This window comes from Mesocricetus auratus, unplaced genomic scaffold (assembly GCF_017639785.1).
Source record: "Mesocricetus auratus isolate SY011 unplaced genomic scaffold, BCM_Maur_2.0 Super-Scaffold_100004, whole genome shotgun sequence".
NCBI classification, from domain to species: Eukaryota; Metazoa; Chordata; class Mammalia; order Rodentia; family Cricetidae; genus Mesocricetus; species Mesocricetus auratus.
Genome location: NW_024429189.1, coordinates 52,247,909 through 52,366,015, shown reverse-complemented (window position 1 = coordinate 52,366,015; position 118,107 = coordinate 52,247,909). Strand labels below are relative to the sequence as shown.

Here is a 118,107-nt window from a genome sequence, read left to right as displayed (position 1 = left end):
ATAAGATATCACTGGTTAAAGGCCAGCTTCCTTAAACCGAATACTCTTATCTGCTGTGCCATGGTCTATTACAAAATCAACTGATACTCTCCGGACTGTCAAAAAAACTTAACCTTTCTGCTTAAATGAGAATTTCTTTCTTCATCATAAAATATTCCTAATTATACTTTTAGGAAGTTGTGATATATACCTTCCATGTGTTTGGGGGTTTGTTTCCGTATGTTTTTTAAAGACTTGCCAGATATGACAGCGCACACCTTTAATTTTAGCAGAGGCCGGGGAATATCTGTGAGTTTGAAACTAGCTTGTTCTACATAGTGAGTTCCACGACATCCAGGGCTAATATAGAAAGACCCTGTCTAAAACAAAACAGCAAACGACCTACTTAACAAATACTTAAGGAGGTGCTCTTTGTGCCTTTAGTCGGGAGCTTGAAATATGTGAAATAGCATCCCTTCATTCGACAAGTTTACCACCTGTTAGGGCGAAGCAAAATTTAAGCAAAATGCAGTCCACTGTGGCGGTTGCAACTGAAGAAGAAGTGCAGGCATCTAGAGCTTACACAGAGTTGAACGAAATTAAGGATGGTCTGGGGAAGACAGACTGTACAGAATCGGAATTCACACCGAAATGGGAGCAACCAGGTCATCTAAAAACTGGAACTCAGTGTGTGTGTGTCTGTGTGTGTGTGTGTGTGTGAGAGAGAGAGAGAGAGAGAGAGAGAGAGAGAGAGAGAGAGAGAGAGAGAGAGAGAGAGAGAGAGAGAGAGAGAAGCACAATGTGCTTGGGAAAGTATGAGAGCAGTTACCAGAGGGCTCACCCTTTCCTACAGTGAGAGTGGAGAATACTAAGCTGTTTAAAAATAAGTAGCAGACCCTTGTACATGCTTACAGTATAGGGCACTGTTCTATCATTTAACAGATGGCAACTCCAGCAATCTTGGATGCTATATAAGCAAGCAGAGTTCTACGCTAAAGACCATTTTTCAGGGAGATTAAACAGGAAAGAGATGCTCTATCAGTCAACCATGCATTTTTAGGATCACTCTATCAGCATGAGCAGATTAGAGGGAGAAAGACAAGGAAGAGGGACAACTACATTTAGGCATTTGTTACAAAACAAAATAAACAAATAACAACGAAAAAAATGGGAAGCTGTCAAAGACGCATGAGCCTGGAAGCAAGAAGAAAGGAAGGGGGAATTGGCATTTGGAGTTAGAATCAACAGATGGTTGATTGGAGTTGGTGGGGGCAGGGTAGAGTGGGTTTAATTTGAGGTCTAAACTGACAAATTGAGACCCTGGGTGGCCGCTTATGACATTATCAAGATCAGTTGGTGGAGCTGAGTAAAGCCTAGGTCTACAGCGAAGTAACCCAGTTTGACAAACTCGAATGCTTTGTGTTTGGACCGACTGTAGGAAGTTCTGCATATAACCTGGCTCATCCGGCCGTGACATCACTCTTTACCCCCTATAGCTGGCAGAGCCCTTGAGCCACTTTGTCCCTCCACCCTCACTCCCATCAGCGTTTCCTGCTTGGTGGAGACAACAGTCAAATAGTGGTGGAAAATTACTGTGGTCAAAAATATAAAAACAATGCCCATATGAAATAATAAGATATTACAAACATGTTCTCCTTATATTCTCAGAGCGGTTCTAGAAAGTGACTCTCTTTAAAATATCTGAGAGGCTCAGTGCTTTCTCCAAGACTATACCAGGAGTATGTGACTTGCCATTTGCAGTTTGAAATGTCTAGTTTCAACCTACATTGATTTTTAAGTGAATTTATAATAACATATATAATATATGGACTACATATTGCTTAGATAATAGATGCCAAAGAGAGATGCCTCACACGGCACTTTTGTCTGTCAGCTTTGCCTGTGTGAGCAGGTGGTATTGGAAGAGGGCTCCTGGCTGGGAGCCTTCCTCGGCCTCCTCAAGCTGTCTTCCCTGCTTTGTATTCCACGCTACCTCAACATCTGAGCAGAAGAAAGGAGAAAATGCAGAAAGCTCCAAAGACATGACTAGTGATAAATCACCTTTATTTTCCCCGCAATCAAACCTTCTTTAAACAAAAGTGCTGAAACACAGCCATACTACAAGTGATCTACATCAGTAAACATCATGGCGTGTTTTTAGAGATGAGCTTTGACATCTGTAAGTGCTTGGATGGTTCTTAAATGTTCCATTTCTCATATAGTTGATGTGAGCAGTGTCAGAAGAATTTACAAAATCCACATTATCTGATTCAATCAGGGCTAAATGCTGGTAAATCAAAAAACATTGGCTGAGATACACTTAAAAATCAGTATTTAAGTATATCTTAGCTATTTTACCTTAAGGTAAATAAAAGCATATTCTTTTACCAAACTTTTCCTGTAGAGCCAAGCAGATTTCTGGTATCTAAGCACAATCTAGGGTTTGAAGACAAAAGCCAAATCATATTACACTTCTGTGTTCTACAGCTCCACTGAGCCATCTCTCCAGCTCAGAACCATGTTCCTGAGTTAACTGAAGCTGTGTTTGAAACTAAAGCAAGAGTGCTTTGCCACAAATGTTCTCTTGTTTGCAAGAACATTCTCTGAATAAAAAATGCTTGTGAGAAAGGTGACCATGGCGCTTAAAATGACACTAAAACCCACCAATGTGCCCCTAGAAATGTTTCATTTTTAGCAAGTATTTCCTACCCAATCATTTCTGAAAACCGTGTTATATTCACATTACTCACCTGACACTTTGGTTATGTGAATATTGGAACAGGAAACCTGAAACTGTGCATTAAGGTGGTTTCAATGTGTTACATTGTACAGTGTCTGCCTCCAGCTTGCTGGTCCCATCTCAGACAGTTTGGATGAGACTGATGGACTACAACAGCACTCTTGAAGCACCTTCCACAAAATTTATGTAGGACACTTCCTCCATGTTGACTTTCTCATCTGACATTTGTGGGGACAGCATGAGATGTTTCAGATTTGTAGCATGTGCAGTCCTACCGGTTAGGCATCTTAACACTCATCACCAGCCTCACAACTGAAAGTTTGGAATATGGGAGCTGTTTGGGTTTGGGTATTAGGAATGTTTTATTCCACTAGAATTGTAGACAAAATGTATATTATTTAAAGCAGTCAAATGGAGTAAAAATAATAAAGTTCTATGCAATGAAAGTTAGAGGTCATTTGTTTAGAAATACAAATATCCTTACATTTCCAGCAAACCCATATTTATCCTAAAGATTTCTATTTTCTTGGTGTATTCTGGCCTACAGAGCAGTGAGCCCCACAATGACATTGCCTCAAGCGAGTCATGTACTATGAACACACCCCGTATTTTCCTCTCCTCATCCTCCCCTCGGCCACTACCTGCCTTCCTCTTCCCCTTCAACTTTCATGCGTCTTTATGTGCTATAATCAGCAAATGAGAGAAAACATGCAACATGCCTTCCTGACTCTTACTTTACTTAATCTGATGAACTCCAGTCCCATTTATTTCCTTCAACTAATGGCATTATTTATTACAGAATAAAATTCTATTGTAAATACATAACATATTAGATTTATCCATCCATCCACTGGACTCCTAAGCTGGTTACATAGCTTGGCTATTGTAGATATAACTGAATAATGCCACAGTAATCATGGATGGTCAAGTGTTCCCTGTGGGTTTAGATGACAAGGACTGATAGCTGGGTCATATTTTTAGTTTATTGTAAAACTTCCATGCTGATTTCCATAGCGGCCATGGTGGTTTATATTCACTCCAGGTATGAATGACTAGGAGTTCCTTCTTCACACATGTTTCCTATCACTTGTATGTTTGCTTGCTTTTTAAATGATAGCCACTCTAGGTTGGAATTGAATTTAACGACAGTTTTAATTCACATTTCCATGATGGCTAAAGATATTGAACATTGCTCATGTATTTACTAGCTACTTATACTTCATTTTCTTAGGAATGCCTGGGTATTTTATTTGCTCACTTAAATGACTGGATTGTTTAGCTTTGTGGAGTTTATAGCTTTTTCTGAGTTCTTTATGTAGTCTAGGTATTAATCCTCTGCTGACTATAAAGCAGACAGGTTTGCATCTCTTCTGTAGGCAGCCTCTTCACTCTGCTGATTCCTTTGACGTACAGAAGCCTTTCAGTTTCATGCAGTATCACTTGCATGATTCTTGCTATTATTTCCAGAGCTGCTGAAATACTTGTTAAGAGAAGCTTTTTCTTTTGCTAGCCGCTTTGGTTTATCCCCTGCCAGTCGCCTAGGCTCTGCCGCGCCAGCCTGGTTCCAGATCCGCATGAGTCCCAAATAAACACACAGGAGGCTATATCAATTATGAAGCTGTTGGCCTTGCTTGTCTCTTACTGGCTAGCTCTGCCTTAAGTAATTACCCCATAATTGTTAATCTAAGTATGTCTCTTACCGGAGAATAGTTCCAGGCTTCCTACCGCCAATGGCGTTACATGTTGACTCTCTTGTGTTTCCCCTTCCCAGAATCCTCCTCGACTCCTAGTCCCTCCTATCTAGGTTTTCTATTGGCCAGACAGTACTTTATTGACAAATGCACAGGCAAATAACAAGACTTCCCCAACATCTCCTCTTTTCTGTTTAAACAAAAGAAAGGTCTTAATTTTAACATAGTCAAATTGTATATGACAGAACAGTTATCAAGTAAGAACATAGTTACAATATTTTAGCAAGATTTAAAGAAAATATCATCCATCCCATCCTTGTGAGTCCAAAGTCCTATATGTAGCTTATCTTTTATCATAACTAAGGAAAACTATATTTATAACTATCTGTCTTCAACTCTATCAAAGACCACAGAAGGATAATATATAAACACTAGGATTGACAGAGACATCTTACTGCCTGGACAGTCACCCGAAGTTCCTCTGTAACGTTGGGGCATCCATCTTCAGCCCATAGGCCACAATGTGTCTGGAACACTTCTCAGCAAAGCAGGAAATTTCAAACTGTCCATCTGCGTTGGCAGTCTGTCAGTCATTTTTCTTTGTCCTGCAGAAAGTCTCGTAGACTCTTCATGAAGCAGGAACCCTGTAAGACTGAGTTCAGTAGTCACTTTCCTGTGGGTCCTGCATGTCCAGTTTATACAACAGCAGTCAAACAGTCTAGGCAAGAGCAGTTTCTTGCCCAAATGGCTAATCTTGCCATGTTGAAAGCAAACTCCATAACAAGTTTCTTCGATGCCCATCTTCCTCTCAGATATAATTGGTGCTGCCAGGAGCAGACATTTCTCATTGTCAAGACAAACCCTAAACCATTTTAAATGCCATGTTCTGAAGGTCTTTGAGAGGTTTGAAGACTGTCCATCTCAAATATATTTTTGTATATCTAGAAACCTAACTTATGTAACTAGAAATTCTATTATAAGTAACTATCTATAGTCTGTATTCAATTATGCATTACGTTGTAAAAGATCAGTATAAGCACAATACTTAATCAAGAGGAGAAATATAAGCATCACAAAATTGACCTTGATTTTGTCTCAATAAATGAAAAACAATACCCATACCATAATTCCCCTTTTTACCATTAAAAAGATTGGCTGTGATCATTAGTCAATTATAAACAATCCCATTTAAATGAAAACAAAGATTTATAAACAAGATGGGAATTGGGACGTCGCTCATTCCAAACTGCTTCCTGCTGGAAGGGGGCGCTGTTCACACCATGGGGATCATGACAAAACTCAGAAACCTGTATAAGTCCGTATTTTCGGGGTCTGTAAGGCTGTATCATCTTAGCTGTCTCAGTCATTGGAACACCTGGTCCACTGCTTCCGGGGGTCTTGGTTCGTGAAACCACAGAAGCCTGGAAGGAATTCTCAGCTTTTCATTTTCTGTAGAAACATAAGCAAATTCTCCTTTTCCAAGTAACATATCCTTATACTTAAATTTTGAAGTCAAGGCATTTTCAAAAGATATAAGTTGAATTAATTCAGCAGCATAATAATCAAGTGTACTTTAGCAGCTATTCCTTCCTTAGCAATCAAAAAACTGAAAAACACAATAGCGTACAGTATCCAGACTCTCTGTGTATTTTCCATCTTTACGTGGCTTATTTATTTATCTATTATTACTTTATTTCTTTCACTTTCATTTATTTTTCTCTGAGACAGGGTTTCTCTTTGGAAATCTGCCTGCCTCTGCCTCTGGAGTAAACCTACTGGCGTGCGCCACCACAACGCCGGCTTTTGTATTTATTTACCACTTTGTCGTTTCAGTTTCTCTCTCAATCTCACATATATTTTTAAACGCACTGTAAACCTTTAGAGATTTTCTTCATCCAAGTCTGACTTTACTGTAAATCTTTATGTTTTTCTGGCCACGTGTCTTAACTGTAAAACCGCAGCTGTTTTAAACTGCCGTTTCAAGATGGCGGGCTTAAGCGTGACTGCAGCTTACCGCCTCAGTCCATGCTGACATCCAGCAAAAGCTGCCACTTCCAGCTGTACGTACACCCCTTCCAATCGGTAGCAGAGTCTCTTAAAACAACCTTGCTGTTTTTTTTTTTCTTTTTATGCTGAGTCAGGAAGACTCCGGTAAACGAGCCACGTGAATCTCGGCTTGTCGATAGCAAAACAGAGCACACCTGAGAAAAATGCTGCTACCAAAATCTGTGCTTCTCTCTGTTCTTCTGTTTTTAAAATTCCTTTAAAGCTTTTGTTATTTTGCGTGGAAATTCATGATCCCACTCCTGATCACCATTCTGTTATGTGAAGCTTTTTCTTTTGCTAGCTGCTTTGGTTTATCCCCTGCCAGTCGCCTGGGCTCTGCCGCGCCAGCCTGGTTCCAGATCCGCATCAGTCCCAAATAAATACACAGGAGGCTATATTAATTATGAAGCTGTTGGCCTTGCTTGTCTCTTACTGGCTAGCTCTGCCTTAAGTAATTACCCCATAATTGTTAATCTAAGTATGTCTCTTACCGGAGAATAGTTCCAGGCTTCCTACCGCCAATGGCGTTACATGTTGACTCTCTTGTGTTTCCCCTTCCCAGAATCCTCCTTGACTCCTAGTCCCTCCTATCTAGGTTTTCTATTGGCCAGACAGTACTTTATTGACAAATGCACAGGCAAATAACAGGACTTTCCCTTTCAGTTTCATGCAGTATCACTTGCATGATTCTTGCTATTATTTCCAGAGCTGCTGAAATACTAAGAATGTATTTCCTCCCAAAGGATGTAGTTTAACATTAGGTTCCCTTTGATTTTGCTTTGGATAACTAATCCTCTTAAAATTTTGAAGTTTTAGAGCTGTGTTGCCACCCTGAAGTCATAGTTTTGATGTATGACTGCTGGTTTGTGGGATTAACAAGAGACTTTGGGAGAGGGAAGAATCCACACATGAAGCTGGCACCACATGTTCAAGTTTATTGTACAGCCACAAGTTACACACTGGAAATAAAGCAGAACATGGTACCTGCTTTCACTAACTCAAACCAAGTTAGCAAATGACAGATTTCAGAACAGACTCATTTTACGTCTCACCCAATGTGGGCGATCACCAGAAGCCAAAGACTATTACCTTCCATGTTACTTAAAGAGCAAAGTAATTTGATACACACAGCTTCCAAGTTACCTCAAGATGCTGAAAGTGTTTTAAAACATAAGGAACAGTTCGTTTTCTACCTAAAACAAAATGCAGAATGGATGGTTTAGAAGTAAAAAAAACTTCACCTGTGTATCTACAGCTACAGAAGAATAGCTCTTTCCTGCAAAAAACAAAAAAAGCCTCTAATAAATGTCTATTCAGATTAGGCTTACTAAATTAATAATGACTTATATGTTTCATTACATTGTTATATTGCACTTGAGAACAATGACAACAAAAATCGAAGATGCAGTACTCCTCAGAGAAAGCGTGACGTATCGGGAATTACAATGAATGCCAGTGTATACTGCAGACGGCACATCCACAGGTTCAGGGTTCAAAGGAAAGGAACAACAAGTTCAAAGAAACCTTTTACAAATCACTAGACATTGAGCAATTTTGTTTGCCTTTTTAGATCCCATAATACAATTTTGCTCATCTTTTCCCCTTACTCATCAAAGTAAACGTACAAGCCACCCATGAGTAAAACCAAGGTGACACTCAGATAGGCAATGGTCACACAGGTATTCTAGAACAACTAACTCTTCTCCATGAGGCTCTTCACAACATTCAGTCACATGGGAGCAGATGCAGCTAAGCACTCTATTGCCCTACATGAACCATCTGCTCTATCCATACCTCCGTGGGGTCAGGCTTACTATCAAAACCCTCACTGCTGTCTTAAAGCAACAGCAAAACTCGCCTGCTATTAAGTGAATTTCCTCATTATATGAATAATGTTCTATCCATGAGGATTAACTAATCCGTAATTTAATAATTCAGGTAGAATTAAGACAATAACATTTTGACTGTTTCACCTTTTATAGTCATAATTATGGTGGAAATTGAACATAAGGGGGAGAAGCGACCCTGGAACAGATCTTTTAAAGTATAAAATAAATACCTCGGTAAGAAACCAGTATCAATACTTCTCATGTGTGTCCAATGTCCTCTGGATTGCTCAATTTTTTAAACTGAACTAGATTATAAGAATTTTATACTTGGAAATGAATTTTAATTCTCAGTAAATTACAAATATGAATCTAAAATAATCCTTTTGATATTCTGCTGAACATATTTATAAACCGCTTATATAGAATAAAAAGAATAAACATGTTTTTCAGAGTTGACTTTGAAATTATAGTTCCTAATTTTATAGAAATACAAGTTTGTACTTTTTAAAAGAAAATCCATGCTATTGGAGAGAACTACACATCATGTTAATTTCCATCTCTAGCAGAAAGTTACTCCTTGGCAAAGAAGCCATAATAGGAATAACTATAAAAATCAATATTGATTCTATTGTCAAAGAGTAAATTTCATTGATTTTGGGGAATGGCAGCTATTATGTAAGAAGACGGAAAAGTTTTTATAGGTCAACTTGGTAACTGTGTGGTGGTGATCAATAGTTGGTCCTAAGATTAAAAACATTTGTTAAAAGCATTTAAATTTATTGGTTAAAAAAATACTTGTGTATATGATTATGATCTTTCATATACCCCAAAAGTTATTACTTTTTAAAAGTTCATTAAAGCTGAATTTAGGGTCCTGTCTATATTCTAACTTGTACAACTCACCTAAATGTGTTTCATGTTATTAAAGTAAGTTCTCCAAATTAGCTCAGCCATATGCACATAGAATTAACATAAGATAAAATGAGACAAATTTCAATTATTTCTAAAATGTAGAAAAATATTCAATTATTTAGGAGAAATATTTTTCATTGCTTAATGAGGACAGCAGTTTAAAAAGCTTTTAAAATTCTTAACTTCTAGTGCATAACATGATGTAATTGCACAAGAATAGCTATAATTGACCGTCATCCCATGGCCTTGAGGAACTGTGAATAAAGCAGGGCTACTTAAGACTGGAACTTGCTAACTCTACTGCCTTTCATTAAAGCCCCAGAAAATTTATTTTAACAAATATAAGAAAGCTTTAGAAGGTTTTCAGTAACAAGAGCTGCTTATCAAAATACTTTTTTAGCATTTATTCTGATAGCTGAGGCAGGTTTTAGGCATTGCCTTGCTTAACCTGAAGTAATACCCATGCTAGAAGCAAAGGAATGAGCTAGCTTTAGAATGTTAATTCCAAGCATTTCTCATGGGGTAAGGTTGGGATATCCAGGTTTCTATAGGTTATAAAGAGTATCGATCCATCCTCGAATTTGGAAATAGAAGGAAAATATGAATACAGGAGAAAAATAAATTAACACCAATTAAAAGCTCCAGTCTAATTGAAGAATGTAATTTTGATGAGCAATTACAGCAGAGAACCACATACATGATGCAAACAGCCAGACAAATGAAATAGATGTACTTCAGAAATGACTTCCAAGGCTTCAATCATCATCATTATTTAGCTGAGATCAAACTATTGCTTCATGGGAACTTTTAATTATAGAATTTTTCTGCATGAAATGGCTTAAAGAATTTGATATAGATTTTAAATTACAAAAATTAAAATACAATAAAATACAATGCAGACTAAACATAAATAAAAACCTAATTTTCAAATAGAAATACTGTACCGTTGTTAATACAGGAAGCTGTTGTTTTCCCCAGTATGGAGGATTAGACCCAGGGACTTCACATGCTAACTAAGCACATGCTTTGAAGGGGGCTACAGCCCCAGGAAAGAATTCTGATGGTATCAGATTTTTTAAAAAAAAGTTCTACTGTGTAAATGATACTAAAATCTAAGTCCACGCAACTGCCGAGCCTTCAGTAGCTTACTAAATCAACTGTAGTGTAATGTGTACTAATGTTCTAAGTACCTGTACAAAATTATTGATGCTAAGGTCTAAATTGGAATTGCTTTTAAAATCCTAGTTGCCTTAACATAACATCGAAGAGGAGAGAAACCTCACACAGTAAATTAGAAACAGTAACTAAAGAGATACCGTGTTATATAATGTGGTAACTCAGGTGCTATCTTATGTACACTGAACAAGGATTATCACTTAAAATTTCATCACTTCAATGCCTAAAAAATACATGTCAGTGTATGTCAAGTAAATGTTATCTGAACCTATTCATAAAGAGAACTCTCATTTCAGTTTTGTGGGTAAACTGAGGCTACTGGGTACCATCGGCAATATAATCTTGGGATTTTGTTCTTCATGAGAGACATTAAAATCCATCATCAAAGTGGTAAATGAAGAGGATCTGGAAGCGGCGCAGCTTAAGAACCACAGTTAGGTTTCAGAGTTTCCTTCGCCATTCTCATGAGGTTGGAGCTGCTCTCTTTCTTGCTCTTCTTGAGGTGGTCGGACACGTTTAAAAAAGCCCATCTGTCAGTTAAAGGAAAAGCACATCTCTCACTAACAGAATGCTAAAAAATACGATTGAGTGACTGTTATCTTCCCGAAAATTCAAATGGCATTTCTGTTTAGTGTCCCATCCTGAAATGAGCCCTGTTCCCCAGGCGGCATCATTGTGACTCCCTCTCTTCTTATTCTTACTCTTTTCATCCTTTTTCACCACTATCCCTTACCTTTTTCTCCCAGTCTCTCCCCTTGCCCTTCCAAAGTCCATTCCTTACCCTGTGCATTACAAATACCAAAACAGCCAGTAACAGGAGTCCTGCGAGAACTGCCAAGATGATCACCCACACGGGCACAGGCATGGGTGCTGGCTGAATGCCCCAGGTGATGTTAGTGGTGACCTGTTGAGGAAAGCACACTGAGTTTTAGGTAACTCTTTAACTTAGTAAGTACAAGACATAACTTTTAATTTCTATTGTAGTGGCATTCACATCATATTCTTTTTTCATGCAATAATCTTGTGAGTACACGTTAGGTGTGACAATAAGCTGGCTTCAGATTTCATATGAAATGTCCAGTAAATAACCCAGGACAGATCATGACAGCTGATCCCACTTTCAGTACTTAAATATCTTCAAAATGCATTTACTTATTGTACTTAGTTTCCAACCTCATAACTTTGCAGGCAGAAAGTAGCCAAAACATCTCCCAAAAAATTTGGGATACAGTAAAAAAAACCCTGTTACATAGAACAAGGCACTAAAGAAAAAGGCCCAGTTCTAGCAACCCTAGAATAAGGAAGTAAAGAAATAGGACAAGAGGATAATCCCAGGTCAGTGAGATGATTCAGCAGCTAAAGGCACTTGCCACCACAACCCATAATCTAGGTTCAATCCTGAGGTCCCAAATAAAGGAAGGAAAAAATCAGTCCTGGAAATTTGTCCTCTGACCTCCAAGTGAGCACTGTGGCATGCACCCCTCCACCACCACACCTCCAACAACAACAAATATAATTTTACAAAAAAAAGGAAGGAAATTCTTTCTATTCTAAAATATTAATCCTCTCAAATAACTTGATTATTTTCAATTGTTGTAGTTAAACTCCCATTAAAAAAAAAAAACCTGAGGTCTTCCCACCGCATACATTCATTCACTTTTGGAAACCAGTAACTTACGAGCGTGGAGTTGAAGAGGTCCTCGATGGGAAGATTCTTGTAAGGGAACTCTATGATATTAAATGAAGCGGATGACTTCAGGGAATAAGAGTGGTTCTGGTTCTCCTTCTGAATGGAAACAACAACAGGATGGATGCTTAGGCTTCAGGCCTTTAGTATTCCTCTAAAAAATGTATAACTACTGATATATCTATCTGCTTACATTCATAAACGTCTCGGTCCACAACAGGGATTTGACATACAGGATTGCACTCTTCCCTCGGTCCAGTCGCCCAACCTGGCAGATGATCTGCAAGCACTTAGCAACTCCACAGCCCTGTCAGGATGAATCATTTATTTACAAAATAACATTAACACTTAACAACAGAATATTAAGCCTTCTCACCTGAAAGCCAAAGAGAAATTGTATAGCTTCTCCTGTCTTTTAAGAATCATACTCAACAAACAGGCCAACAGTTAACTCTGTGCTTTTTGGTACATTGTTTTTGTTTTTGCTTTGAGACACGGTCTCCTTATATAGCCCTGGCTGTCCTGGAACTCACTATGTAGACGAGGCTGGCCCAGAACTCACAGAGATCCACCTGCTCCTTCCTTTCCAGTACTAGGATTAAAGGCATGAGCCACCACTCCCAATGAAAGAAATGTTTTTTAACGCAAATTATTCTAGAAACATAAAACATATAATACCAAAAATTCATTTTTATGACAACATTCTTAAGCCAATCCCTCAATGTGGTAATTTAAATCATAAACATCAGAGCACAGTAACTCTGTAGAAAAGCAAAGCAGTGAAATCTTTAACTGTTCTTCTGTGTGAGACCTGCAGAGAGAAAAATCACATGCTGATGACATCTGCCATAATTAGTGTTTTCAGCAAGAACTTGAAGGCCGACAGCTAAGGGAAACAGCTGTCCACCACCTTCCATGTGCTGGTCACATTGCACTGTGTCACACACATGTATTTCACAATGGTGCTGCCCAGTGAGTAGTAGCAGGCACTGAGGAACAGGAAGAGAAGTGCATCTGTGAGAGACTCACAACTAACACCACACTTAACAAGGCAAGGGGGTCTGGACATGCTGTTCCTAGTCAACCAGACTTGACTCTTTAAGAACATTAGCAAAAAAGACAATCCTTAGTCAAGTTAACCAAAAGATGCACAGCAGAGATCCAAATTAATGACATTAAAGATGAAAAGGGAGACATTACAACAGACACCAAGGGAAATGTAGTGAATCATAAAGACATACTTTAAAAATCTCTGTTTCACCAAATGGGGAAACCTTAGAGAAACGGATGAAATTATTGATACATACGACCTACTTAAGTTAAATCAAGGTCAAATAAGCAATTTAAACAAACCCACAACCCCTAGTGAAATAGAAAGCAGTCCAGGACCAGATGGATTCAGTGCAACATTCTACCAGACCTTCAAAGAAGAATGGGTATCAATACTCCTTCAAATTTTTCTGCAAAACAGAAACTAAAGGAACACTACCCAATAATTTTACAAGGCCACAATTACCCCAATACCTAAACCATACAAAATGATAAAACAAAAAAAAGAAAATTGTGACATAGACACAAAAGTTTCTCAATACAACACTTGCAAACACACAATCAAAAGAATTATCCACTATGGTCAAGTTAGTTTAGTTCCAGAAATTCAGTGATGGTTCAACATATATAAATCAATAAAAGTAATCCATTATACAAGCAGACTCAAAGACAAAAAGACACATGATCATCTCATTAGATGTACAAGAGACCTTTGACAAAATCCAACATTCTTTCATGAAAAAGTCCTTCAGGAAGTAGGGATACAAGGGACATACCAGAACATAATGAAGGCAATTTACACCAAGCCCACCACCAACATCAACCTAAACAGAGAAACTCAAAAGCATTTCCATTAAAATCAGAAACAAGGCAAGGATGTCCATTCTCTCTGTACCTACTTAACATGGTACGTCAAGTCTTCGCTAGAGCAGCAAAACAACTGGAGAAGATCAAGGGGATACACACAGGAAAATATCTTTACTTGCAGATTAATATCTGTTTATACATAAAAGACCCTAAAGCCTCCACCAGGAAACCTCTACAACTGATAAACATTCTCAGCAAAGCAGTAGGATCCAAAATTAACACATAAAGAGAAGTAGCCTTCCTACATACAAATGACAAACAGACTGAGGAGGAAATCAGGAAACCAACACCTTTCACAACAGTCACAAACAAACAAACAAACAAAAATATTGGGATAATTCTAAACAACCAAGTGAAAGACTTGTATCAAATCTTTAAGACAATGAAGAAAGAAATTATAGAAAAGACCAAAATAAGTGCTCATGGATCGGTAGTAATAATATTGGGAATATGGCCATCCTACCAAAAGCAATCCCCATCAAGATTCCAATAGTTTTGTTTTTTTTTTTTTACAGAAATTGAAAAAACCTACCTAAAGCCATCCTACCAAAAGCAATCCCCATCAAGATTCTAATAGTTTTGTTTTTTTTTTTTACAGAAATTGAAAAAACAATCTTTAACTTCATACAGAAACTCAGGATAGCTAAAACAATCCTGCAAAATACAAGAACTGGTGGAGGTATCACCATTCCAGATTTCAAATTGTACTACAGAGCTCTAGTAATAAAAACAGCAAGATTTTGAAGTAAAATCCGACCTGATGATCTATGGAATCTAACTGTAGACCCAAACATAAGTCCACACATCTACAGAAACTTGATTTTTGGCAAGGAATCAAAAACACACCACTGAAAAAAAAGGCAGCATCTTCAATAAATGGTACTGGTCAAACTAGATGGCCACTCGTAGAAGAATGAAAATAGATTTCTATCTATTACCTTACACAAAACGCAACTCTAAATAGATCAAGAACCTCAACATAAGACCAGATACCCTGAATCTGGCAAAAGAGAAAATGAAGAACAGGCCTGAACTCGTTGACACAGAAAGGACTTTCTAAATAGAACTCTGTTAGCCCAGGCACTAAGATCAACAATTAGAAGATGAGATCTCATGAAGCTGAAAAGCTTCCTATGGCAAAGGACACCAGCATTCAGGCAAAGCAGCAGCCTACAGAACAGGAAATGATCTTCACCAATTATACTTCTGATAGATGGGTTATTATCTAGAATACAAAAGGGAAGAAGAGGAACCGCCTGAACATCAAGAAAACAAACAACCCAATTAAAAACTGATGTACAGAATTAAGCAAAGAGTTCTTGAAGGAAGAAACACAAATGGCTGGTAAACAAAGCAACATTCAATACCCTTAGCATTCTTAAAGTCCCTTATAGGAAAAGGCAAATTAAAACTACTTTCCCCCAAGGCAGAATGATCAAGAGCAATCAAATGACAGCTCATGCCGGTGAAGGTGTGGGGAAAGGGGAACACTCCTCCACTGCTGGAGGGAGTGCAAACTGGTACAGCCACTTTGGAAATCAGTGTGGCAGCTAATAAGGAAGTTAGGAATTGGTCTACCTCAAGACACAGCTATACCAGTCTTAGGCATATACCCAAAGGAGTCTACATGATACTACCAAGATACTTGTTCTGTGTTTGTTGTTACCCTATTTATAATAGCCAGAAATTGGAAACAGCCTAGATGTCCATCACCTGATGAATGGATAATGAAAATGTGGTACATTGACGCAAAAGTGGCCAAAACAAGGGGAAAAACCTAGTACTATTTATTATTCTGCTTAAAGAACACACTGATAAAATGACTCCTAATGACATACTGCTATATCCATAGCTCAGTGCCTCATTCAAGCCACATCAGAAAAGCTTCTTCTTGCAGTAGATGGGAATTAACACAGAGAGGTACAACTGGACACCGTGAATGTGTGGAGAATAACAGACTTTGAAGCACTCAGTCCTACATGGGATGTCTTTATCAAAGCCCCTCCCCTAAGGCTTTCAAGTGGAGTCTAAGTGGAAAAGGATTCAGAAAAAATACTAAGAACCAGTAATGATTGACAGAGGAAAGGCCATGTAGGGACTATAGGACCTGTGCACATCCGAACTCACAGACACTGTAGCACCATGTCCAAACCCTGCATATAGTCAAGCCAAGAGGAGTTCCAGCACTGAGGGGGAAGTGGACATGGGGTCCTAACCAAGGACCTATCTGCAGCTGGTCCCACTGGCAATGGAAAAAGTTTTCTCCATAGAGTCTTCCTGGGCATGTCAACCACACTCCATGGTAGGCCCCGCGCTCAGGAAGAGTTGGTTAACACAAAGAGGACTCAATAGTATTTGTGGACTTTTTCATTTTGCTTTGCTTTGGCATTTTTCTGTCTTGTTGGCCTTTTTTTAAAAAATATTTTTATTTATTTTATTGGCTTTTTTCTTTCCTTTTTTTTTAAATGGGCATTGGTGTTTTGCCTCGGGTGCCCAGTCCCCTGGAACTGGAGTTACAGACAGGTGTGAGCTGCCACATGGGTGCTGGGGATTGAACCTGGGTCCTCTGGCAGAGCAGTCGGTGCTCTTAACCACTGAATCATCTCTCCAGTCCCTGTCTTATTGGTCTTTTGCTTTTGTTTTGTTTTGTTTTTTACCTCCATTTCGGTGTTTTTGTGAGACTTTTTGTGTTTTTTTTTTCTTTTTCTTGTTGTTTCTTTCAAAGAGAAAGAGAAAAAGAACATAAAACTGGATGAGTGGGAAGGTGGGAAGTATCTGGGAAGAACTCATCAAAAATACATCGTATGAAAATCACTTCACTCTTTTTTTTAAAAAGGAAAACAAAGCATGGGAGACAAGAGCAAACAGACAGACAGCAAGGGCCTGGATGTGTGTGGCTTCCAGACGACAGTATTACAAAGCTCCTATTCTATTAGGAGCCCTGATTATTTTGTCTTTTTTATGAATATTTTATTTGTAATTATGTGTATCTGTGTGGGGATAAGCAAACACGAATGCGAGCATGGTGTCCTTTGAAACCAGAGGTGTTGGCTCCTTTGGGAGCTGTGGTTATAGCTGTGAGCTGTGTGGTGTGAGCTCTAGGAACCTAACTCAGGTCCTCTGGAGAAGCCGTCAGTGATCTATCCTAACCACTGAGCTCTCTCCGGCCACCTGTGATTACTCAGAGTCAGCTGAGAAAGTCCTGGAGGGAAAGAACCCCAACAGGTTGTGTGGCAAATAAATTCTAGGGGGGATAGGGACATAAAGTAGTCAGAGGCCAAATGTTGGAAAAGTCAAGAGACAGAAGGTGGTCTGAGTCACACTGCGAAGAGACGGAGCTGGTGTAAGTGGGTTAGAATTGGGTGTTTTACAAAGTAGACAGTGATGAATTTGACAACATGTAGGATCGTGTTGAGAGATAAAGATGGATTTGTATAGAGAATGGCATTTCTATTCACTACAGGTAGGTCACTGTGGAAAGATAAGCATTGGGAAAATTCTGTGATGTATTTTAGACTTGGTGTTTTCTAATAGACATGTAAGAGGACTTCTAATCAGCAGATAAATGGCCCCCGAAGATCAATGTAGGATCTGAAAATGGAGACCAAGGAGGAGTGGCAGATGAAGAAACAGGAAAGATTGATGCCCTGAAAGTTAGTATTTGAACAGTGATCGCTGAAAAGGACTCTAGAACTAGGTTAGATAAAAGCAATGTCTGTAGGCTGCCAAGATGGCTTAGCAAGTAAAGGTTCTCATCACCAAGTTTAAGGATGAGTTCATTCCCGGGGACCCACATATTGGAAGCAAAGAAGTCACTCCCACAATTGTCCTCTGACCTCTACAGGCATAGCATGCCATGTGTGTGACACAAATACACAAACACGCACAAATGAAAAATGTAATAAAAAAGCATAGGTTTTTTTAAAAAATAGTGATTGTAGGGCATGATGGTGCATGCCTTTAATCCTAACACTTGAGAGGTAGAGTCAGGTGAATCTCTGTGAGTTTGATGCCAGCCTGGTCTATGTAGCTTGTTTCAGGAAAAACAGGGCTACATCAAGAGACCCTGAATAGATAGATAGAGAGATACATAGATACATAGATTGATTGATAGAATGTTATTGTGAGGTGGTGGTGCACACTTAGAATCCCCATACTTGGGAGCCAGAGGCAGATGGATCTCTGTGAGTTCAAAGCCAGCCTGGTCTACTGAGTGAGTTCCAGAACAGTCAGAGATACACAGAGAAACCTTGTCTTGGGGGCTGGAGAGATAGCTCAGAAGTTAAGAGCACTGCTGCTTTTCCAGAGATCCTGAGTTCAATCCCAGCAATCACATGGTGGCTCACAATCATCTATAATGAGATCTGGTACCTTGATCTGGTGTGCAAGCATACATGCAGGCAGAATACACTGTATGCACATTAAATAAATAAATCTTGAAAAAAAGCCCTGTCTTGAAAAACCAAAATAATAATAATAATAACAACAACAACTAGTGATTGCTAAGGGGCTTTATCAGTTTTTCTATGTGTTGGCTTCAAATCTACTTAATTAAAAAAAAAAATACAAAAGCTAAGCCGGGCGGTGGTGGCGCACGCCTTTAATCCCAGCACTCGGGAGGCAGAGGCAGGCGGATCTCTGTGAGTTCGAGGCTGGGCTGGACCGACAGCCTCCAAAACAATACAGAGAAACCCTGTCTCATAAAACCAAAAAAACAAAAAACAAAAGCTAAACAACACATTTATTTCCAACAGGAAATCATTGAACTAATTATCCCCTTCATAAGTATCTATCACTGGGCCTTCTGCTTTCTCCTGCTATGTGGCAACGAAGTATCAAAGAGGAAGATGAGATCAAAAAAGTTCAACTAGAAGAGCACAATCAAGGAAGTCAGTTAGGACACAAAGTTCTTTTACTAAACAATCTATTAATCTGGTTGAGAACTGACGGCAGTTTAACTAGGAACAAGAAGGGCAAGAGGACTGAAGGGTGTGATGCAGGCAGATCCTTTAGACGCTGCTGCTGTGACTTTGTTGTTGGTCCTGTAATCGTGTATTTTTAGATGCTTACCCTTTGCATTTTTGGGATGGCACTTACCAAAGTGTGAACATCTCCCTCACTAAGGGTGAGATCCCGCTTGGTGATGAGATGATGCCGTTCTCCTTGTCCAAGCGATGTATCATTCTTTTCGGGTGTCTGCAAAGATGTACAAAAAGTGTAAAACACTGGTTAAATGATAAGGGGAAAACATTTCACATTGACATTTGGATATTAATACTTAGCTACGATTAGCATACAGTCCATGAAAATGTGGGATGACAGAAAATTTACTACTTAATGGTTAGTGAACAGGGAAGACAGAAAATAAAAAAATCAAAGTCATTAATGTTCCCTACAAATTGTCATTAATGTACATACCCTTTTCCTAACCATTGTTTTTTTCCCATGCATCCCTAGGATACTGATACAACACTGAAAAGAGCCTGAAATTCTACAGTATATCTGTGATGCGTGTCATTAGGAGTTTTGAGTTTAATTTTTGGGGTTTTTGGAAACAGAGTATTACTACATAGAGCAGACTGGCCTTGAACACAAAATGTAATCCCACACAGTCTCAAGCTTGTTATGGGGTTACAGGTATGTGCCAATAAGCCTGGTTTATTTTTGTTTGCTGAACTTTCCTTAGAATATATATGATGTGATTTCTTGTATAAATATGCATTCTAGAACAAAGATCAATAAATACCACCAAAAATAAATAAAATCCTATAAATGATATTTTCTTAGACCTTGTAAATCAAGAGTTACAAGTAAAATGTTTTATCTTATTCTAAAGACAGAAATTCCAACAATAAAATAGCCTTACATAATACATTTAATAAACTAAGATACAGAGGGCCTTGGTCAAGAATAATTCTTGAGGCTTACAGAACACTCAAATATATAGTTCACTATGATTTCACAGATTGATTCTTACCTATTACATAAATGGACTAATTTTTAGTGTACTAGTTATGAGCTAAAATACTTTTTGCAGAGTTCATACGTGAGAATAGCTGTTTTTATTTCATGTGTTTCGTTTATATGTTTAAAAAGAAAAATAAAAAGTCACGGTATTGAAGGACTACTTAAAGCACACTACCTTAATTCTCAGAGGGTTGATCTCTGTGTCTGCAGTACAGTTCATCGGCCCATCAATATCGTAATGAAGGATGTACAACAAAGTGTTGTTGTTGTATTTGTAAGGCCACTGGAGATTTAGGATTGCCTTGCTGAATGAACTTGGACCATTGTTTCTTAGCTAGTAAGAAAAAAACAAATGTAAGCACCTTGGACAAATATGAGTTCTATTTTCCTTCCACTAAGTTATTACTAGAAATCATACCAGCAACGGGGTCTGAATAGCAGCAGTTTCTTCCGCTAGACTTCAAACCTGACCATTATATACAGAAGTCAAACAAAGTTTATCTCTCAAGCACAGTAAGATCTACCAGGATGAAAATGTCAAGGAAACAGTTAGGATGCTGACTTCATAGCTTTGTACAGACAATACATCTTTTAATTACAGGCATTTCCAGTTTTTAGTCAGAACATCAAAATGCTGTCTGTGGAGCAGACACAAAGATTATTTCTTTTTTCAGATGGAGTTGGTTTTGCTTTTTTTAAACACTTAAAGGTGTTTGTCTATAAAAATGAATTTACAAAGAGTACTTCTGGTATATTTTCAAACTATGCAAACTCCACATAAAAATCACATAGGGTTGGTCTTAAAATAAATTTAGCTGCTCTCTCCGCCGCCCCATCCCCCGCTTCACCAGCTTTCTACTGGGTCCAGTAACTGCAGACCTCATAGATGTGCTGAACAACAGGCCCAACATCGTCTTCAGTCTCTGGGTTTTCCTTGTGCTCCCAATTTGGAATAGGAAGAAAGATGTGATCAGGACTTGAAACTCTAAACAATGACCAAAGAAAACCTACCATGAATATCAAACGACACAGTCAGTTCATTTTCCTAAGTATTCTATATTCCGTAATTAAATCAGACCTAATTTAGAAAGCCTCAAAGGAGAAGCTTATGAATGAATAAGACTTTTTATGCATAAAATCTACCGTTGTTAACTCAGCGTGCATCAGGTGAATGAGTAAGCAATTGCCGTTGAGAGCTCAAGCAACATATTGGAAGATTGCTGTTGCTGTGCCTTTTGGAACACCTTCGGGGCTGTATCTCCACGGGATCCATAGCCTTGGGAAACCAGCACTAAGCTGGAGTGGCTGCCCACAGGAGGCCAGGGTCCAGTAGCTACACATCAGAAGCAATCACAACAATGGCATATTCAGCTTGAGACTCATGCTTACCCTCTTATCTCCACAGCAGCCAAAACAGCAAGGTCAACTTTATAAGACACAACTGGGCTGACATTGTCAAAAGAATTAGAGCTGAAAAAGGAAAAACAAAACAAAACATGCTCAGGACTGAATTCTGCACATTTATCATCGAAGTTATAAAAGGGAAAAACTCGGGGGAACTAAAACTAAACAATCCAAAGCAACATAGAAACTGAAGTCCTACCGATCAAGCAATTACTTTATCATGTAATGCAAAGCTGAAGATAAATTTTATTTCCTAATGCTTAACTTTGTTTTATAAACTCAAAGTAACAATACAATCATTTGTATAATTAAATACTGAGTAAAGAATCCTATAATACAATACTGAAATTTTAATCTACATTATTCCATCTTTAAAGGGTAGTATGGAATACATTTATAAGGAAAGATGGTTATTTTTATCCTAATACACTGTTTTCATACCTTTGGATTTTCAAGTCAAATTTCACAGAAGTATCCATTTCTGACTGCTGGTGCACGCTAAAACGAAGGCCAGCAAGCAACTGGAGAGGGGGAGAATAAGAATGATGGTCAGGGTCCCATTTAAATAAGAAACTTCAAATTTGACATCCAAATTAAAAGGCGTGTTCTAAAATAAGCTTTTTATGAGTTTAGGGTAAAAATGAACAAAAATAACTACATCTGACTTTCCACTGTCATGATGGAAGCTTTTAACAGTTATCAACTATAATCATACTTCCTTATGATATTAACTGTCTTTCTAAACATTACAGTGTTTGCTGTTGCAATGAAAACACTGCAATTGTGTGTAAGACCTGCTTTAGGAAGCGGACAGCTGACTTGAGAATCCAGACAGGAAACACTGGAGGGTTCACCAGAACCCGGAGTTAGAGAAGGTGGACGAAAAGCAGAAGTCTCCCTCACACCTGTCATAGTCCCCTTCCCCAGAACCTAGCAAGCTAAGCCCCGGGGCAGAATACTGACTGATTTTAAGAAAACAACTTGACTGAAGGTATAAGCCTTCTTGGGGATCACATGAATGACATGTAAATATGTCCCCTCCGTGGGGCTACACTCACATTATAAAGTCTGGAGTTGGCTACTTAGAAAAACAAGAAACTAAAGGAGCTATGAGCTAGAAAACCAGAGAAAATGAGAAAATAAAGAGCTCTTGCCCAGGAAGCATCTATCCAGAATAATGACTGCCTGTGGAAACACACTTAGAGAAACATACAATGCTTGGACCATGGCAACGGATCTGCACATAACTGCCACCAGTGTGAATCTGCTTGGAAAGATCACATGTACAGCCATGCTTTTCTCAGCACCAGTAACACACAAACCCAGATTCCTTTCTAGGGGACTTGGGACGAGCAATATGCTCCCTGCTCACCATCAGAGGGGGAGCCTCACCCAGGGAAGTTTCTTCTACTTAGATGATGTAAGGCTCTAAGTTAAAAAGACAACACGCACCATCTCATCTAAGAGTAACAGGCCTCAGTGTTTGCCAGGGTGGCTTCCAAGACTCCATAGACACCCTGGCAGCTCAAAATTCTAAAATTAAAATTTTAGTCCTTAGTTGAAATCATGTTTTCATCTATTTACCAGATTTGAGGCAGTGTGAAGAGAAGTTTATGAAAGAGTATGCAGCTCCACCTGTAATTTTAGTATCCTAGTTAAACTGAACAGAACTCTGCTAATAACTAAATTCTAAATCAAAACTAATTCAAAGATGCTACTTTGAAGGCAAGTGAAATGGTTCAGTGGATAAAGGCACTTGTTATCAAACCAGATGACCTGAGTTCAGTTCCCAGGTCCTACCATGGTGGAAGAAGAGAATCAACTCCCAAAACTTGTCCTCTGACTTCCCCACAGTATGTGTAGCATACATGCACGCATGTATGTGCATAATACACACATACACAATAAATAAGGGAATAAACAAGTGAAAATTGTAAATAAAAATAAGATACTGCCTAGAGGCCCACACCACCCTTGTAATCACAGCACTTAGCAAAGCCAGGAAGAACTTGAGTTTGCATGGCAAGATCCTATCTTAAAAACAAACAAGTCAGGCAGTGGTGGTGCATACTTGTAATCCCAGCACTCAGGAGGCAGAGACAGGCAGATCTCTTAGTTCCAGGCAGGCCTGGTCTACAGTGAGAGTTCCAGGACAGCCAGAAATACACAGAGAAACCCTGTCTCAAAAAACCAAAGCCAAAAAAAAAAAAAAAAAAAACAGGGCTAAGTATGCAACTCACTGATACATCATTTTCCAAGCATGCTCAAGGGCCCGGGCTAAGTCCTTAGCACTACACACAAAAACAAACAACAATAACAAAGAAAAACCCAACTTAAATTACTATAAACAAACCTAGAGAAAAATATGTATAGAAAGAAATATTTATATTCTATTTATAAGGCAAAAACTCAATGGAATCAGAATGCCTTACTTGAGTTCCAGCCTTCATCGGGTTTCCAAGGTCACACACCACCTGCCGGGTTTGGTTTTCTGTCTTAAATGCACAGGAAAGTCTTGCTAAGGCCTTTGACAGACAAAAAAAGAAAATAAAGAGGAGTGGAGTTGGGGGAATGTAGAAAGAAAATTAATAGTTGCCAAAAAAGAAGAAACTACAAAGTCCTTACCCAACATAGGCAGAAGGTACTGGGCTGAGTCATGAAGTTCAAAGTCACACAATATTGTCATATATATGACAATCATATTATCATACAAATACATTTATGTAGCTTTTAATTACATAAATATGTAAGATTAAAATCTGTAATTATAGATAAAACTCTCTAAAACACACAAAAAAATAAATGTTTAATGTATGTGGGTTTTCAGGGATAATTTGTTTTTTCACCTGTAATACGTAAAATGTTTAATCATGTAAGGGAAATGGGAAACATGTGTTTGACTTGTATTCATTGTAATCATTCACTTAAAAACAGAATGTAACCACATTGTAAAAGACAAAAACAAAAAAAAAAATACACAAAACAAAACAGTCCTTACCCAATATCAAGTAGATATTTAAATTCCCTTTTTTATGAAGCAAATAAATCTACTTGGGCAAACAGAAAAAGAAGCCAGGACTATGGACAACTGCTGCACATCCACATAAAAGCGTTGGATTCTGATCATAGGGCTCTGACTCACAATGTAATGGGCAGGTTTAGAGACTTCAGTTAGCTGACCTCATTTTCCAGATGCTAGGCTGGCAAAGCTAATAATTCCATATCAATTTGTTACTCAAAGGATTAGGCCTGAAAGGAATTATGTAAGATATGCACTCTATTGTCTAGCAATTTAGTCTCAGATAGAACAGCTAGGCTTGGGTTTCACTAAATAGGGACCACCTCATTAATGCTAATAAGACCTGGGAGTGCGCTGTGATTTTCAAAGAGGCAGCTAGCTGCTTACTTCATTGTTTCGGACAACGCCGATGAAATCAGCCTGCGGTGGAATGGAAACAATGAGCTCCGCTTCATAGGCTCCTTCCCCTTGATTCTGCGCCTTCACAGTCAGTGTCAGAGGGTTGTCATCCCCAATATAGATCTTCTTTTGATCACTGCAAGTTAATTCAAATCCAACAGTGAAAAAAGACTACATGGGGAGCGTGTAACTGTTCAAAGAGACAAGAGATAAGTCACCATCCTCCCCTGTCTCAGACTAGTTCAAGGCATCTCCACAGAAAATAGCACATTGGGTGTAAATTTGGTGCCCCCTCTCTGACTGAACGCTCATGCCAGTCACACGCCACTGCTGTCTACAGGTATTACCAAAGTCACATTGTATCTGTGCATGTGCTTCTAATTCCTAGGTGTGCTTGCTATTAACTGCTCTTTTGTCATAATTCTCATGACCGCCTTCCCTGTGTACTATTAAGTGGTAAGGACATTCCCCATTTCAGTGCAAGTCCACAATGAAGTGTATCAAGGCGATTAGTAGGACTCACGGCACAACCAAAGCTAACAGTCATAAATTTGCCAAGTCAAGCACCCAGTGAAAACACAGTGAGTATTTTTTTAACAATGGTATTAATGGCTTTATTGTGAAGAAAATCATGAATTATCCTTTACTCTAAGTGTATCTCCTTAAAAACTTTAGCATTTAGAATAGAAAGTATTCTTTTCCATTTAAATTTCTTATATTTTATATTTACCGTTTGAAGTAAAACTTACCTATTTACAGAAACTTCCAGTTTAGGTTTACAAACATTGTCTTCCCCACAGTCAAGTAGAATATGAGCCTAAAAGAAAAATATTTTATTATTTTCTACATGGACCCTGGCCACTCAGTGTTAAACATGTCAGTGTAAGTAATCAAGGGTAAGGAAAAAAATACAATAAAATAGAAGTGCTTAGAATTTTGTATATCTCAAATTAGCTGTTAACACTTTGGAATAAAATCTAGGATAAGAAATGAGGGCTCGTTTTAACTGTGCTCCTGTCTGAACTGGGTCAAAATACACATCCTTGTAGGAACTCCTGATTAAGACAGTGGGCCTCCACTGCTTTCATAGAAACTGGCTGCAAACATCAAGTAAGGAGAAAATGGCCAAAGTAAGCCCAGCATCTACAAACCCAATGGGAAAGATACGAAAAAGAAAAGGAAAGACCAGCAAGCAGTAAAATGGTAAAACAGAAGAAAGTTGCAAAAGTCTAAACTTGTTTTTTTCTGGATCCAGTCAAGGGAATATACTGAGAAGCACAGTGTGGAAACAAAAACCCCAAAAGAAAGAATGCAAGAGCATAGATCTTGCTAGAATACATAGAAGGAACAAAAGGAAAATAAAAGCAAAATCATTCTTGGTTTATTTGCTGCTATTTTAGTGACACTTTGTCTCAAAAAAAATAGTGACAATAATAAAGACTTCTAAAATAATTCTAAAACTATAAAGAAAACTATCATAGCCCTCATACCAAAGCACATACTATAAGGCACAAATGAAATGTCTTTCTGAATAAAGTGCCCATTGAAGCACACCTACTAAGAAGCTCGGGTATTAAATGAGCCATCGTTACATCCATCCACTAACCCAGGGGATCCAACATCTAAAACAGCTGAGAACATGCAGCCTCACAGATCACTACAGCCTGGATTTGCCCAGGGTTCTAGGTTTTCTCAGGATCCCCTTGGGATTGACAGCACCCTCAAACAGTAGGAATGAGTTTGGAGAGAACTACGCCCAAATTCCCAAATACCGTTTATAAATGCTTGCTTTTATTTAAACGGGGTTGTTTATAAATGGTTAATGATCACAGTCAAATTCTCTCTTAAGAAAAAAAGGGAATATGATATAGAAATTAATACTTTACATTGGTATGGATTTTGGTTTATTGATACAAATTTAAGGTCAATTTTGTTATATGTATATTTTCTACTCTTGTTTAGATATTGTGTTTATACAGCTCATTAAAAAATGTAGGCCAGGCGGTGGTGGCGCACGCCTTTAATCCCAGCACTCGGGAGGCAGAGGCAGGCGGATCTCTGTGAGTTCAAGGCCAGGCTGGACCGACAGCCTCTTACAAAACAATACAGAGAAACCCTGTCTCGTAAAAACAAAAAAATAAAATAAAATAAAAAATGTAATATATAGTTAAATATAGATTATAGATAGTTACCTATAATAGTCAAAACTTATAGTTATGTTAGATTTTTTAGATATACAGAGAAATATTTCAAATGGATAGGAAAGGTTTCTTCAAAACCTTTCAAAGGCCTACAGAATATGGCATTTAAAAAGTTTACTAGGGTTTTTCATGACAATGAGGCATATCTCCTGGCAGCACCAATTACATCAGAGAGGAAAATGGACATCGAAGAAACTTGTTGTAGAGTTTGCCTTCAACATGGCAGGGATAGCTATTTGGACAAACAGCTGCCCTTGCCTCAACTGCTGACAGTAAGCACGATGTATAAAACTGGAGAAGCAAGCTACAAGCAAAGTGACTGCTGACTTGCCAAGACAGGACGGTCCTTCAGAGTTCCTGCCTTACAGAAGAAAGCAACTGATGAACCTTGCCAATACAAGACAGAACAGGCCTTCAAATTTCCTATTTCATTAAAAAGCCTGCCAGACACCATGGCCTGTGGACTGAAGATGGATGCCCCAATGTTACAGAGGAATTTTGAGGAACTGTCCAGGCAGCAAGATATCTCTAGCAATTCAAGAATTTATGTATTATCCATCTGGAACCTTTGATGGAGTTGAAGACAAATAGTTATGGTTATGGTTTTCCTTAGTTATGATAACAGACAAGTTATATGTAAAACTTTAGGCTCACAAATATAGGATAGATGATAAAATATTTTCCTTACGTTTTGCCAAATGTTAGTGGACTAAATATTGTTAACTATAGTTCTTGCTTGATAACCGGTGTGTGTGTATGTGTGTGTGTGTGTGTATGTGTGTGTGTGTGTGTGTGTGTGTGTGTAATTAAAGGTAAAACCATTCTTTTATTTAGACAGAAAAGAGGAAATGATGGGGGATGTCCTTCTGTATGATGTGAATATGTTTCTCTTATTGGTTTCTGAATAAAGCTGTTTTGGCCATTGGGCAAGCAGGATGTAGTCAGGAAGGAAGTATAGGCAGGGCTACCAGACTAGGTCTATTCTGGAAGAGGAACACTTGGAGTGAGTCACCAGGGACACACTATGTAGCTGCCGTGAGAACAAGCGGTCCTGGTAAGCCAAAACCATGTAGAAGTACACAGATTAATAGAAATGGGTTAATAATTAAGAGAGGGCTAGCCAGTAAGAAGCCTGAGCCATCAGCCAAACAGTTCATAATTAATATAAGCTTCTGTGTATTTATTTGTGACTAAACAGCTATGGGACCAGGAAGGACAGAAAGGTCGGACTACACCCTATGAACATGAAATAAAATACAAAGCAGAGGTAGGTAATAATAACAGCATTTGAAGAGACATGTTTTGTAAAGGCCTTTGCAAAATTACCAAACAGAAATGTTGTGTTGCTTTATAAAAGAAATTGCTCCCAAGGAAGCCCTGAGGGAACATGTAAAGAGCGATGGAGTCCTGAGTGAATATATATTGGCCATGTTGAAAGTCAATGCCTCCGTCCAGTAGGAATGGCAAAGTCTTCCCCATATAGGTCAGGCTTGGGACTGGAAAAGCCTTTCTCTGCTTTCAGTGCAAAAACTGGCAGTGTGTAAAAACTAGCAACTGCAGCTTCCTCCTTCCAGATGTTTACAGCCTGAGACTGCTCACCTACAAGACTAGCTAACCCTCCCTCTGTGTTGTACAGAACAATCACACTGAGTCCCTCAGCTGTTGGATGGTGCCACTCCATCACAGTGTGCACAACTCCAGCTTTTCTGTACATGTATGTTTGTCTCTCCTTCATTCCCTCACCACCCCCAGTCAGGTTTCCAGGAACAAGCAGTACTTATATATGATGTATACATAAAAGTACATACATACACTTTTTCAACACAAAATACACACCCAAATAAAAGAGGTATTGTAGATGTTTAGTAAGTACTAAAAACTGCATACAAATAAACTGGTATTTTGTTCTTTTCCTTGAATCACTTTACTATTCTATGAAATGTGATCTTGCCTTCCAGTGAATATGACTACCGAAAAGGTTTAAAAATCTCAGACCTAAATATTCTAATTGTTTCTCCTCTCGTTTCTTTAGTTGAACACCTACCAACACTATTAAAATAACCCCGTCTGATATTTAAGAACACAAACTATACAACCTTAACAAAAGATCAGAGGATGAGATTGGGACGTGCATTACCTGCCGACTGACATTGGCAGGAGTGAACTGGTTCAGAATGGGTTGTAAGCCTGTTTCGTCAGCAGCCGTTCTGTGGTCCAGCCGATACTCCATAAAAATAGTGATGGGAGTGAGTTTGTCTCTAAATTCAGATTCGTCCTGAAACAAAAGAGCTTCAAGTTAAAGATGACATCAACCTAAACTGTTTGGAGAAATCCACAACCAGAGAAGCCACAAAACCAGGCAAATTCATCACTAGAACCTGCAATTCTAACAACCTCTGAAGTGCTGTGGTAACTGTAGTAAGCATGAAGTGAGACTCACGTGGTTGTTCAGTAAGAACTATTCATCAAGATTTGTTTCATAATGTAAAATCTGACTCACGAAAGTACCTATGGAGCACCTCCATTGTCAACCAAAGTTCTCTGGAGCAACCACATGTGTACAGAATAGCCTGCCAACAGCTGACCTCTGCCAACTATGGAGAGATGTGATACTGCAGATAAAGAACCAGAGTAGTTATAGACTATCATTAGTTCTTTTTAATAGCTCGTAGCTATAAATCTAGGCATCTGGCTTGTTTGTGTGGTTGCTAGATGAAGCTACTGGAATTCATCTGTCATCCTGGTGGGTCTCTAACCTCCAGCAACCAAAGAACGAGATAAAGATCTGAATCCTGTAGATTTTCCTCCCTTATTAAAGATGACATCTGAACTCTACAGATGATATTACACTACCTTTTTTATCTCACCTGATGATCCCACCAACCTCCCTTTGTTCTGTGTCTGAAAAAATACACACAGCACAGCCTAGACTCTGCTCCAGAGGAGAAGGCTTCTAGTCCATGGTCACTCACATTCCCAGGAAAAGTTATGCCCTTATCTTCTTTAAAATGGAACTGTTATTTTATGTCAGCATGGTAAGACTGGCACCCAGGCAACTACCCAACATAGAAACAGAACAACACTAACGTGGCTTTAAGCTGTCCCTCTCAACCTTCCTTCCCTTTCTCATCGTAAGGGCTTCTGAAATTTCAGTTCACCAGGCCCTGCTTACTCTACTGACAGCACTGTTTTCAAGATTTGTCTTTTGTGGTCACTTCTTTTATGTCGGCCGATATTTATATATCTGATTTGCTGGTGCCACATTTTTTATAGATCTGATAACCACTGCATATGTCACTGCACAGTGTATTTTTCAGTTTTGTTTTTTGTTTCTCTTTTGGCTAACTGGAAATGAACTCATACATAATCTATGATTCTCTCTCTGTCTAACAAGTTAAGCCTCATCCATGTATTCAAGATTAATCTTCACTGCAGGTTAATATGTTATCTTAGGGCAAAGATTCTTTTGTGTTAAGATTACTTGTGCTATTTGGATTTGGTTTTATCATCACAAAAAAAATGTTGCAATGATGATTCTTACAAATCATGACAAGATTCACCAGTTCTGTGTTACCATTACTATTTATCTTCCCAAATCTTCATAACTACTAAAGGATCATGAGCAATAAATGAATTCTATTGATCATACTGTGACTAGTTAACAAACATTAGCAGACTTCAATTAAATTTAAATTTGGGTTTTTTCATATTTATGACTGAAGAAGCTTGTCTCTCCTCTCTCTTAAGTCCTGACTGTTTCTTCAATTCAGAGGACTTTTTTTGTTTTGTTTTGTTTCTGCAGCTAAGTAAAATGGTCAGGTTGTTTTTGTTTTTCATTCATGTAAAAAGTTCTCCTTTTAAATTCTTAGTTAGTCCACCCTAGGATGAATTCTCTTTGGTCTAGGTATTGATTTGGTGGCTTGTAAAACTTCATAGAACATTAGAAAGTTTCCAGCTTTACTATTCCCTTGAAGTGTGTTTACTATCAGAAATGACTCATTCCTGAACTGGAAAATTCCATTTAAAAAAATCTTGGAGTCCTTATGCTAATTTATATAAAGATTTCTTTTTTTATGGGCACTTGGGATGTGGAGGCAGAAGGATCATGAATTCAAGGTCATGCTCAGCTGCAAAGTAAGTTCAAGGCCAACCATGGCAACAGGAGACACAGTCTCACAAACAAAACTGAAAAACTATTTTCAACGGAAGTTCCATTTTTAAAATAGCAGTAAGACCACTCATATAAAGATATGAGTATAGATAATATAATGATTATATATACAATACAATATATATTCATTATGTATAACAAGTATATATCATATAAAGATATGAGTGATCCTATAGCTATCTGGTTTTTTTCTATCTTCTTATGGCAAGCATGTTATGTGTGTCTAAGAATTTTTCTTTTTTTAATCCAGGTTTTCCTATATGTTGATGCACAGTTATTCAAAGAATTCTTTAAGTCTCAGTTTTATCTATCATTATGTCCCTTTCCAATTTCAAATTTTGTGTTTGTTCATTTTTCAAATTTGTCAAGCATCTCATGTAAATTAAATGGCATTTAAAGTACACACACATTTTTCCTATATTCAACTTCCATGATTCTGTTGTGATGCATAGAATTTTCAAGATAATCAGATATAAATAATTCTTCATTATAATTGCTTTCACCTAAAAACACATTTCTGGTATTTTTTCCAGAAAATGACTTTTTCAACTTATTTTTCTTTTTATTTTTCTTGTCTTTTTGAGACAGCGTTTCTTTGTGTAGCCCTGTCTGTCCTGGAATGAGGTGTGTAGACCAGGCTGGCCTCAAACTCACAGACTCACCTGCCTTTGCCTCCTGAGTACTGGGATTAAAGATGTGAGCCACCACTGCCTTAAATTATTTTTCTATTACTGATTTCCAAAGTGGTTTGAATCTTAAGTGTCCACCACAGATCTATGTAGCAGAGGTGACACAAATTTCGGAAATAAGCCTAAGGACTGGAGAGAGAGCTCAGGACTGGAGAGCACTGGATGCTCTTCCAGAGAACCCAGGTTCGATTCCCAGCACCCACATGGCAGCTCACATCTGTAACTCCAGTTCCAGAGGCCGGATGCCTTCTCCTGACCATCATGGGCACCAGGCATGCACAAGGTACACAGTCCTATGTGGAGGTCACAGCCACTCACATAAAATGGTCTAAAAGTAAGCCAAGTAGAAGGTCTTACTCTTTGGGACATGCCTTTGAAGCAACTGTAGGAAGCTGCGGGTGCTTCTCTCTCTCTTTACTTCCTGGCTGTGAAATGTGAGAACTTTTGGTTGCTGTCTTTTCTTTTTTTAAAATGAATCTCACAGGACTGGATAAACAGCTCATTGAAGAGCATTTGCTGCTCTTGAAGAAGCCCTGGGTTCAGTACCCACATGGCAGCTCACAGGGGTTGCAACTACAGTTCCTGAGGAGTTGGTGCTGCCACAGGCACTAGGTAAACGAATGGCACACACACATCCATGCAAGTAAAACAATCACAAGACAGACAGACAGACAGACAAGATTCCTGCTTGATTGCACTTCATCTGGCTCACAAACTGGACTACTTCTATGCAAGGGCCCTGCACGCCTTCATGCTGGAGTCAAGGCGTGTCTCTGTGCCAGGAACCTTCCGTGTCAGGCAAGCATCAGTCAAGTCTCAATCCCTGGCTGATGCCTATGTCTAAACCATCCCTGCTTTGGATTCTGCCTCTTGCCTCACACTAGACTCACACAGTAGTTTACAACTCAGATTTCAAATTTAGCCACTAGGGACTTTTAGTGGATTGCTTACTTTCTGGACACTGGAGAGCCCAGCGATGTTTAAGAAATAAGTTTTTTCATGACTCATTCAGAAATACCATAGTGGAAGCCCTCCTCAATCACCCATCTGACAGGGATAAACTCTCTCCATTGGACTTTGACACAGGAAAAGCCAATTTTCTCACGTATATTTCTCTGAGCTTTTCATTTTGGCTAAACACCCATTTACAGCAAGGAAAAACCACACATATGAAAGAGAAATAAATGGCAAGGAAAAGACAATGGTGTAGAGTGTTTCTTACCCGAAGATAGGCGACCAGCTCCTCGCACTGCATCCGTCCCCCCTTGAAAACAGTCATGTTCTTGGAGTGTCCTGGGGACCTGTTATGGAGAAACAGTGCTCGTCGGATTGCTCCCTTTTGCTTGAGTTTATCCAAAAGAAGCTCCACCTGGAAGTCTATACAAACCAAAGCATTTATAACTAACACATTCCTTGGGGGCAGGTCACTGTCCTAGCAATCTAGAGTTTTCCTGGAAGCAGAGACACTCATTTCTGAAAAGTAAATTACTTCTAAATTCATAAAAATGCCTAAGCACTCTGGTGAAACAGCAACAAATTTATTCCAGAAAAGAATACCTAAATAATTCACTTATCCCCCCCCAAAAAAATGTCATACATAATTTATAGTGACAGTAATGAAACCAGGTTATCAGAAAGAAAAAAATTACTTTTAATTTCAACTTAGGGGAAGGACATCACTGACTGAAACAGAAGTAAATTAAAACTTTTACCATTGGACAAGGGGTGCAGATTGGTAGTATAATGTGTGAGACCCTGGGTTCCACCCCCCTCAAAACATGAATAGCCACACACCACACACACAACTTCTAATCCAAATGTCTTGCTGATTTTGTTAAGTATTGACTAACGTGCATCTAGTCACTATATTGAGTACTATGAACACTTTATATCACTTGAAATGGTGTTTGCAATGAGGCTACCCATTAAAGTGACAACTGAGTATGCTCTTTTGTGGGGGGGGTGGTTCTGGACAGGGTTTCTCTGTATAGTTTTGTAGACCAGGCTGGCCTCAAGCTCACAGAGATCAGCCTGCCTCTGCCTCCCTAGTGCTGGGATTAAAGGCGTGCGCCACCACCGCCCAGCAGATATAGCGCAAATTTTTAAAACCTCAAGTCTCGTTGCAAATTTCTTTAGATGTTTAATTTCGAATGCAGGGACATCCCCTTTCTGGTCTTGACAGCAACTTTGCCCTATCCTTGAAGCAGTGAGTTCACTCCAGCACAGGTTTCTCGGGGCCGTTTCCAGATGTGAAACAGTCCCAGGGACATCCCTTGTTCCCTCATTTCCTTGAGGTCTCTACACACATCTGGTCCTCCAAGGAGATCCCGCTTGCCGTCCTCTGCACATTCCCACTGAGAGCCGTCAGCTCTTTTAGTATTCTTCTTGTCCACCCTATCCCCACACACTAGCAGAAGTCAACTGGCAAACCTGCTCTCAGAACCACACCCATCCTTCCAGCAAACGGATTGCTGTCGGCTCCACACAGACTGAATGCAGCAACACAGGCCTTCCGCCCTGTCTAAGGTCTCAGTAGAGCACAGACTCGTAAATAATGAGTCTCCTCCAGACTTCATTTACCTCACATCATTAACCACTCAACATTCTAAATGCTGCCTATTTACCATTCTTGCCCTCGCAATGTCCAGTAACAAATACACTGCATCTGAACTGGCCTACGAGCTGCTGAAGAAAGTAATCATATATAATAATGCATCCTAAATGTCTTCAGCATAAAAATGCAGGGTACAATGATGATAACAACTACTTGAGCAACTGATGGTGTGTCTTGGGGACATAAGCACTGTACCTGTAGTACCATGAGCACACTGATTCTGCACAAGATACTCACTGAGCCTCTTCGGAAGAGTTCCTTTGCCATCTGCCTTTAAGCAGAACCTGACATTAAAACTGTAAGAAAAAATGTTTGCAAATGTAAATGCTACAATCTAGTTTAGGGAGAGTACTGAATATCACCCAAATTCACTTTTCTAATGTAGCTATCCCTTGGAATCCCGGGTGGTGGGAGTTGGTTCTAGGAACCATCTGTCCACTCCCAGAGATCAAAATCAGTGGACACAGAGGAATCAGTGGATACTGAGGGCTCCGATCGATATAAAACAGTGTTGTGTCTGCAGACAGGTGACATTCTCCGACTTTAAATCGCCCACAGCACAGTTATAATACTTAATACAATGGAAATACCATGTGGACACCAGCCATACTGCATTTGTTAAGGAAGACAGGAAAAAAGTTGGCACATTTCCAGTACAAACACAATTTTTATTGTGTATGTCTATCCACGGTTGGTTGAATTGACAAATACAGGTACAGAGAACTGATGATACAGAGTCTGCACTACAACACACTTTCTTCTTCCTTCACGTGTTCATGCTCTTCCCTGTATTTATGCATGTCAGTATGTTTGCATGTATGTGTATGTACACATGCAAGGAGGAGCGTGCCTCTGTGTACACACATGGAGGTCACAATTCCACTTTGGGTGCCTTCATTCTCTGACTTTTTTTTTTTTTTTGAGACTTGGTCTCTTATTCCCTGAAATACAGTGTGAAATATATTTGTCACTCTGTACCACAGTCACAATTATAAAAGCCTGAGTGCTCCTATAGAAAATGGTGTTGTCTCTGCACACACTGCTGTAGGTACCTTATTTGAGCCTTCTAATTTTGTCCACATAGCAACAGTAACCCAACACCCACAGGAAAGGCGAGTGTGGAGGAGAGCAGTAAAAATGAAGCTAAAGCCGTCACAACTTGGTTGCCAACCAATAAAACAAAGGGCTACTGTTACACAGACTTTAACAAAGGGAAATAAGAAGTGCAAGTTCGCTGTGTTTACAGGAATAGTCGAGAAAACCAGGAAAAAGTCCTCCTCAGACTCCTTCCTATAACGTTTCCCCATCTGCCCATGTGTCCATTGCACCCATAAGCTGGACCTAGCTTTTCTGTGTAAGAACCAGTAAGAGTGTTCCTAAAGACAGCATGCTCTTTGCGGCTCTCATTTCACACGAGTCAAGACTTTTTATTAGTTGACTTTCATATTTACTTTGACATATATGAAAATTTTTAAGTGTTTAAAATAACACAAATCCACTTTAACTATAGGACAGTTGAGTGACAAAGTAGCAAAAATTATGAAAATTTCATATGCAACACAAAAGAGAAAGTATGACATAGAGAACTCAAATACTGGATTTATAAAAATACATTGTGTGTATATGTGTGTGTGTGTGCAACAAACAAACTATTAGAGAAAAATAATTTTTGTAACATTCACATATATGATGTCTAAGAAAAACATAAATTTTCAGAATGGCCTGTTTAGAATTAAATTAAAGGTATGCTTACCTTTTCCTTAATGTATTTTTTACTATATATAGTACATTGAAAATTGCTTTCATATTAGCTTGTACTTAAATAGCTTTCCTGAAACTTGACATCCATAACCTAATCGGCAACATGGATATAGGCTGTGTTCACAGAAAGTGCCTCAGTGATATTACAATCCACCTAACTCTGTGTTGCTGGTACAGTGACTGAACTATTAATCTTACTCAAAACTAATACTAAACAAAGATCCTTACCAGGAAACTTTGAGATCTGTCCCAGGCAGCAGGCACATTTTATTGTCTTGATTTAAAATGCTAGGGTACACTTCAAGGCCAGCATTTACAGTGACAACAGGTCTGGCTCTAGTTTTAATTTTAAAAAGGGAGGAGGAGAAAGAGGAAAAAGGGAGAGAAAATGTTATTTAAAAATGGATGGATTAAATTCTCATTCACCCCAGATGCAGTTCAATGCCCATTGCTATTGGTAATGACAACAACAATTGTACTAGCCGAATTGCAAACATAAGATGGCCAACTGTTTCATTCTATCCACAACTGACCTAATTCAGTCCTGCATCCTGGCAATTGTTCTACTCCAGGCAAGTGAGACAATTGGTCAGCCTATCTGAATTCAGCACAATAGAGCACAACTAGTAATAGCTTTAGGACATCCAGCTAATTAGAGGGGACACAGTGAGGAATGTGAGTGCCACAAACCCACCTGTGCCGACAGGCAGATGAATAGGCAAGGACAAAAGATCCTGCAGCACAGGCAGAACGCCTACAGATCACACAACCAGGCCAACGTGTGACTTCTTAATGAATAGAATATTTACAGGACAGCATGCACATGTTTATTGTATGCTCTTTTTAAATATTTGTTTTTATTGTTTTAATTATGGGGGATGAGTGCAGGTGCACTCAGAGGCCATAAAAGGACATCAGATCCCATAGAGATGAAGTCACAGGACGTAGTGAGCTCTAGGAACTGAACTTGCATCCTCTGCAAAAGCAGTACCTGCTCCTAACTGCAATTTTTAAACAATTTATTTATTTGTATTTTATGCACAATGGTATTTTGTCTGTGTGAGAGTGTCAGGTCCCCTGTAACAGGAGTTTCCCCTGGAACAGGAGTTATGGACAATTATGGGTGGCTATGTGGGTACTAGGAATTGAACCAGGGTCCTCCGGAAGAGGAGTCAGTGCTCTTAACCACTCAGCCATATATCTCTCCAGCCCTCTAACTGCATTCTTAAGTGCTGAGCCATCTCTCTAACCCATGTTCACCCTCTCAATTATTTGAATAATTACCTCATGCTAGTGTTTCCTTATTAACAATAATTTTTAACTAAAATATACAATGAATATTACTATAACCTAAGAAATCCAAACTAAAACGCTATGGACTCTCAAATCTAAAAAAGTTCGAGTACCAAAAAGATGCTCAAAAATGTTTTGGACTATTTCAAGTTTTGGATTTTTAGACTAAAAATGCCTAACTGGCAAATCTCTGCAGATACTTGAAAACCCATACAGCTCCAAAATCTGAAACGCTTTTGGTCTTGAGCATTTCAAATCAGAGATATTCAACCTGTTAATACGGTTTTGCAAAATTCAGATGCACAACTCTAAGTATTATGCTAAAAAACAGTGGAGTCAGGCCAATGAAGCTGCTTCAAATGATGGAGTCTAGAAATGTGTAAGTTTATGTTCTCCACGGCTAGGAAGAGGTTGATGGATTACAGAGTCTTTACAGAGCCAGTGGTAACAACTTCTTGCCAAGTTCATCCCAGAACAGGCAGGAACCTCCACCTACTTAAGAGGTATTCTGAGGCAGAGGAAGTGACGACACACAGAACTGAGAGCATGGCTGTAGCTGAAGAATGAGAATTTATTCACTATGCTCTAGTTTAAATGCATGAGTTTTGATATAATGACATACCACATTTATGGTCATACAACACTGAGGCACAAGTACCTCTTCTAGGAAAATGGAGATCTCTATCACCTTCAACTCATTTCTGTGGAATTTAGGAATAGAGCCCAGTACTACATAAGGCAAGGTCACTTCCCATCTACTACGCTTCCAATTTTGATAGCTAAAAGTGTAGAAGAATGTCTTCAAACGAAATTTAAAAGTTAATGAGGAGAACTTCTGAATGTTTTTCTTAAAATATTTTTTAAAAACTACAACTCTTGGTTCTTTGAGACTTCCTTGAATATACACTATTTTGCAACAAATATTGAACAGAATAAATAATTTTATCATTACTTCAAGAAATTATACTGAAATTCAAAAATGAGTACTTAAGCAATTTTTTTCAAATAATTAAGAATATTCCTATATTGAGGAATATGGAACATACCTGTATAAGACAGCTCGATCCACACCAAAAGCTCCTACAACTAAGTCTTGAGAGAGTAAAACACATGTTAATAACAAAAATAGTTTTTAAAATATGCATTATTCTATAACATACTTCATGTTCCCAGATTTTATTCTCAAAGCCAGGAAATTTTAAGATAATATGCACAAGGCAAAACTAAGTCAAATGGCGAATAAACTATCAGCATCAACTAGACTTTGGTTTCAAAACTAAACTCCAAACAAACAAATATTCTATACATGAAAGCAGATGGAATTCAAGCAGCAAGGACAAAATTCATTTGTTTTTATGTAAAACTGGTTCGCAATTTGGATAAAATTAAATCAGAGTTCTATCCCATATATACTGAAGCTAAATTTGAAGAGGCTCTCTCAACACAAAAAAATAAAAGATAGATTGGATTTCAGGAAAAATTAAAAATTTCTGCACACCTTAGATGTAAATATGAGAAACTGGAAAATAAATATAAGAATTTGCACACCTTAGATGTAAATATGAGAAACTGGAAAATAAATATAAGAATTAAGGAGATAATATCTCAATATTTGAGACACTGGACAAATCTTAAAAAATAAATGAATGAAAAAGGAAAAACTACTTCAAACGAGGAGAAAGATATTTTAAATATTTACAAAAGTGAATATAGAATATACAAAAATACTTATCCTTACTAACATCCAAAAACTACCCACTGAAATTATTACTCACCTACTATATAGACAAAACTGTTATAAAATAAGAACAAGTGTGGGGAAATAAGCACATGTTTACTGTTACTGGGTGTTTAAAAAGTTGACAAAGCCACATTGTGGAGGAAATAAACTTAAAAACTGGCAATGTGTACAAATGGCTTCAAAAATGGCATGCTTCTTGGGACTGAGGAGACAGCTCACTTCATAAAAGTGCTTGCCAGGCAAACCCGATGACCTGAATTCAGACTGTCTGAATAAAAGCTGGACACAATACAAATGTCTACAATCCTAGCATGGTAGAAACTGAAGCTCCCAGGCAAGCTATGCTGCAGCATACAGACCCTGTCTCAAACAAGGTAGAAAGGCAAGAATCAACCAGAAGGCTATGCTCTGACCTCCAACACATCCTCCAGTCTCCTCATTGGCCTCAGCTACATACAAACAAGCACGAGCACAGTACGTGCACAGGTGTGTGTACCTTCAGCCACTCATACAAAGAAACACAACCACAGTACACACACACACACACACACACACACACACAACACACACACAGACACACAACACACACAGAGCATTCTGTGGAAATAACAACTATAGAATTTTGTCCTAAGGAAATATTTAGGGACATACAACAAAGTTATAGATATAAACACCAAAATACAAAGTAAAATAAGATACTACACAGTTATTTGTTACTATGGGAAACATGAAATTCATGGTTTAGAATAAATGTTCCTGGTATTCTAAAGGAATATACAAGAGACAGCATAAAAAGCATGAGGCTGGTTTTCTTTTTTAATTAAAAATCAAAAACAAAAACACGGTACTAAAAAGATGACTACAATAGAGAGCCCTGGCTGCTCTTCCTGCAGATGCAGGTTCAGCTCCCAGCACCCACATGGTGACTCACCACTGTCTGTAGCTCTAGTTTCAAGGAATGTGACGCCCTACTCTGGCCTCTGCCGGCACTGCACACACAAGATGCACAAACATTTATGCAGGCAAAACACCCATATGCACAAAACAACAAAAACCCATATATTATATACTCTTATGTATGTATATTTGTATATATGTATATATGTATATTTGTATATATGTATATATGTATATATGGAGCTGCACACCTGTAATCCCAGGCACTCAAAAGACAAAGGCAGGAGGATTATGGGTTCCAGAACAGCCAGCCTGGGATACATAACAAAACCTGCCTGAAACAATCACAAAGTACAGATGCATCAGGGGGAAAGGGAAAGCTATGTTTTGCTATACTAAGGTCTGTAATGCACATATTCCAGTCACAAGCATGTCACTGAGGTTATACATAGAATCTAGATTAGCTATTTCAACAACAAAAGTCATCAGGATTCTCTAAATTTTACTTCATGTAAAGAAAGGATCCATTTTGACCTTCATCCATTATAACACTCAAAGGGTATAAGAGTCTAAAACTGATGGTCTTATTCTGCAGATTAACCCAGTGGGAAACCTTGGACAAGCTACCTTTTTTTTTCACATCCACCAAATGCCCTTACTGTGAGCTAATTTAACTTACATCTCACACAACTGTTACTGAGAAAATTCAGTGAAATGGTACAGTTTGTTTTTAAATCAGAGTGATTGCTCCAGGCTAGGTTGGTGGATCCATAAGCGAAGTGTTCACTGCACAAGCATGAGGACTTGACTTTGTATCCCCTCCCCCCCAATCCCTCACCACCCCACCACCCCCACCACCATACTCAAGCCAGGTATGGTGCTATGCACCTGGAATCCCAGCATGAGGAGGGGGAGGGGAGGACAGGAGGAGCCCCAGGACTGTCTCAACCAGCTTAGCCAAATTTATGAGCTCCAGAAATACAAGGTGACAGAGGAAAACACTAGACACGATCTCTGGCCTCCACATGCAGGTGCGCTCGTACACATACACACACACACACACACACACACACACACACACACACCTATCATTGTATCCACCCATAAAAATGTTCATTAAAAACAAACATCAATGGGCGTCATTCCCAAAACTTGGAATGTTCATTTGGCTTCTATGATTTTTTCTGATACTTTAAGCGATTAAAGAATAAATAAAAGTGTGTTTCATATTGCACACTCCCATCAAACATGGCTGTGTTTTCTTCCTGTCTCTGTTGATGATGACAGTAAAGTCTTCATCAGCATTTAGATATTACATGGAACAACAGACAAGAATAGAATAGCTAATACTGTTGGAACTGAAACAGCAAGAGCCATGTGTATCTGTAGGAAGTACCTGGATATCCATTTCTGTCGACATCTGTAGCTCCTTTCATTGAATAGCCAAAGCTTGGGGGCATGCTCTGAGCAGCCCACTGCCCCTCGAGGATCTGAGACGGCACCGAATTCAAGCCTGTTGACCTTCCATTGAAGATATAAACAAGTCCTTTTTGGTCTTCACCTCCGTATGGAGCGGCGATTGCAATATCTGTGGACAGGGGAGCAGGTGGAGGACTGATGAATTAGGAAAGTGTGCAGGGAGGCCAGAAGAGATTCTCAGTACTAGCGTGATTCATACAATCCATGTGATGGTAACGGTTGACGTTCTGCAGAGTAACAGTCTAGGCTGCTACAGGGTCATGTGCCCGTAATCACAACACTCAAGAGATTTAACACGGGAGGATTCGGAGTTCAAGGCCATCCTGGGCTATGGAGTGCTATTCTCTCAAAGCAACAGAAAACAAAACAAAAAGTGGCATTCTAGTCCAAACAGATGCAAGGAAAACTACAAAAATGACGTTAATTTGGAGGCAGAAGCCCTGGGTCTGATCTTGGACAAGAGACTTCAGCTTTCTGGACCCAAAATGAGTCATTTTATATGACAGATGGGATTTACAGATCATCTAAAATTCTCCATGGTTCTCCTTCTAAATTGTGCATGAGCTTTATTTTACAAAATTAAAATCTGGTTCATCATTTCAAAGTTCTTACTTCTTGATGTTGTTCAAAGTATACTGAAACAACAAAAACATAAAAGTTTTAATTCTTTAAAAGAACCCTAAATGATACTAAATGGTCATAGTTGCCACTCCTAACTTGAAAATAAATGCCTATACCAATTTCTCCTTTCTCTGATGTTACCAGTCTAGACATGGATGCCTCTTTGGCTTATAATGGCTTCTCTGTACTGGCCACACCAAACTGCTTTGATGTCCTCACTGTACTAAACCACCTCATCATGCCTCCTCAGTGACATCTCCTGAGATACCAAGCATGTCTGGATGGCTCATTCTTTAGGAGAGACCACATGCCTGGGAATATCTCAAACACCATGGTAACCATATTCTAGTAGCCTTTTAATACACACTCTATTGCATGTTGGGTTCCCTAAAAATGTGTCTGGCTGATTACCCCTTTTTTTGTTTGTTTTTTTGGAGACAGGATTTCTCCATGGAGAATTTGCTCTGTAGACCAGGCTTGCCTCAAATTTAGAGATCCACCTGCCTCTGCATCCCCAGGCCCAATGAGACCAGGCCCTTTATGCTTCTACCGCCATTGCCGTCCTGGCCATGAGGGACTGCATCCCCTCCAACTGTGAGCCAGAGTAAACCCTTCCTCTCTAAGTTTGCTTCATATCGCTAGGTTGTGGCAGCACACACCTTTAGTCTCAGGCCTTGAGAGGTAGAGGCAGGCAGATCTCTGTGAGTTCAAGGCCAGCCTGGTCTATCCAGGACAGCCAGGACTATTTCACAGAAAAAAAGTCCTGTCTTGAAAAATAAACAAATGTTGCACAGAGAACACCCAAGTGTGCTTTGTCTGTAGTTCCCTTGGCCTTGACTCTGTGCTAAAGTCTGTTCTTTTCCTCTGCATTGAAAGGAGTACTGTGTCCTTTTAAATGTATTCAGAAAATCAACACATCGTGTTAGCTTAATTAAGTATGGATCACCCAGGGTGTCCCTTCAAATGGTACTGAACGTAGTGAATTGTTGCATCTTGCTGATGATGCAAATGTTGGCAGTGGTTTTGCAACTGTTTTGATTATAGAAAAATAATAAATTAGAAAAAAGAAAAACAAAAGAAGTTGCTTCACATCAGGTAACAGCAGCAAGTAACAAATTCACCTTTTGATGATATCTAAGTTTTCTTTTTGCTGGGGGTTTGGGAGACTGAAACAGTGGCACTCACTGTTATCAGATCTGAACAAAACTAGATTGGAGTTACTTACCAGCACATATGAGCATAGTTACATAAGCATAGCTCAGGAAATATTCCACTAGAGACAATACTATTCACAGTTCTCTAGACCTTCAACACTTGTTTTATTTTAATGATTTAATGCATTGGTGTTTTGCTTACATGCATGTCTGCGTGAGAACTGGAGTAACAGACAGACAGCTGGGAGCTGCTTTGTAGGTGCTGGGGATTGAACCTGGGTCCTCTGGAAGAGCAGTCAATGCTCTTAACCACTGAGCCATCTCTCCAGTCCCCAATTGTCAACACTGCTAAGGTATTTATCTCCAAACACTAAAACTTTTTTATATAAAAAAAATCTTTATAAACCAGGCAGAGGTGCCGCATGCCTGTAGTCCCAGCATTTGGGAGACGAAGGCAGTTGAATACGAGTTTGAGGCTGACCTAGTCTACAGAGTGAGTTCCAGAGGACAGGCCAAAAAGAAAGAAGGGAGGGAGGGAGGGAGGGAGGGAAGGAAGGAAGGAAGGATTATAAAGCTCAAAGATTTTTGCTGTTGTTTATACATGCCGTTGCCAAATAACAATAAAAATATGAAAGTAAGACTGCAATATCCAGGAAATGTCTTTAAAGTGACTGGACTACCTTTGTCTTAGCTGTTCCACAGAGCCCAGTAACAAGGAAAGGGACCACAAGGTAGAAAATCAGACACGGTTTTGCTTCTTATCTCAGGTTTTGTTATCACTAAGCGATGATTTGGCCTGGCCCACAACCGTCTTTTCACACCTTGATATGAGCTTTATTCTACAGTTGTTATGTTCTTTGATTTAAACAAAAAGATTTAAGACTATTTTAGGAAGCAAAAAATAACTTGGGCTAGGTGGTCACTAAAGCTGAAATCCTTTATGGCTATTCGAGCTGGTGGATAACATACAACTGCCCATAAGATAGGAGTGAAGGCATTTCCTTTTCCTAGACAGAGTCAGCTGTACTATTGAGCTTCTCAAGCCTTCTTAATAACTTTCTATTATATACAGCTGATAACACAAACTAACCAACAACTCATCTCTCCTTAATATACTTACAAAAAAATTCTTGTTATTTATTTCCTGTATCTAATTTTTCATCTGTTTTTCAGGTTCTGGAAAAAAGCTATGTAGTAAAAGCCAACTTTTGTTTTTAAAAGTATCTGTAACTATTGAAATGGGACTACTATAAAACAATGGGCTTATGTCATTTACAGGTCCCCATGAAAAAAACACACAACCTCTCTCTGAGGGAACAGCTACTGTAGAGCTACGGCTATAAAAATGTTAGCGGAAACTCACACCTGAGGCAGGCATTAAGTCATCATTGCTTTGACAATGAGCCTGGGAGCTGTCTTTGACTTGGAGTCAAATGGACAGTAGAGGGCGCTACCACGCAGCAGAGCAGGATGCAGAGGGCTCCCTGGGAATGAAGGCTCCTTTCAGAATTTAATCAGTTGACATTCTTTCTAGCTCATGAAAGCCAGGTTTTGAAAAATGAGCATAATTTCCACAGAGCCCAGTAACAAGGAAAGGGACCACAAGGTAGAAATGAGCAAAATTTTTCAAAAAACAAACAAACTTGTTTTTAAATTTGATGTCAGTGATGTGCTTGCCATCTTTCCAGGAAGCAGGTTTGCTTGTAAGAGTTTCTATAGATGTCATTTCCGAACTTTTTCGGGTGACACAGAAAATCGCTTTGATCTTACCGTTGAAACCATCCTGGTCCAGGTCTCCCAAAGGAGCTATGGCACTTCCAAATCTGGCAAAAACCTCAAATCCGTTCAGCTTTGTAGTCTGGAAGTCTCCCGATGCTCTCTGCAGAGACACTGAGACCTGGCCCACCTCTTGGAGTTTCCCGTCAGAGCCTCGGTCCATGAACAGAGGTGCTCCAATAAACACATCTGCATAACTGAAGGGAAAGAATGTCCTCACACACAAGATCAAAGTCCATCCAACAGCATTTCTCTTATTTTTCTATTCTATGTGCATGGGTGTTTTGCCCGCATGTGTGTCTGTGTGTGCCGGATCACCCTCAGATGCCAGCAAAGGGAGTTGGAGCCCTAGAACTGGAATTGAGATGGTTATGAGTCACCATGTGGGGGCACTGTGAATCAAACCCAAGCCCTCTTCCGGGTTAGCCAGTGCTCTTTCCCACTGAGCAGTCTTTCCAGCACCTCCCCTCATCAGCAAACTGTTAATAAAACTCTATTTCCCTCCCACACACTCTGCAAGCCTCTTATGGCTACATTGAAGATCACTCATAAAATCACACTGTCATGTTTTAAGGCAGTGTTTCTCAACCTATGGGTTGTGACCCCATGAGTCTCATATCAGATATCCTGAGCATAAGATATTTACATTACAATTCTTTTTTGGGGGGGGGGAGTTTCGAGACAGGGTTTCTCTGTATTGGTTTGGAGGCTGTCCTGGAACTCACTCTGTAGACCAGGCTGGCCTCGAACTCACAGAGATCTGCCTGCCTCTGCCTCCAGAGTGCTGGGATTAAAGGCGTGTGCCACCAACACCCGGCTACATTGCAATTCTTAACAGTAGCAAAATTACAGTTATGAAGTAGCAATGAAATGATTTTATGGTTGGGGGTCACCACACAGTGTGGAACTGTACTTAAGGGTCCAGTACTAGCAAGGTTGAGAACCACTGCACTAGAGTTACTTTAAAGCTTAGAACCAACTCGGAGGTTTTCCTATATTCATGACTAGGGAGTGTCAAATTCCTTTCTTAGAGTGACAGAAGATTAACAGGGAGCAGACAAAGAAACAGAAGAAATACTGTTTAGTTTTAATCAAGCATTTATAAACACAGAAGAAAATGGTTTCCGGAAACAATTTTTTTTTAAACTTACTCATCCCCATTAATGTCCGTGGCAGCTACAGAAAATCCAAAATATGCAGCCATCTGCAGAAGGAGATGGGACAAGCCATGTACATTTCATCCTACCGGATCATGCAGTTAACATTTATATCACATGGATAGAATTGATTTCTTTTTCTGTGCATTTAGGGTTTCAATCTCAATGTCTTTGTCTATTTACTAACATGATGATAATTGCTTAATAAGGCTTTTTAATTTTCCCAGATTTATGGGCAAAAACACATTTTAATGTTCATCATTTGAGAGTCTCTACCATGAGGTTTCCCATCCCCTCCTCTCCCAAAGCCCACCACACCCCAGGAATAAGAAGGTTGCTGCCCTGGATACAAAACTAGGAGGTTTTTCCCCTTCTGCTTACTGTGAAACTGAGACACACAAACAAGAATATAACAAAGCATCTATGTTCATTCAGAACAGCTTGTGTTACACCTAACTGAAGAGTTTTTATTTTCTAGTGCAACTATGTACTACAAACTATGTAATACACACATCTGTTTTTTGGCATCCACTAAAACTGAAACACATTGGTCATTCTTCTCTTTTTTCTCTTTCCTTTTCCTTTTTCCTTTTGGGTTTTTGAGGCAGGGTTTCTCTGTGTAACCCCGGCTGTACTGGAACTCGCTCTGTAAACCAGGCTGACCTAGAACTCAAAGATCCACCTGCCCCTGCCCCTGCCCCTGCCCCTGCCTCTGCCTCCTGAGAGCAAGGGTCAAAGGCATGCACCACCATACTCAGCTCATAGGTCTTTCTTACATTTTTGGTTGTGAACCTAGCCTTAACGGCTGAGCCATCACTTCAGCACCATAGGTCATTCTTTTAGGAAATTTCAAGGGGAAATTTTATGCTTTTGTGTATGTACACTTTTACTTTTATTTAAAAAAAACAGCAAACAAAAATAAACTAGTAAATGCAAGGACAAAAAGGTTTCCTAAACTGAAATATTTTGGTTAATAACAAAAGTAAAAATCTAAAGCCAGGCAGGCAGTGCGCCTTGAATCACAGCACTTGTGAGGCAAAGGCTGGCAGATCTCTCCGTTCAAGGCCAGCCTGGTTCCAGGACAGCCAGGGCTACAGAGAAACCCTGTCTCAAAAAAACGAAAGACGAGAAACAACAGCAACAACAGAACCTAAAGCCTATGAGAATTCTATTTATAGCACTGTATATGTAGACTCATTACGCCATTTCCACAAAACGCTGACTGACTAAAGACACAAAGTGAAAACAGAAGAAACCAACTGACTTTCACACACACTTGCACACGGGAGAAAGCAGCAGCAAGAGCGTCCTTTGGCGCCTGTGCCAAGTTATACTGTAGATGGCATCTGTATTTTCACTTCCTACATATTCTTCAGTGAATTTTTGTAATGGAGGTGTGACATTTTAATAGCATACCTGTTCACCAGTAAAATTGTATAAAGAGGACATGTTTTTCCCATCATAAATGTAAACCTGTGTAGGAAAACAAAAGTAAATGAAACACAATAAAGTTGACCATAGCTACAGATGGGGGGGGGGCGGTTATGAATGTGTCCGTGGGGATCTGTGTGCGGAGGGAAGAATGCATGTGTATTTGTGCGGAGGCCAGAGGCTGAAGTTGGATATCTTTATCCTTTTTCGAGACAGTCACTTTCTGAGCCTGGAGCTCATCCATCAGTGTGATGACTGAGTAGTAAGTCGTCCAGGGAGTCACCAGTCTCTAACCCGAACCCACAGCACTACAGCTGGAGTGGGATGGGCCTGCCTTTACATGCATGCTGGAGATCCAGACAGAGGCCTTCATGCTTGTGAGGCAAGAACCCTCCCATCTTCAGACCAGCTCCCAGCCCCTGCCCCCAGATGCTGAAACACTCCTACCATTCCCAAAGTCCTCGCTGCTCTTGGAACTCCTGAGACAAAATCTGGGGAGGAAAATAAAAACGTGATTTGTAAGTCATAAATGCATTAATCAGAACTCAGATACGTAAAAGGTGGTGGCACACACACACACACACACACACACACACACACACACACACACACACACACACCTTTAATCCCAGTACTGAGGAGGCAGAGGCAGGCAGATTAAATTCAAGGCCAGCCTGGTCTATAAAGTGAGTTCAAGGGCAGCCAGGACCTCACACATGCAAGTAAGACCTCAGATGGCTTGCCACCATTTTACTAAACAGGAGTAGAAAGAACAAGCTCCTCAGCTGCTAAGAAAAGCTGTATTTACACTAACGAAAAGCACTGCAAAGTAAACTGAAATGGGACCGGGGCTGCAGCCAGAAGCAGGACCTATGTGATGTCCAGGATCGCAACAGTCACTTCTGAACCAGGGCAAGGAGGAAGGAGGAACAGCCGGCTCCCAGGCTATGCCCACAAGCCACAGATCAACCTAGAAGAGGAAAAGCCTCTCCACACAGACAGGACTTGGCAGGGCCTAGAAAGGGGCGGGAAAGAGCTCCAGTCCCTCAGACACCCTGCCAGGCAGAACCTGCGGCAGAGACCAGGGGTTCTCCACCCCCCAACACTTTCTTCCTTCTGTATATTCCATAATAATGGTTGCAAACTGCTGAAAGTGTGTTTTGTGTTCCAAATGCTCATTTGAGACGCATTAAGGGTAGACCAAACTCTTTACCTTCAATGCCGTCACCATTGAAGTCTCCCACAGCCACAGAGTACCCTAGACAGGAATGAAAGGTGGCACCATGAATCCCTCAAAGCATTTGCAGCTTCTGTCTCCTCCAGGGTAAAGAAGCCATGTGTACATGACAAGCACATTTTAAAGGCAGTGAGTCAGTTAACTACTCAAGAAAGCGGCATCCCTGTTAGAAAACTAAGGAGTTAGAAAACTGCAGGGTAAATCTGCAGTTTGTCCAAAGGAAACAAAGAATAACAGATGCTCTCAGTCATCAAGTCCTACTTCTATGGTGTAACAAAGAGATTTAAATGGAGAAAACAAACACTAATAAATCCTGAAACCAAAACCTATGTCTAAAAGCTCAGTAGTCACAATGCCTATGCTGGGACTCGGCACAGCCGGCAAGCAGCGTGGCCTCCAAGCCTCAGCATCCTTACCTATAAAATGGGAGTGGGAATGCACTCTATAGACTTGTGGGGATTACATGAGCAATACAAGGAAGACACTTAGACAATGCCTAGAACACAGGGACCATGTTTCAAGGTTAGTGTCTATTACTAGCAGTGTATAAAAAAGTATCTTCAGTTTTAATTACTGAATGATAGCATAACCTAAAAATTCAACATCCACTTCGATGCTGTATGCCCCTTAGATTTTTTTAAATTAATCTATGTCACAGAAACCATTTTTAAAGTAGTATATGGAAATACACCATAACTTCATACAAAGAGTTTATATTTTGCATTTACTTACCCAAATAACTGTCATCAAAAATTGCTTGTGCAGCCCGAGTTGCTAATTGGTTATTATATTTGATGCTGTAGACATTGGGGTCATATTTAGATATGATTTCTGCCACTTGATCCGAAATGAGCTGACCTATGGTGGAGCAGACATGAATGTGTAAAATAGCCTTCTAAGGGGAACTTGGGGTACAAACAACGGGTGGTCCCTATGTGGACCAAAGTCCGGCTGGTCATTATTACTTCTGGTGTTTTGTTTAATTCTATTGTTGGTGGGGTGGGGTCCTACTGTATAGCACAGGCTGGCCTTGAACTCTAAATGCTTCTGTCCCAGCGCCTGAGTGATGGTGGGTCATTAATGTTCACCAACAGTCCTGACTAGTCATCATCATTTCAATAACGCACACACACACAAACAAAAACAACACACCCACATACACACACACCCTGTCTAAAATATTCTGTGAATTGAGTCTTTAGCTGTATATTACAGGCCATATTCAGTCATGATATCAATATATCATAGGAAACGTGTCTTAAATCTGTGGGATGGTAAGGATCAGAAAATCTAGACTCTTTCACAGCTGTTCCCCAGGAATACTCATCTATCTCCCTTGACTCCACTGAAGGACAGAAGGCATGCTTAGTAAGAAGAAAATTTTGTTGGTTATGTTTTATCACTGCCCACCCCAGTGCTGGGGGTTGAAGTCCCACAGGCCTGCTAAGTTCTCCATCAGGAAACTGCTCACCCAGGTTAGAAAGAGAAACTGTTGACACTGCTATGCCTAACATGAAAGCATCGTCCGATGTTTCCTCATCCGCACCTTAAAATGCTGTGTTTGTTTTACAACACTAAAACTCAATCAAAATTCTCCTAAATTCCAGACCCAATTGCTGCCTGATTCATAGACACTCACACTTTCCCATCTGAGTTAGTGCACCTCACAGACTGGCCTGTGTGTTTAATGCCTGGGTTTTCTGAACTCTTCAATTTTTCATTTATTCCTATCTCTCATTCATCACATTCCCTATTCCTGCAACAAGTACCTCTCTTTCCCATCTCTTTTGAGCTTCCCACAAAGGACCTCATTTGAAATATTCAAAGTTCAAAAGGCAAACTGATCCAATCATCTTGTTTCCAGTGCTTCCAAGCAAAGACCCTTGGACTGAGCTGCCAGGAAAGGGGAGCTCTGACCTGGTGAACAGTACTTTTTAGTAGAAATTAAACAAGTCACATAAATGTGTATATCTAACATGTCAAACAAATGATATCATTTTTGCCTATTTTAGTATGTCTGGAATACACTGTTTCTGATGCATGATTTTTTTTCTTTTCTCCACCCTGTCCTTCAAACTACCAGCAATAATGACCTCTTCTACACTTACTCAGATGACAGTTTAATTAGACTTTTCCAGAATGGCTGGACAGTGATTATCTTTATATCACTGCCAACTTAATTATTAAGTTAAGATCTTTTGTTTGTTTTTGTGTTTTGAGACAGGGCCTCACTATGCAGGCATGCCTGTCCTGTTACATACTGTGTAAACCTCAGACTCACAGAGATCGGCCTGCCTCTGCCTTTGCCTCTGCCTCCTGAGTGATGGGACTGAAGGTGTGTGCACACACCCAACTTTCACACATCTTCTAACTTTAAAATCCTCTTAAGGGAAGAAATTAGAAAGATTAAAGCAATCCTGGGCATTCTAGTGAGCAATTTAAAACCATGAGCTTTCAGAAGGCTCCACTCACTATACTCCATGGCCTCTGGAGTACAGAAATAAAATACATGCCACTTACAATTTTAAAAAAAGAAACAAACATTTAAATGATTTTATATGTTCACTTTAAATTTACCTTTAAAACTGTTGGTTTTCTATCTGGAACACACATTTAATATATACCATAGAAAGCACATTAAATTATTTTCTAAAAACATTGTATAACAGATAACTTGTACACTTAAGTTACATTTCACATTTCCTTTATAATTCAAGATACTTCATGGGCAAATGAGTAGCCAAGTATTCAGATGAAAAATATGAACCTACCTTGCCAATAAAAGCTACCAGGACCACCAAGAAGTACTCTGTCAGCCTAGATCAAACCACAGAGCAGAAAGAAGATACTTCACACAGTGAGTTTGAACAAGAAATCATATGCTAAACTTTACAGATACTTACACATATAGTAAATTAACATTATAATTAAGTAACAAGTTGTTAACTCTGCTAACTTGGTTTCAAGTAGTATGCATTTACTTTTCTAGAGGAATCAAGAATTTAATTATCATTATTACAGGTATTAAAGGAATCTAACATCTTCATCTTGACTGTCCTATACACTGAGTGAGGTACTGGGGGGGAAACAGCATAAGGAAAAGGTTGCTTCCTTACTTCTTATACTAGATATACATGAGATACATTCTTTTTTTTTTTTTTGGTTTTTTGAGACAGGGTTTCTCTGTATTGTTTTGGAAGCTGTCCTGGAACTCACTCTGGAGACCAGGCTGGCCTCGAACTCACAGAGATCCGCCTGCCTCTGCCTCCAGAGTGCTGGGATTAAAGGTGTGGCCAACTCTCGGCAAGATACATTTTCTAATGATCACTGAGAAATGTTCTGCCAAAGGGAAACAATGTTAGTGTCTCACCAACTTATAGGTGTGTAGCCTCAGAGGGGAAAGTTCAGTGAAGGACACCAGCACTTTTTAAACCTGTAAGGAAGTGTAAGGATCTAATTCAAGGTATTTTTGTTTGTACATAGTGTCTTGGAATTTTTTTTCTTGCTACAGTGAAGGTATGTTTTTCCTCCCAAATGTACATAGAACTTTGCATTCTACTTTTATTGCTGCTATTGTTGCTTTGGGTGTTGCTTTTTGCTTTGAAACAGGGTCTCATCGTGTAGCCAAATTAGCTCTGCACTTGCTTGCAATCTTCTGCCTCAGCCTTCTGAGTGTTGGGATTGTGGTATGTGCCTCCTCTCAAATCCAGGAAACTCTAATTAATCAATCTATTTCTGTAGCTTCTCCCAAGAGGGATTAATATCATCAACTCCATATTCAAAACTTTTAGATAGCTTACAAAAAGATGGTGAAATGAACCAAAAAAATCATCAAGAAGCATACTTAAGAAAGTTTGTCTTTAAAAATGTCAATGAAATTTTTATTTAGATTGGAAACTATCAAGTTTGAAGAGCACATCATTGTAGTTAAAAATATCATGCTCATAAGATTTTCCACCATTTTTAAATTGCCTCAGCTTCACTTGGCACCTACAGACAAAAAAAACAGATGGTAAACAGATACATTTCTCAGCTTTTATGTAATTAAACTAATGTTGTAACAAAATTCCTAGCTTTTGTGGAAAACCAATTTCAGTTTAAAAAGAAAATGTAACATTTTATAAATTCCCATAGGTGAAAATTTTAAGTGTGTGTGAATGTGTGTATGTGGGTATTGTGTATATGTGAGTGCATGTGTTTGTGTACATGTGTGTGTGAGTGTGTGTATGTGTATATGTGTGTGTGTATGCTTGTGAATGTGTATGTGGGTGTTCTCTGTGTGTGTGTGTGTGTGTGTGTGTGTGTGTGTGTGTGTGTGTGTGTGTGTGTGTTGTTGGGCATGATGTATGGTGTAAGTAAGGGAGATATACATATGGAGATCAGAGGACAAATTTGCAGAGTCAGTTCATAGTGATTGCAGGTATTGAGCTCAAGTCATCAGGCTTGGATCACAAGTGCCTTTCCTGGCTGAGACAATATCGCCTCCCTGCCCTAGACACTTTAATGTCATCAAAGCTACCAATCATTTACCAAGGAAATTTTCTGCTTTCCTCTATTCTCACTGTGCTGTCTCACCTCTTCAAATAAGCAATGTTTATGAAGGATGGGACATAAGTAAAAGAAGATCAAAATAAACATACTGCTTTATAACTACTCTCATTAAAATATGATAATTATAAGAAAGCTGAAGCAAGTACCATGTATTTTTAAAGCCGGTTTACTTGGTAAAGAAGATTGGAATCTGTCTTAAATGAGAACTTACTTTAGTAAAATCAATGCTGAATCCTCCTTGACAAAATCCCTGTCCATCAGCATCAATATTTTCTAAAATAAAAAGATTGGAAATAGACACAAACCCCAAAACAAGCAATAACACAACACAAACAAAGCATGAAATAAATAAATAAACCTGCTATTGTTTGAACCATGGTTTCTTTAAATAACTCACTCAGGCACCTGGCTACTCTCATACTAGCTTACATGTTCCTTGGGGTGATTTCTTCACCTCAGATACAAAACTAGAGACATTGGAGTGTGGACTGTGTGAGCCAGTCACCAAGGACCAGAAAGATCAGCTAAGATCATCATCATCATCATCATCATCATAACCATCATCATCATCATCATCTTTTTTTTTCTCAAGATATGTAGTCCAGACTGGCCTCAAATTCAGGATCCTCCTTTCTCTGCCTTTCAAGTACTAGGATTAAATCACCTATCCCCACAGCTGGATTAAACTGCTTGCTTCAAATACAACTCACAGGAAGATTATAGCTTGTATTACAATGCATCAAACACTGTGAGTATGCAAAATAAATACATCATTTAAAATCTCACAAGATATTATAGTATGCAATGTACTCTAGAATGTACACTCTCTATTAAGTTACATCTTCTGTTTTGAAAAGATGCCAGTAGTGGTCCATTATACAGTAAATAAACTTAAGCCTTCTTTCAGAAATGCTGCTTTCTTCCTGTTACCTTATGGTTTGGTTGCTATGTCTTTACTAAATTTATAAAAAAAACAACAAAAAGACCCATACAGTCATAATATATTTCCTATGTATGTATTTTATAGATGATGATAAAAATAAAAAATTAGCCCGATGTTGCACTCAAGAGGCGGAGACAGAAGGATCTCTGTGAATTCAGGGTCAGCCTGGTCTACATAGTGAACTCCAAGACAGCCAGAGCTATGTAACAGAGAGACCCTGTCTCAAAAACAAACAAATAACAAAAAAATTATAAATAACATGGTGAAGAATTTCAGAAAATTGCAAAGGTCTATGAAGAGTAAAATATGCAACTATTCTTGCTATATTCAAAGGAGATAATTACGTCCATGTAAAGATGGTTCTCAAGGTGTTTTCCAACCACAGCAGTTAATAATTTGCTTTTCTGCAATTACTCTTTTTCTATGTCAGGAAAAGTGACCAATTCTGAATTTAGTAACTAATCCATTAATCTAAACTAACTTTAATCATGAGCTACACTACACCCAGAATAGAGATCCTGATGAAGTTTTAAAATCTTCCTTTATGAATGCCATCCTTCAGTTACCAAAGAATTTGTGCCCTGATGTTGCAAATATATCAAAAGTTACTCACACCTAGGTCACTCAAATACGGACACCAAAAATAGTTCATTTCAATAATAACGTCAAACTTCTAAGAGTGTGTGTGTGTATGCTCCAGTGTGTGAAAGAATCCCTTCAAAACTTTTGAACCCAGTTTTAAAATCTGGGAACTGCCCCAAGATTACACAGTAAAATATTTTTTTTGTTTTAAGAAAACAGCCACAAGAGTGTAACACTACTCTAATGTAAATTTTTCTAACCAAGAGAGACTGGGAAAATGTGGAGTGGGGTTTCCAGTGTCTGGTGAATCATACCAAGGAATTGGGCTTCAACCTCAAGTCAGCCGTGCATTTCCTTCATTCAAGCTGCATCTGGGGAACAATCTTAAATTATCTATGAAGACATGAGACATGCCTTTTTTTATTCCTACTATGAAACTATCTGCTTTGTTTGGTTTCCTGGGACATCCCGCTGAAATACACAACTTCCTTAAAATTTCCTGAGCCAGCACATACTAAGCTGGGTGTGTCTGACAATTTAAATTTTTGTGCTGAATACAACTTAGCTCAGTGAAGGGCCCAGTGTTTATCTCCACAAACGACCAACACTTCTCCTCCTGTCAAGCCTGGAGATAGTATGATTACTGGTGAATAGGACAGTATGGTCAACTAGTGTGCACTAGGCACTAAATGGAAGCTATTCACATCACAGTTTCTTTTCAAGTTTTACAACAGTCTCTGGAGAGATGTGATTATTAGTCACCGTGCATATGGAGGGGAGGCCAATGCTTGGGGAAATTAAGTAACCTGATAATTATCAATCAGCTAACTATAACTATGTCCCTGAATACTACTGGGCTGGGCTACTTCCCTCAGCACTCAGACCATCATTATCTGGATAAGGAAAAAGTGGAAACCTTTACTGAGAAAATGTTATATCCAAATATGGTTATCAAAACTAGAGGTCAGGGACAAAGGACTCAGTGGGAACGTACGTGTTCACACCATGTGACTCGGGCAGTTTTTCAACAGATGAACATCTGACTACTGCTTAAGGCCAACTGTGGTCATAGACAGTGTCACTGAAAGCGAAGAAGCAGTGAAGGTCTTTATCCAGGCTGTACACACCAACGAATCAGCCACCAAACCAGAAACAGACACCAGCACACGCATACATTAAACCACGGCAGCCAAGACAAACAAAGATACAAAAAGGTCAGCATGCAGCCTCAAAAAGCTGGGATCATCCTGGTCTGAATCATACAGTTTACTGAAACACGAATAAAACACAAAATATCAAATAGTACCTCTAAAACGCTTAGCCGAGATCAGTGTTCTACCAGTAATGAAGCGAGGGCTCATCGAGGTTAAGGGAATTACCCAGTGCTACAGGCTCATGTCAGTAGAACCAGAGTTGAAGTTCTCCTCCTCTGGATAAGTTGCCCACCCTTAATTAGAGCCTGCAGGTGCCTCACATTTCCAAGGTTTGACCAAACAGCATGTACTACAACCTGGTGTGCTCAAGAAAGGCATCTCCTCTGCTTCTATGTTTTATGATGCTTTCCTTTGAGATGTTTTAGTTAGAGCAGAGTATCATAAACTTTTTCTGAAAAGAGCCAGACAGTTAAATAATTCAAGAAACAGAGGGGTCATATAGCATGTCAACTCCGAATGACTCATCTTTCTAGACAGTTATAAACAAATGGGTGTGGCTATATTCCCATAAAACAGGGCTTTTGTTTGCTTGCTTGCTTTGTTCTGATCTCGAGTCGGGTTTCTCTGGGTAGCCTTGGCTGTCCCGGAACTCACTCTGTAGACCAGGCTGGCCTCCAAATCACAGAGATCCGCCTGCCTCGGCCTCTCAAGTGCTGGGATTAAAGGTGTGCACCACCACCATCTTGAGTCTCAGTTTCTGGATTTCTCAAATTCAGTAATGTGTGTGTGTGTGTGTGTGTGTGTGTGTGTGTGTGTGTGTGTGTGTGTGTGTGTCTGTGTGTCTGTGTGTCTGTGTGTACACACATGAGCTATCTATAAGCATTCATGTGCATGTATGTGCATATGTGTTCTACATTGGCTTCACTGACACACAATAATTAGCCCCCTCCTCATAGCTATGGAGCTGTATTTTCAAAATGAGGGTGTCTTTAGAATACTGACATTAAAAATACAAAAGAAGTCCTTACATTTCTACACACCACCGAAGCTGACGGTACCATGATGTAAACACCAACACAAATGTAGTGAGCCACATGGCACCAGGCAATGAGGATGTAGCTCTGTCCCTATCCATGGAGGGCATGCTCTCTACACAGGCATCATTCTTTTGACGTTTACTTCACACTTAAAATAGGTAGGATAACCAAGTGGTTAACTAAAAATTGTTTAAGTAAAAAGTTGCAACTCCCTGGAGATTCAAATACTTAGAAACTGGAAGACCACGTCATTTCTTTGACCTGATGGTATATGTCACCTAACATGAAAAGAATAAATCTAGCAGGAAGAGTCTTATGTGTTGTGACTTTTCTAATTAGTTCTGTCTGCTCGACTGCTTAAAAAACAAAGGTGCCGGGGGAAACACTACATGGAGTTCCCTTTACTGACACAATTTTTTGTTCACTGTTTCAGTTACTCACTATTTAGCAATCATGTTCTGAAGTTACTACTTGGGAAATTACCTAAATAAGTAATTCATAAAAAGAAATTGAGTAACACATAGGACTTGCTACTACCTATTGTCTTAGATATAGATGGAACATCTTAAAGAATATGCTCTATAGACCAGGCAAGACTGCATTTGGACAATCTACTTTTATGTCTTTGGTATAAACAGGATGTAAAGTCAGGGCCAATCCCACAAAAAGTAGGCTTACAAAGGGTCTGGGATCTCCAGTGGAAGAAAAATATGCAGAGAAAGGTGTCACCGAAATAATACCTGCTTGGAATCGCCTGGACTTTCTCTCATTGGAATTACAACTAACGTTAGTGAAGAGTCTGAGGTTACTGGGATAACCAACAGACACCTAAGCTTCCACTGTTAATTGAAATCCCAATGAAAGTAAAGCTGGCGATTTTAGACTTAAGACACTTAAACACTATCTCCACCTTCCTTTGCAAACTGGCTCAGAAAGACATCTTTTTTCAAATGAACTTTTAATATCATTATTCATCTACAACTGTGGTTCTCAAGCTTTGTGGTTCAACAAAATTACTTTATAGAGCTTGTTAAAAATGTAGACTCCAGACCTGATCTAGAGACTCAGAATCTTTAGCTGTGATGCCATTTCTCCTTGAGAAAAGTTCCCATGAGCATCTTTTCAACAACTGTGACTGGAAATAACAGACTTCCAAAATCAGATAATAACCAACACAAACCAAAGATGACTAAACTGCGTTCTTTGAAACAATAAACATGGTTAATTCACGTTTATAATTTCTTTGTATGAGTAAAATTATTTTTCGTTTTGCTCTGTCAACCTCACAATGTCTACATATTTTGTCACACAGGCACACACACATGCATCCCACACAAAATTCAGGCTCCTGGGGGATCTTGCTAAAAGCAGGTACAGCTTCTCATACATACTTGACCTGCATGGCGCATACTCAACAGTCCTTGTTCCATCCTGAAGAAAGCAGGTTCCAACAGGCTCTCTCTCCTGCTTCATCTCAGTCCTCCAGTGGTACAATGGAGCACAAGCCTAAAAACAAAGGTTCAGTCCATGACACAAGTATCCTGTAGTAATCCATGTATCTATGCTAACTCAGAACACAAGAGCACTGTCTAAGCATTGAAAAATTCAAACCTACCCTCTGCTTTATCACAAGAGTGAACAAAGATTTTAGAAGAAGTCTTTTTGTCTCTGGACAGTGGTGACGTACATGTCTAATCCTAGCACTTGGGAGGCAGAGGCAGGCAGATCTCTGTGAGTTCAAGGCCATCCTGGTCTACAGAGAGAGGTCAGGACAGCCAGGACTGTTACACAGAGAAATCCTGTCTTGAAAAAAAATTTTTAAAAAGAAGGTTTTTTTTGGTTTTTTTTTCCAGATTTTTCTGTCCTTCCCTTCTAAGCCTTTCAGGTAAGATCAGGAAAAGATTTTTCTGAAGACTACACTTGTAGTCCCCATTTGTCTCAAGTAGCATTATTTCTAGGTGCTATGTGCCGAACTTAAGGTCACAGATTGAGTCAGCTTCTGAACTGCATCATATCCTCATGCTTGCAGGAGATACCCCTAAGTTATACAGCAAGTAATAAGAGTAATAAATGGAAAATGCCCTGGACTTTCCAAATAAACTTCCCAAAGGTCCAAATTCATTATCTCATGGAAATAGTAAAATATGAATTTTTAATAGCCTGCAAAGCTTCCAAAAACTTAACAGTTTAACTTGCTGGAAGAAAGCTCAGCATAATTCTACAGGAACTTTTAAAGAGAAGCCCAGCCTTGGACTATTTCCTCTCCACTCTGGTGGAGCCTAAAGCAAGAGCCATAGCTTCTCTGTATGTCCCTGACTCTCCAGAATAGATGGGCAGCGGGTTGAGTTTGTTTTTGCTTCACACATCTTTCTGCCTCACGTACTCCTTCTCACACCGAGCCTTCAGCTCCGAGTGCTAACGCTTGACATGTCCTCTAACGTCCAATTGAAAGCTCAATTCTTTAACAGATTTTCCCTAATACCCCATCATCACACTAGAAAAAAGGTAAGTAAAAATGAAATAATTAAAGAGGATTCTTTGAGAAAATGAAATTAAGAGTGAACACGGAATGAAACGGGATAGCTGAACGAACATCGACAAAACACTCTGCAGGTAGGAGGGACATAAACACTGGGCGCTGGTTGAAATGTAAGAAACCAGGTGTGGAGGGCTGGAGAGATGGCTCAGTGGTTAGAAACCAGGTGAGGGTTATATGGAAGAAATAAACAAGTGTCATTGACATATTTAAGATGGGTTGAGGTAATGCGGAAAGAAACCAGGTGTGGAGGACTGGAGAGATGGCTCAGTGGTTAGAAACCAGGTGAGGGTTATATGGAAGAAATAAACAAGTGTCATTGACATATTTAAGATGGGTTGAGGTAATGCGGAAAGAGTCTATAACCTTGTGCTGACTAGTTTTTATGCCAACTTGACAAAGGCTCACTGTGGGTGTGATCAGCCCTGGGCTGGTGATCTTGAGTACTATAAGAAAGCAGACTAGAGAGCCATGAGGAGCAAGCCAGAAAGTAGCAAACCTCCACGGCTTAGGCCTCTAGTTCTTACCCTGACTTCCTTGGATAATGGACTGTAAAATGCAACTGCAAACTGAAATAAAACTTCCTCAGGTTGCTTATGATCATGGTGTTTTATCACAGCAATAGAAACCCTAGTTACAACAAACCTGATTGTAGTGGTGCTCATAGCATTTGATCAAATTCGGGGATAGAAAGCCACTCCAGTGTTTTAATCAAGAGAGTGAAATGATGATTGCCTTAAGTGTTGCTATGCAGAACAGGTTGTAGTTGGAGCATAAGGGAGCTGACAGATAAGAAGAGCCACTGCACTGGCCTGATGGTGGTAGTTTACTGCAGGGCAGATAACGAAGATGGAACTCTATCAATAGATGCACTTTGGAGGTGGATATATTCAATAGGAATCACACATAGAGTGGGAAGTCACACCTCCCAACATATCGGAGAAGTCATCCATGAATAAGTTACTTCTGCTTGTTTGTTCATGCTCTTTGAAAGAGGGTAACAAGAATCCCACTTTGACCACATTCATTCAGAATTTAGGAATATGCCTTTAAAGATTTAGGACCAGGCCAGGCATTGGTGGTGCACGCCTTTAATCCCAGCACTTGGGAGGCAGAGGCAGGTGAGGCCAGCCTGGTCTACAAATCGAATTCCAGGACAACCTCCAAAACAATACAGAGAAACCCTGTCTCAAAAAAACAAACAAACAAATAAAAGACTTAGGACCAATTAACAGCTAGAGATATCAATTTGGAGATTATGACATATAGTTTGTATTCACAGACATGGAACACACAAATAAGTGGTTTAGCTAGAGAAAACAATGCAATAGAGCCTTTAGTGGAGCTCAAAGACACCCCAACATTTAGGACCTGAAGGAGAATCATTACTGAGACATCAAAAAGGTGAGCAAGATAGCTGGGAATAAAACATGAACATACAGCGTCTCATAAGCCAAGATATGAAAAGGACTAAGCCTGATACGGAGGCATGCACTTGTAAGCTCAGAACTTGGAAGGCAAAGGCTGGAAGATGGTGAGTTCAAAGGCGGCCCTGCTAAAGAGCACGGTCATGTCTCAAGGGGGCCTGGGGGTGCTGCAAAGAGGAAAGAGAGCTGCAGAAATAACGCAGAGATGGCTCACTAGTTAGGAGCACTGGCTGCTCTTCCACAGGACCCACGTTAAGTCCCCAGCACCATATGACAGCTCACAACTGCCTGCATCTCCAGTAACAGAGACCGGACACCTTCTTCTGGCCACTATTGGCACTGAATGAATGTAGTGAAGAAATATGCAAGCAGGCAAAACACCCACACCCACAAAATAAAATTGTTTTAATTAAAAAAAAAAAAGGTGTGTGAGAGAACAGGATTGTCTTTGTTCAGTGGTGCCAAGGGGCAAAAAAGATAAGAATTAATTATGGCAACATACATTTATTTCTTTTGTGGTTTTTTGGTTTGTTTGTTTTGGTTTGGTTTGGTTTTTTTTTTTTTTCAGTTTGGTTTTTCAACACAGGGTTTCTCTGTAGCTTTGGAGCCTGTCCTGGAACTTGCTCTTAGACCAGGCTGGCCTCGAACTCACAGAGATCCTACTACTTCTGCTCATCCCCCGCAACTCCCCAAGGCTAGAGGGTTGCTTGAAAGGATTTTTTGGTTGTTTAGTTTTTTTGTGTGTTTCGTTTGTTTGTTTGTGGGGTTTTCTGTTTTGGGTTTCTTTTTATTATTTGTGGTGGTGGCACAAGCCTTTGATCTCAGCACTCAGGGGGCAGAGACAGGCAGGCAGATCTCTGTGAGTTCCAGGACAGTCAGGACTACACAGAAAACCCCTATCTCAAAAAAATAAAAAATAAAAAATAAAAAATAAATATGAAAGCATTTGCTTACCAAAGGCATTCTATTCCCAAACGTGATGGACAGAAATAAACCGGCGGGGACTACCAACAGAGCAGGAAGACATGAACAGTGTAGGCAGGAGGGCAGAAGAGGTAGGAGCCTAGTCTCAGAAGAGGAAGAGTGACAGCATGCTCACACAGTCAGCCTGTGACCAGAACTGCTGTTTCATTACACCCATGCCCTGGGCCAGACTGACTTGAACACAGAAAACCTCCTGTGTGCACATGAACTGGCCCCACTCACCTGAGCTAATTCCTAAAGACTTACCAAGATTTTATCCTGCTTTGACCTCACAGAGGCTCCAAACCACTGGTGGGACTTAAACTCCAGTGGGTCATCTTTGGCATAATCTCGATTACCTGCAAAAGAATGTTGTGAGTGGTCAGAAACAAAACAGTTTGCTGGTGGTAAAAGAAAATGCATTTCTATTTAGTCAAGTTTAGAATAGTGTGTGTGTGTGTGTGTGTGTGTGTGTGTGTGTGTGTGTGTGTGTGTGTGTGTGTAACTGTTTGTATGCCTGGTGGGGAGGAAGGAAAGGTATGTCCTTATTCCCAGCAAATCAGGAGACAGAGGCCGGTGGATATCTGTGAGATCAAAGCCAATGTGGTCTGCATAGTGAATTCTAGAACAGCCAAAGCTACATAGTAAGACCTTATCTCAAAAGAACCTATATATATATTACCTTTGACTAGTCAAACACTTTGACAACATTGCAGTCATCTCTTGTCCTTTACATAGCTTAGGAATGTTAGCTAGTCATAAAAATGTGTGACTGGAGAGATGGCTCAGTGGTTAAAACTCCCTGCTGCTCTTGCACAGTACTGGGGCTCAGTTCCCAGGACCCACTTAGCAGCCCACAACCATCTGTAACACCCCAATCCCAGGACACTGTCTTCGGATGCTTATGAACCCTGCACACACATGGTGCACACACATATCTATAGGCAAAACACACATACACATAAGTTTGAAATTAAATCTTTACAAAAAAAAAGGAAAAAGTCACGATGACTTGTAAATATCTCCGGTTTATGTTTAACATGATTAATTATCATATTGCTGGTGTAGAGGTGATTGCAAACCAGATTTTTCAGTTAAATTATTTAAATTGCTAAATAACTATAACAAACACTGTGACCACCTGTTATGCTCTTAGGCCCTCTGTCATAGCATAAGGATATGTATAAATATCAAATCCCATGAAATTCTTATAAGTGGAAAGGGCTAGTAAAATACAGAGTAAGATACGTCCCATGTATGTACACACACAAATAAAGCTGTATGTAAAGATGGGTCTAAACATCACAAAGAAACAACCTCTGCTAATATCGTTGGCTTCTATCCTAAATAATGCTTTCATGAACATAAAGCATAAATCTTCATCCATAAAGAGGTATTTCAAACCAAATATATAACATACACTAAAATTATTACTAAAATACCTACTTACCTTTTCCCTCCAAACAATAATCAATGATGGTAAATCTCTGATACCCCACTCCAAGCCACATAATAGGTTAAGGAATCGCTTGTATCTCTTATGGTTTCCAGTGTAGAATTATTTCAGTCTTACTTATGAAACCTTCATAAGCCCTCAAGTCGCATCTATGTGTTCTTGTACTACATAGTAATCTCAACAAAGCATATCACTGGGGTCTAGGACACAGGCCCATGGCTAAAGAAGGGTGATAAAAACCTCTGAGAGTATGGCACACTATAGATTATTATCCTAATGGATATACTTCTACTTAAAGCCCCAAGAAATGCCTATCGTGATATGTGAAGTCTTCCTTTACTCCTGCCTTCGGTCCACAGAACTAAGTAGTCTCATTTCTACACACGACCTTTGATTTCAAGGCTCATTTGCCTGAAAAACTTCATTCCTGCCTGATGCTACCTGAAAATCTAGCTGACATTTATTCATAACCTCATACATGATACCATGGTTTCTTATGGAAACACGTGTCTAATTCAATAGAATCATGAGAACCTGTGGATGCAACAAAGGAATACCTTCTAGACCGGCAGTTCTCAATCTGTGGGTCACAACCCCTTGGGTCAAATATCAGATATTTATATTATTATTCCTAACAGTAGTAAGATTACAGGTATGAAGGAGCAATGAAATAATTTTATGGTTGGGGGTCACTACAATATGAAGAACTGTTTTAAAAGGTGCAGCATTAGGAAGGTTGAGAACCACTGTTCTAGACCAAGAGAAAGTTTTGTGCAAAGAACTGGAAGAGTATATAACCCTAGACTTCTAAGAGCATTAAGGGTTCTGTAGTTAGGTGAGGAAAAACCAGGAACACAGTTGTCAAGGGCCTTTCCACCATGCTGAAAGTGGCCTCCCAGGGATCATGCTTAGCACTCTCTGCTGTCATTTTTCTTCAACTATTTTAGTCATAGATGTTTGTAAGAAGTTTCCTCTTTGTAAAATGTTATTTAATTATTCTGCTTTCCTTAAACTGTCTAAAATGTTTTTTCTCAACAAATGTACTTTGTTCTGTTTGTATCCAGTACTACGGACTGCTGATGTGTTCTGTCAAGCAGCAAGGCACTATGGTCTACCTACTGTCTGTTCAGAAAACAAAGTACTTACAGCAGGAGAAATGGCTCAGAGCACCCAAGTTCAGCTCCCAGCACCCATGCAGAGTGGCTCACAGCCTCAGAGAATCCAACGACCTCTGAGGGCACCTGCATACACACGGCACATACCCACTCACAGACATTCCAAAGTACTTATAATTAAAAAAATAAATAAATCTTTGAAAATAAAAATAAATCTTTGAAAACAGTACAGAAATAAAATAGAAAATAAAATGTCTCCTCCTATACCTTACTAAGTCTCCCAGCCACCTGCCATCCTTGGGACACAGATCCTTCCAGCAGACAACCTCAATGGGTTCCTGGAAGGACCTTCTTCTTGCTCCAAGGCCCTATCCCTTAGGACCTGGAGACTCCAGGCAGTTCTAGCCCTGACCCTGGACCACCTACCTAGAAGAACAGTGGCCAAAACTTCCTGAGCCTGAAGGCCGAGCACGGCATGGGTGTGGTACTGGTGGACTCCAGGGAGCTGCTGTCCACTGCCTCACCCCCACCAGGCAGAAAGACCATCCAGTAGTAAGTCACTGTGAAGCGGCAGAACATCCAGGGCATCTGCCTCCTGTGGAAATTTCCAGCTGTGTATGCAGCACTCCTTATGTGAGGGAGGAATATGTGTCCCACGTAAAGACAAGTCCCTGGAGACCCTCTTCCTTTCCGATGAGGACGGGAGCAAGGGCTACGGCTCTACCTGCTGCTCGCTGGCATCCCTTCCTGTTCATCTGCTACAGCCCGACCGCAACAGATGCTACTGTTTTGAGTGTGTGGCTATCCTGGTGGGCCCTTAGAACCCCAAAGTGAATCCACGCCATGGCCTGCGGGGTTTGCTTTTTGTGTCTGCCTTTCTCTAGAAGCGGGTTGCTGCAAAGGCGGAAGAAGTGACGTCACCGGCTGAAAGCCTTCTATGACCCGGATGGGGCAAGCCCTCTGGAGACACAAGGCAGTGCCAAGTGCGGAGGAGAAGCGGTGCGGGTGCTGACCCTTTGGGGAGAATATTGAGAAAGAACTAAAGAGTTTGGGCTTTCGGGAAAGTGGATCTGGTTTTGTGGGAGCAAGTCTGAAGAACTTGGAAGCTGCATCGTGAGGAGAGGTGTGTAGGGATAGGGCCCCTTTGATCTCATGTATGGCTGGACGCAACCTCACCTCTACTTCCGTGACCACTGCCCTACCTGGTACGGGTCCTACGGTACGCTCGACCACATCCGGGCAGTCTGTAGCCCTTCTTCTGGATATTTGTGGGCAATTTGCAGCTGACTGAGGATGACCAAGCCACGGCAGCCCGCTTCCTTGAGATGGAGGTTGTGACCTCTAGGGTGTCAGTGGCAGAGTCCTCCAGAATGCTGCGCGGGTATGGAGCTCCATCCCAGGGGTGAAGAGCGAGCATGAGGCCCTGACAGAGAGGAGGAGGAGGTACAGTCCCTGCAACCCCAAGCCGGTACCAGAGCCAACCTGGAGCCCAGCTGCTGGACCCCTGGTGAAGAGCCACCGTCTCCCCCTACTAGAGTACTCTATTTTTCCCAGAACTCACTTCCTCTTTACAAATGAATCATACAAGGAAAAGGGATGCTCCCTAGAGCCACCCAGGGCAACCTTCCTCCTGTGGCCTTTTCCCTCTGCAGTTTTCTTCCATTTGCTTGCTTGCTCTTGGGGTTTGTTTGTTTGCTTGTTTGTTTGTTTGTTTGTTTTCAATTTGATACCTACGATGCAGTTGCCTCTGTGCAGCTCACTGTGGGGGTGGGAGGCACCGACTGTCACGTACAAGACAGCCACAGTGCATCAACGAAAGTATGTTCCTGTTGTGACGTTCAAAATACAAGACTGCAGCCGGGAGGTGGTAGCATAGACCTTTAATCCCAAAGGTAGTGGCAAATGGATCTCTGTGAGTTCAAGGCCAGCCTGGTCTACAGAGTTAGTTCCAGGACAGCCAAAGCTACACAGAGAAACCCTATTTTGAAAAACCAAATATTGATTGCTAAAAAAAAAAAAAAAACAGAAGAAGAAAATACCTCCTGCCACAATGACTCTCAGGGACCTTTCCCTATCTATGGATACTGGCATTAATGAAAACTAGAAAAGGTCACATTAAATATATGCAAATTTTATATATTTGGCTTTATACTTGCCAACAAATATAAAATCCATAGCTCTTTTCCATATGAAAAACTATTTACCACTTAGAACAAATCACCACCAGTCATGGGTTTGTTTGTTTAGAAGCATCACACATATGGTGCTTTTTGATGAAAGAAGAAATTTTTAAAAACTAATCTAAAGCAGGCATGGGGATGTAAGCCTATAATTGCGGCACTCAGGACACTGAGGCAGGTAAATCATGAGTTTGAAGCTCGCCTGTTCAGCCTATATAGCAAGTAGTATGCCTGTGGTGATCTGAAAGAAAATGGCCCCCAAAGGGAGGTGTGGCCCTGTTGGTGTAGACGTAGTCTTGTTGGAGGAAGTGTATCACTGTGGAGGCAGGCTTTGAAGTCTCATATATGCTCAAGATACCGCCCAGTATCTCAGACCACTTCCTGTTGCCTTCTGACCTAGATGCAACCAGCAACATGTCTACCCGCACGATGCCGTGCTCCCTGCCATGATTATGGACTAAACCTCTGAAACTGTAAGCAGTCACCTCAATTAAATGTTTTCCTTTATAAGAGCTGCCATGGTCATGAGCTGGAGAGATGACTCATCAGTTAAGAGCACTGGCTGCTCTTCCACAGGTCCTGAGTTCAATTCCCAGCACATGGTGGATCACAACCATCTGTAATGAGATCTGGCGCCCTCTTCTGGCCTGCAGGCATACAGAACACTGTATACATAATAAATAAATAAATGAATGTTGCCATGGTCATGATCTTTCTTCATAGCAATAGAAACCCTAACTAAGGCAACCTTTACCCTAAAAAAAATAAATAAAATAGAAGGCCTAGTTTCCTTAGTGTAGTGGTTCTCACCCTTCCTAGTTCTTTGACATTTTAATACAGTAAATTACTTTAGTTGCTGCATCACAACTGTAATTTTGCTACTGTTATGAATCATAATGTAAATACTTGTGGAGATAGAGGTTTGTCAAGGGGGTGGAGACCCACAAGTTGAGAACCACTGCCTTAGGGGAAGTGGTGCTTCATGGAGGGGCACTCATTTCAAAAATAACCTCGCATAGTCTCAGAACCTGAGAACTGCTTGGAATCAACAGCCATGCCTTAAAGCACCATGGATTACATTGTTCAGCTATGCCGCTGGAGAGATGAGGAGGAGGGTTAATGCACCAGCTGCTCTTCCAGAGGACCCCAGTGGTTCCCAGCACCCGCGGGTCACAACCATCAGTATCTCCAGTTCCTGGGATCCAAAGCCCTCTTCTGACCACCACAGGCACTGCACATATGATAGGCGAACAAAACACTCACACACATAAAAAGAAATACATCTCTAAAAGCTTTTCAGTTGTAGCACTAACCACAGCTGATAAATGCACTGGCCTCTATCAATACCCAAAGTTAAGTCAATAATCATAAAAATACACACACAACCTCTACTGTGCTCACTGCCTCCAGTTTCAACAATCACAACCTCAGATTGCCATCCATTCCAGACGCTTGCTCCAAAGAAAGTTTGTCTTCACTAATCAGAGTTTTGTTTGCAGAGCCCAAGTCCTAAAATACTGGATTCCACATCAGACAGCGGCTTCACTGAAAGGAAGTGTGAATAGAGTGGGCGGGAGGAAACACGTAAGGGCTGCTCTCCAAACAAACCCACAAGCGGCTCATTCAGGACCTGGCCGGGGCTGGCAGCCACTCTGGAACACATGAGGGAAGTAAATATTTTGAGTCACAGCCCTGAAGTCACCGTTTTCGTTATGCTGGAACGCCCAGACTGCTGGACTGAGTAGCTAAACTTGAAAAGGAAACAGAACGCAGACCAGGGATTCTGGAACTGGGAGAAATGCTTTTTGTTTGTTGTTTTTGTTTTTTACCTCAAACACCATGTCACCTCAAGACTGCAGAGATTTCTGCCCATAATCACAAAATGCACTGGATGATTGGCTTCTATTTCCCAAATAAATTACAGAGGAGAACCAGGGATAGTGGCACACGCCTTTAACCCCAGCACTTGGGAGGCAGCGGCAGGCCGATCTCTGTGAGTTCAAGGCCAGCCTGGTTTATACAGTGAGCTCCAAAGCAGCCAGAACTGTTACAGAGAAACCCTGTCTCAAAAAAAAAAAAAAAGAAAAAAATAAATATAATCATGAGACAAATCACTAGAAACTTGAAAATTAAACACCCATTTTTTCAAGCTTCCAGAATTTGTTATGTGCACCTCACTAAACCCCCATGATAAAATAAACGCTTAAGCATACACACTGTCACAGATCCTTGCAAGCACCTAACACTTGCTTCCTTCATCCCCTCTTTCCAAGTGTTTCACAAGCTACTGCCAGACATTTGGCATTCAGCTTGCTGGAGAAGTGGGGCATAATTTACATAATGCTGAATTTTAAGATGAAGACACTCTGAAACTGAGTGCTTTGTCTCTTCTTTTTATGCCTAAAGAACATCTTTTATGCCTAAAGAACAAGATTATACCACTCTTTTTAAAAGAGAAATGCTGAATATTAAAAAGGAATAAGAGAGTAAACTTTTATTTACAAATTAAATGTGGTTTTAAGCCATTTGGTTCCTATTCTTCACTGTGACTTTTATGAATAATGAGATGGTTTAGGTCTTTAGAAAATTTGTTGTTTTTTTTGTTTGCTAAAATAAGTTATTAAAACAATGTCATCCCACATTAATACCTGAATAACACAAACACCTTGAAAACCTCCTTAAGCAGGTTTTTACCCCAAATACCACTTCAACTCAGATATTACTAAAAATAAATTTGGTTGAAAGAAAAATCTCCCAGTTGAATTTATTATTTATGTGAAACTTCAGAGATCAGAGGAAGAAATCTCTTTGATCATACATTAAGCCCTCTGTCTAAATGCTAGGAATGCAACAGTAAATGAGACACAAGGTCTCTGCTTTCCAGGATGGAGAAACACAGATGGAGGAGCAACATGGCTGTGACATCTGTCACTCGGTTGATCACCAAGGTTGATTCAGCTGATCTAGCTGGCTAGGCACATATCCCCTCCCTCCCTCATACTCTATGTGTGTCCCTCCTAAAGCTGCAAGCTGTTACCAACTTCCACAGAACGATCTAGAAACATCGCTTGCCTAAGACAGCTAACCTCTAAAGGTAAACAAGAGTCAGCAAAGTACATCCGGAAGAAACCAGCCGAAGCTCATTTTCCGGGTACCAACATTGTTTATTTACCGGTATTCAGACTCTCCTCCTTTATCCCATGAGCAGTTTCCCAGGTTCTGCAGGAACACAGCACAAAGAAAGAACACAGGCCTGTGGAAAGGCACTGCTCTCTCAATGCCGGATTGTCTTCTTCCAGTGTTGGGGAGGAAGTGATCTGAAAGCCCCAAACAGTTTCTTAAAAAATCCTTTTACTGAAGATTTAAAAAGAAAAACTAAAATCAACCCCAGTCTTGAAAGAACGGATATGAGTTGGATCAAACTGTGAGTAGAAGGATTTAAAGGGATCATGTGTAACAGGTCTGTTAAATGTTGCAGACATTAAAGTATCATTAGCTGTATATAAGTTAGCCAGTAATAAAAGAACTGGACAAAATTATCTGTTCCTAAGGTGCTTATGGGACCTCCAATCATAAAATTCTGAACCAGGGTTGACTGATTCTAACAGGCAACACACATTCAGTAAAGGAGAAATCTTTGGTCTAAATTCATGTTGCAGCCAGCAGGAGAAGAAGGCTGTTTGATTTGTATTAACTTTGTAATTTATAAGGCTATTCAAGCTAGACATATCTCTGAGACAAAAACTCACCAGCTGGAGGAATACATTTTACAATCTACCTGTTTTCATTTAAGTGAGCTGGAAAGTGTGCACCACCAAGGAGGCCAGTTTTACATTTGTTATTCAAAGCAAAGTCTAGGAATGTGTGGGGAAATAGCTCCCCAGCATTCTTCTGGATGAGAGTCTGCGTGGCCAGGCTTGTCTACTGCCTGCAGCTGAACCCTTCTAGAAACAAGCTTGAGTGTTGCAGGAGCAAGACATTCTGAACGAAAAGAAGAGGATCCTACATCTGACCTTCTCTGGGGCCATGCTCCAGCTGTCTTTGGCTTTCAGGAGACATGACTTGTGGGCTAGCAGTCAAGCCTGTGTTCCCAAGGAAAGGGACATGCCTTCCTTCCCCAGAGGAGACCAGGGGGCTATGTTTTGGGGAGGGGGGTAGGCATGTGTTCTATATGCCCTCGGATGTGTGGATGCACACACTCACGCCCATGTATGCAGAGGCCAGAAAATTCATCACTCTGCCTTCTTCCCTTGAGACAGAGTCTCTCACTGGACCTGGAGCTAGTCTGGCAGCCAGCCCCAGTGACACTCCTGCCTTTGCCCACCATAGAGCGGGAGTAAGAGGCACATGAGGCCACTTCCAGTTGGAAAAGATTCTTTTTTTTTTAATACAATTGGACAGTGTTCAATTTGTTAGTGACATCAACTTCCTTGGACAAGGAAAGCATGTGGCAATAAGAGGGTTTTCCCAAAAGTCACAGTAACAGAAATTAAAATGGAAACCAAGACACAATTCACTTAGCAGCCACAATTATCTTTCTTTCTTTCTCATAATTCCTTTTTCACGATTATTCTCTATGCAGTTTTAGGAAGGGGCTGTGATAAACAATCCCTCCCTCCCCTGTATATTTGCAGTTTATAAAGTGAGGTCATCGTTATGAACTCCTTTGATCTGCACGACAGTCCTGCTTTCTCTGACTAACTGGGAAACTGATGCCAGCGAATATAAGCCACTTTCCCAAGGTCATCAGTATCAGAGCCTGAATCTCCATCCTCTAAATCACGTCTGCATTCCAAGTAACCACAGCTGCCAACAGAAAAAGAACAAGGGAAGGAGAAAAGCCTATTTATATAAACACAGCTCTTGCTGGAAGTGTTTTCAGTATAAGCCATATCAACTTTTAAAATATGTAAAGAGACTCTGGCCGACAGAATAATGCCACTCCATATGAGCCGTATGTCCTACTTCCCAGAATCTTCCCAATGAACACGGAAAATCACATGTCATAAAAAGACTTGGCAGGTGTGACAAACTGCAGAACCTTGAGATGTCTGGGTGTATCCAAGAGGCGGGGAAGTCATCAGTACAGTGAGGCAGCACTGACTCCTGTGGACCCTGCAGGTCTTAGCTGGACAAAGGGGTGCCAAGCTCCTACTTTCCCCTGTTGGCTCCCAAGAAAAATGTCAATGGCTTGACTTCAGTCCAGTGAAATTCATTTTAGATACCCAACTTCTAGGACTGAAGATAATAATTAGTATGTGATGTTTAAAGACATCTAGAGGCTGAAGGGAAAGCTCAGTGGTTGTGTTTTCCCACACAAGGTCCTGAGTTCAATTCCCAGTAATAAAAAAAGAACCTGGAGTTGAGCTCACTTATGATGTCAGCAATAGGAAACTAACACTGGCTTTACAGGAAACAGAAGTAACATTAGCCCGCTGTATGAGTGGTCTCCATATATATCCATGTAGTGTTTTGACTGCATGAATATATATGTACCACATGCGTGCCTCATACCCAGAGGTCAGAAAAGGGCATGAGATCCCTTGGAACTGCAGTTACAGATGGTTGTGAACTTCCCCGCCCCCAAGAATCCCTATATAAACCCTATGTATGTTCAGCTTGGCCGGTCCAGCTGCTTCCTTCCAATAAACCCCTTTGAGGAGCTTTGGGTGAAGACCTTCTTTTGCCCCGAAGGAGCAGACGCCATCCTGGGCAGAGCAGAGCGAGCAGGGCTGTAACACTTTTGCTGGGAAACCTTCCCTTGGCAGAGCAGCTGTCAGCTCTCCACTCTCCACTCTCAAGGAGCAGAGCAGAACTGTAGCAACTTCGCCTGAGAAACCTTCTGCCGAGCAAAACTGCTACACTGGGCAAACAACACCAGCTGGAAGACCCTGTCCTGCCAGAGTGGAGCCGATACACTGGGGAAGCCTTTCCCTGAGGCAAGGCTGTAAACTGCTAAACTTTCTGCAACCTGTGGTGGTCCTTGGCTCAACCTGTGGTGGTCCTTGGTTCCCGAACTCCAGGATACCTTTCCATCTGAGCTGTGTAACACTCAGTATTCTGTGGCTCCCGAGTGCCAGAATACCTGACCATCCCAATTCACCCAAAACGCTTACAAGTTGGGCCAGCCTGGTCTACAAAGCTAGTGCCAGGACAGTCAGGGCTACATAGAGAAACCCCGTCTCAAATTAAAAAAAAAATTGTGTGTGTGTGTGTGTGCATGTGTATAGGAATATACCAACATAAATGCACATAGAAGCCTGAACATTTTATTCCAGTTATATAAACAATTTGAATTATCTATCATCTTCCTGAGATTAGCCACTACCTAGATTGACATTGGAATGTATTCCAAAAATAAAATTATACTATTATCATACTTTTTCCAATATACTTTAAATAAAAATTTGTTGATGGTTTGTTTTTTTGTTTTGTTTTGTTTGGTTTGGTTTGGTTTTTCAAGACAGGGTTTCTCTGTAGCTTTGGAGACTGTCCTGTCCTGTCCTGGAACTAGCTCTTGTAGACCAGGCTGGTCTCGAGCTCACAGAGATCCACCTGACTCTGCCTCCCGAGTGCTGGGATTAAAGGCGTGAGCCACTACCGCCCAGCTTGTTGATGATTATTAAGCTACTTATTTCTTTTTGAATACTCAAAATGATTCCATAACTTTTTTTTTGCATCCCACCAAGCCTCGGACACATTCATGTTGAGAAGTAATCTGTAGATGTTAGTGAGTCATGCCTCAACTTGGCTCCCAGAAAAACAGTAGAAACCTCCAATGTTCTTGAGAGCTCCTTCTTCCCAGAAGAGATATAAACTTATCTTAGTAGATTTTCCCAAAATGTCTACATATTGACTCTGTTGGCTTAAATGGGAAGACATTCAAAACAATGGAGATACACAGAACTGCTGCTAAACTCTTACAAATCATGAGTGGGGTGATAATGCTGCTAAGCTATCACATTTTAGAAAATATTTGTGTACTTTTATTTATGTGTATGAGTGCTTTGCCGGCACGCATGTATGTGTGCACATGACTGGTGCCTTTGGAGGTCAGAGAGGGTACTGGATGCCCTGGATTGGTGTTACAGATGATTGTAAGATGCCAAGTAGGTCCTCTGCAAGAGCAGCAAGTGCTCTTACACACTGAGTCATCTCTCCAGCCCTATTGTTACATTAAACAAAACAAACAAACAAACAACAATAGGAGCAAATGGGCCTGAGTATGGTGGCCTCTATTCCCTGTTCTCAGAAGATAGAGGAAGGCCGATCTCTGTAAGTTCAGGGCCAGCCTGTCTACATATAGAGCTGTAGGATATCCAAAGATACATAGTGAGACCTTGTCTCCAAAACAAAGCAACCAACCAAATGGCATGACCTAAGAGAATGCACAATGGAGAACGGACAAATCAAGGCTTACCTGTCGAATCGAATTCAATGGGCTGGCACCGGCGGCTGGAAGAGCAGTCACATTTGAGAACTTGCCCTCCTTCCACAATCCCAGGCTGCGTGGTGTTCGCTTTCGGCGCTCCCACCAGGAGAAACATCCTGCTAAAACATCAAAGGGCAGGTGACGTTTCAGAGGACACAAAGAGCAAGATTGGATTATGATTCACGGCCAAACATTCTTTTGATATAACCCACAAATACTTTTTAAAAATATTTTTCAAATAGCATAATTTCCCCATTATAAGATAATTCCGTTGCATTCGCTTAAAAATGCACATTATCCAAACTGTGCATCTTAAATTCTTAGGTTTATTCATTTTATGTGTATGAGCGCTTTGCCTGAATGTCTGTCTGTGTACCTCAGCTTTTGTGCCTGGTACCTAAGGAGTTCAGAACAGGGTGTTTGGTACATGCCCTGGAACTGGAGTTACAGATGATTGTGAGTTGCTTGTGGGTGATGGGAACTGAACCTGGGTCCTCTAAAAGAACAATCAATGCTCTTAACCACTGAGCCATCTCTCCAACCTCAAGCTGTACATTTTAAGTGCATAAGAGTGTAAGAGACCACCCTGCCTCTGCCTCCCGGTACTGACATTAAAAGCACGCACCACCACACCTGGTCAACTTTTTCTTTTCTATTCACTCAGAAAATACTGGGGAGGCTTGAGCACATTTGCTACATCAGGCTCAGTTCTGGCATTAAAGACACCTGTTCCACACATTGCCAACCAACAAATCACTGGGCATTACAAGAGCTATGCAGCAGGCAATCGGTAAGAGAAGATTTCTTGGAAATAGGGCCGAAGGCCTTCCTTAGATAAAGGAAAGGTATCTCCCAGGAATGGTGGGTAAAGAGTTCCTGGAGATAAAGGCACCTCTCTCCAGAAAGCAGTCATAGGAGAAAGGGAAGAGAGACCTTTTGGATTTCTATGGAACTCAGTTAATCGAGACGAACCTGCTTAGAGAGTGCCTAAGAGATTGCCGTAGGAGAGGATGGAGGGATAAGTGAGGTGATGTGGTGGGTGGGAGCACCCTAATGTCTGCATCAACAGCTTGGCTAGGAAAGAACTTAAGTCTCCAGGACAGAAGAGACAAGTGGTTGGCTGAGCAGAGGGAGCAAACCGGGAGTGGCCCAAAATAGCCTGGGAGCCTGGAAAAAGTAAAATCATAGAGCGCCTCTCAGACACAGTAAAACCATCAGTTTTACCTCAGTTCCATTTCAAACCTCAAGAAAGATGAGTTTCCTGCCTTTAGAGAAATAAAGCTGGAACAGAGAAAGCAAGCTCAGGGAGGGAATGTTAGCCAGAGGGGATAGGGACAGAGCTGGGGAGCTGTGAGAAATACTGAGTAGAATGAACAGAGAGAGACAGCACCGGTGACTCTGAATGTAGACATGGAGTGGACAGGAAAACATCACCCAGATCTTCACATTCCAGCATGCTAATCGAGCGAGTCAGAGAGAGGAAGGCAGACTCCAGAAAGACATGGGCTCAGTTCTCAGTCTGTCCCATCGCCATGTCTGTGAGGCACCTAATTAACAGCCTGGAGGTCTGTGAGAAATAATGTGTTGACAGTCCCAACACAGGGCCTAGAGAGATGGCTCAGAGGTTAAGAGCACTGAGTGCTCTTCCAGAGGACCAAGGGTTCAATTCCCAGCACCCACACAGCAGCTCACAACTGTAACTCCGGTTTCAGGGGATCTGATACCTTCATACCAAGGCAAATAAAATAAAGTTAAATAAGTTATTAAAAAAAAGAAAGTCCCAACACAAAATGGACATCTGTACCCAGGAGGAGTTCAGAGAGAAGACACACAAGGGTGGGCTCTGAGGGTAAGGAAGAGAGAGGGGTTTCATAAAAGAACTCTCCTTGATTTCAAGAAACAGATTTCGTTTAGAGGTGTCAAAGAGGGTATGCAGAGAGAGAGGGAGGAGCAGCAACACAAAGTAGATATATTCATTGCCACCATTTCACTTGGCTGAACGAGTCACTTAAATTCTGGGAAAGGAAAACTTACAGCTATGAACGTACATCTTAAATATGAAATGTGCTTATTGTGATTTTTAGAAATAAGTTTCAACCACACGTATCCTGGGTAGTAGCAGTCATAGACAGAAATCTGCTGTGTGGACTGCTAAGTAGTAAGTATCCTTTATCTTGAAACCCACACATTCAAAATGCAAATTAAACACCAAACCAAGCCACACCCTGTTTAATAAAGCTTTATGCAGTCATATTTGGCAGCAGTAAAACACCAGTGCTGGTCCCTCTCCCATCATAGCAAAATGATTCTGAGGTAGAAGCCAGCTTCACTTTTCCCTTAGTAAGAATGTTTCACAAGAAAAAAATAAATAAGGTTGAGTGTGAGATTTAAGTCACCTACAAGACCAAAGAAATTCCTTGTCTTTAGAAACCTGTTTCTTTCAGAGCATGTTGACTCACATAGGCAAACCAGACTAATGCTCTGGCTGTAAATAAATCCTGTGTGTGTGTGTGTGTGTGTGTGTGTGTGTGTGTGTGTGTGTGTGTGTGTGTGTGTGTGTTTTCCTCTCAATTAGATTTTTAAAAAAATAGCCATAAGACTGGATATGCGGCTGAGTGACATGTCACTCGACTAGTATCATTGAAGGTTGCATCTCTAGTAACTATCACAAAACACAGGTAAGGTGGGCGGGAGATAGAGTTCTTGCCTAGCCTGCAAAAAAAGAAAAAGAAAAAAGTGCAATCAAAAGTTCAATCCCCAGTACCACGTAAAATCAAGTGTGATGGCACATTTCTATAATCTCATCAGATACGAGACAGACAGGAGGACCAGAATTTCAAGAATTTGGCTACATACAGCTATATGCCAAGTTCAGAGCCAGCCAGAGCTATATGAGACCCTCTCTGAAAAAAATTTTTAATGGTAGAAAGTGTACCATAAATGTCCAACTTTATTACTTTTCCCCCTCAGTGTACTCTGAGAAAGAGAATATTTTTGGTTCTAATAAAACTTTATTTACACAAAGTGGTAGTGGTCAGATATGTCCCATGGACTATGATTTTCCCATCAGTGATTTCATCAGTAGAGAACGAGGATAAGAGCTCAGAAGAGAGGAGACTGGTGGTTAGAATGAGAATGCCCCTCACAGGCTCCGGGATTTTAACACTTGGACCCCAGATGGCGGTGTGATTTGGGTCTGCTACGGAAACCTTAGCAAATGTAGCCTTGTAGAAGGAAGCACATCAGCGGGATGGGACTTGAGAGTGTATGTCTTCACCCCACTTCAGTGAAAGGTGATCTTCCAGCTTCTAAATGCAGCCACCTGCTGCCAATGCTTCCTCTGGAACCATAAGACCAAGTAAACAGAAAAGTAACTCCCACAGAGAGTAAGGCTCTGTGGGATGCTGTCCTCCCACTGGGGTGGGAGTGGGGAACCCAGCTCTTCCTTCCATGTGATGCCGTCAAGTCTAGATCGCGTCCCTTCCCCTACGCTTCAGGCTTAAATGTGGCGGCAGTGTCCATATTTCCCTAAGCTCTGCTCTTCTCTCTGACCACACTAAGGTTGAAATGAAAGCTTTGCGATGGGGGAGGGAGAAGACTGAGTCGTGAAATGGCCGACTATCTGGTTATTGGAGACTACCTGTGTGCTGCTCTTCAGTGTCTGCATCCTGAAGAAGCCTGGGTCCTTCCTGCAGAGTTCCTAAGGCGGCCACACCAGCTCTTTAGCGTGGACCACACGAGGTTCCAAGTCAGAACAGCTGGTTCTTAGATTTGCCTTGGCGCCCACAAACAGCTCACTTCTAGACTGCCATTTGCACATTTCTTTTCGCGGCCTTCTATAATTTTTTTGTCAAAACTATTCATTACTTATGAGAAAGTGCTTATTTGAATGTAGGGCTCCAATTCATGCTTCTGCTTTAGCAGGTACCAACACGTTCATTGGCGACAGGTCTCAGTCTTTTTTTTTTTTTAATCATTTTTTATTTTAATTTTAAATAGCTTGTTTTACATGTCAATCCCAGTTCCCTCTCCCTCCCCTCTAACCAAGTAACAGTAAGTCGTTTCGAATATACTCCAACTCTTGGGCCACAGAAACCATACTTTCCTAATTATTTAGGTTATCCTTAAAAGGATTTCCTCATGTAACAATTCCATTTAATTGTGTACATCAGATACTTTCTTGACTTGGCAACTGTAAAATAGAGAGCACTCATTAGTTATTTAGGGGATGGCCTTTGGCAAAAGCAGAAGGGCACAGTAGGAGAGGGCACTGAACAAAAATGTCACTGTTGGCAGCACACAGTCTGCGTGCCTGTGAGGAGCCCAGAGCCCAGGCTGATGCTTTCATCTGGCTGTCTGCATATTAGAGGCACGAAAGGATGGCAATTAGAAGAGCTAATACTGATGTTCATCCAGTTTCCCTCATCCTCTCATGTGCAGTCTTGGCCACTGGTGAAATGCAGAGAAGCAGGAGTATAACACAATGAACATGTGATGCTGTGAGGATCTAAATCCCAGATTAATGGTTTTTGAAGAGTTAAACAATAGATTCAGTGGGTAGAGAGACTTGCTGCCAATCCTGACGACTTGAGTTCGATCCCCAGGACCCACATGGAAAGACAGGACCCACAGACCTGACCTCTGACCTCTATATGTGCACCACGGTGGCAGAGTGTGCCCACACTTACACACACGTGCACAACTAAAAAAGCAAATACATAGAATGCAATAAAAATTTAGAATATAAAAGTTTCCTTATCCAAATATCACTATATCGCCATAATACTTAAGTTACTTTTAAGATACTTGAGGTTTTTTCTTGGGGGGGCGGTATTTTTTATTTTGGAAGGGTTTGGCAGAGGCTTCAAAACAGTGTAGCCCTGTAGCCCCGGCTGTCTTGGAACTCACTCTGTAGATCAGGCTTAGTAGAAATAATAAAAACCCAGAGACAGATATTGGGGTTCAGGTTGAAGATCAGAGAAGCAAAGCGGCCAGCCACTTCAAAGTTCTCACCTCTACCAGTGCGCAGACAAAGGGGTGACCCACAGAAGCTCAGACTGTTCCTCGCTGCATCGCTGCTCACTCACTGAGACTGCACTGAGCTCCTGTCTCCTCCTGCCTTACACTCCTCTCTAGTGCTGGGATTAAATGCATGGGATCCCAAGTGCTGGGGTCACCTTTGTGTGAACTTTCTTTCTCTTTTAGACTGTCACAATTTCATGTAGCACAGGGTGGCCTTGAACTGACAAAGATTCATTTGTCTCTGCCTCCTGAGTGCTGGGATTAAAGATGTGTACAACTGCCTGGACTCTATGGCTGACTAGTGTGGCTGGCTTTACACTCTGATCTTCAGGCAAGCTTTATTTGTTAGATCATAAACAAAATATCACCACACAGGTGGCATCAAACTCAAGAGATTCACCTGCCTCTACCTCCTAAGTGCTGGGATTAAAGGTGTGCGCTACCACTTAATATTTAAGTGACACTGATACTTAAGTATTTGGAAAAGACAAACAGAGATTTGGAGAAAATGAAGAATCTTAAAAGAGAGAGAGAGAGAGAGAGAGAGAGAGAGAGAGAGATCCATTGACTGAGTTCCAGGGCTACAAAGAGAAATAATGCCTTTAGCAAAGAAAGAAGGAGGGAGGGAAGGAAGGAAGGAAGGTAGGAAGGAAGGAGGGAAGGAAGGAAGGAAGGAAGGAAGGAAGGAAATAGGGGGAGGGAGAGAATTAAGGAGTATAAAAAGTTATTTACGCTATAAAAAAACACAAAAGCCTATCAATGAAACACTATAAAAAGTAAGTAATATTACTTGAAAGTCCACTAAAATTGTCTGCTGATTGCCTGCAACAGCTTAACTCAAGTAAGAGACGTAGCAGGACAGAAACTGTTTGCCCTGTAACAAGCAGCCCCGCCCAGTGCAAACAGGAGGGGACGCCTCCCAAGCATGGCTAGTCAGCTAAGGGGTCACTCGAGGAGCCACTTGAAATCTCTGTTCTCCATTCTCTGGGACAGAGGTACCATGCTCTGTCACTACTCAGATTATTTCTCAGGTGGTTAGTAGAGAAGTGGAAACCTAAAATGTCTGAAGCTTAGGAATAATACAAGATGGTGTCATTAGCATTCCAAACAGCAGTTGGTATAATTAATAAGCTGTTTCCTAATGAAATAGCAAGTGGAAATTAAAATCTGCTTTCAAAGGAGCTTTTCTTTCCTCTGTGTTCTCCAACAGCCATTAGTGCTCAAGTAATTAACCCAAAAGAGGAAACGCAAAGGGCAGGAAAGCGGACTCACAGCATTTCCCAGCGGAGTGAACAGACAGGTGGGGAGCCCGCCGGCTTGGGGTGACAAGACCTCACTGAAGAACAAGTAGGTTTTGAAGCTAAGCAATGTAAGATCCACATGCCTTCAGCTTTCTCCTCAGACTCCACCTCACTCCAAACCACATCTGTCCAAGCACATGATCAAGAGCCACAGCTTCAGCGGTGTTTTGAGATAACTGGACTTATTCCCTCCAATGCCTCCTTAGGACTCCAGAACTGTGTGCACCATCATATGATGCCAAGATGTGGGAGGATGCTGAGAAGCAGCAGGAAAAGAAGGGTGGAGGAAAAAGAGGAAAGGATGGGAGACAAGCGATGAGAAGGAAAACGGAGTTAGGGAGGAAGGGAAAGAAGGGAAAGATGAGAAAAGCATCAAATAGTCTGGTGAGGGTGCCCTTCAGATGCACTTCCTACCCGGGGCAGTACAGGAAGTGTAGTTGCTTCACATAATGGAAGTCCGGCTACCAAGCAGGGCAGCTGGCCAAGCAATGACAAGTACATTTTCAAACTTTCCAAATGAGCTAAGTTATTTGGCTGCTTTCAGCACTGGCCTTGCCAAGATAAAGCATGTTTCATATATGAAGCTGACTCCAGGGTGACCAATGAGTCCTCACCAAAAGGAACTCCTGAAAAAGACTATTTGTGTATATAAAAAGAAATATGTATAAAACAGTTGAGGGGTAATTCAAGTTTCAGATTTGCTCTACAAACAAACAAAGGTTTCAGGTCAACAACTATGTAAAGTAAAATGGAAGCAGTAACTACCAAATGCCATACATTTTCCCCTGGAACTCACAGAAATATGCCTGCCTCTGCTTCCCAAGAGCTGGGAATTAAGGCATACACCACATCTGCCCAAATCTATGGTCTTAATCAGAAGAGACAGACCTAGGATGTACTTTCCAAATAATAAAGACTGTAGTTTATGCATATGCATTATTTGTGATGGAAAAAATTAACCAACATAGTAACAGTCACATTCACGTTCATGAAAATATGCTGAAGTCTTTTTCTGAGGGCGAGAGGGATGAAAACAGGCCTCTGCAGCCAAAGCTAGCCAGCCTAGAGCTCAGGCTGGCTTCTAACTTGTGAAAATCCTCTCCAGCCTCAGACCCCTGAGTGCTGAGATTTCAGGTACCGTCACATTCAGTCATTGTCTAAGATATTCTGACAATGACTACAACAGTGAAATTATTTTTTAAAAAGCAGTAACCACCTGAGGCTCTAATCTAGGTTTGGATTTTCTCTGCCAATGGAACGACTGCAGAAGGAATTTAGCAACAGAATATCAAGATCAAAAAACAATGTTTCAGAAATATAAAACCAGTTGAAACATATAAGGCCTGTTGCAGGTCTAGCAGCCAAATGACAGAATGATTTACGAGGCTCTCCAGCCACCCAGACCCAGGCTCAAGTAGGAAGCAGAAGCAGAAGCAGAAGCAAGGAAGCACTGACAAGGAAGAGCTCGGAAAATCTCTGCCCGGTGACTAAGCAGTGACTAATCTCGAGGAGTGTAGAAGGAGACAAAGTAAAACAGAAAAAGAGAGGGAGGAATACGAAACGATCTCCAGGGCAACAGAGAAAAAGTGGGCTCCATTAATAGAAACAGGGGAGCAACTGACATCTCTTGATGCAAATAGAACTCATTTTTAGACAAAGTGAGTTAACAGGGGCTAATCCAGGCTAAATGACCTGCAAGCCATTCTAATGTTGTTTCTAATGGAGAAAAGACTTGAAACTAGAGTTTTCCTGTGTTTTGAGACAGGGACCTTCCAGCCGCCACCTCTCAGGTGCTAAGATTCAGGTGTACACCACAGTGCCCAGCAGTTTTGCTTTAGCATTTTTTTAAAAACTAAGTATCAGTGAGGCAGGGAGGTGGTGGAGCATGCCTTTAGTCTCACCACTTGAGAGGCCAGGTAGGTCTCAGTGAGTTCAGAGGCCAGCCAGGTCTACAAAACGAGTTCCAGGATAGCCAGAGCTACACAGAGAAACCCTGTCTTGGGGAATAAATAAATAATAAATGGATAAATAAATAAATATTGGCACATTTATTCTCACAACAATATGAAAATAGTTCAATCACAATCTTCTATGACGCCGGGCGTTGGTGGCACACGCCTTTAATCCCAGCACTCAGGAGGCAGAGGCAGGCGGATCTCTGTGAGTTCGAGGTCAGCCTGGTCTACAGATCCAGTTCCAGGACAGCCTCCAAACAATACAGAGAAACCCTGTCTCGAAAAACCAAAAAAAAAAAAAAAAAAAAAAAAAAAAAAAAGATACATGCAGGAAATCATGCAAATGTGTGAGCTCATAGCATAGCCTTTGGCAATATGGTTTTCCAAAGATTAGCCACATTCCTCGCAACCAGCAATAGCAAATATCACCCATAGCTCAATACTGCTGTTTTCCACAGCAAAAATGTTTAAAAGTGTTACCAGCCTGCCATTCATCTTAGACACTAAACTTTTGCCATAGATTAACAGAAGCAAACAACATTAATAACAATAAAATAAGAACATTTTTACAACATTCCATCAACTCTGAATTATTTAAATGATAATTCCTGATGTGATGTAAGGCAAAGAATATATCTTCAATCAGAATTTCTGTACAATTAAATCTAAATGGTGCACCCTGGGAGCTACTAGAATTACCATGATGTAATAAGCAGACACTTAAAAACGCCTAGAAAGGACAAAATGTCAGGATGAGTTAACCAAAATAATCAGATGGAGAGCACGTGGGTGTAGCTCAGAGGTGCAGCACAGAGTCAGCAGCTGCCCTTGGGGGAGGATCCCAAGCTCTACTCCATCCCCAAAAGAGATGAATCACATCAAGGTGAAGTGGTTAAATGCAGCCTTCAGTTGGTGCTTCTACCATTCTGGAAAATGTGAGCTGAGGTCTCAGAGAAAGCACTGTCGGTATGAATAAAACCACATGCTACATGATGTCTAGTTTTTGCTAACTTCACCCAAGATAAGTGTTGCTTTAAAGGCTGGTACCAGTGTTACTCAGCAGTATGGGGGGGGGGTGACAATAAATCCTGAGGACTGTCCTAATAAACCACAGACATATATTTAGACCACCTTCAAATTAAGCATATATCAAGAAAATGGTCCCATCCAAGTACTGACCATAAAAATTGTGTAGTAGCCGGGCGTTGGTGGCACATGCCTTTAATCCCAGCACTCGGGAGGCAGAGGCAGGAGGATCTCTGTGAGTTCAAGGCCAACCTGGTCTACAGAGCTAGTTACAGGACAGCCTCCAAAACAATACAGAGAAACCCTGTCTCCAAAAAAAAAAAAACTGTGTAGTGGCTGGGCGGTGGTGGCGCTCGCCTTTAATCCCAGCACTCAGGAGTCAGAGGCAGGCGGATCTCTGTGAGTTCGAGACCAACCTGGTCTACAAGAGCTAGTTCCCAGAGAGCCTCCAAAGCCACAGAGAACCCCACCCAAAAATGGTGTAGTGTCAAACATCTTACAAACACAAACACACACACACACACATATATATACATATACATACATACATACATACATACATACAAAGAAAAATGCGTTGTTACCACTTGTGAACACTGAGAAATAACCAAACACGATGTGCCAAACATCATAAAACATTCATTAAGCGGGCGGTGGTGGCGCACGCCTTTAATCCCAGCACTCGGGAGGCAGAGGCAGGCGGATCTCTGAGTTCGAGGCCGGGCTGGACCGATAGCCTCCAAAACAATACAGAGAAACCCTGTCTCGTAAAAACCAAAAAAAAAAAAAATTCATTAAATCTCTGTTTCTAACACTAACATGAAGGGGTAAGAATGATGCCAGCCCAGCGTTGAGTCAAAGACTCAACTTTTAATCCAAAAACGACAGTAAGTGCTACAAATCCTCAGGGACATTGCAACACAGGACGAGCGTAATTTGAAAGCCTACATGAACTGCTAAATTCTTCAGTACTGAAGTGACCTGCAGCAAGTGAAAACTCAGCAAACACCCGGGTTCTTCCTGAACAGTGACCTAAACAGCGGACTAGAAAAGAAACAGGTGACACATTCCATTCATCTGGCGGACCTCAAATAAGCAAAGGTCTCACTGTCCTTTACAATTTAAGGCAACAATGTGATCGCTTCAGTCACCGTAGTGTCTAGAAAAGGAGTGAAAAGAAAAAGAATCGACTACGGGAGGGAGTGTGGGAAGGGCTGGTTTCGGAGAGCGAAACGCACTAGACAGAGGCTAACTGGTACGGGAGAAAAAGAAGTTCTGGGACCAAGTGAAGAAAGTCACAGAATGACAGAGAAGCCAAAAGTCCCGAGGGAGCAGCCTGTACTGATTTCCCACTTTTCCTGGATGTCTAACAGAGCTCCTTCAAAGGTCTCTCTTCCCAGTGTCCCCAGTCAATCAGAAGTTGAGGACAGGGTGAAAGTGGGTGGTGAGTGCCAAGCTAGGTCATCCCCACAAATGTTTCATCCCTGCAGGATCTGAGCCAGCCGCGGGATGGAGTGGGTAGGCCGGTTTGGTGGAGCCAACAACCGGGTGCGGAGAGGCTGGGTGGGGGCGCGCAGTGGGGGAGGGGGCGCCTGGGGACCCAAGCGCGGCCACTTACGAGGACGTGCTGGGCGCGAAGAAGTCCACCGCGAACCCGAAGTAACTTCCCTCGGGGCCGGAGTACTCGGCGGGGCTTTCGACGTCCAGGTTGAAGGCGCCGGCAAAGGGCAACAGGAGGCCGGGCAGCAGCAGCAGCAGCAGGAGGCCACCGGGGCGAGGACGCAGCAGCAGCCACACGGGAGTAGCCATCGCCGGGGCGCGGAGCCCAAAGGCTACAGTGTCTGTCCCGCTGCCTGGCGCCGGCGGCCCGCTGCCTGCGAGCGCCCGAACTGCTGTGCGGTGCTGTGTGCTTGCGGCCGAGGGCGACCGGGCGGCGCGGGGGCGAGAGGCTGAGCTGGGCGGCCACCCAGGGGGGCGCGGCGCGCGGCGCGGGACTCCGGCTGGGTCGCTCGCTAGCGCGGCGGCCGGCGCTGAGTACTGGCGAGGCCAGCGCCGGACCTCGGGCCCCGAGCAACTTCGGCTGGGGGGGAAGTGGGTGGGAGGGAGGAGCCAGGGAGGCCGGGCCGGGCCTCCGAAAAAGGAAGTCGCGCTCACGGTGGCCTCCCACCGAGGAAGGCCGAGCGCACTTCCGTGCGCGCTGGCAGCCGGTCCTCGGAACCCGCCCCGGGGCTGCGGCCCAGACCCAGAGGACCAGGGGGCAGTGACCGCGCGCCTTCACCTGGGCCTCCGGACCAACCCAGCAAGCCAGAGGACGGCGACAGTGAAATGAAAGAGGCCCTGTCACACACCGTTCCCTGGTTCCTCCTGGAACTTCTGTGTGACTTCTTTTTTAAGAATGCGGAAAGCGTTATCCGCTTCTCGTACTTCTGCCACTTAGCCCGGCAGGCACTCCGCAACAGAACTCTGTAATTATGTGCTATTTCCCTCCCCTTCCATCCCCCACACACTGAACTTAATTATAAACTTCCAGAAGGCTAGCTAGCACAGTCCCTCCCAGATGCGCTGTGTGCACCTGGATCTCACCGGCTGACCAAGGCCCTGGTAAGGCAAAGGTTAGGTGATGAGCCTTCCAAGTCCACCCAGAGGAATTCAGGCCTCATCCTTGGATTCCTGCTTGGAGGGACGAGGTTTTGGAAAACTGGTGATCGGTTTAGAGAGTTCAGGTAGACGTGATTTTAGAGCTGGATAGAGAAAGGTGGGCCATGGAAATAAGAGCCCTTAAGGTTCAGTTGTGTGGACAACAGTGTTCCTTCTGGACAGAAACCTTGGTCTGCTTCTTCACGTGTCTAGTTCCTACTACCTAGTCAATAAAAATCAGTGAGTGACTAAAGCATAAAGTTTGCTCAGAGCTAGGGGACTGGAGAGAAGGCTCAGTGCTTAAGAGCACCTGCTGCTCTTTCTGTAGAGTGGTCCAGCACCCACATGTTGGCTCACAAACATCTGTAACTCCAGTTCCAATTCCTCTACAGACCTCTATATGCACCAGCATGCACGTGGTGCACATACGTATATGCAGACAAAACACCCATACACATAATTTTTTTTAAAAGTTTGCTCCGTCTTCCTGTGTTGTACATAAAGTGCTAAAGAATGTGGTGAACAGCCCGGTGTGACGGCAGGCCCTTTTAATCCTAGCACTAGGAAGTCAGAGGCAGAAGGATATGGTCTGTGTACCAAATTCCAGGCTTGCCAGGCCTACATGTGAGAACTTGTCTCAAAGAAGATGAACGAGAAAGAGGCGATCCCTGTCTCTAACGACAGAAAAGCTCCTCAGTGAGTGACAACATAACATCCTTCTAATAAGATTAAACAAGTCTGTGCAGTGTCATATATACACTTAATAGGGTTAATTATTTTGATTTTTAAATTTTCACTAAAAGATAAGCAACATAACCATTGGGAGGTCTTTTCAAGCACAGAGTAGCATCTTTGCAAAAGGCCAGGCAGTAGTAGCTCATGCCTTTAATCCCAGCACTCAGGAGGCAGAGGCAGGTGGATCTCCGTGAGTTCAAGACCAGCATGGTCTACAGCGCTAGTTCCAAGACAGCCAGGGCTACACAAACAAACCCTCGCTTGACAAACCAAAAAAAATCCTGTATCCTGTATCTGCTCTTTTTTCTTTGGCACCATTTGGGATTGCAGTCTGGCATTTAAGGAGATAATGACTCACAGACAGCAAGACTGTCCTGTGTACTTCCAGTGTCCTCTCCATCTCACTCCGAAAACCACACTGCTCTCCAGATAGGTGCCAGTCCCGTTCAGATAGTCAATACACACACAAATTTTAAAAGGAACCATGCCTTCTACTAAATTGAGATTCAAAATCACAGCATCTTCTTACATGGTAAGTGCTTGAGATTTGTTGTTAGATGTTCTTAGACTACCGGACCTGTTTTAACTCTGTGGTTATACTCCTATAAGTCCTATCTTAATACAGTACTTTAAGCACAAAGTTTCCAAGTCTGGAAGTTATGGTATGTGTTCTCCTGCATGTGCTCATCCACTACTGAACAATCCAATTAGGGCTTAGACACAAAAAGCTGAGCGTGTCTGGTATGTTTAGAATTTGCTAACAATATCCCCCCCTCTCTCTGTGTGTGTGTGTGTGTGTGTGTGTGTGTGTGTGTGTGTGTTGGGCTAAGACAATCTCATTTTTTAGGCCATGTTTGGCAGGAACTCACTATTCTCCTGTCTCAGCTTCCCAAGTGCTGAAATTATAGGCATGAACTACTATACCCAGTTGGGAACCCCCTCCCCCCATCCCATTGTGACCGAGGCTTCATGTACTGGTTGACTGGCCCCAAACTCTCTAGGTAGCTGAGCATTGTCAAGGTTCTTATCTTGAGCTCCTGATCCTCTTGTCCCTAATTCCCAAGGGCTGGGATTACAGGTGTGCATCACCTGTTTTAGAATTTTTTTTTAACTAAAACACCAGAAGAGCCCAGTAGTTCATCAAGTACTTGTGCTTATGCCGTGACTCATACATAGAATCATGAGGGATAGTTTGAAATGTGGCCAGCAAGTCCCCAAGTGACTGCTAATGATTTCCCTCTCCTAGCCTCTTTTGTATAACATGACCTTGCTGTTAGTGGAGTTACACTTCTAAAATGTATTTCCTCAAGTTTATGATAAATGCAAATACTTATAGCCAGAAGGCCTTTACAAATGGTAGTGCAGGGGCTGGAAAAGTTCCTGTATAGACGGCCAAAGGTGCCAGTACAAGTTGTCAGGATCTTCAAAAAGGTTGATGGGAAGAAAGGATTACCGGAAGTATTAGAAATGCTATTTCCTGTCTCTTCACAGCAGCTGCGGGAGCTTAGCAGTGAGTAGAGCTACACAGCTGTTTTGTGAGCATGGAGAGCATACTTAGCAGTGGAAGTCATGGTCTAAGAATTGCAGAACAGGGAGAGCAAGTTTCTCATAACTGTGGATCCCCATTCCAGGCTTGAATTACGTGTGTCTTCATACTGTACTGTGCAAAAAGAAAAAAAAATGGTGCCTCTTTGTTTAAGCTGCTATTATTTAGGCTTCCAATTGTATTTTCTTTCTTTCTTTGATTTTATTTATATTAGTGGGGTGTGATATTGCACACCTTAGGGAAGTTGGGTCCCTGAGTTCAAGGTCAGTCTACTCTACAGAGTTCCAGTGCAGCCAGGGCTACACAGAAAAACCCTGTCTCAAAAACCAGAAAGAAAAAGCTTATTTATTTTGTGTATATAGGACTTTTGTCTGCACGTGCATCTTTACACATTGGATCCTGTGGGACTATGATTATAGATGGTGTGAACTCAGGACTTCTGGAAGAGCAGCCAGTGCTCTCAACTCTCTCTTAATAAACTCAGATGATGGATACATCCACCTTAGTTTCCTTAACAAGATATTTGAATGCCAAATATTTGTATTCTTGCCTGGTGTAGGTAGAAATTAATCTACATATTATCCATCCCTAGTTTGTTTGTTTGAGTAGCTAAACAACAGCATTGTCTGACAGTTTTCATGATGATCCAAAGTTATCATTCTTTCATGAAGCCAGAGTAAGTTCACTTTCTAGTGACTGAGAGTTTTATATACTCAGCGGAAGGTCCTCCAATGGCTGGTATTCATATACCAAATATGAAGTAAGTTCTTGTGAGTGGCCAGGCAGTGGTGGTGCTTGTCTTTAATCCTAGCACTTGGGAGGCAGAGGCAGGCAGATCTCTGTGAGTTTGAGACCAGCCTGGTCTACAAGAATCAGTTCCAGGACAGCCTCCAAAGTCAAAGAGAAACCCTGTCTTGGAAAAAAGAACAAAGTTCTTGTGAGTGACCCTCTCTACTTTTTGGATGGGCTGCTGCCTTCACTGGCTTTGTTCCTTTTAAACGATTCACTTGGGGTTTTTTCTAAAGTCTCCACCACTACTTCCTCTAAACCTGAAGGGATAATTAAGAATTTCTACCTTTCTATCATTATGTAAATGTGCCAGGGGATTTTCATGAAATGTTAAATATATGGATTTAATAGGAGATGATTATGTTCACTGATACAAACCTCTTAATTACATAATTCAATTAGGCTTAGATGACAGGAGTAAAATGAATTAAAGGCTTGGTACAGTTCCAGCATTTTTTTCCGCAAAGGAAAGAGGTATTTCTACAGTTAGATTTTTCTTTTGTTTTTCCAGACAGAGTTTCTCTGTGTAATTCTGGTTGTCCTAGAACTCACTATGTAGACCAGGCTGACCTTGAACTCATAGAGATCATCTTGCCTCTCTCCCGAGTGGTAGGATTAAAGGTGTGAGCCACCACTGCCCTGCCAGTTTGATTTTTTTTTCCTTTTTAGATTTGAACTAGTAATTACTACTGTGAAGATAGTTCCCCAAATTAATTAATTCTACCATTTAAATATAACTGAGATTCTTCAAACCTGAATTAGCATTGTTACTCCAATTATCTCATTTTAGTTGTTGTTTTTGTTATTTTTTATTATTATTCAAAAGAGAACTCACTACATAGTCCGCATTGCCAGTAATTTAGATAAGTGGTAGAGTGTCTTTCTAGTATTCATAAGGTCCTGGGTTCAATCCTCAGCACTGTCAGTAACAAATACATAAAACAAAACAAAGCATGTGTGGCCCAGGCTGGATATAAACTCCTGCTTCAGCCTCCTCACTGTTAGGATTAGATGTGTACCTGCACACTAGGCTTCACTTTAGCTGGTCTGTTTCCATATAAATTATTGCAAATAAAAATTGTAGCTACAGGTGGATCTCTGTGAGTTCAAGACCATCCTGGTCCACAGAGTGAGTTCCAGGACAGCCAGAGCTACACAAGGAAACCTTTTTCTTTTTTCTTTTTGGTTTTTTGAGACAGGGTTTCTCTGTGTACCCTGGCTGTCCTAGACCTAGCACTGTAGACCAGCTTGGCCTCGAACTCACAGAGATCCTCCTGCCTCCTCCTTCTGAGTGCTGGGATTAAAGGAATGCACCACCACCACCACCACCACCACCACCACCACTGGGCTTTTAATTTTTATGCCTTTGACATTCTGCAGACTGGAACACATAGCTCATCTCTAAAAGTGGTGCCAAGCTGCCAAGCTGTGAAGGCCAAGCCCTGAGTGTGGAAATGCAAGGTTCACTAGTAATTTATCTATTCAGAGGGAGCAAAGGCACAGAAACGTGTGGAATTATCCTGGAGGTAGGGTGGGATCGGCTTGATCTTCAGTAAACAACGTGGTGCTATTTGTGTATCTGAGATTGTCAACATCCTTCCTAGAGTCCCTAAGGAGTCTCAAATGGACTTTAGCCAATGCTGAACTCAATCTCATTAGCATCTCACTTTCTGTTCATTCGCCTTGAACATACCCTGTTTTAACCTGGAGAGATGGCTTGACCCCCTTATATTGATTTCAGAAAGTAATCTACATATGGGAAGTTGCCGGCAACAGAATTCCATAGAACATTTGAGAATAATAGCAGAAAGTAGTGTTTCAGGGTAATCCAGGGAGGACCAGCCAACCACTTAAAGCAGAATATTATATGATGGGGCTGGAGAGATGACTCAGAGGTTAAGAGCACTGATTGCTCTTCCAGGAGGTCCTGAGTTCAATTCCCAGCAACCACATGGTGACTCACAACCATCTATAATGAGATCTGTTGCCCTCTTCTGGCCTGCAGACCAGAATGCTATGTACATAATAAGTAAATAAATCTTTAAAAAAAGGAATATTAAATGTTGCTAATTTTTTAAGGCAAGGTCTCATGTTGCTCAGATTCACATCAAATTTGCTGTGTAGTGTATGCAGCAGAGGATGACCTTGAACTTCTGATTCTCCTGCCTCAACTCTGAATGGTAGGCTCACAGCATGTGTTGTTGCATCTAGTTCTATGCAGTGATGGGAATCGGAACACAAAGATGGGAATTGTGTGTGCCAGGCAGGCACTCTAGTAGCTGAGTTAGGAAGGATTAACTGAGGAGGACAGGCCCTCCTCCAGAGGGAGCAGCACTTCCCAGCAGCTGCCTCAGCTGCCTAGTAAAGGAATGAAGTTCCCCTCCGACTCTCTAGAAAGCAACACCAGATTGGAACTGATTAGGCACCCAACCTTTTGGACTCCACAGCTATTGTATGAGCCAAACTAATAAATCTCCTTTGTAATACATGTTCATTCTATTGCTTATATTTCTCTAGAGGACCCTAACATAATGTGGGTGCTTGTTTTTTGCTTTTTTGGTTTTTTTTTTCCACATAAACATTTTAGAAGGTAATACCAGGCATGGTAGTGCATGCCTTTAATCCCAGCACGTGGGAGTCAGAGACAGGCCAGCTTGGTCTGCAAAGCAAGTTCTCGGACAGCCAGGACTGTTACACAAAGAATCCTTGTCTCAAAAAAAAATTGAACTATTTTCTGTCTGCACTTGGAGCTCTGCATGCCATGATGGTAAAACACATGCATGCTATACTATACAACTCCAGGGTCTGTGTGCAGGGGTGATGTACAATCATAGGATGACTTCTTCAGGCCTCCTCCATGCTAAAGGCACTCTTGCCAGGGTGTGTTCTTCAAGGCGCTCTGAGGTCTCTCCATCTGCATGCAAATGTGATAGGGTTTCCTGAAGCAGGCCTACTCTAGCCTGGGGGAGAGACACCAGGAGCTCTCTTCTCAGCAGCAGCTTAAGATACACTGAACTTGGACATCCAACCTGAAAGCACTCTCGAGGGCCAAGGGCCTGGCAAGCATGGCTCTGGCAGACCCTGCCCTTCTCCTCCGTCCCCTCTGCCTGGCTAAAAACTGTCAGATTGCATTCCTAAAGCTAGACACCAAGGTCTGTTCCCTTATTTGGCCACTTCCTCCTCCTGAGGCTGACCACCAAGGTCCAGCAATCAAAGTATTGAAATCCAGCAATCAGAAGCCCCCTTTGGCTCAACGAATTAGCATGCCCAATTAAAATTAAATATCTCATCCTAACACGGGGTTTCTCTTTTTCACCTTTATAAACTGCCATGTCTATCTCCTATCCAGAAGCAGTCCTTTGTCTCCCGCTCAGGAACCAATACTCCCATCTCCTGTCCTTTGCTCCTCCCCCTTCGTCCTCCTGAGTCTCCTGTCTTCACCTCTTATTCACTACTCTTTGTCTGGGGCAAACAAACCTCTTTTTTGCTGAGAACTTGGTCTTGTGGGTCCTGAGCTGATATCAATCCCTTCACTATCTTTTTCTATTTCTGCATGAGCGCACGCGTGCACACACACACACACACACACAGACATACACAATGCTCCGTGAATATCAGCCCTAGGGAATTCAGACAACTATCAGCTCTCGAGAATTTTTTTAAGTTTTTTTTTTCTGTTTTTGTTTTAAATTTTGTTTGTTTGTTTGTTTGTTTGTTTTTTATGGTTTTTCAAGACAGGGTTTCTCTGTGTAACAGTCCTGGCTGTTCTGGAACTCATTTTGTAGACCAGACTGGCCTCGAACTGACTAAGATCCTCCTGCTACCACCATCAGGCTTATTTTAAATTTTAAGTGTACATAACTTGCCTGAATGTGACTTGCCTGAGTGTAAACCTGTGCGCCACATATATGCATGTAGTACCCACAAGGAGGCCAGAAGAGGGCATTGGACTTTCTTGGAACTTGAGTTACAGGGGCTGTGTGATGCCGTGTGGGAACCAGACCTGGGGGCCTCTGGAAGAACAGTCAGTGCAGTCAGTACTCAGAGCTGCAGAGGCATCTTGACCTCACTGGGGTGTGCACCAATGCTAGTGCCTCAATGGCCCCTTGGTTCTCCTCGTGATTCACCCCCTATATGGCTGGAGCAGCTTCAGCGGGTGTCCTGAGGTAGAAAGATGCAATCTGAAAGCCCTCCTGCGGCGGTTTGAATGGACTGACCCCATATATTTGAATGCGTGGGCATCAAGGAGTGGCACTACTTGGCAGAGATGAAAGTGTGACCTGGTTGGAGGAAGTGTGTCACTGACGGGTGGGCTCTGGGGTTTCAAATGCTCAAGCCAGGCTCATTGCCTCTCTCTTCCTGCTTCTTGTGGATCTGGATGCAGAAATCTCAGCTACTATGTCTGCCTGCCCCGTGAAGATAATGGACTAAATCTCTTGAAACTGTAAGCAAGCCCCAATTAAATTCTTTCCTTTCTAAGAGTTTCCGTGGTCAAGGGGTCTCTTTGCAGCAACAGAACATTGTCTAAGACACCTCCTAAGGCATAGGCTTATTTTTGCAACTTCATCTCCACCACAATATATTGGGTAAAAGCAAGTCACATGTCTAGACCAGGTTTAGAGTATGGGGAAACTCTCTTGATTTCTGAGTGTCAGCAGCAAACATGTGTGATGGTGTTTATTTTCCTTCAAAACACTTAGAGAAATCGCTACGATTTCATATTCTGTGAAACTTGCAGAATACATCATTTGAGAACTTTGCTATGTATGAGAAGGAAGCTGTTACTTAATTTCCTAGAAGCTGATTGGTTTGCTTGTAGGTACTAAAGGGGTGTCGGTGAAAGGAACAGCTCTCACCTCAAAGGGATAGAAGATATGGTTTATTTTAGAGTGTGTATTCCAGACCATGGCCTCGAACATTCATTCTATACCGTAGCTTGGGAGCACTGACTTAGGTTACCCCGGAATTCTGTCTCCCAAAGTGGAAGCAGTTTCGTTAAGTTTTTATACTTTTACAGAACAAAGAAAATTATAAATCAAGGCAAGTTTAAAATGCACGGTGGGCACGCCAGGAAGGCGGATCTGTGGAGCTGGGGGAAGCTTTGTTCATAGGCCTGAAATGTTATCAGATGACATTCTTAGCTCGGGGATTAGTGGCACCCAGTGTTCTGCTAAGTTAATAGCTTCTAAGAGGTTTTTCTTTATTCCCACAAAATGTTACTTCTAAGTTAACAGCTTCTAAGAGATTTTCATTTGTTATCATGAGATGTTAGTTTAACAGATTTTAAGAGGTTTTTTATTTATAATCACAAGGTGTTAGCTCAGGGCAAGGAAAGGCTGCTGCAGAAGGCTAAAATCAGCTCAAGTAATTAGCTTTGAACCTAGGAAATTCCAATCTCTCCACGGCACTGAAATTCCAGCCGGTCCAGCAATCTCTGCAGCCACAGGCCCCTCCCAGACGTTTTTTGTTCACAACCAGACACAGCTTCTTTTTAGGACTTTTTGTTCACAAGTAGCATATTTCAATATCATCGCTAGTGGTTCCTTTAAGCACAAAGCATGAACCTCAGCCGGAAAGATTTGAGCGAGGAGGAAATGGAAGAGAAAGGGGGTGACACTTACTATGGAGGAATTAAAACATGCCTGTACGTTTGGGAGGGTTATTATTGTTATCTGCTTGTTTTGCAAGAATTGTGTGTTGTTCTAGAATGTCCTCATTGAACACTTTGTATAGAGCAAGAAGGCCAAAGGTAAAAAGCAAAACTGTCTACCTTTAATGGTCAGGCTGAGCCGCTTGGGCCTCATACAGCCGTTTGTGGTGCTTTCTCCATGCAGTTAGAGCTTAACTCGCTTAACTCCCAATGGCCCAGAGCACCTCACTCAAAATAGCCTGATTCAGGGAAGACGAATAGTATCATAAAATTTGCTTCCTCAAAGATAGTGAGCTGCCCTCTTACACTCTAGTCTAATAGTTGCCGGTCAGTAGTCACAGGTGACAAGACCAGGGAATTCATTCTCTCTCTCTCCCTCTCTGGTTTTAAATTTTATTTCACTTTACTGGGTTACCTAAAGTCGTTTTCACACAGGTATATACTGCACATTGGGTATACTCCCAACTCCACTACTCTCCCTTTTCATTCCTCTCTCTCTCTCTTCCTAGTCCCCTTTGTTCCCTGACACTTTTGCTTCTGCTTTCGTGCTGTGCATACACATATTTTATGTATCTATAAAGTCAGGGACACACAGATGAAAGATAATTGTCCTTTGGAGACTGACTTAACTTATGTACTATGTTTGTTTCTATTGAATCCACTTGCCAGAAAATGAGCCAATTTTGTTCTCCTTTATGACCGTGTTTACATACACGATTTTACGTATTGATTACTCTGTTGATGGACTTGTAGGCTGGTTCCATGACAAAGCTACACTAAACACCGATGCCTAAGTATCTCTGTGACACACTGACTTGGAGTCTTTTGGGTAATACCCAGGGGTGGCTGGTCATATGGCAAGTCCACTATTCAGTGTTCTGGGATACTTCCTACTAATTCCCAGAGCAGCTGGACTAATCTAGATTCCCACCAGCAGAGCGTAATCCCCTATGGGTCACATCCTCCCTGACATTTCCAGTGTCTGCCACTCTGAATAAGGTGAGATGGAACCTCAGCGGTGTTTTGTTTTTGTTTTTTGTCTTTTTCTGATAGATAGTGATGTTGAATATTTTTCATATGTTTACTGGCTATTTGTATTTCATAGTTTGAGTACTATCTTCTTATTTTGTTGCCCATTTATTAATTGGGTTGTAGATTTTTCCTTTGTTTAGTGTTTAATGTGTTGAATTTTTGTATACTATAGATTTTTTTTTTTGAGACAGGGTTTCTCTGTGTAGCCCTGACTCTCCTGGAACTAGCTCTGCAGATTAAGCTACCATCAAACTCAGAGATTTGCCTGCCTCTGCCTCTCAAGAGCTGGGATTAAAGGTGTGCATCACCAGGCCCAGCTGTACATTCTGGATAGCTGTCTGTGAGATGCACAGCTAACAAGTCTTTTCTTGCCACTTCTGCATTTGATGTTGTCCTTGCTATGGAGAAACATTTTATTGTCTGTACTGATATCTTGATATGTTTCCCCTGCATTTTCCTCTATCAGTTTTAGAACTTCAGGTCTTACCTTAAGGTCTTTGATTCTTGTGGAGTCATTTGTCTTACAAAGTAAGAGATGTGGATCTAGTTTCATTTCTCTATACATGGATATTCGGTTTTCCCAGGAACAATTGTTGAAAAGTCTGTCTTCTCCTTGTTAACACAAAAACCCAGCTCTCAACTCAAAGGTGACTGTAAAATAGTTTATTCTGGAGCCAGCGGTTTTTTGTTTTTTGTTTTGTTTTGTTTTGTTTTTTTGGTTTTTCGAGACAGGGTTTCTCTGTGGCTTTGGAGGCTGTCCTGGAACTAGCTCTTATAGACCAGGCTGGCCTCGAACTCACAAAGATCCGCCTGCCTCTGCCTCCCAAGTGCTGGGATTAAAGGCATGTGCCACCAACGCCTGGCTCAGCGTTGTTCTTTTTGTCCATTGTTCTCATTGTTCCTTGGCATTCTGATGTCTTTTATGCATCTATGTAAATTTTAACATTGTTTTTCTATTTGGCATTCAGATTGGCACTGGAATGGATTTTCAAAAGTGTGTGAGCCAGCTGGTGATGGTGCACGCTTTTATTCCCAGCACTCAGGAGGCAGAGAAAGGCAGATCTCTGAGTTTGAGGCCAGCCTGGTCTACAGAGCAAGCTCCATGACAGGCTGAAGGAAGGAAGAAAGAATTTGTGGGTATGTGTGTGGGTATGAAGACCTCAGTCCCTCCCCCCCATGGTACTGAAGTTACAAGCAGTTGTGGACCACTGGGAAGCAAACCCAAGTCCTCTGTTAAGTGCTCTTAACAGCTGAGCCATATCCCCAGGTCCCTGACATTGGAATTTTTTCGGAGATTTCCAGGAATCGACAGGTTACTATTGGTAGCGCAGCCATTTTCCCACTATTGACTCTTCCAGTCATGAGTGTGGGAGGTCTTTCCATTTTCTAGTATTATCATCAGTTTTGAAGTTCAAACCGTGTTTGAAGTTTGACTTGCATTAGTCCTTTACTTCTTGTTTAGATTTATTCTCTTAAGAGTTGTAAGGACCCTATTCCTGGTGTAGAGGTGAATACTTTTAATCCCAGCACTCTCAGGAGGAAGAAGCAGTCAGATCTCGGTGAGTTCGACGCCAGCTTGGTCTACACAGCCAGGGCTACATAGTGAGGTCCTGTCTTTAAAAAAAAAAAAAGTGATAAACTAAAATGTGACTAACTTGCTTATTCTCTCATGTTAAATTTTTTTCCATATTTTCCTGCACTTAGTATTTATTTTGAATTTTTCCCCCTTCTGATTTAAGTGGAAGGAAAAGTTTGCCAAGGTTCATGTCTTCCTGAGTCAGCAAGTAAATTTCCCATTAATCTCCCAACTGAATGAGTCACCAGCCTGGCTTGGGGAAGTCAGTCTTGGCCATCTGGGCGGCTGAGAAACAACACAGTCAATTAGTCTAGACAGCTTGTGGGCAGGCACTTGGCCATGTATGGTATCGTTTCCCACTTCCCACTCGTGGAACCCAGAGACTCTCCTGGGAACACGTAAGAAGACGCCAGACTTAGCAGAAGAAAAATGCAGGATGTGTGACAAATTTGGATCACACATAAACAGTGAATGCTTTTACAATACATGCATTCCGTGTGATATTTGAGGCATATTTTGGTACATGCACAAAAGGAAATTGTTTATCTGACATCCATCCTGTATTAGGCAGCCTACGTTTTATATGCCAACCTTACATGGGTAGATCTGGCTGTCCCATCCACCCTTTGTTTCCCCAGAGAGTGCCTTAGAGATAGATGAAAGACTGTTTCCCCGCCTCAGACAACGAAGGCGCTCGGGTTCTTCTTGCATCTGTTATTAACTGTATAATTGCTGTCTAACATCCGAGAAAGACAAAATCCACAACTGCCAAGAATTCCTCCAGACTGCTCCCCAGTCTTTCCATGCGGCACAGGAGGCTTGGGGAAGTCCGGATTCTAACCCATCCTCAGTCGCTAACAGCACTTCCTGGGAAAGGCCATGCTAGCCACCAGGGCCCCTTCCTTAAGGTTTTTGGTGCTTCACAAGTTCTAATGGGCGTTAAGAATCTCCCGGGGAGATTTTGAAACTTCAATGACTGGGGTGCATTCCATCTAAACGCAAAATCTGACCACCTTGGGTAGGAGCTAGGTGTCAGTATTCATGCTTATAATTCCTCAGTTCTTTTTTAAAATTCAAAGTTGAGAAAGGCTGTCCCCTGAGTCACATTTATACCAGGTAATGTTTACCACAAGAGGGGAGGCGATTTCTTTAAAAAAAAAAAAAAAAAAGGAATTACAATGTTGATTATTACACACTCAGTTTTGTTTTTTGTTTGCCTTTGGACTGTTGGTTGTTTTTGAGACAGGACCTCACGTAGTTCACGCTGGCCTTGAACTCACGATGTAACTAACTTAACTGACCTTCTGCCTCCACCTCCCAGGCACTTTACTCAGCACGATCGTATTATTTTCTTTTTAGTGTAATATTGAGGGTTGGGGTTTGAAACATCACCAGCAAGCCCTCCCAGTGAGTCCAGTTTCAGTTAGGCTTTCCAAGCAACTCAGAAAAACAACACATTTCCACCAAATATTTTCCAGGTTTGGAAATTTTATCTGTAATGTCACGCTTGCCGGAAAACACTTTTCCATGGATTTATGTTTCCTAATGTTCCTAGTGGAAGCCAGACAGCCTCCACCTCAGGTGATGGAATTTCTGCTGCACCTTCATTTTTCTTCCTAACTGTTGTGAACTTAGAGTCATCCATTTGTTACTATCTTCCTGAAATCCCCATTTTGTCTTCTGCAGTCTTTTTAAACCGAGGGATGCTCTTTGTGTCCCTTGTACTTAATACCGGAGTGCTTGTCTGTGCTTGACATTTCTTTTTTACTTTTATTCTGATTTTTTTTTTGGTTTTTCGAGACAGGGTTTCTCTGTGGCTTTGGAGGCTGTCCTGGAACTCACTTTGTAGACCAGGCTGGTCTCGAACTCACAGAGATCTGCCTGCCTCTGCCTCCCGAGTGCTGGGGTTAAAGGCGAGCGCCACCACCGCCCGGTTTATTGTGGTTTTTTCCCTTGAGCTGCCTCACCCAGCGTGTGTTTATTCTCTTCCGCTCATGCTCTGCTTTAGCACTCCCCTCTTTGCTGTTCAGTCTTGTTTACTTATTATAATTCAATGGCCTTTTACTTACTATTTTTGCAGTGTTGGTAACTAAACCCAAGACCTTGAGCATGCCAAATGGGCAAGTACTCTGCCACGGAGCTAGAGAGGACATTAGGGGGACTCGGAAGGAGTGACTTGCAAACTGTTTTGAGAGCCCCTAACTGTAGGTCCTTCTCTTGGTGTGTCCTTTCAGAAAAAGTTTGCCCCATGGTATGTGAGCACAAAATAGAAGTCATTTTGAGGTCTGGTCTTCCTACAAAGTCAGCCAACTGAAAATGTGAGTGTGCGTGCATGTGAGTGCATGTGCATGTGAGATTTACTTCTAAACAATGGTTGTCTGCGCTTCCTTCCATGAAAGGCTCAAAAACTTGTTCTTCACACAGCAAGCAGCAGAGCAGTGTACAATGTGGTAATAAAACAATAACCATGATTGTTAACCGGTCACTGTCCTGAAATGCATTGAACCTCTACAATGTTCTATTCATACAAACAAGCCTAACACCAGCTGTATTTTTTTTTAAAAGGTGTCATGATTTTACCCCCAGAATGGCAAAATCAGAAATAATCAACATGGCTTTTCTTTCAGCAGGATAATGACAGTACTCACCCAAAATGAAGCACTGTCATTGTGACCTGCTTACCAGTTGTATTAAGTGAAACTAAGACTCAGAGAGGAGGGATTTGCCCAGGATTCCATTGGTAATTATATAACAAAAACAGGATGTGGCTGAAAACAAGAAAATGAAAGGTCAAATAATGAGTGTAACTTAGTTCCTGTGTATCTGAATTTTGTGCAGCTTTGGCCACGTTCAGTAACATCTACTGCCTTTTGTAGTTTGTAGATATGACCAGACCATAAAGGATCTACATTTAAGTATTATTGGTGGGAAATGCATTAACTGTAGTTTTGTTCAAAATGAACCAGTAGCTTTTTAAATTGTCACACAAGCTTTACACTAAATAACAACGAATTGTCTTAAGAATGGAATTCCCTTCCCTACTTTCTTCCAGTCTTTCTGGCTCCTATGGAAGGTAAGCATCGATCTGCCCTCATTTGTCTTGTTATCTCCGCTCACATTTCCTAATTTTCAGCACAGAAGGGCAGGCCTTAGGCAGGTGTTCTAGTGCACTTCTGTTGCTGGGATGACATCATAACCAAGGGTAACTTGAGGAGGAAGAGCTTTTAGTTTACAGGTTCTGCAGGAACTCGAGATAGGTAGGAAGCTGGAGCAGGACATGAAGACCAGAGAGGAAGGCTGCTCACTGGCTTGCTTCCCTCGGACACACTCAGTGGCTTTCTTACAGGACTACCTTCCAAGGGGACGGCACAACTACACAGGTGATTCCTCAACTGAGGCTCCCTCTCCCCAGGTGACTCTAATTAGTGGCAACTTGACATTTAATCAGCCATCACAGCAGGAAAACAGCTTTTCGTATGGTATTTCATATTTATTTATTTAGACAGGTATGTGTCATGGTAGAGGTGATAGACTGATATGTTAATAATTGTGACAGTAGAGTCCCAATGGGTAACACAAACACAAGACATAAAGGATGACATTAAACAGTCTCTTCTAGCCGGGCGTTGGTGGCACACACCTTTAATCCCAGCACTCGGGAGGCAGAGGCAGGCGGATCTCTGTGAGTTCTAGGCCAGCCTGGTCTACAAGAGCTAGTTCCAGGACAGCCTCCAAAGCCACAGAGAAACCCTGTCTCAAAAAACAAAACAAAACAAAACAAACAAACAAACAAAAAAAAAAACCAGTCTCTTCTAGGTTATTATTTGGCCTGTGAGTCTACACTCAATTTACCTTCAAAGATTTAGATTTTCTCTTAGGCCACGTTTTAGGACAATAAGAGCATGTATGTGTGTGTGAGACCTTTGAGTGTCCTCTTTCTGTGTAATTAAATTTTATCCATTTGTATCTACTTACTTATTAACCTTTATTCCAAGTGCCCATCAATGAGTTTTGTCTAGCTCTCTGTGACTGACTTGTTTCTGGGGAGACAATGAGCAGTGTAAATACTTTATTTTTGTAAAGCTTCAGCTTTTGTTATCGAGAAGTTTTCCAACCTCTAGACTCACCTGGGTGTGAAGGGAGAACACCTTTGGTATTACCATTACAGCTATTTTCCCCCTGGGAAGAAATGAAGCTTTCACTTCCTTCACACCATTCAAAGAAACAGCTTGAATTGCGGATGCTGGGCTTCCTACTGTGATTGTTTACACTAGGGACAAAGTACCTTAGTTACTATTGATCCCTGCACTGGCCCAGCTGCCTTTCTGGTCGAATGATTTTTATCTGCAGAGCCTTTTTCCACAGCTGCAGGGAGGCACAAGCCCTCACACCATTGCTTGAGTGAGCAGATGAAGTTTAGTTAGCAGCCTTGTATTTTCCAGGCACTGGATACCTGATCAAAAAATAAAAAAACAACGAAAAACAAACAAACAGAAAACAGTTGAGTGAGATTATTCATACCCCTAATCTTTTTGTTTTTTTGTTTTTTTGAGACAGGGTTTTGCTGGGTAGCCCTGGCTGTCATGGAACTCTCGCTGTGGACCAGGCTGACCTTGAACTAACTGTCTCTGCCTCCCAAGTGCTGGGATTAAAGGCATGTGCCGCCACCACCTGTCTGTGACCCCACTTCAAAACCTGCCCGTCAAAGTCCTGGCACAGCTGGAGGAGAGAAAGCACAATTTGAACGGTAGTCAAGCTCCACCAGTCACGAGTAACCACCAGGCATCAACCACTTGAAGTTCATTCACATCTTATCCCTTTAGGTGTCCACTGAGATTTTGAGCATTCCTGTTATTGGCCCACCTTTTGCCAGAGGGCTCTGGGAATGTAGGCTTCTGCCTTGGTGGTTCTCCACCATGCCTGCCACTGGTATATAAGGCTCCATTCTTGTTAAAATAAACACCATTTTCCTTGCAAAAATGAGCCACTGTCTTTGTCTTCATTTATATCCTTAGCCCTTCTCCTGGATCGTTGTGAAATGTTGTAGCCCCGTTACCGCAACCGTGAACACCAACCTGCTACACTAGAACAGACATCAAGTGTTTTAAAATCTTAAATGCTGGGGCTGGAAATGGCTCTATGGTAAAAGCACTTGCTGCTCTTACAGAAGACCTGGCTTGGCTCTCAGTGCCCCGGTAACAGCTCACAGCTCTCTGTAACTCTAGTTCCAAAGGGTCCATCACCCTCTTCTGGTCTCTTTGGGCACTGCATACTCATGGTACATAGACATACATGCAGTCAAAACACTCCCACACATAAATAAATCATTACAATATTACATACGTGGTGACACACACCTTTAATCCCAGGACTCAGGAGACAAAGGCAGGTGGATCTCTGAGTTCGAGGCTAGCCTGATCTACATAGCTAGTTCCAGGATAGCTAGTGCTGTTACAGAGAAGCCCTATCTCAAAAACCATATATATATATATATATATATATATATATATATATATATACATATATATATGTATATATTATATCCCATGAAGGCAGTGGAGGTTCATGCCCTTAATCCCAGCACTTGGGAAACAGAAGCAGTCAGAAACTTTGTCTCGGAAAATCAAATAACCAAATACATACGTACTACGATGGGGGAAGTCCTTCTGTGTCTATTGGTTGATTAAATAAAGCACTGTTGGCCAATAGGGAAGCAAGATAGGTAGGACTAGGAGTCGAGGAGGATTCTGGGAAACAGGCACAATCAGTCACGATGTAGGAAGTGGAAGAAGTGAGAGGTCCGGACCCTTTCTCTGGTAAGAGAAGACCATGAGGCTTCTACTTCGGGAAAACACCAAATGGCGGATGACGCCAATGCAGCATCAGGAGGGCCCGGAGGACCCCAGGGGCCGGGGATTAGGAGGCCACAGCGGCTTCCATAGAGGCTTGGGCAGTGGTCTCAGGGGCTGCGGTCGAGGCCTCGGGGCTCGTGGAGGAAAAGCCGAAGACAAGGAGTGGATCCCTGTCACCAAGCTGGGCCGCCTGGTTAAGGACTTGAAGATCAAGTCCCTGGAGGAGATCTATCTGTTCTCCCTGCCCATTAAGGAATCCGAGATTATTGATTTTTTCTGGGCGCATCTCTAAAGGATGAGGTTCTAAAAATCATGCCAGTACAGAAGCAGACTCAGGCTGGCCAGCGCACCAGGTTCAAGGCTTTTGTTGCTATTGGGGACTACAATGGTCATGTTGGTCTTGGTGTTAAGTGCTCCAAGGAGGTAGCCACAGCCATCCCGGGGGCCATCATCTTGGCCAAGCTTTCCATTGTCCCTGTGTGGAGAGGCTACTGGGGGAACAAGATTGGCAAGCCCCACTCTGTCCCATGCAAAGTGACAGGCCGCTGTGGCTCTGTGTTGGTGTGTCTCATTCCTGCCCCCAGAGGCACTGGCATCATCTCTGCTCCTGTGCCCAAGAAGCTACTGATGATGGCCAGTATTGATGACTGCTACACATCAGCTAGGGGCTTCATTGCTACCCTGGGCAACTTTGCCAGGGCCACCTTTGATGCCATCTCTAAGACCTACAGCTACCTGACCCCCGACCTCTGGAAAGAGACTGTGTTTACCAAGTCTCCTTATCAGGAATTCACGGACCATCTTGTGAAAGCCCACACCAGAGTCTCTGCTCAGATGACCCAGGCTCCAGCTGTGGCCACCACATAAGGGTTTTCATACAAGAAAAATAAAGTGTATTAAATCTGTTGAGAGAGAGAGAGAGAGAGAGAGAGAGAGAGAGAGAGAGAGAGAGAGAGAGAGAGAGAGAGAGAGAGAGAGAGAGAGAGAGAGAGAGAGAAGCCCACATGGAAATATTCAGATTAGCAGTTATGGGCTAATATTTAAGTCAGAGCTAGCCGTTAAGAAACCATAGCAACGGCCAACACATTTATAATTAATACAGTGTCTCATGTGTTATTTGGGGACTGAGATAGCTTGGGACCCAGGCAGATGGTGGGAAGACTACACGTTATATACATACATACATACATACATACATACATATTGAAAACCCCTCAACTTAAATGTCACCAGAAATCCCAATAACCCACCTGCAGTTTGTAATCCAACCAGTCTCCTGACCAATCTATAATAACTTTACACAGCAGATAACACATAACTCAGAAGTTTAAATGAGAAATACATTGCTTGTGTCACTCACTATTACAATCATGAATCCATCTACTTTACTTAGAATTTCAAAACATTTCTTAGCTGGGTGGTGGTGGCACACGCCTTTAATCCCAGCACTTGGGAGGCAAAGGCAGGTGGATCTCTGTGAGTTCGAGGCCGGGCTGGACCGACAGCCTCCAAAACAATACAGAGAAACCCTGTCTCGTAAAAACAAAACAAACAAACAAAAAAATTTTCTTTGCTAATTTCCCACAGGAATGAAAGAGTTTAGGGTTCAGGGTTTGTTTCCCCTCAACATGGACCACCCTGTTAGTTTGTCTTTGTTTTTCAAGACAGGGCTTGACCTGGCTGACCTGGAACTCACTGTGTAGGCCAGGTTGGCTTTGATCTGCCTTCCTCTGCCTCTGGAGTGCTGGGATCAAAGGTGTGCACCACCACCACCCTGCTTTTTTTCCCAACAAGTAATTTTCATTAATATATTCATTCTAAAGACTGTGCCAGCTCAAATGAGCAGGGTTTCAATGTGGAGGTAACTGGTTTAGATTCAGACTTGTCGGGAGCTGCCGTGGCTTGGTGAGCACACCTAAGCTGACTATGTTGGTACTCATTCTATAGACAAGACTGGTCTCAAACTTAGAGATCCACCTGCCTCTGCCTCCCTAGTGCTGGGATTAAAGGCGTGCGCCACCACAGTCTGCCTCCATCTTAACTCTTGTTGAACTTCAGACAAGGTCTTTCCCCCATCTCTGGTTCAGGGATAGAGTTCATGACCTCATATAACCAAAGCAAGAGCTCTACAAACTGGGCCCTTTCTTTACCCTGTGGAGCCTTAAGATTTTAAGAAGTCCCTATTTCAGTTCCATAACCTTCATTAAGTAAAATTTGACCACCAAATTAGAGTTTGTTTTTTGTTGTTGTTTTTTTTTTTTTTTTTTGGTTTTTCGAGACAGGGTTTCTCTGTATTGTTTTGGAGGCTGTCCTGGAACTCGCTTTGTAGACCAGGCTGGCCTCGAACTCACAGAGATCCACCTGCCTCTGCCTCCCAAGTGCTGGGATTAATGTTTTTTGTTTTTTTGAGACAAGATTTCTCTGTATTGTTTTGGAAGCTGTCCTGGATCGATCTGTAGACCAGACTGGCCTCAAACTCACAGAAATCTGACAGCCTCTGCCTCCCGAGTGCTGGGACTAAAGGCATGTGCCACCAACACCTGGCTACAGTTTCTTTTTAATGGTTAGCAGTTTTCCATTTTTTTTGTAAATTCATATGGGTATTTAAAATATAATACATATTATCTTGCCAATAGCTAGAGGTATTGATGGCAAGGGTTCTCTATTTATTTCATCTAACATGTCCAAGAATCATTTTTTTAATCTCTTGAAATTTGTGTGTTTATGCATTTAATATAGGCATGATGGATAAAGATTAAATAGGACACAAAATTAAATGCTATCTTAGTTAAGGTTTCTATTACTGTAAGGAAACACCATGACCAAGTTGGGGAGGAAAGGGTTTATTCAGCTTACAATTCCACATTGCTGTTCATCACCAAAGGAGGTCAGGACAGGAACTCAAACAGGGCAGGAACCTGGAGGCAGGAGCTGATGCTGAGGGCTTGGAGGGTGCTGCTTACTGGCTTGTTCCTCATGACTTGCTCAATCTGCTTTCTTAGAGAACCCAGGACCACCAACCCAGAGATGGTACCAACCACCATGGGCTGTGCCCTCCCCCATTGGTCACTATTAGGGTCCTGGAAAAGCCCCACAAAAGACCAACATCCACGTATGTGATCAGGAAGATTTATTATTCCAGCATGCTGTGACCTGCCATCCACACAAAGTTCTTAAGCACAGCCAAGGGGTCCTTCGGAAATTAGGTTATTTTGAATATGATTGGCTTAAACAAGTGACGATCATATTCGTGTGTTCTAATTGGCCAGGGCTATCCAGAGACTGGTTAGGGCTACAGTTTTCCATTTGTGGCAGACCTGGACAAGTCCCAGGGCCCTGTCCTTGAGCTGCTGTGGAGACTGGCTGGCCTACTATGTACTGACTGTGGGGACTGGCTCAGTAGCCCAGGCTTAGTGTGTCCTGTCTCCCTTGTCCCTGCTGCCCTTTATTCATGGTTCTTCCAGAAACTGCTTGTTCAGTATCAGGAAACTGAAATTGAGGGTTGGTATCTGAGAGAAGACTGAGCAGTCTGTTATAGCATCTGCTTGGTCCTCTCAGACCTGAGTTGTAAAGGAAAGCAGGCTGAGCAAGCCATGAGGAGCCAGCCAGTGAGCAGCATTCCCCAGGCTGAGCAAGCCGCGATGAGCAAGCCAGTAAGCAGCATTCCCCGGGCGTCTGCTTCAGCTCCTGCCTTCCGGTCCCTGCTGTGCTTTGATGGTTACATTCCATACTATTCTAGTGTGATAAAACACCACGAGCAGGGCAACTTATAAAAGAGAGTGTTTAGTTGGGCTTAGGGTTTCAGAAAGTTAGAGTCCATGATGACAGAGCAAAGCATGGTAATAAGAACAGCTAATAGTTCCTACCTGGATTCGAAAGCAAGGAGACAAAGAGAGGACACAGCACAGTGGCACAAGCCTTTTGACACCTCAAAGCCCAACTTCAGTGACATACCTCCTGTAATAGGGCTGTGCCTCCTATCCTTCCCAAACAGGTCCTCCAACTGGGACCAAGTATTCAAACATGAGCCTATTGTTGGGGTCTAACCGTCTGACATGGTGGGACATGGCGACCCCCAGAGAAAATCACACACTCCTTTTAAGCAGGGTTAGGGGAATTCCAGGGAGGAGAGATTAGTCTGGGTGCTGATTGGTGAATTTAAACAAAAAGTTCATAGGGTTGGTAGTGGCTCTAGTCTTTAGGAACTTTCCAGCGGCAGTGTAGGTAGGGAAATCTAGCTAGCAGAAGGCTGTGGTGTACCTGCTGATTGGTTGCTCCTGAACTGTGGTATTCCTGAGAAGAGCTTGCTCAGCTCCTCAGTAACCTGAAACTAAGGCCTGGTCCCTGGCAGGGACTATTAGAAATCTGTCATGGCTCTAGTCTGGCTCCCCAGAGGAAGAGGGTCATTCTCATTCAGACTACCACAATGACAGACAGTGTGGCAGTCAGTGTAGGCCAATGAGCCCTTTCCTCTCCCATTTGCTCTTGGTCATGGTGTTTTATCACAACAAACCACTTGGAAGAATCAGAGACCAACCAAGAAGAGCCTGGAAGAGGTTTAAAACTAACTGGATCATCTAGAAAGTACACTCTTTAACCTGTTGAGCTGCCTACAGGCTGTACAGTGTGCTCCAGGATTCCAGCTTGTAGGAACCATCACATGTCAGCAGTCGCGCAAAGTGCTTTGAGCCCTTTCTGCTCCTGTAAGCAACCCTTCACCCATATTCCCTTAAAAGCAATGAAAGTCTTTGGTTTGCCAAGCTGGATTTTGGTTTTTTCCTCATTTTGTTGTGTCGTCGGCTCCCCTCCCTATCTGAGGTGAGTAGATGTTTGCTTATGTCATCCAAGGATCAGTGTCACATAAGAGTTTTGCATGGTTGTTCCCCTGTATGGGATGAGGTGACAAGGCTAATGAACAAACTGAATGCTCCATGAAGTCTCTTCTAGGTGTATTAATCCCTGCTCTGACTGTCTGCCAGGATGGGATTTAAGTATTTCAATATAGTCTTTGTTGATGCTACCTAGAGCTGCTAAGTAACGCCCCCTTTCTCTTCTCTATCTTCATTGTTTTTGGTCCAACTTTTTAGGGTTTTTCTTCTATCAGAATTAACCCTTACATGTTCGATATTTAGATGGCAAGCTCATGAGGTCAGGCACACTGATTATTCTTCCAGTGATTACGTTCCCATGCCTGAGGTAGTGCCTGGAGCAACAACAACAAAAAAAATCGGACCACTGGTGTTTGCTGAATTCTAGAACATGAAGAGAGTACACCCAGAGGAGAAGTATGCTCAAAGAAACAAGGCCGAGTTTCTCGTCCAAACCTGTCAGGAGAAAGGCACATGGGTTTGTCAGCATCACAGCTTTCCAGCATAGTCTTTGCTATGAGTAACTGCAAATGGAAACCGTCAGTGTCCTTGTAATTGTGTTCTATTGTTCTGTTCTTTTCACTCCGGATGAGAACTTCCTCCTGATGCTGTGGATTCCTTATACTGTTGCCATAGCCAAATCCTCAGGTCTATACCTGATCCCTGATCTCCTCCTTCCTCCCTTCACATCATATATAAATCATCAGTAATAGGGAGGGAAAAAAACTGGCTAAAATATACAGGAACATGTCTAGCTCCCCTCCCCCCCTACCTCTTTTGGTTTTTCAAAACAGGGTTTCACTGTGTAACCCTGGTTGTCCTGGAACTCTCTCTGTAGATCAGGCTGGCCTTGAACTCAGAGATGACCTGCCTCTGCCTCCCAAGTGCTGTAATTAGCTGTGTCTGCCACCACAGACAGAGACAGGTGGATCTCTGTGAGTTAGAGTTAAGTCTGGTTTTCACATGAGTTCCAGGACAGCCAGTGCTATATAGAAAGCCAAAGTTAATTAAAATACATATTTTGTTTTCATCTCCATTTTCTGTCAGATGACTCCTAAAATCCTTTGAGTCTCCAAATTGATTATTTCCCCCTGTGCTAATGAGTTGACTTAGTGGCTGGAAGTCAGTGTAGCTTCACAATAAGGCCCGGGTATGGAGGGTGGAGACTGCTTGGGGTAATTGTCTAGGATGTCTGAGGTCTGGGTTTGATCCCAAGTTGCTCAACCTCTCTCTCTCTCTCTCTCTCTCTCTCTCTCTCTCTCTCTCTCTCTCTCTCTCTCTCACACACACACACACACACAGATGGTGGGGGCTGTTTACTGGAAAGACCAAAACACAAAGAGTTGAGACTTACACACATGCCATCTCTAGGGAGGGGAGAATTCCTAAGGTCAATTTTTTTAAAGATTTATTTATTTATTATGCATAGTGTTCTGTCTGCATGTACCCCTGCATGACAGAAAGGGAATCAGATCTCATTACAGATGGTTGTGAGCCACCACGTGGTTGCTAGGAATTGAAGTCAGCACCTCTTAACCGCTGAGCCATCTCTCCAGTCCCCTAAGATCAATTCTAATGGCCAAGGATTTAAGTCAATTCTATCCAAAACGGGTTCAAAAAGCTTCCAGAAATGAAGGTCGCAAAGAAGCCATAGAAGTGTCGTGCACTTTCCTACAGGATTCACCCCAGACGTTCACCTCTTCATCCCTCTCCTAGGTAATATCCCTTATAGTAAACTAGGAAACCTGTTTCCCTGTGCTCTGCGAGCCACTTTAACCAAACTGGATGAGGGGGATCTGGGAGATCTGATTAGCAGCCAGTCATTCAGATGCGCTGGCAACACCATCAAGGAGCCTGCAAATAGCATCTAATGCGGGCCAGAGTTCTAAGCCTGGAGACGTGTGGCCTGAACTGGGCTAGAGGACCAGTGTCTACAGCTGTAGAACTGCTGGCTTGTTTTTAGCAGGCACAAGTCTGTGGACACCGTGTTATGAGAGCTGAGAACAGAACTCTGGGAGATGGTATCCTTGTTTCCATGGAGAAACAAGGCCCTTCTTAGTGATGACCATTTAACAGGGCTGCTAAGATCATGTTAGTGGGAACACTGAAGGCAGAGGGGGAACTGGAACCAGGGAACGGCTCCCAAGGTCCCACAGCCAGTAAGCAGCAGGACTATGAAATGGAGGGTGGAGTAGTTAAGTCCCAGCAGCACTGGCTCCTGGGCCCCTTCCAGGTGGCTGATCAAATCTGAGTTGAGAAATTTCCTCACAGAAGAAGCAATAACCTGGCTACAGTTACCTGAGTCATGATGTTTTGGAGAACAAAGTAGCATTTACTCAATGGACTGAAGAGAAAGGGGATTTCCTTAATATCTAATTTTTGAATCAGCCACTGTTTGTTTAAGATAAAGTTTAAGGCATGCACAAGTTGCGTAGGCAAAAAGAAAACAAAAAAATCAAACAATAACATTTTCAAACAAGAACAGGTTTAAGATGGAAAATGTAACACACATACACACACAAAATAAAAGACCCAGAGACTGGGTTCAAACTTCAAGCTGAATATCAGAAAAGCAAAGCAGCTGGCCACTAGCTTCTTACCCTCTACCTCAGACTGAATGGACTGATCCTGTCTCCAGGAGCTCTCACCAATCCTCAGACTATAACCTCCCCTCAGCGTGGGTGGAGACTGAATGCCTCCTACTTAATACTGAAGACCTTGCTTCTATCTTTCATACCCTTCTAGTGCTGGGATTAAAGGTGTGTGATCTGTTACTCTTTTAGACTGATTCAATCTCGTGTATTCCTGGGTGGCCTTGAACTCAGAGAGATCTGTCTACCTCTTAATCCTGAGTCCTGGGATTAAAGGTGTGTACCACCACTACCTCCTAGCTTCTGGTTGCTGCGATTAAAGGTGTGTACCTGGTTTCTATGGTTTGTGGTTGACTTTGCATTCTGAGTCATCAGGCAAGCCTTAATAGATCATAAATAATATATCACCATGAGAAATCCATGGGTTTATGTAACTAAAACGTAAGAGTTGCCAAGGTGGGCAGCTCTTAGCATCAGTTTCTTGGCTCAACCCTAATCTCTGTGCCAGGTTCCGTGTGCAATGTGATAGGCTCCTCTTGGCGACAAATGTTCTGGGACAGACTTTAACAAGACAGAAGTCGCCTGCCACCCTGATGATTCCAACAAAGTCTGAGAGTGTCGAAGACAGGCAGGCCTGTTGGTGAAGTAACAATGGACTCTGTAAGATGATGTTCTTTTTGTCTGTATGTGGGTCATGTGACTCCCTCCAGGGCTTCTGAGTGAAGTAGCCTGAACAGAGTCCTCATGGGTTAGCAGTGTGGAAAGAGGGAATCTCCAAACCAAATGTGTGGCTAATGTAAGAAGCACAGTAGGTAATCAACCAGTTTGCTACAATGTTTAGACTTGTTTTAGGCACTGTTAACATGCTGGGGTTTTGTTTTGGTTTGCTTTTGTCCACAGTGGGGATCCTGAGAGAGACATACTCCTGTTTTGGCTTTATTAAAAGGTGGCTAGTAATTGACCCACACTTTAGACTGAATAGTCTTGGCAGTTGTGTCTACACCAGTTATTTGGCCTATAATTCTGGCTGGGTCAGTGGTCATCTTTACGTGTTTTGTGATACCAGTAGTAAAAAACAACTCGTCCAGTGACTCAGTCACTTAATGACTCTGTTTCCACTGAGATGTGACACAGTCAGAAGCATTTGAACACCCACTGGCTTGAAAACAGGAAATATTCCTGGCAATTATGAACTCACTGTAACTCATGTTCTTTAGAATCTGAACAACACTGGGCTGACCGGGTGGATGGTATAACCCCTCAGCAGAGCGCTTATGCTTTCTTTTACATCTTTATTATTTTATGGTCATGGTGTTTTGCCTACATGTATAATGGAAAGAAAATTTCAGGTGTTTGATTGCTTTTGGCAGATAAGCCTGTGTCAGTATTTTAAACACAGGCAAATCCGGAACAGTGGATGTTCCACCTTTCAGTTGCAACTAAGAGGTAGCTATCCATTTGGATATTGAGATGTATCCGTTCAAATACGAGGCGTATACAGAATTTTGATCCTGAGGATAGCTGTAGGGGGGGGAAACAAGGAGTACCCTAAGAGAGACATACATGGTCCCACAGAGAAGGGGAAAGGGACAAGATCTCCTGAGCTAATTGGGAGCATGGGGGGAGGGGAGAGGGAGTTAGGAGAAAGAGAAGGGGAGAAGGGGGTGGGGGAGAGAACAGAAACTGGCCTGGCTTAGTTCATGGTACAGGGCTTACCTAGCATGCATGAATCCACTTAGTTCATGGTACAGGGCTTAACTAGCATGCATGAATCCACTTAGTTCATGGTACAGGGCTTACCCAGCATGCATGAATCCACTTTCCACTGTAGCAGCCACCAAAGTGCAACTGTGACTAGAAATGGAAAAGTCAGTCTCTGCATGTGATGCTCTCCTGACTTTGTCTTGCTCACCCTAGCCTACACATGCATTCTACAATGTTCTGGACCTTCTAAAGTGAATGCACCTTAGCTTTTCCCTGCAGCAATACTGGGGGTGGGGTGTTAGACTCTGCGTGTGTGTGTGTGTGTGTGTGTGTGTGTGTGTGTGTGTGTGTGTGCAAGGAAGGAAGGTAACTGTGGGGTTTTCTACTGCTAGTAACATAGGAAGCAACTACTCCTGATAACTATACGCTGCTGTGCCTATTTTTTTCCTGTAGGACATTAATACTTACTAATTTTGACTCAGCCTCCAAGGAAATACTCATTCAATTCTTCTAACCCTGAATTCACTTGACAGGGAATTTTTGTTTTTGTTTTTGGAGACAGGGTTTTTCTGTATTGCTTTGGAGGCTGTCCTGGAACTCACTCTGTAGACCAGGCTGGCCTGAAATTTACAGAAATCCGCCTGCCTCTGCCTCCATAGTGCTGGGATTAAAGGTGTGTGCCACCAACACCCAGCTCTCGGTCTGCTTTCTTAAAGCACCCAGGACCACTGCCCACAGCGAGCTCCACAGGCTTGTCCACAGACCAATCGGGTAAGGACATTTTCTCAATTGAGGTTTCTCCTTCAAAAGTGACTTGAGCTTGCCTCAAGTCGATATAGAATTAACCAGCACAAGTATCATGGAAGAAGAGCCCTTGTAATTTCTAAGAGACACAATCTTTCCTCCTCATCTTAATGAAATGTTCAGTGAGCCTTTAGGTGCACAAGCTGTGTTGTCACTGTATCAGTTGGGGCTGGGTATCCTCATGATCAGTTGTCCTCCCTCGGCAGCTTGACTAGCTAGTCCGGGTACTATGAAAGCTAGTCCAGGGAGAGGAGAGGAGGCTTTCACCTCAGATCCATTTTGGATCCTCTGAGTCCTGTGTCCAAAGTGCATGGTGTCTTCAGGAGTAAGTACTTACCTTCAACCCCTGGGAACAGCAGTAGTTAATATTGTTTGGGAGTCTCTTGGACTACCCTAACCAACAACTGGCAAGGAGTTCTCATGCCTGGTGCTGGGGTTTTTGTTAGTCTATTGATTTTAAGGGGAGCATTATCATTTCAAGTGGCATAACTTCATAAACTTTCTTTTTCATTTGTAAATGTGTTCTGGAGTCCCCTAGAACTGGACTTACAGATGATTGTGAGCTGCCATGTAGGTTCTGGAGATCAAATCCAGAGCCTCTGGAAAAGCAGGCAGTACTTTTAATTGCTGAGTCATCTCTCCAACCCCATAAACTGAATTTCTAAAGGAAAAAGAAATACCTACCTGGATTAGGGAGTGGGCATAGAGAGAAGGGCAGACATACGCACATATATACATGCATACTTATGTTTATACACATATATGCATATATTCACAAGAGAATTTTATTCCTTAAAATTTTTTAAGATTGAAAAACAATGAAAAATAGAAGTAGTTGATGCTTTTTGCTGGAGGGCACTGTTGCAGAAGGCCATCAAGGTCCTGGAAAACTAAGGTTTCATTACAATGTAACCATCTAATTGTGTGCTCATACAGTAACAGGCAAGCCAACAATAACTCATTATAACAAAAAGAAGCTATGGATTTTTAAAGTTGCTGTGGGAGGAGAAGTGGAGTGTGGGTTGTGGAGTTCATATAGCATATGGTAAAAGAAATGGCCTTTAATATTTTTCACAACAAATCATTGGGTCATAGAGGGAGGCAATCTTTGTAGTTTAGCTCTGCTACTCAACAGCTATGTAACCGTGGATAACCTTTTAAGTTCCTCTTATTCAAACAGGAGATAAAATCAAGAGTACCTTGTTTTCAGAGTTAACTGGGAGTAATAACTGAATATAGAGGAAAAGGTTTCAATGGTGTCCTTGCTCATTGTAAAGGGCAACACATGTTGTAGTCATTACTGTCATCAGAATTGCATTCAAGGGCATCTCTAAGATTATGTTAATCCATTATTCAGTCATCGATGTTCCTTGTTCTATAACTCTGACTCATGTTATTAGAAGTCTGAATGCCCTTTCAGTTTTCACCAGATTCTTTCTTTAAAAATTATTTTTACTTATCCTTTGAAGATTGTATGCGATGTATTTTGATCATTTTCTTTTCTGTTTCTCATCTCTTCCCAGATCCTCCCTCACTCCCCTATTCATCTAACTTTGTGTTCTTTCTCTCTCCTAATAAATAGATGACAGATAGACAGATGACAGGTAAATGACAGATAGATAGATAGATAGATAGATAGATACCAGAAGTTTCCTGGTGGAATTTTTGAAATCCTTTATGCATAAAATCATACTGAAAATGTATTGTGTCTGCTTCTGTGGTGGTCTGAATGAAAGCGGCCCCCATAGGGAGTGGTACTATTAGAAGGTGTATTAGTCAGGGTTCTCTAGAGTCACAGAACTTACAGAATCCCTCTCCTTCCCTCTCTCCCTCCCTCTCTCCCTGCCCCCCTCTCTCTCAGAATTTATTGGAATGACTTACAGGCTGCAGCAGTCCAACAATGTTAGTTATGAATGGAATGTCCAAGGATTTAGTAGCTTCTCAGTCCCGTGAGGCTGATTCCCTGGGATCTCAAAGAAGGAATGGATAGGCTGACGGAGGTGAGGGCAACCAGATGAAGAACACCCTTCCTTATTCTATTTTCTTCATATAGTATTCCAGCAGAAGATGTGACCCAGATTAAAGGTGTGCCTTCCAGCTTCAAGGCCTGGATTAAAGTGTGTGTTATCCAGCCTCAAGATCCAAATCAAAGGCTTGTTGTCTTTCTGCCTCAAAATCCAGCTCATAGGTGTGCCCTCCATGTCTGGAGTATAGTTCATTCCAGATGTAGTCAGACTGACAACAAGGAATAGCCATCATAGGAGGTGTGGCTTTGTTGGAGGAAGTGTAGCACTGTGGAGGTGGGCTTTGAAGTCTCACATACGGTACATTTACGTCCAGTGTGGTACGCAGTGTGGATCAAAGTGTAGAACTCTCAGCATCTTCTCCAGTACCATGTCCGCCCGCATGCCGCCATGCTTCCCACAAAGATGATAATGGACTAAACCTCTGAAACTGTAAACCAGGCCCAATTGAATGCTTTCCTTATAAGAGTTTCTGTGGTCGTGGTGTCTTGTCTCAGGTTTTTATTGCTGTGAAGAGACACCATGAGTACAGCAACTCTTATAAAGAAAAACATTTAGGTGGGGTGGCCCGCTCACTGTTTCAAGGTTCAGTCCATTATCATCTTGACGGGAGCATGACGGCGTGCAAGCAGACATGGTGCTGGAGCTGAGAGTGCTATATCTTGTAGGCAACAGGAAACTGACTAAAACTCTGGATGCTATTCTAGCATAGGATGCCTCAAAACTCACCTCCACAGCAACACACTTTCTCTAAGACTGTGCCTACTCCAACAAAGCCATATTGCCTCTTCCTCCCTCATACTGGGATTAAAGGCATGTGCCACCACTGCTCAGCTTAAAGCTTCCAATTTCTATCCCCTTGATCTCCTTGAGTTGTCTTACTGCTCTAGCTAAGACTAAGTCTTATTCAATGTGAACATTCTTGTCTTGTTTCTGATTTTAGTGAGATTGCTTTGAGTTTCTATTTAGTTTGATGCTGGCTATGTACTTGTTGTAAATTGCCTTTATTATATTGAGGTATGTCCCTTGTATCCCTAGTCACTCCAGTACTTTTATCATGAAAGAATGTTGGATTTTGTCCAAGGGCTTTCATTCATCTAACAAGATAGTCATAGTTTTGTGTTTCTGGGATGAATCAAACTTGATCATGGTGGGTAATTCTTTTGATGTGTTATTGGTTTCAGTTTGCAAGTATTTTATTTAGAAAATTTGCATATGTGTTAATAAGGGATATGAAACATAATCAGAGGCTCACACAATGGAATAGAGTTGGGCTAGAAGGGAAGGATAAGAAGGGTGGTGGGAAATAGCTAGGAACCTTGAGTCTGCAACAAGATATGGAGAGAATTGAGGTGGCTGGGGAGGGGCTCTGTAGGCAGGCTGAAGCAGGACTAAAAGTAAATCTGGAAAGATTGGAATGGAGGCCAAGAAGGCTAGTGAACATTGCCTACCTGAGTCTCAGTCCCATGTTGGCACTGAGAGTCCCTGATAGAAAGTGTTTCTGCAAATAGGAGACTGACACAGGAATGGACATGGTAGAAGGGAAGGATGAGAAAGAGCTAAGTTTTGAGCGGGCAAGATAGCTCACTGGATAAAGGCATGTGTCCCTAGGCCTGACAATGTAAATTCAACCCCTGGATCTCATATGGTGGATGAGAGAACCAACCTCAGCAGGTTGTTGTCCTCTGAGCACCACACACAAACCATGGCATGTTTACAACCCTCTGAACAAATAATCTAACTAATTAATAAAATATAGGCTGCCAGGTGATAGTGGTGCATGCCTTTCATCCCAGCACTTGGGGGGTAGAGGCAGGTGGATTTCCATAAATTCAAGGCCAGCCTGGTCTACAGTGAGTTCCAGGACAATCAGGGCTACACAGAGAAACCCTGTTTTGAAAAACCTAATAAATGAGTAAGTAAATAAATAAATAATAATAAGCAAACAAGTTTTCACAAGTAATAGTAACAATTGGTGAATAACTGAAGTAAGAGAAGTGAAATAAACCATGCTGGAAAATTCAGAGGAGGAGAAATCACTGTATATGGATGTTTCAAGGAAAACAATACGTGGAAGAGAGAGTTTTTAATATGACTGTTACTTTGACACGTTGAACTGGGATAAGGGTCAGGAAGCCTTCTAAGCAAGGAGCAGAGCCATGGCAGGGGAACAGCATCAGTGGAGGGAGGAGAGCAAGAGGCATCTGAACAGACAGCAAACCAGCAGATCCCCTGACTGTGCATAACCAGGGTCCCAAAATATAGTACAAGAGAGATGGAGATGGGAGGAGAGGGAGGGAGGGAGGGAGGGAAAGATAAATTTACTACATGAAAATGGCTCACATGATTGTCTGTGGGGCTGAGAAGCCTCATAAGCCAAGCAGCTCTCAAAGTATAGTCCACGTCTGAAGACTGAGAACCACGAGGACTGATGATGTCAGTTCCTGCTCAAGCAGGCAAGCAGGAAGTAGAGGGTCCACTGACTCCTCCCAGAATCTTCTGTCCTCTCCAGTCCTCATTAATTAGATGATACACAGCCACATTGAGGATGGCAGCCTACCTTCCAGAGGCCACAGAGTCAGTCACTGGTCCACACATGACCAGAAACAATATTTCATATGGGCACCCACA

General features: G+C 41.6%; 1 protein-coding gene, 2 non-coding genes and 1 pseudogene across 4 annotated transcripts; 2 read left to right on the top strand and 2 right to left on the bottom strand.

Moving 5' to 3' along the window:
* Positions 1-7,371: 7,371 nt before the first annotated feature.
* On the bottom strand, positions 7,372-85,697 carry Itgav (integrin subunit alpha V). Of its 2 annotated transcripts, none has more exons than XM_005065105.4 (30): positions 85,287-85,697; positions 74,353-74,483; positions 62,449-62,540; positions 58,647-58,761; positions 53,751-53,812; positions 51,760-51,805; positions 49,721-49,846; positions 48,965-49,009; positions 48,199-48,242; positions 47,737-47,793; positions 46,315-46,367; positions 45,158-45,360; positions 41,530-41,721; positions 38,542-38,587; positions 36,431-36,538; positions 34,679-34,737; positions 33,050-33,204; positions 29,105-29,242; positions 25,516-25,583; positions 24,755-24,902; positions 23,781-23,873; positions 21,790-21,869; positions 21,334-21,414; positions 20,824-20,929; positions 20,120-20,278; positions 19,075-19,173; positions 12,254-12,367; positions 12,052-12,159; positions 11,155-11,277; positions 7,372-10,903 (listed from the first exon to the last, which is right to left on the bottom strand). In XM_005065105.4, exons 1-30 carry the CDS (start codon positions 85,475-85,477, stop codon positions 10,808-10,810), a joined length of 3,138 nt encoding a protein of 1,045 aa, XP_005065162.1. In that variant the 5' UTR covers positions 85,478-85,697; the 3' UTR covers positions 7,372-10,807. The 2 variants fall into 2 exon arrangements, with proteins under 2 accessions (XP_005065162.1, XP_012976915.1); XM_013121461.3 differs by having other exon boundaries at positions 74,353-74,480; positions 85,287-85,696.
* Positions 43,020-43,153, top strand: LOC121140595. Its single transcript, XR_005877519.1, has one exon. It is a non-coding gene; the product is annotated as a small nucleolar RNA SNORA22 (small nucleolar RNA).
* Positions 85,698-100,182: 14,485 nt separating the features above from the next.
* LOC121140588 lies at positions 100,183-100,314 on the bottom strand. The gene has a single exon (XR_005877512.1). It is a non-coding gene; the product is annotated as a small nucleolar RNA SNORA69 (small nucleolar RNA).
* Positions 100,315-103,491: 3,177 nt separating this feature from the next.
* On the top strand, positions 103,492-104,392 carry LOC101827629 (annotated as a pseudogene).
* The last annotated feature ends 13,715 nt before the right edge of the window (positions 104,393-118,107 follow it).

Bases quoted from the DNA above. Each gene is read 5' to 3' on its own strand.
- Itgav (XM_005065105.4), bottom strand. From the start codon at position 85,477: ATGGCTACTCCCGTGTGGCTGCTGCTGCGTCCTCGCCCCGGTGGCCTC. The intron at 19,174-20,119 runs GTAGTGTGCTTT...ACATCTTTGCAG, and splicing joins TCAACCCTCTGAGAATTAAG to ACACCCGAAAAGAATGATAC. The intron at 10,904-11,154 runs GTAAGGAATGGA...TTTAACTGACAG, and splicing joins TGGTATTTGTAATGCACAGG to ATGGGCTTTTTTAAACGTGT.